The sequence below is a fragment of the Atractosteus spatula genome, chromosome 4 (genome assembly GCF_055471065.1).
Source record: "Atractosteus spatula isolate fAtrSpa1 chromosome 4, fAtrSpa1.hap1, whole genome shotgun sequence".
Lineage (NCBI taxonomy): Eukaryota > Metazoa > Chordata > Actinopteri > Semionotiformes > Lepisosteidae > Atractosteus > Atractosteus spatula.
The window spans coordinates 65576721-65720899 of NC_142709.1; the positions used below are offsets into that span (position 1 = coordinate 65576721).

Below are 144179 nucleotides of genomic sequence, written 5' to 3' on the forward strand. Positions count from 1 at the left end.
AATCCATTAAATACTCACATACTGGAAATTGTTAAAGATCGTGTGATGAAATACCTAGGTAGGTTGTAAACAGAACTAAATCTTTTCCTTGTTGGCATGTGATTATTGTTATACTAATGCAGCAATTATTTTTTATGGCTTAATGAAAGCATGTTGTTACACTAAATGGAAAAGGTATTTCAAGGATGAATTTTTAAAGACGCCTTTTTTCCGAAGAAGAGAAGCTGTTGCTACATGACAGTACTGTATGTTAAAGTCAAAAGAGATTATACCTTCAAGACGATAAGAGCCAAAATCCTGCCCCTGCCCACACATTTTCTTTTAAATAATCAAGATTATTCTAACTTTCAAATCAAAAATCTATCCTAAAAGTAGGCAAACAGCCATGGAGCCAGACAGAATCCAGATTCTGTGCTGAACCCTGTGAATGCCATGAAAGCTGCTCATCACCTGCAGCTACAGGGCCGACAGATCTGTCATGTTTTTCTGGGAGCTGGGAATTAGGTTTTGGCAAGAGAATTTCAGGGAAGGGCACAAATCTGTTGGCCTTTAAGCTCACAGCCTGGAGAAAAGTTAGATGATGTAGCAGCAAATGGTATTCTAGACAGGACTGGCAATCTGTCAGGCCGTCGTGCGAAAGTATTTTGGAAGTCCAGGCACACGTGCATGACTCGCTTCATTATGCTAGGGATGCAGCTGTGATAAAGCACATTTTTTTTCCAAGATAAGCAATATAATGTTATTCATTATAATCAACACAGTTCACATATTTCTGCCTTAAAGAGATATGTAATCACAGCAATCATTCTGACAACAGATCAAACCTACAGTGGTGTGAAAAAGTGTTTGCCCCCTTCCTGATTTCTTATTTTTTTGCATGTTTGTCACACTTAAATGTTTCAGATCATCAAACAAATTGAAATATTAGACAAAGATAACACAAGTAAACACAAAATGCAGTTTTTAAATGAAGGTTTTTATTATTAAGGGAAAAAAAAATCCAAACCTACATGGCCCTGTGTGAAAAAGTGATTGCCCCCTAAACCTAGTAACTGGTTGGGCCACCCTTAGCAGCAACAACTGCAATCAAGCGTTTGTGATAACTGGCAATGAGTCTTTTACAGCGCTGTGGAGGAATTTTGGCCCACTCATCTTTGCAGAATTGTTGTAATTCAGCCACATTGGAGGGTTTTCGAGCCTTAACCGCTTTTTTAAGGTCATGCCACAACATCTCAATCGGATTCAGGTCAGGACTTTGACTAGGCCACTCCAAAGTCTTCATTTTGTTTTTCTTAAGCCATTCAGAGGTGGACTTGCTGGTGTGTTTTGGATCATTGTCCTGCTGCAGAACCCAAGTGCGCTTCAGCTTGAGGTCACGAACAGATGGCCGGACATTCTCCTTCAGGATTTTTTGGTAGACAGCAGAATTCATGGTTCCATTTACCACAGCAAGTCTTCCAGGTCCTGAAGCAGCAAAACAGCCCCAGACCATCACACTACCACCACCATATTTTACTGTTGGTATGATGTTCCTTTTCTGAAATACTGTGTTACTTTTACGCCAGATGTAATGGGACACACACCTTCCAAAAAGTTCAACTTTTGTCTCGTCAGTCCACAGAGTATTTTCCCAAAAGTCTTGGGGATCATCAAGATGTTTTCTGGCAAAACTGAGACGAGCCTTTATGTTCTTTTTGCTCAGCAGTGGTTTTCGTCTTGGAACTCTGCCATGCAGGCCATTTTTGCCCAGTCTCTTTCTTATGGTGGAGTCATGAACACTGACCTTAACTGAGGCAAGTGAAGCCTGCAGTTCTTTGGATGTTGTTGTGGGGTTTTTTGTGACCTCTTGGATGAGTCGTCGCTGCGCTCTTGGGGTAATTTTGGTCGGCCGGTCACTCCTGGGAAGGTTCACCACTGTTCCATGTTTTCGCCATTTGCGGATAATGGCTCTCACTGTGGTTCGCTGGAGTCCCAAAGCTTTAGAAATGGCTTTATAACCTTTTCCAGACTGATAAATCTCAATTACTCTGTTTCTCATTTGTTCCTGAATTTCTTTGGATCGCAGCATGATGTCTAGCTTTTGAGGATCTTTTGGTCTACTTCACTTTGTCAGGCAGGTCCTATTTAAGTGATTTCTTGATTGAGAACAGGTGTGGCAGTAATCAGGCCTGGGTGTGGCTAGAGAAATTGAACTCAGCTTTCCAAAGATGTGATAAACCACAGTTGATTTATGTTTTAACGGGGGGACAATCACTTTTTCACACAGGGCCATGTAGGTTTGGATTTTTTTTTCCCTTAATAATAAAAACCTTCATTTAAAAACTGCATTTTGTGTTTACTTGTGTTACCTTTGTCTAATATTTCAATTTGTTTGATGATCTGAAACATTTCAGTGTGACAAACATGCAAAAAAATAAGAAATCAGGAAGGGGGCAAACACTTTTTCACACCACTGTAAACAGCTGCCAGAACAGTGCTGGCAAATGAATTATAAAAAGTAAAGTGAAAATGAGAAATGAGCCCACAAAAAAAGTGTACATGAATTCCCCTGAAAATGATTTGTTGTATTACAAATTCTTTCAAACATTCGCATTGAAAAGACATAGTCAAACTATGCACTGATATAAAGAAATAAGAGCTACAACATTTCAACATCCAGTATGATTTTTTTTTTTATTGAACTGACATTAACAATAAGTGTAAAACATTCCCTACACAGCTTTCTGTTGAGGCTGGGGAAGGACAGTGTAAAAGAGTCGGCTGGACTGGTGGAGGTGCATGCTTGGAGACTGGAGTCTCCTGTGTTGGTTTCGCAGAAGACAGCTCTGTTTGTGCCCTGTGGAAACAAAAGACCACAGCTTTAAACAGACTGATCACCAGAAGCCTACTGTACCTAAACTTCAATTCAGGAGCGAACTACTTTAATTGCACAGGACTAGGTCAACATAGATGATTCTGGTTGACATATTGAAAAACACAACAAAGCTTAAGAAATCCTAGGCTATAATATCTGGACTATTTATAAATTATTATTTTTATACAATAGATATAGAATTCTTTATTTTTTATAAAATATACTGGCTTAACTAAAAATTACTAAAATAGCTAAGATCCATTACCTTTCAATAACCTAATGTTTGATGCTTCCAGGATATAATACTTTTACTCAGATGTTTGTCCATTATGGAAGATTTCAAATTATTTTAATTTCCCAATTCTACAATTGCAATTATTATTTCTCTATTTTGTTCATGGAGTCTATCTTAACTAAAGTATGATGACCATTTGCATTCTGTGAAGTATTTGGCAAGGACTGCTGAAAAGCTGACAAAATGTTCTCTACTTAGCTGCAACAGCCAAGACTTAAAGATTACAAAAACAACACTGGAGCCTTTGAATGCCAAAAGTTTGACAGATAACCAAAAACCTCTCTTCTTCTGAGCTACACAAATTGACTAATTTAGTAACAGCACTTCTGCACTTGAACCTTTGATGTCCTGGGGAAACTCAGAAGTAAGATCCCAGAAAAAACACTTTAAACAGGCTGATAATTACAAAAAGAGTTTAGAAGGAAGGACCCAATGAATGAACCTGCATTTCAATAATGAATCTTTCAGTTGTTTTTTACTTTAGCAACAAGATCATGAATAGTTTTATCTTATACTGAAGAATGTTTAGAACCAGTAGCATTATTTATATTCCACAGTCATTTATCTGTGGAGCAGAGAGAGCCAAGGGATCATGCATTAAGATCTGTATTCTGAGACCTCCTGCAATACCATCTAGGGACAAAATGAGATAATGGAGACAAAGCAGCCCTTCTCCTGATTGACGTGTTGGCACTTTTTGCCAGAAGAAATAAGAGTAGATCCTACTGACAATCAATTTAAATGCTGTTTTTCAGAAAATGGTTTGAATTATACTGTGTTTCTTGGCAGCCTGATGACTTTTACACGCTCTATCTAACTGTAAAAACAAGTGGTTATCATTAGAGAATCAGGTTCTAAGGGTTTTTAAGCAGGGAAACTGTTGTGGTATAGTACGTGTTTCTCTAAGAGAGTTGAGAAATGAAACTCAAGTGGAGGCTGGAGCTTTTGGACTAGTTACATCACGGACGTAGGTAAAACTTATGCTCCAGGATCTTTTTGCATTAGTAAAATACACTTTAACTATCTTTTTTATCCAAGAAATGAATGCTGACATTCTAAACCTCGGGCAAGACACAACTCAGAATGAGTTAAATGGTAAACAACTGAAAGTAAATCAACCCTTTGAGGTTTTAGTTTTCTCCAACACTTCTACAATAGTAACAGAAGGCAGCTTTTCAGAATGAAGCACCCTGAAGTTGCACCACCTCTCAGCTGTCACTAACACAGTTCAGTGGGCTCGGCAGTCGTTTGGCAGAACAACCTGACTATCATCCTGTGAAAGAGTGTACCTGAGAAGCAGCTGTTATTCATCAATGTACTCAAAGGGCTCTGGAGCCTCCGGTTCCTGCTCTTCCTCCTCAATCTTAGGGCCATGGGCAGCAACTGGCTCCACCAGCTCTTCATCTTCCTCACTGGTGTCCTTCATGATGATGATCCCCCCAGTGTGCAGCTAGTGGGAAACAAGAGATACGCACAGAGTGTTAGGGGCAAATACACAAAACAAAACCCCCAAACACTTGTTGTGCACAGGGTGTATTTTAAGTTAGAATGTCAGTTTCATTGCACACCAAGCCCAATACCCTGTTTAGATGAGGTTCTATCAAATGAGACTTCAGTGCAGTATGCAAGTTTGGGAAAAATGCTGAAGATCAGTTGAATTACCTTTTGTTTCAGCAGTAACCTAATTTGTCTTCAGACAAGAGGCCTCAAGTATGTCCTTACTGCAAACCTCTCAGGCCACATATGGACTGCTATTGTTTAGAATTTACAATGTTTTAACATCTTCAAGGAATTAAAGTGATTACAAATGTTAAAGGTTAAGCTGAACAAGCAGAATGTAGTAAACCCATACTGAAGGACTTAAAAGCGGTCGGAATACACAAAATAAAAAAAGAACAGGAATCATCTCTCCAGGTTCTGCAGGAAAATGAAACTTCTTCTGCTTTCATGATTACAATATAGAATTTGATTCAATAATTAATTCAATGAACATACACTTGAAATGTCTATAATTTCCGAGTCTCCCAAGGAACTGCTTTGTTCCCATTTCAGAAAGCTATTTTAGTTCTTGTATGGTTATTAAGCCTACAAAAACACTTGCCAGTTTAACATAATTAAACTGTCTAACTTTTTACACATTAAAAGGCATTCTTAAAAGACAGCAGAAATAGATTATTCTTTTTCAACTAATTAGTTTCTTTATGTCACTTGCTAAAATTCAAATCAAAACCATTTTTTAAGGGGCCCCTTAGATGCAAATCACTTTTAAAAGGCTAATACCCTGGAACAGAAACCCATAACCCCATTCTCTATCAAAAAAAATCCTCTTAGACATTAGGTTCTAAATTTGGGCATTCACACAGCACCAATTTATGCATAAAAGAAACATTAGCTGAGGGGTCCTGACCCCCATTTCCCTGCCAAGAATAAAGAGTTTAGATCTCATGATAGTAATTAGCATTGCAAGATGCTTTCCTCCCCATCCCTTGCAGCAATTATTTATGTTATCACTTCACATCCCCGTTACACCCAAGTTTATATACAGAACCAGCTATAGCACTTGGCGTTTACCACTAAGCAGATGACTACTTCTGGGTATACACAGTGATAACGGCTGCTTCAGCACTGCTTCATTCTCTGCCTTGTATAACAGGCACACAACTTTGTGGACCACTTTCACACTATCTCTTCTATCTGACCCTAGTCGTCACTGCATAAAACTTTCCTGCACATAGATTGCTGGCAGACCAATCTTGAGAAGCATACAATATCTAAATATATTAAATTGTTCCTACTATGCCTACGTGACCTAGTGCCTGTCTGCACTAACAACTTGTGTTGGGACAGCAGTGCTACTGTACTTTTACACTACTGTGAGTGGGAAAAACCTACAGGCTTGAAGGGCTGGTAGCGGCAGGTCTCAGGCATGGTGAGCACTTTAAGCTGAGCAGGCATGACCCGGGCAGGGTTCTCTAGTAGCTGGAAACTGGGCTCTGGTTCTTTCTTCTTTTCTTTCTCTTTCTCCTCGTCTTTCTTCTCCTTCTCCTTGTCAGCTTCCGTCTCCTGCAATTCCAGAGAACCAGGGCTCATCAGGAAGCATCGGCACTTTTTACTGTTTAAAACGTATTTTACAATTCGGCACAGTAAGACTCTTGACACAAACTGGAATCTAATAAAGCAAGCAAGGAAATAAGAGATGGAAATAATGAGGGGCCCTATTTTCTTTTTCATGTCTGGCTCACATCTCTGAAATAATATATATTTTTTGAAATCTGTTTCAAATTTGAAACACGAAAGCTGCAATTTGAAGGTTATTTATATACCTACATTCTCTGCAAACGTCCATCAGTAATACCGACACCCAAATTACACCACGTTATTCCACGAGACCAGCAGGAACGCAGTTCTGCCTTTCAGTGTTCTTAGCTAATTGGAGGGGGGAATATAATACAATTATAATGTCAACGTCAGATGGCTTAGTGTCAGAGGTCAAAACAACTGTCAACATTTAACCTGGCATTTACATAGATCAGGAAAATATGGCAAAAATACTCTTTTCATGTCAGAGATGTCAAAAATCTGAAGCCAGAAGTAAAAAAAATAAGCTTCATAGCACAAGACTGAAGCTGAGCCTCAGTTTCAGGCTGAGCCACAGGATTAAGGACTAAGTTTTGGGCTATTATGCAAGAATGTACCAACTATACAGGAAATCTTACACTCTGCATTAAGTCTGAAGAGAAGCGGTGTAATAGCTTTAATAAGCTCACAAGCATACAAATCACAGAAAGGGTTTCTAGCATTAACGCGTTTTTCTGCATGGATAAAATTTAGTTCACCATAGAAGGAATCACAACCATGTAAGATCAAAGCAAAATGCGGTAGAGAATGTCTCCTAGCACCTTGTGTTATATAACCCCAAAGATCTCAAGTCTGCAGGCTGCTGTAAAGGATGCTTGACTAGTGCAGCTTCAGTGGATTGTGAGCATCTATAGCGCTGCACTGAGAACAAGCCTAGGCGTTCATTTTTCCCCTTGATCTTCCACAAGAAACAGCCAGATGACACTGGTGTGGAGACGGTGATGTCATTCACTGGGCTGCAGGACTGTGGTGTGGAGAAGCTTGGAGTTTCAATGAGATGTATGAAACAGCGGGTCAGCATTATCACCGTGCCATATCAACCACACAGCACTCTTACAATGCTGTTGTGAGATGGAAGGCATGGTGCTTGTTTCCTAACTTACGTGTAACTTAAATACAACACCAGCCTTCCTGAAAAGAGCCAACTATCCAGGCGTGGAAAAGATCATATCTGATATGAAAGCAATCTGACTACTTCATTTAAAATGCAGACATGACATTATGCAGTAAACTGAAATTAATGTTTGTAACAGGTGTAAGAATAACTTATTTAAACAGTATAATAAAAATAAAATGTCACTGGCCCCTCATATACCAGAGCTTATGCAAGTAATCAAAGTGTGTATTAATTTGATTTTTATATCTCAAAAGAATTCAAGAAGGACTGAATGGCTGAATGCAGCTGACAACTGCTCGCTGAAACCTGATGTGTTTTTCAGTTTAAGGGTTCATTTTCTAAAGTCATGGTTGGATTATTCATATCGGAGGAGGACTTCAAATTGTCTACCAGAAAACAGAACCAACAAGTAACATCCAGATGCCAATCTCAACCTGTACAGACTTGAACTGAGGAAAGATGGATATACACAGAAAAACATGCAAATATTCACATAAAAACACATGCAAGCAATGTTTATATATAACACTTCAATAAAAAGACCTACAGTTTGTTAAATGTGTCATTCACAGATTTTAAAAAAGGGAAAGCTTCCATTAAAACATGTGAAATGAAGCATTACTCCACTATCGACTGCTGGACACCTCAATAGTACATTTCGCACATGCACAACAAATGTAAAAGTCTCCTATACACTGCTTTATAGCTTATATAAAACACTTCTGCTGATCAAGAGGCCTAATAATATATGACTTTTAATTAGAAAATAGATTTTGCAGTTCCATTTTAATGCTCAACTTTTCAAAAAACTCTCCGAGTAAAAATGTTCACTAGCAGCCTACTAACTCCGAAATGCTCCACGTGATCAGAACACATCACTTCCATGGAAGCACAAACCACATTTAAAATGCTCCCCAGGAAAAATAAAGCCGCTTAATAATAATAAATGACACTTCTTACTGATCTGTCATTTTGTGTCAATTTTACTGTAATGACCACAAAGCCTGAAGACCAGATTTTTTTGCAAGTATTTTCCCCATTTCCGCTCCCCTGAGTGCCGTGCTCTGTGTGACTTTGTGGGTGCAGGATGCATGGGCCCTTCTCAGGGCCTTGGGTGGGGCACACAACAGTCAAGCAGCTTCCATGAGGGACATCTGGGAAGAGCCCCTCATGAGGGGATTCAGCTGGGACAAGTGGGGTCTTTTCCCAGTGTAACAGCCCCTAGAAGGCATTCTTCCCACATTCACTGAGTCTGGGTGAATATCAGGGGCAGTGTGCACCAACTGTTCCTTAACATTATTCATCCTCTTCTGCCTGGTGTGTGATTTCTCTAATAAAGCAGCTGAACTGCATCAAAGAAATGTGGTTTTATTAAGTGTAACGTGATATATGTCATCATTATAATTAATTTTTTTACAAAACGAAAACAAAACGTTCCCCAGGAAAAACACGTCCGTTGCATAACATTTGAAATGGGTTTTGTTTGTCACTGGAAGAACAAATTACGTTGGCATTTCTTGAATGTCTTGGCCACATTGCACATTAGAGTGTTGGAAACTTGCCAGAGGACATTTTACATGGCAAGCTCTTCAGAATTATATATCAACTGTCCAATGAACTTCAGAATGCAATCTGGTAATTAAAAAATGGGGCAATTAAAACAAGCAGGTATCCTTATAAACAGACAATTTTATCATAAGCTTGTAAAGTTTATGAGCCTTTTAATCTCAGCTCCTAGAACAAATTAAAAAATGACATGAAGGTGTGTTTATGTGAAGAATATGTTGTCTGTTTGATATAACTCATGCCGAAAACCAGACTATATTATTAATGGGAGGCCAACTACAGCCATTACGCACCACTTCCATCTTCTCCTCCTCCTTCTCTTTCTTCTCCTTCTCCTTTTCCTTCTTCTTGGCTTTGGCTGTGATGGAGAGCACGGCAGTGGAAACCTGAGAGAGATCGACAGAGTCAAACAGCCGGCGGAGGGTTGACCACACTCGGGCCCTGTCCTCGAGGGGTCAAAGATGAGAAACTGGCCAACGCAGCACATTTAAACACTCAGGGACAAACAGGCACAACTGTGAAACAGCCTTGATTTTCTTAAAACTTTTCACACATATTTTGGAGTTCCATGCAGCAAGGAAGCAATCTCAACATCAGCTAACAGAAATAACTTTTTACAGTATACCGGAATATATAATGCATAAAATCGACTTAATTCTGCTTCTGTGCAATGCTACAACGTGTGCATATGAAAATGGTCCAACAACCCTAGGAAGGACGGTCATACTCTCACCTTCTCCTTTTCCTTCTCTTTGGGCACTTCCAGGGCAGGAGGATATGCGAACGTAGATGGTTTACAGTTGGATCTGTACTGTACTTTGGGCATCTGTAAGATTGAGACAACTTATGTGAATCTGTATCATATCCAGCAATGCAACTCATTAGTCACATACACCAAAAGTAACTAAAAAAACAGAGTTCAACTGTCAATATGTTCAGATCTGTAAGTATTTTATTTTAAATTGCAAAATATGTTTTCTTATTTACACTGCAGAACACTGCACAAGAAAACGCCGGATGATGTATACAACAGAATAAATGCAGAATTAAATTGTTAAACCACAAACTTTTTCATTAGCAGTGACAGCAGAGTTTTATTAGCCCTGATTACTCTTCGCCATTTCCAGTACAAAACGATAGAATCGTTTCCTTCCTTTAAATGCCATGTAAGTGGTCTCTGCAGCCGAAAGAAAGAGGATTGTAAATGGTTTCAGTCTACGCCACCAGAGTGACATCAACAACAATAAAACAGACCGGCACACAAAATGGGCTTATTGTTAGCAAGCAATATCTTGCCTCAACAGGCCAGACCACACTACTTCAAAAAACCAGCTGCAGTGGCAGCTGTGAAGATTTTACAGATGGCTTACATAGGTTTACTTTACTATAATCACAGGAATATGAAGACATTTGCAAAAGAACTAGGAAATATACATAGACTGGGTGACAAAAATGGAGTCCAGTAGCATTTCAGCAGTTGCTCGACAACTTTTATCTAAATAATTACTGCATTTGTTGTCCCATTTTTAGGGCAAATGGGTTTCTTGTAATGCCAGCTGAAATCGTAATTTTTAATGTCCACATTGACCTTCCCCTAACACAGGATGGTAATAAATTGCAAAATAACCCTGAAACAGTTTAGAAGGCACCAGACAGGTATTACTGAAAAAAGCAATTGCCTCGCAATGTCACCTTTCAACAGGAGAAAATTTGGCGCTGTTGCTTCAAATATCAAATTGGACAAATTGTATCAAATTTGACACAGCAGGGGAAAAAAGCTAAAAAAAACATTTCAAACGATGAGCTGCCATCAGTTACTGCCAATACAGACAATCTTAAAATGTTTTCAAATCTTTAATTTGTACCAGTTTAACACTCTGTGATTAGACTTTTGATTTTTTAATGGAAGTGTTTCATGGTGAGAATTCCCCATTTGTTTCTTATTCAACAAACTGAAAAAAGGTGGATGTTTCTTCACAGATCCAGGCTGTCAGTGCAACCTCGGCCCTACCTTCAGGTCTTTGTTGAGGCCGATGATGGCAGTCGGAGTGAAGGCCAGGGACAGGAAGTGAGAGAGGGGGAACCAGAACCAGAACTGGGTGAAGACCAGGATGCCCACCACAGAGGGCATGTGAGTGTGTCCCGTGCGAGACTGCAGGGAGATGGTCACGTTGCGCCCGCCTGCAGGGGAACAGACAGCAGACCTGAGGCCTCATGGACGGTAAAGAGAGCAAAGGGCCAAGCCGCCGCACTTTGGCCTTGTCTCACCAGATTACCCAGCGGCGGCCACAAACCATCAAAAAGCTCTGTTCCAGCCATTATTTATCTGTTTCTAGTTAAAAAAAAAACAAAAGGCCAAACTGCAGTTAAAGACATTTTGCAAATTCGTTTTAAGCCCTTTTACTTATCCTGTTCATTTCTGAGACAGCAGAGATAAGTTCTCATTTAAGGATGCATGGATGGGTCAAGAGCGAAGGTTAAAAGGGGAGATAAAAAATAACAGCAGCTCTTCCGTTAGGAAAAGGGAGGAAAAGGGAAAATGGGCTCAACTCTGGGAGGGAAGGGGTGTGCAGGGCGAACATAAAGAAGAGAGACAGGAGCCAGGAAAATAAAACAAGAAATAAGATGGATCAGAAGCCAAAACATTAATTTATCAGCTGTCAGGCTGACAATTCCTATTATTTCTGAATACCTTGAATTGTGAATTTGTCACTAAGCACCAGAAAACAAGGAAGCTGATAATACAACAGGGCTTATCTTTTCTGTCGCGTATTTTGTTAAAAGTTACTTGTCTGAAGATGAGTGGAAATAATTCAAATCTGTCATAGGCAATGCTGAATTTGTGACCCTATTTATAAATTACTTCATATCATTTCCCAGCCTGTAATCCATATTCTTCAGCTCTTGAGCAGACAACCGATTCTTTGTTTTATGCTGCAAAAATATCCGACGTCCTCAACAGCTAAACTAGCAGTCAAATGTGGTTTTCTTCAATATATCTGTGAGCAGGAAATGTCAGGGCAAATATGTTTTGATGTTTACACTTGGTTTCATAGTCACAAATACTTTCAGATTCAAAGTATTTAAAAACAAAAATACCGGATGTACAGCATTTATTATCCTAATTAATGGTATGCTTAATATGCAAGTGCATTTTTTTGGTTTATTTTTGTTCTGAATCATACCATTTGAATCTGTTACATTTTTAAATTTAGACAATATTAAGTTCTCTACAGTCAACCTACTGTTGCTGTAAAATCCAGCACACTAATACATCCCTGGCAGTGCTTTCCACTGGTATGCTTGAGACTTTTGTATCCATATAAAACACAGATAAAATTATAATTAAAGTTTTTTCAATACTGAGAAAAACAGATGGCACTAGTCCAGGAAGTTCTATTTCCTTGTCAGTATACTTCTATAATAATTAACTAAAAAGAAAAAGCATAAAAACATAACAGTCTTTGCATGCATATTTAATGAAAAATAGAAATACAGATTTTGGAACATGATTAAATGTTTGGCATCATTTTGATTATCATATATGACTGTCCTTGATGCATTCATAAGACACAAACCCTAAACCACCTCATTAGTGAGTTGTTAATTGGGCAATTGGGTTAAACAGGTGATTTAACACTTTTATTTTGAAATGGGGAAAATATTTTGAATATTAAGCCTGGAGAAAATCAAGAAATAAAAACAGTGAGGAGCCAATATGCTCCAATTACGAAGACAAAAATGCCTTAGTGCTATTGGTATATTGATGGCTAGACTGATGCAGTACACTTTTGCTCAGCATCAGATCCAGCAAATTCTAACCTGGCAAAACATAAGAGCCAAACAGTCTGTTAATGATAACGATCTGGGAGATCACGACTCATTTGCCAAGATCAATGTGGCAGTGTAAGTTCTAGTCGCTAGAGAACTTAACCTGTAGTGACTGCTGGCAACCTGACTGCACAGTGCTACTTTGATCAGGTCTCACTTTCTGTGACACCAATGGCTAAGAGGCACATACTTTTCAGAGCACCAAAAGACAGGACACAAGAAAAAAAAACATGAAACACCTGGTGTAAGCCATGAACTATAGATACTTTTAAGCTGGAATTTACTTTATGTTTCTTAATGAGAATAAAGTTTCTAATGTGTCCGTGAAATGCTTGCTGTACTCTACTAAGAACTTGCAAGCCATACAAAATGGCTCTCTCTGCAAAATAAATAACCCAATTGAAAGCACAGCCTAGACAGCCAGCCCACTGGCTTTCTGAATGCAACAAAGTCAGCAGACTTTAGCAAAAACAAAACAAAAATGAAGCAAACCACTTAAATGCATTACTTAACTAAAAGCATAAGTGATAGAATTTCTTTCATATGAAATTACATTTTGTGGTGCCAGATATTTCTATTTCTACACTGACAGACAGCAAAGTCTTGCCATTCTGGCATGTTGATAGTAAGTCTACTCGCATAATTTTACAGAATATCTTATGCTTCAGTAAATTAAAGCTTCTGAAATGCCTAACCTGCAGATTACTGAGGCACAGATAAATACACTGCACCATCTTGTCTCTCATGTATGGGTTTGTCATTTAATTGGCTGAAGAAACAGCAAATACAGAACAAAGTATTTTGTTCATAGTGATTGATTTTGAGATTTAAAAGAACAAATAATTTAAAATCTTGTGTGACTTGAACAAGGTGTAAACCAATTAACAGTGCTACAGGATTGTACCTGCCTTTCCCAAAAGCAATATCTACCCAAGGCTCAAAATGAATAAAAAATATGATCTACCTGCTGGTTGCAAATTCTGAATACATCACTGGTTGCTTTCCATTTTTTCATGGATGGTTGCTTTCCATTTAGCAGGCTTGTTATGTCTACCCAATTGAAAGCTGCCATTATGCAGAGAGCATGGAATTAGCTGTCAAAGTTTTCACTTAATCTGGGCCCAATGGTTTCATCTTGTTCGCTATGTCATTTATGTGCCATACTATTTTAGGCTTTAGGATGTAATATATTAAGTAATATGCACAGCTGGACTTTTGTCACACCTGTTCACTGACTGTTTAAGGTCTTGTTCCATGTTCCACGCAACATGTTCTAACTCAAAAAGACAAACTAAAAGCAGCATTCGATCAAATAGAGACTGTTGGCACACTCATCCCTCTGCTACTGGCATCTGCAGACACAAATGTGTCTTTATGTGCTCAAGCCAAAACACTTGTTTAGCTAAGAAAAGAAAAAAAGGCAATCTTATTTTAACATCTTGCCTTACTTCTCAAATGGCACAGTGGTATGTGTAGTTCCATACTGCCACTTATCATTACTTTGATCAGAAAAGAGCAGAAATTTACAAAATACATAGTATTAACGTGGATTATGTTTTAGGATTGAATTTTCCAATGACCAAGTCTTAAGATCATGGAGATACTGATTACCAAAGATATGTGCTTTATTTTTAGATGCATCTTTTTAATCCTTTGATATCCACAGCAATACTGAGTTTTAGTTCAATGCCTTTGGGAAGAAAAAAGCTTCCGGACATATATATACATATGACTGTTTAAATGTGCTTTTTTCTCAAAATTCAGAAAGTCACTGATGGAAAGAGTGATGAAAGACTGCAATACTCCTGTGTTTTCTCAGGATTTCATACAGGTGTACATCCTAACCTTATCGTGCTGGGTGTCACATGCATATTTATATGAAAGAGCGTCTGGAATATGTTTGTGCACATCTGTGCTGGGGCCAGCCTTGTGGTGTGAATGACTGCTGATATGACAGTATAGATTTCTTGAGCCAGGAAGGTTCACAGAGAAATAACACTTTCTGTATGTTACACATCACTAAGGAGATATTCACAAGTAATTGCAAAGCAGTTTTAAGAAAAAAAATGCCACTTCACCAATGTTTCTCAGTTGGTTACTAAAAGCTTAATTGACCCTGTTATCCCATTTGCTTGTTTCTTGGCAAATGGCAAATAAATAAGCTTTAACAATATTACAGGGTAGATCACTCTGTACATTCCCCATGCTTCCAAGGAAGTGCTTTGTATTCTCAGCTCTAAATACACCTCCTCTTCATTTCCGGGGTACATTTACAAAGTAATACAGAATATACAAAATACTATGGATTTGTATTAATAAAATTAAATAAATTAAAAGGATTAAATAGATTTTATTTTCCCCATCGAAAATCTCTGGAAAAACACTTACCAGCATCCAGAATACCCTGTGCCAGGATTGCCCCAAACTTGGCCATGACATCGTCGTGCTTGTCGTTGATGACCTTTGCGTAGAGTTGTCTGAACTGGTTGACCTATGAGGAGATAACAGGATCTTAAGTGAGAGACCGGTAAAGCACAGTAGGACCATAACTGAACAGAGGACAGGCATAAGTCTGGGGTTAAAAATGCAATGCATTTTATTAAAAAAACAAACTACTCTGGCAAATTAAAACAAGCTATGGCTAAAAGAGCATTTATTTTCCTTAATTTGGTTTAGAACAATTCAGGTCAATAGTTTTGCAAAGAATAGAAGAGGGAAAACCTTCCATTTTTTTCTCTTTGGTCTACAGGTTATAAAATATACAGACATACACAGAAAGCATTAACAGGCACGCAGACCAAAATGTTCCCTTTTCCATACCACCAAACCAAACCTAACCTTTGGCACTCCATTTTTAACAATTTGAACTCTGTATGTACAGCATTGCTTCATACAACAAATCTTTACACATTTCTTCAAATAATTATTTCTAAACATCCCTTTGAAGTGCACTTTAACGACTCAGCTACGTTCCTGTGTTACAGGTTCTTTAGCTATTATTCGTCAGTCTTCTTGAATCCATTCTGTCAGCAAATAGTTTTACAGTGATAGTTGCTGTCATGTCCATTAAGTGAATCTGGTTAGCTTCAATGCGTTGGACAAGGCTGAGCTGCCATTCGGTAATTTAACTCACATTCATTGTATTCTTATTTAAAGCCATCTTAGGAAAAGCTTGAAACTTGGAAGGATTCCAGCAAAACCACTCATGCTGATGGCTATCCCAGCTTTTAGTTATTTCAGACTTTTCCTGCATGGTGAGAACTGCTGATAGAGTTACCTACCATTTTAAGGCCAATCAGTGTGTTCTTTTTTTGAAAGGCTCCACAGAACTGAAGCATCAACTGCTTGCAGCACAGCAAGAATGGGTTGTCTAACACTCATGTTTCCTGACACTGACTTCGAGGAGTGCACTGTCAACATTGTGATGAAACATTTAGGGCTGTAAGTGCTTAACTGTATAAATCTCTAGTAGTACGCAAACAGCAGCAAACTGTTTCATAATTTATCTTTGATGTTACTATCATCAAATGCCTGATGTCTGTCTATGTCTACTGTAGTGTCTTGGACGTGTTTTATTGTGTGGTGACAAGAATCCCACTTCAAGGACTACAACTGGACCATCATGTAAACAGCTTGCAGACAAGAGACAGCGGGCAGCTTCACATTCCATACATTGGGTCTAAGCAATCCTGCTCCTAATGCCAAATATTTGTGCCACAGTAAGAAACAAAACCCATCAGGCTGTCACTAACATCCGACACGCATAAATATAATACTTTTAAAGAAAGGCCTGATGAGTACCTTTGCACTGCAAAACAATAGCAGTTTAACGTCTTTAATAACAATATTGAATTTTCATATAAATAAACCACGATAATATGAAAATATTTACTCAAGAAGATTAAAAGCATTTAAGTACGAAATTGAAGTATTTTAAGGAATGAGACTTCAAAAAGACACAAGTTCTTATTTAAAATGGAATCTAGATTTATACAAGAACCCAACTGAAGTCCAAACAAAAAGCAGAAGAATTAAAAAAAAACAGCTTTAGAAAAGCTTCTAAAAGCAGTTTCATAAGCACACAGACCAGGTCCCTGATCCATTTCAATGCACGTCCACTAAGCACCCATATTTTTCATGGTCATTCACATTATGGGTTGTTGAACTGCACAACTGGAAAACACAGCACCCCAAACAACTCCCATCCAGCATAAATATAAGAGTCATTTTAGATAATGGGGACAGATATTTCAAACTTAGATCATAAATCCCAGACACCTACTGTCATCTCAACAGGTCCAATATTTGGTGTTATACTTGTATATATAAAGGAAAACTCTAAAGCAGGTTTTGGTCTGAAACATCTGTTATTTCCTGCTGTGGATTATAAAGATTGATTTTTTAATACACTGAACAAATGTGTGAGGTAGTGAGAGGTGGCTAAAGGGCAAAAATGTGACAACGCCATCCTAGGATCCATGAAAATTGCAGTCCCAGTCAGCACATCACATTCATGTTATGCATTTTAGAGGCCTGTTGTCTTAATAGATCTCTTTTAAACAAAGTCACCTCTCACTACCTCACAAAATGCTACACTATTTTCTTTATCCTGTTTTTTTTTTCTTGGCATCTCCTTGGTATGCAGACTGTTAGTAGAAAAGATCGACCAATCTCTTCTCTTCTGTGAGTGGCAGTCACTTACCTTGGGACATGTGATTTCTGTCTGCTGGATCATGATCAAAGCAGAAGCAATGAGAGCTCCCTGCCTGACGTAGTTGACTGGGTCATTGGTCATGGGCTCCAGGAGGTTAATCGCTTCCTAAAAAGAAAAATTGAGACAAAATAAGATTACTAAACATCACTTCTGTTTCAGCTGTTCTTTGTATTAAAAACCAGAGTACACATTTTCAACATGCCGAAGTACATATAAAGATGCATGTTTTAATTTTGAAAGGCTGCATCACGTTCTGGATCAAGTAAATGCCACAAAGACATTTCCATTTTTAAATGATTCGCCTCACTAAAGGTACTTCTCACCTTGCTATGTGGTATGATCCATACCTTGCAAAAGAATACAGCACTTTTGTAGCCCCTTATTAAGCCCATATTCATTTTCATATATGGGCTTATCATTAAAGAAAATACCATGATATAACCTCATATAATTTTTAATTTTGAATTGCCAATTAATCTTTATGTCTGTACCAAATTTGGAACTGCAAACTTCTTTAAGAAGCAATGCCCCTGTACTGGGTAATATAAATCAGATTTGCTCTTAGAAATTTCTGATTGCCTCTAGGGGTCAAGAAGCAATTTTTTCCCAGGTGATTACTGTCCTTTTGATTCGAGGCAACAGTTTCGAAAGCCAACAGGATATAGTAGGAACATTTTTAATCAAACCATAGCAAGGAAAATGTAACAAATAATGAACGCATGAAAAGGGAGCTGTTGATCAAGTTACAAACCATCCATGAGAATAAAAGAAACTTAATACTGTGTATTGTACAGTTAGATTGGTTTGGGTCATAGGTATGTGGTTTGGGGATAAGGGATGGAATATCTGAAAAGAAAAGAGAGAGGCTAGAAAAATCCATCCCTCGGCAGGGAACATGACTGCTCTCCAGCCTTTTTTGGGAGAACCTGAGCATCGAGAGAAAATTCCTAAACATGGTGAGAATATGCCTGCCTCACACATACACCCCATGGTCAGGAAGAATAGAACCTTACAGAGCAATTTAAAACACAGAACTCACAACCATTACAGAAAAAATGCTGTTAAATATTCATTTATACAATAGCCTTTAAGACGATGAAAAACATTTAGATTCCACATTCCAACATTCATCTTACCCCATTTGAACATAATAGTATTCAAAAACAGTATTTTAGCCTCTGTAAATTACATTGGAAGGCAACCAGAGGGGAAAAAAATGATATGATTGGGCTTTATCTCTAGCAGAAAATAATATTGACATTATTTATTTTCATTTATGTGCAAATTGTGGATGTCTAAATAATATTAACTTAAAACCACAATTTGTCATTATTTAGGACATATATTGGGTTTAATTTAAAAAAGATTATATTATCTCATCATTCCTTTTATATAAATCTATTTTAAATTTTAAAAATACCAGATTAGTTCTAAAACCGTGTCTCTACTGTATATCTTTAAGTCCAAAGTGCAGTTATCCATATACTTGCTTTGGCTCTCATATCTGAAAATGATCACGCCTGTGATCAGACTTGGCAGAATACACTTCCTTTCAGTGTTGGTGAGTGTTTGTTTCATTCACTCTGTGATGTCTTCATGCCACAGGACTAAACTCTCTCAAGCAGCTCTTAACTACTACAATGAGATTCTGATGGAGTGCCGGGTTTAACAAAATCAAACAAACTATGATTGAGGCTCTCTTAGAAGGTAACCGTTCCATGTACACACGGTTAATCCCTAAACCATCAGCTTCTCCAAACATCACAAAGGTCTGCCACAAGGAAAGAGACTGCAGCAATAATATAGAGTCTTCCAAGGATTTCCAGGAACAGTGATATTGCCATTTTTTTAAGAACGTCTGGGTCTTCTTCCTTGTTTTTCAGGGATTTATGGTAAATGGATTTAATGGCCATTTAAAACACCCAAATATAAATAAAAATGGTCTATATCAAGGTCAGTACTACCAAGCAATAATAAGATATGATTGAACTAGGCAGGCGTCTTATAACATAGTGATTGAACCAGGCAGGCGTCTTATAACATAGCATCTCATAGAAATCCCGGACATGGCATTTATTAATCAGTGATGCTGGCTCCTTGAGTGTTCACATCCCCAATTTTACATCCCAAAATACTGCTTATGATGCTGCTAAATTACTACATACACAGTCCCACCTCTCATTAACAGACTGCAGAATTGGACAAAAATGCCAGCACATGTCAAATGAGTTCTCTGCAAGAAGAGGAAGAGGGCTAAAGAGTAGGAGCGACATGAAAGATTTGGCTCAGGTGCACCCATGGCTTATGGCCATGATCCTGCCTGTCATGTCCAAAATGAGAAGATTGACTTGTCATGTCCTCAACAACAGGATTACTCTGTTATGGTGACTTCTTTATGGCTGAGATGAGAAGGGTCAGGCTTCATTATCAGTTTCATCCTGGCAGTTAGCAAGACACAGCTGGCAAATTCTCATTCAAACGTATGAGAGCAGCTGGTGTGGAAAAATGCCTGTGCCAGACCCAGATGTCTGGTGCTTCTTGGAAGGGCAATTGTTTCTTTCCGTAGGGGCTGGGAAAGTGGTGGAGGTCTGAGACCCAGTGGCACGGATCCAGGTAAGTGGACTGGAAGTTTGCAAAATATAATAAATCTCCTCCCCTGAGCTCCCTTGTCTACATATAGCAAGTGAGTTCAAGCATCTAAAGGTTTTTTTCACACCAAAAAGTAGAGATGTGGAAAGAATTGCAGTTTATTGTCTCACTTGCTTCTAAGAACTGATTGTAATTCAGAATAATTTTCTGCTGATTGCAAAAATAAACTCTGCTTATCTCACTAAGAAATTATATCGATTGTGTCTCCAGCAGTAATAAGACTTTGCCACAACTGTGCAGGAGAAAAGGAAAGAATCAGTATCTTCACATTGTTTAGATAATAATTAGAATAATAATTCCTTGCATTTCTGTAGCACTTTCCCTCTCCAAGGATCAGAGTCTTTTACATGTAGGAGGCGACCCACTTCAAACACCAATGAGGTAAAGCCCCCTCCTGGGTTCTACACAGAAGCCATTAGATACGAGCAACTCCGTCACATAGCAGATCAGGTAGAGAAGTAAGATGCTGCTTTAATTGAATTGAAGATAAACTTAAAGGCCAGAATGCATAAAAACAGAATTCAGCAAAGATACTGGGATAATGCTCCCCCTGCTCTTTCCAAAAGTATTAAAGTGATTTTCAATAAACTGTACCTCGGTTTAACTCCTTTTTAATGGGGCACTTGTTTTTGAAATTCTGATCTGGGGGGGAAGAGCGCCACTTACTGCTCCACCAAGACTGTGGCAATAAAGAGAAAGAGAAAGGGTTCACCTTGTTTCCTGTCCCAGCACAGCAGATGCCCAGGGCCATAGCTGCTCCACAGCGCACATGGGGGTTATAGCTCTCTGACAGCAGGGAGACCACGCTGGGACACTGCTCTGGAGTCCTGCAAGAAGAAACAAAACACACCACAAGCATTCACAAGCAAGTCCACTTACACCTCTGCGCAGCTGAAATGCACCAACATTTATGACAGACAGAAACTCCGGTGGGCTCCATCCCTCTTTTCTGTATGCTAATATATATATACAAAAAACTTGCTTTAAATGCAGTTATCCACGGGTACCTTCTTAGGGACTTTAATAATGGTTTGAGTCCATTAGATAATTTCATACGTTCATTCCACATTCACTATTGTAGGTGCAAATTATGATGACAACCTGAAGTTTCCCAAACTGAACAAAAACAGGAGCTTGCACAACATTAAGCAAACCTGTTACAGTTGCTAGAATATTCTTACCTCCACTCAAGGAGTCCATTCCTAAAATGGAAGTTAAAAGCTATTGCTGCTATTTTATCCTTTAGATTGTCCTTACAGAACCAGCCTTTTATAACTGTACACATCTCAAGCAATATGTTAACTTTCCAGGACAGTCTACAGACTATTGCAAATAGAACTAAATACTCACACTAAACTGAATTACAAAGTTTAATTGCACAAAACCCCAAACCCGAACTTCCACATGAATGGAAACATCAATTTCCTATGTTGAAAGAGAATAGCATAGCAATCTCCACGTATCGTCTTTAAAATCCCTCTAAATCTGATATCCTGTATATAGGAAAAGGGCATTTTAGGTGCACTTAAAGTAAAGATGTCTAGGATATGAGATGCCATACGCCCCTGTTCTGTACTCATTTACCACCTCAAAAGCCAACATAAGCACATGCATTTTGAAGGATTCTACACCACACTCCAGATCAAAAGGACAGAAAAGGCACCTGTACACACAAGGAGACTTTCACCCCCATATGAAAAGTGGAAGTTACAGTATCTGCTCAAAGCAGCTCTGTGAGCAGACAGCTGGGTAAGGTGTGGAACAGCGGAAGCATATGGATGTGCCTTCAGCACCGCATGCAGAGCAATTCCATCATGACCTCTAAGGCCTGGCCAACACCACTCCCCTCACCTCATATCGCTACGCATCTGGAATTCATTTCCAGCTGCCAGGAATCCTTCAATACGAGATCTTCCCGGTTTGAATTAAATCAAGACTTAAAAAAAAGTCACATCTTCATTTATGCGCCTCAGTCCAGAAAGCTTACACATTTTCCACATTTTCACAGGTCGAGGCAGAATTGTCAAGATGGTGTATTTATGGTGTACTGTGCTGAATTTATCATGCAACCGCTTTCCAAGTAGCAGGGCTAATGCCATTAGTGCACAAATCTAGCACAGATTTAAATAAGATAAATCTAGCATAAACCTATGCTGGTTTAGCATATTTTATAGAAATGTTTATTAAAAAATATTTAATGACTTAAAACAAAAATGAATTTAGCTAATATTCCATGTGCTCAACAACAATTCATTCAAACAAGCATATTGGAGTGGGGTAAAAAATGAATATGTAAGTTCTTGGGAATTTTACTTATCTTCTATGCGTGCCGGATAATCAGCTATGCCAGGTTTGTTATTGAGAAATACAGCTGGCACTGGGTTTACTTCATGATGACTTGCAATTTAAGAGAGGCACAGTCTAGAGCAAAACCCACAAGTGAATTATCTGAATTCAAAGTGAATTTAATGTGGTTTCTTTGTAAGCTCTGATTTGGAAGTTAGGATTTAGGGAATATGCAGGTCACTGTGGTCTGGTTCCTTTATTCCAGCACATACATTTTGAACAAGAAAGTAACATAGGCCACAGAATGACTGGGGTTATTAATGAGCTGTTGTAAAAGCATAAAAAAACAGAACTAATTACTCTATACTAACAATTATCATGTTGTAAACACAAAATGTAAAATAGCCAAGAAAAAAAGCATGAAAACTGAAATTAAAAAATGCTCTGAACACAAAACTATTGTTACTGGATGTCTGACAGTGCCACTACCTCTTCTCTTTCTGGACAGGGAAAATTAAACAGGGAAACGGAGATGATGTCAATGAAAGTGTTTCTGAGATGCTGCAAACCAGAATAATGGCTTAAACAGCATGCTTGACCTTTTCAATCATACTGTGGGGAAGGGGGGGAAGGGGGGGGATTGAAGAAACTAATATTTAAGAAAATATAAAGAAAATACAGTCCTGCTGTGTAGATAAAACCAAGCTACTTATCTTTACATATTACTTGCATTTTTTCACAGAACAAATTAACAAGGCAGGTTATAGGATAATCTGAATAACTAAAAAACAACTGTGAAACATGAAAGTTGATACCGCAGACAAACATTTCACATGTCTTATCCACAAAACCATTTGCTGTTGCATCAATAGGTCTTGTGAACTCTATACATTTGAACATAAAGGATTATGTCTAAATATGATACCATTGGTTGTCTTTGGACAGAGATGGTATATTTAAGTAGTTATAAGTGAGAAAAGGAAAAAAAGCAGAGAGTATAACTCATAATGTCTGAGTTTAAAAGCATAGAATACATTTACAGAGAACATTCACTTTGATAACATCTAAAGAGGAGAGAGAAGTAAACTCGCCATTAGCACTATGTAAATAGGGAGAAGTAATTGTTTTTCTGTTGCTGCTCCTAAATAAGAGACAAATTCATTAAGAATCACTAAGAGCACGGTAATACTGTTACAAATAAGTGGCAAGCAAAGCAGGGCTTTACAATTTCAGAAGAAAGTAACAGGACAGAGCCATTTAACAATGGATCATTTGGATGACTCCCAGGAGATGGTGATATTCATCTTATATCTTTGATGTCAGATGCTTAGGAATCTATGTAATCTGTGCAATCCCAGGCATTGAGTTATCCTTAAAGAAATGTATTACAGTCATCAAGAACAGCAGGTTAGTTAAATATTAGTCATCTTGCATTTTTTTTTCTGTGTAACTCCAAGCCAAATCCATTCTGTATCTGGATAATCTCATCATTTCTCCATTATGTTATCTTTTTTGTTTACTTTTCTGTACAAAACTTTCACCAACAATAAAAAGGCTAACAATCTCCAGAACCATAACTAAGTGAATGACATACCTATCTCCTAACAAATCTGTCAAACACTATATACATAAAAACAGAAGTTACTGAAGCATATTACGTAATTATGAAAATAATGATGAACATCAATAGCATTAGATAATTCACTATCTCAATTAATCTCTTTAAATGTAGCATACACACATTTAGAAACTACCTTTTAGCCATTAGCGTCTATTTTCAATTACAGGCCAAAACAAGTAGAAGTTACATGCTGATAAAGCATGAAGAGATGAAACCAAAGAAAGACTTCACTGGATTTGTCAAAGATAATGTCTACTGCATTAAGAACTTTACCATTTTTGAGTGCACAGTATTTTCACAACACAGCCTAATGTTTAATTTTGTTGTGTGAAGGTTTTGACTTTACCAATTAGGCAGATTTGATCAGTTTCTGTGTATAGGGGTTTTCTACCCACCATCTAAAAAAACTGTAACACAGTCCACTAGATTTGGAATGTTCTTGTTTTAAAAGAAATAATAGCAAAGGCAGTTCTTAACTATGTTAATTATAAATATATACATTATTATACAAAGAATAACTATGAAGAATAACAGAGAATAATGAATTGAAAAGAAGCACTGGACATAAAAACATTCTTCAAATGTTAACATTATATATTTGAAAATTTCTTTAGAAATGTTGTATCCGAGTCTGACTATAAATTATCTTGTCAGATTTAGATCCATTAGCTTTCCAGGTATCAGAACTCGTTCACCCAGCACTGTCAGGAAGCATTACAAACAAATGACTTAGTATGAAGGAACTGAGCTCATGTACCAAGTACACAGCCCTTGGCTATTTGAGCTAGAAAGCACATGAAAACGTTTTTTCCAGACAAGGTAATTCACCTGAATGTTCACTATCCATTAAGTAAACAAGGAATGACCTAATAACTTCTATAATTACCAGCCAATGCAATGTATCAAATGGCCTTTTTACATCAGTCTTCACTCATTGCCCAATGCTACCTTTTTCTATGAATATTGCTCATTTGTAAGACATTTACAATATATTATAAAAGTTAAAACTGAGATCACAAATAATTTTTCCTTTGCATTTAACTCACATCAGAGAATATAAAAAGTGATACAAAATGAAAGTTTATCATCTCCAGATCTAAAGAATCTTCGAATTCAATAGGAGTCTGTACCTTTGTCAAAATCTAAATTGGGATATTTTATAAGCAAAGTGGGATTGAGACAGAGTTTCAGCGACATCCTCTATTGTCAAACAGAGCACGTGACTCTTACTGTCAAACTTACTAAACTTACTATCTCAGGTCCCCCTAAAAAACTAAAACAATAAGAGAGCAAAGGATTAGCTTGTGAACTTTGGGGTGTGCCAGAATGACAAAACAACAGCAATAAACAAAAACTGACAGTTATGTTGACGATGTACACTGCTGTGGCTCGCAAACCAAGAACACAAAAATGATGGGGTCCAGCCAAAAAACTTGTTCCACTTCATGACATTATCCAATAACCAGGATGTAGGGCCTCTCACCTTTCCATTAATACCTTGCAGGCTGTGTTGTGGCCAGTCACTGCCGAGGTAATCTGTGCCCTCATGCCCCCCTTAACCCCCTTTCCTCCCCAAACCACCACCTCCACCCTCGCTTATCCCAAGAGCGTACGGAGCAGAGAGTGACAAGTATACACAGCAGGTCTGCTGTGCCGAAGGAAATTACCTCCCAGAGCCGCTGGCACGCATCCAGCTAAGAGACACTCATCTGTTTTCTTGCAGCCTGAGTCACAGGCAAGCTAAAGAATGAGAGGGAGGGCAAAGAGAAAGCGCGAGTGAACTGGAGACGGAGAGAGAGAGAGGGCGAGTGAGGGAATGAAGAGGGAGAGAGAGAAAGGACCACAGACAGAACGCCGCAAGTTTTAAACCTGAGCCCGCCATAGGTGATGCAAAGTCAGACCACGATCATTTACCCAAGCAAGGACCGAAAGTAGCCCTTTAAGGATGGAACGTACAGAGAGGAGACCCCGCTTTTAAAAAAAAAATGTGAAGAAAAAAAGCTCTTAGAACTTGGATTCTTTTCATTAAAAAAAGCTTATGGATTCACGGATTTCAAAAACAAAAGGAGTTACCGTCTTGACTGATACAGGGAAGCCAGAGGTAAAGAGGCAATACAAGCAGTGACGAGGGAAACTCTGGAGTGATTAAGTCAAAACAGATTCTCCTGTACAGCACCTCTGAATGAATTTTAAGGAATGGCCATTGACCAATGAGGAATGTATGAAAGGTACTGAAGCAATAAGGTTTTCTGTACGGTAAGGACATTTTTCTGACCAAATAAATACCTTTGCTCAACGAAAATTATAATGCAACTGATTTATTAAACTTTGATGTTTTAAAAAATATTTTTACTGTATTCTAACATCATTTCCTGAAAGGAATTCCAACCTCTACAGTTAAAAAGGTAGATTATATAAAGCAGTAATTATGTGTAATGAGAACCATTGTATTTTTTTTAGAAACAGCAACAAAACAACTGCAAAAATACAGACAGATATCGGAGCCCTTTTTCTATTCTGAATAAATCAATTTGCTTTGCAAATCACTTGCAAAACTGCTCTCTATTGCCAGGTGAAAATGCAATGGAGGTCAATTACGTAATTAACTGGAGAGTGAAATGATTTGTGTTTCTAAAATCTTTTGAGTAACATCCCAAAATAAAGGGGATAAAGTATAATTCTTTATATTGCATTTTCTTAAAACAAAAAAAAGTGAATCAGTAAGAGAAAAAAACAATTCTCAGCAACTACATATAGTACATTATGTTCGACAAGATTTTCTGGTTTGGAAACAAGCACTCTTAAAGACATGACTTATTTCCCCATCAGGGCAAGTAATTTCACATGCAGAAAGCAGGCAACTATAAATACACACAATAAAGTTGATGGAATGGTATATTAGACTGTAAATCACATAAGATTAACTTCTGTTAAGAGAAAATTACTATATTATATTAATTATTATATTAATGGGTCAAGGGCTTAAAGAGGCCAAATTCGTTCTCACCCTGCAGAGATTATTTGAATAACGGGCTATCACTTGGACATTGTCAATATAAAATGAGACAAACTTTCAGAATTCTTCAGTACTGTGTTGAATGAAGCAGCCTCAGTGCAAACAATGTAAAAGAACATAAGATATTTCTTACAATAAATTCTGGATTAGGTGGAAAAAACATTCGTTTTCAGATATCAAACAAAAAGGGAAAATCACTTAAAAAGTAAATCAGCACATACTGTATATTTCAGCACACCTGTTCTTAAAAAAACATTTAGGTTATAAATGAAACTTACATTAAATAACTGAAAATTGTATTCTGATTAAATCAACTATTATAGTAGTTTACTCTGGGGGGTGAAAGTCTAAAAGAATGCCAAAGGATTCTGTGAGTAGGGAAAGAAATTAAGGTAAAAAAATTAAATAACCATGCTGTTAGATGGGCTGATTCTTTTTTTGAAACAATGCTTAAGATAAAATGTATATTTTTTTAATAATGTAAATCTAAAAAGAATGAATCACCAATGTGAAGACTGCAATAAAATGTCTTCTGACATTACACATCATTTAATGGGACAACCAAAACCAAAAGTTTAATTTAAATGAACAAAAAAGGGTGCCTTACTTTCAAGTTAGATATTACTAAAAATGACCTACCACATTTTAAGCACATTCTTTGCGTTCCATGGTTGTGAATTCAATTGTGGAATTGTGAAGGAAACAGCCCACAGCACATTTTGTTCTTTAGCTGTTCTAAAATGTTTTTTTTTGCAGTACTGCTCATTACCAGCACCACCTCAGCTGTTTTTTAAAGTGCTAATTAGCTTGAACACATTGTTCAGATAGAAAAAAATAACACTGAAGGACTTGTAAACTGAATTCAAATGAGGTATCCCAGGTTCATATCACACAAGCAATTTTTTAACAAGTACATGAATATTTTGTTTGCATTTAACATATTTAGCTCTAACAAGAGTGAACGATTTTGTCAAGCTTTAGTACATACTGTAAAGAAATGCTGACGTGGCTACTCAATGTACTAATAATGTCCATTTCTATTTAGGAAAACTGCCTGATCAAGAAACACCTTTCATATACTGTTCATCACTGTACATGAAGGCACCTGGAATAAAAGGAATTTAATCATTTTGTCACAGGCAGTACACAACTTGCCCGTGCCTTATTTTTAAACACTGTCTAAATGAGAAGACGTTTCAGAGCTCTTGCCTGTGGAAGTACAGTACAGCAAAGGATTACTGTTGAGCGCCATTGAGCTACATGTTGAAGAAGAGGGCTACTGATTAAGAAAATAACACGATAACCAGAAGAACACCCTGTTTTCAACATCACCACCCTATTCTATAGTCACATGATAAAAAATCATGGGTTCCTTATTGTTGGAGTTGTAGCAACCCTGTCTCTCCATCTGCCCGTGGGACCCTGTGACCATGCTGGCCAAGCTCCAGGTTACTGTCACACCAGCTAAGACGAGGAAACACACGCGGAACATCGACATGCCTGACCAAGACTGCATTGCTCCTCTACAAAGCACGCATGTGCAGAGTCCCTACCTGTTGGCACTGAACACTTCAGGGCTAGCCAACAGCTCTCTGCCTGACATGGGAGAGGGCTCCAGGCAGTTGCAGTTGCGCTGGCCCTCTTTGCTCATCATCATGCTCATCATCCCCACAATCGGGGGCAACATCCTGGTCATCCTGGCTGTCTCTCTGGAGAGGAAGCTACAGAATGCCACCAACTTCTTCCTGATGTCTCTGGCAGTGGCCGACTTGCTGGTGGGGCTCTTTGTGATGCCCATCGCCCTTGTCACAGTGCTTTTCAGTAAGTAAGCCTCCTTAATATCACCCCCTGTTGGACTGTAACAAACCAAGGCAGGCAGCCTCGATAAGCCTAAAGATCAGTATCAGTAATATTTCCTTCCCCGACACCTCTTGAATTCCCTTTAATCAAGTCAGACCTAGTGGGGATTTTAGATTCCATCTTGGGCAAGGATATATAATAATTAACCCATTGTAATAAAGGACACAGGAAACCACAGGCAAACGCAAACTCTTAAGAACTAAAAAGGAGATCTTCTATATTTGCTGAAGTGATCAAATTTATAGAAAACAAAATTTTCTATAAAAGAAAAACATCACCTTTTAAATGTTAAAAAGCAAGTAGTAAGAACAAAATGAATGACATTTACTCAAGCGGTGAGATCATAAATATTATAAATATTGAAACATAATGTTGAAGGAGATCTGAAATTTAATATGAACACAGACAGAAATAGATTTGAAGATATCTGAGATCAGATAATACAGATTTTTGACACATGGCAAAGGAAAAAAAGACAAAGCATAAAAGTGAAAGAAAATGACATTATGTAAGAGAACCCAAATAAAATATACTGTTTGTAAAAACAAAAGAGATACTGTCTTCACGAACTCCTCGGGCCCCACCCACTACCACTGTAAACAAATAACTTATTTTACATGAAGCAAGGGCTAAACCAACAGACAGTACAGCAGAGAATTCACATCCCTGTTTGACATTTTAATTAAATGTCGAACTTCCTGAGCACTGTATAAAACTAATAACTGAAAATGACATCAACTTTTAATCAATTCACCCACTGAGCACAAACCTATTAAACCATGATTTTCTTACAGTGGCAGCGTATTAAGACTTTTCGGAAGTCTTAGCTTCAATTATAAAAAAGGGCAGATGAATAAAGAAAATGTGTGATTTTCCCTTATTAGCTTAATGTAGGCTGTGCAGAAGCTATAAAGCACAGAGCTAAAGTAATATATACACCCCATCTTCAGTTAACAAAGCTTTAATTACCCAATGCATTAGTCATTATGATTACTATAATTTTGCACTAAAAATTTTAAGCTTAAAAAATACATTTGCACAGTTACAAAACCAGTGCAGTCAGTTTTTTTGTCATTAATCAGTACTTTGAAGAGGTAAAATATTCATTAGGATCAATAAAATAATGTTAGTGGTTATCACTAGGCTGGAGAAACAGACCGAAGACTGAGGAAAGACGACATGGCGAAAACGTTGTACGCTGAAATGGATTTAAGCAGATATATTTTCATACATTAATAATCTCATGTAATGCCAGTCTATCTTTTTGAATAACCTTTCTGCCAACGTATAACTCGCCATCTATATAGTGCCGTCAGTATAACGGACCTACACTGCCCCAGTTTTGGAGAAATACTGAGACAGAAAAGTTGTTTTATTACGTCATATTAATGTACATTTCCTTGTGAATATTTTGAGATATTGTCCACCGTTAAGAAAATCTGCTTAAAAATGTAATTTGGCATGAGGTCTGTCCATTGAACGCACTACATCTAAAATTTTTAATAATGTTACAGGCAAGAGTACATAAACCCTCATCAGAACAAAACTGTCGTACCTACTGAGAAGTATTAAAATGCTATAAGGTCAAACACTCCTTTTTTTTGCATTTTAATGACTCTCAGTACTTGCCATATACATTTTGCAACATATAAAAATGTGATATACTGTATATTTGTAAAGGCACAGCCCATCCCAATGTGCTAACAGTCTCTTAAGAAAACAAATTCTTTCCTGAATGAAACATACTATGGTGGAAAAATAAGCTGAGACTTTAACAATTCTTTTAAGAGAAAAACAAAAGAGCAGCTTCATATACTGACATTTTTTATCAAATTAGGAACAGTGATTATCAGTCATCTAGTGCTGATTAATATTGTAGTTTTTAAACAGACTTGTAAATATAATTTACATTATTTCTGAAATATTTCTGTTCATTAATGGCTCATTACTATTATAGTTACGTATTTCTGGATCAACAACATCACAACAAAACATCCAGAGACAGATCAGTATTTTTTGTCAGTTACAACGGTAATAAAAAGATGTAGATGTAAACATGGTTTTACATTTTATATAATTATAGATAATTAAAAATTATAAATAATTTATGACTAATCTCAATAATTTAAATTGTTCTTGTACACAGTGAAAATCTACGTGGCTTCTTTTGCAATTTACATTTCAGAATTGCCTGTTTTAACTTTTTAGCTTCTACTGAATGTCTTGAATATTTTCCTGGTTTTAGAGTTTTCTTAACATGCATTCTTTTATTAAAACTTTATCATCACGGTTTAAGATGACTTAAGTATGCTGTTTTAAATAAGTGTTGAAAATCCCCATTTCCTGTTTAAAAATACATAAAATATAAATATAAAATATTTCAATGCCAGTGCAATTACGATTTCAAGAGTCAAAAGCAAGCTTTAGCACAAAAAACTTTTCGGCACAGAAACTAGATTCCAAATAGCATCTTTACTCCATTCTTGTGTCTCTGCAAATTAGTTTAGGCGTATATGTTTTTTGGCACAAACATTTGTCTAAAAACCTCTCATAACTTTAAGAAACTGAATTACCTTGAACATCTGCAAGGCACATGGTGATCTGGCTTGCTGGCTAGTTAAAACGTTTTGTCAGCACCTTGAAAAGTACGATGATAGTGAAGACGAATTTGGGGCGCTCCAGGACTGAGAATCGAGCATGCTGCATTTCTGGCTCGGATGGAGCCACCTTAATCAATCTCCCATATCCAAAACCAACAGTGGATTTAGACAATGTCTTTCCAATATTACTACACACAGATGGGTCTTTGGAAATATGTAAATGATAGAACCATTTTCCCCAAATGATCACATGCTACTTTATGCTTATCTGAAGAACACACCCATGAACACTCCATCTAGGTGGCATGGAGGTGCAGTGGTCAGCAGTGCTGCCAAGCAGCGCAGGGGACCCGGGTTAAAATCAGGACGTGGGCTGCTCTCTGCGTGGATTTGTATGTTCTTCACACGTTCCCACTGTACAAAAACATACTGGTGGGTTAATTGACTTCTGGGAAAACAAGCCCTGGTGTGAGTATGCGAGTCTGCCCTGCAATGGTCCAGGCAGTACACTGGCTTGCTTCCTGGGATAGGCTCAGAGGTCAGAAAATGGATGGAGTACTTCTGTCCTTGTGGCAGCAACCTGGCAGTTTTTTTAACCTCCTTGAGAAAAAATTGTAAAACGCTATTGCAAGCAGCCCCTTTAAATGCTCCTGAAACTGCCACTACAGCCACATGCTCCTTAAACAAAAATACTCTCTACCTTCTAATTTAACAAAGTGCACAAAAGAGTGTGTCACAAGTAGATGCAGTAAGAATACACGGAGAAAACACTGCTCCCGTGTGTGGCCGTATTTCCTGATTCAAAGAAATGGCCTCAGGTTTAACATGTGCCTTCTCAGCCAAGATTTGTGATGTGGACTTCAATGTAAACAGGCTGAATCATTAAACAATAAGAACATGCAATAAAGCGTCAACCTGTTCAACAGACCCAATAAAAAAAGCTATTGTTTTCTTAATCTGAAGACGCACACCTCTCTGTAACTTGTCATGTAAATGTCCTGGAGAGCTCTAGTGTAGTGCTTCATTGTCATTTTGATGTACCACAGAAACCTGCTAGAGAGTGAGGTTAAATGACAGTCATCCTGTAACAGTAAAGCAGAGTGCTGGCCACCTGGCTTGCTGCACTGCCACCCCAAGAGAAAGCTGTTCTCTGTATTAACTCTCCCTATTACCATATAAAAATAGAACGGGGATGCCACCAGATTTTTTCCTATTTAAAGAGGTATCAGAAAGAGGAGTCATCTTTTCACAATGAAAATACGATTTCTTTGGTGTTTGCCATGAAAATGTACTTTAGGAAACCCAGATAATAAAGAACTATACCAATAAAGAGCAAAAAAAAAATCAAGATCCAAGCTTTTCAGCCCAATTTTTCAGAAGATATTTATGAACTGAAGGAATTTTTTTAATGCTTTATAAATCTGTCAGCTTCGGAGAAACCCCGAGCACTGACATGGAACCTCACAATATTTTGGCACTCCCTAAAGACTCGTGATAAATAAATCATAGGGCTTACAAATTCATTGTGATTGTCCCTCAGTACATTCTTGAACTTAGTAAAACCAATTTGGTTGTGGGAGCAAAAGGTTACTTGGGAAAACAGAATTTTCCCTGAATTTTTTTAGAAACTAAAATAGATAAAAAAAAGAAGAATCTTTCAAGGATTTTATTTTTTGGCTTCTTCTTAGAGAATGATGTTTCTATTAAAAATAAATGTAAGTTAGTGCATATTTGTGACATTGGATTTGACATGCTGCCTTCACTGAAGGAGCCAGGAGCTGCAGGTTATTTGAACAGATCCTCATTTTATGAAGCTTAGAGCATTTTAGAAGTTTCTATCAATATTTTGTTATATGAGTAACATGGCACTGCATTAAGATTTAATACTGGAAATTTGGAACACGTTTTTCTTCTAGAAATAAGCTGCTAGTATAGAATCTGCTACTTCCTATTAAAACTAAAAAATAATCAGTTCTTATACATTAGGCCATTAGTGCCATTACTATACACACAAGGCTCTGCACATTGTATCTCACAGCGGCTGAAGCTAATGAAAGTGTCCTGTAAAGCCAGATTACTTAAAAAAAATACAATTATTAAACTTCAAAAGATGATAAAACACAGTCCTTGTCTATTTTGCTACATTTACTGTAAAGCAAGAACAGTGCACTCTAGGAAACCAGAGGTTTCCTCTCAAAGGGTACAATTTATACAAAGTTAAAAAAGTAAGAGAGCCAAACACTACTTCTTTGAATTACACGCAGAGGTTGATGTAAATGACTTCAGGTCACACCCTCTATACTGTATTTCTTACAGAATCTGACTGCAGTCTTGTAGCGAGCCGTCTCTCGTGAGATCTTAATTAAGATATTTCATAATCTGGAAACAATCATTCAGAGCTCCCTCGCTTAAAATGTTAATCTTCCCATTTTCTAACTCCACCGCCTCAAAACTGTCACTATGTAACCTGCTACAACTTGCTAATTAGGAGCAGGTTAAAAAACATTACTTCTCAGGTATTAAGCATGGAAGATGCAAGCAGCACAGAATCTGGATAAAAGCAATTATTGGAAGGAAAGGTTGCCAGCTGTACTATCCCCCAGGCTAGGGCTGACCTTAATGTGTTAAAATGAACAGATTATTTCCTAAGGCTTTGTCAGACAATGTCCCCCCCCCCCCCCCCCACACAAAACACCAAAATACATTTAAAATAAAAAAAAACACGCTGAAGTAAAAAAACACTGCTTCTGCAACACTGATGTGCCAGCTCTTGTTCAGTACACACAGATGTCTCTAATTAAGGAGGCTCCACAAAATATATAGGAAAATACAGTACGTTTCAGAGTTTATTTTAAAAATTCCACTGTACACATTATTGTATTGAGGGTGGAAGCCTTGGAGTTCGTAGTTAGATAAGCTTTCTCACCACTGGCTGTTTCTCGCTAGGACGAAGGCTAATCCCAATGTAAAGTTAGACAAGAGATAAATTAAGCTGAATTTGTAAAGCATTTCTATAGACTATTGTTTTCTTCTCTTTACCCTTGAACATTTAATTCATACTAACAAGAATGAGGAAATAAAAAAAAAAACATTAGTACTATTCCAAATGCCTCTTATGTCTTGAAGGAGAGTGTTTCTAACATTTTTGACAAACTTTCTTCATTCATTTGCTCCTATCAATTGGTCCTACCCATTTTACCCACTAATGTTGTTTCTGTGACCCTAAATAAACAATGCTCTCTGAGAACTTTGGTAAGCGACCAATAATCAAGTTTGCCATCTACTGAGCTTTCAGCTCCTTAAAAAGTAATAACAAGTAATAACAGAGGTTGATTTCCAGTAAATTCATTCTTTGAACACACGACTTATAAAATAAACAGTGTATTAACAATACAGCAGTCTTAAGCCTTGGGTATTGAAGTTAATCTATTCACATAGTTGGCATGCAGAAGAAACATTCACAACATGTTCTGCAAAGAGCCTTAAAGACAGTTACACAAAACAAGCAGAACAGTCAGAAGAATTTACCATTCTTTTCCATTTTGGAAAATTCCAAAATAAACCAGCTTATTTTTTTCTGATCTATAGTGATTAAAAAATTCAAGCAAAATCATTAGAAGATATGAAACATTACAATAGTTAAACTCCTACAACAGGGAGACTGACATGGATTTCCATTATACAATTTGAATAAGTTCAAGTCCATTGTCATTATACTCATATACAGGTATATGGTATAACAAAATGCTAATTACCTAGTTGTACAAAAAAACAACAATGCAATTGTATAATAAAAGAAAGACAGAGACAACAGGCAATGTGGAAAACAATATCAGATGTGCAAAAACATGCATCAACAGGATGAAATAAAAGGATAGAAAATGATGGGGAGAGAGCTTTTTGACATGTAAGGTAGAGGTAGATTTCAATGTGTGTTTGAGTTTTTGGTAAGAAAGAAGACACTATGAGGTGCAGATCATAGGTGAGGTAATATGAATGCAAATTTTTTTTAGGAGTGGTAATTATAGTTTCTATGATAAACCCGTCACAAACCCACAGAAACAGGACGCAGTACATGTCCAGACAACAGAAATCGTAACGGCTCCTGCTTTGAGTGTTGTGATCTAAACAGCAATAAAACTGTCAATAATTTAGCAGGGGCAATAAAGCCAAATATAAACTGTTACTACATTTAAATAATGAAGAAGAGGATGGTTCACGATACAATTGTTTTTATACTACCAAAAAAAAAACCCTCAAAAGTCAGTATTTAGGGTGTGAATGTCTATAAGCAGTTTACGGCAATACAAATAAAAAGTGTTTTTTCTCTGTACTGTTAACATCCTGATTGTGGACCCTTTTCATTTCTCCAACCTTAGAATGAACCAAACGTAAACCTGGCTAGGAGTTTACTACTAATTTAGGACTCTGCAACAAAGCAATGCTCTATTTCTCTCTTTCAGACTCCAGCTGGCCCCTACCCAGGTTCCTCTGTCCCATCTGGATATTCCTGGATGTTCTTTTCTCCACAGCCTCCATAATGCACCTCTGTGCCATCTCGTTGGATCGCTACATTGCCATCAAGAAACCCATCCAACACAGCCAATATAAATCCAGAGCAAAAGCTATGGCAAAAATTGCAGCCGTTTGGCTTATATCCATTGGTAAGCAGACCAACAAGGCTGAATGCATTCTTGAGCTCGTGTTAAACCAGACGTAGTTTATCAGTAATGAAAAAGAAAACAAGTTTTTCATCCCTGCTCAGTGAAGTCACACCACTCTTCCCTTTGGCAAATAGAAAACAACATTTTTGTGGAAGACATCAATGACATATCATACTATTCATACTATTCCAAGCTTCCTGCCAGTCATTTCATGACCAATCAATCTAAGCACATGTGCCATTACGAGAAAACATCAGCACAGTTGCCATGGCTGGAGTTGGACTTGGTATGGCAGTAAAATCTTTGCAGCAGCTCTGCATATGGAACTTCTTAGGAAGGAGAGTTGACCTCAAAACACAAAACAATTGAAGTGATTGCTTTTCAAATAAAAAGATTAAAAAGCACCAGAAAACACCAATGAGGATGAGAAGTCACTGAAACACAGAGGCACGTTACCTGTAGAAAGTAATTCCCATTCAGTCTTCTTTCCATCTGAGAAGAACACAAAATTCTGCCAAGAACACAGCTTGGTAGTAGTGCTTTCTCAGAAAAACAAATACAAAGTAATTCTACATTTCAAAATTGGATATTTGGAAAAACAGCTTGTCAGGGCTAGTTTACATACAGAACTCCAATAAAAAGTTATGCTTCCCAACTATAAAGTTTCTGCTCGTAAACCGATTATCAATGTCAAGATGAAGCTCCTGCCTCTGTAGTTTAGAAAAGGTCATTTTACAATCCAGAGAGTTGCATCTAGCATCACCTTCACAGTTCTTACATCAGAATTAAATCTGGTTCTAGCACTAGTCTTACTCAGGCATGCACATAATTTCAACAGCAGTTAAAAGAGTTCAGCTTCCTACAGATTTTAGTGCAGGGGTACACTTAAAATACTGTATAGAAATACTGTTAAGTTACTGTACCTTCATTTTTTATTTGATGAAAAGAATGCACTTGTGCACTCTTATACAGTAGCTCTAGGCATTGGTTGATTGGACCAGATTTTGGGTTCCGATGCATTTCACACACATGGTGGTTCTTTCGTCTGTGCACACAAGTAAATCCCACAGCTTTTCTTTGTGGAACAAAATCAGCATGCCTTTCACTCCCCTAATTGCAGAAGCCTTGCTTTAAAAATGTATTTTGACAGTAACATATGAATTGGCTCAAGCATTTTCTAAGCATTAAACTGGGTTAGGGTTAGGGTTAGTAGGGTTAGGCTACTGGGCTTAGTAATGCGCATTGTAATTTATTTTTTAGCAAAACTGTCTCACCCTCCTGCACTGCAGAATTTCTTACTGCTTAGCATTTTGTGCTTTATTTTGTCTATTTTTCACTGTTTATATTTAATTGCATCTTCTTGTGGTTATTGTTTAAAATTTTATTTTAAAATTTATTCCACGTTCTTTATGTTAAGTTAAAAAATGACAGTAGTGTGTATTGTTAAAAATGTTAAAGAAAAACGTGGTCTCATCTTCCTCTGCTGCAGAATTCTTATTGCTTGGTGATATAAATACTAAGGCATATTATGGGTGATCTATTTTTTCCGTTGTTTAAAATTATCAGAAAAACAAATTCTGCAGAAGTAATACACTCAAGCTAATAATATGACCAATACAGAAAAAAACACCTTCATTCTTGTGAATCGGAACTCTCGATTCCCTCACCCTATTCCTACTGAACCAAAGGTAGACGGCGTGTTTTCCGGGAACACGCGAACAGTATCGCGTTGGACCAGACGTGCCTGTATCTACACAGTGGTGTTTAAGGCGAGGCTACTGAGGGTATGCTCACGCCAAAGAGTAACCTCCACAAAAGACAAGACAGCTTCACTTAATCTCACTATTACAAAGCCATCTTTGTGAAATCACAGGAAGCATTATAGTTTAGAATATTGTGAATACTCAAGATGCACAAAAAATGCATATCTGTAAGGAGTGTTTTTCATTAATAGTATAACAAAGTTAAAAGAAACGAGGAAAAGAAAGCAATACTAAAATCAAAGTACATGTCAGCCTTTCAGGATAAATGCAAGTCTCAAGCAATGCCATGCTTATCGTAAGAACAACCAAATTCCAACACAAACACTACGAAATGTGAGAACTGCATATAAAGATAAGTGGGTAAGACGTATTGCTGAACCAAGCAATCAACAAAAAAAACTTGACATTTTAGTTTGGAAAGTTAGTGGTTAGGTCTCTGCACTAATAACAGGTGGGAGGTTAAAATACCAACACTAGTCACTGCTGTTGTATGACTGAGCCACCCAGATTACTTCAGCTAACCCAGCTAAATATATGGGTACCAAAATGTGTATGGAAAAATATGGACATACAATATGTGACTTCCCACAGTAAAAAAATAAGGCAGACGGTAAATTTGCTTTTCCATGTTAGAGCTGAATTAATACAAGACAGAAATTAAGCTATTATTTCTACAGGTCAAATCTTCCTATTCTCTCCAAGCCACTCACTCTGAATTCAAGAATGACAGCCATCACTCATAAAGAAAATCAAATATTAAGTTAAGCATGCATATAGGCCTGACTCCAAAAGACGTTTTACTATGGTCCCTGGTGATAATTAATACAATTCTATAAGCAAAAAAAGGAACTGGCATTCTTCATTACTCTGCAGCACTGGCTGAGCACTGAGTATTTCTAAACAATTACTTTTAATTTAATTTTTATATATTAGCTTCTACAGCATCAAATAAAACACACTGCACGTTTTATGTGACAATAGCAAGCCAGGCAGCGGTACTGGCAGGGAACTGGAGGAGAACAACGTGAAAACTGTCCTGTGGCTGCAAGATTTCACAGTACTCTGAAAAGCTGTTGTTCGTCTTGGCGTCGGCCACATGTTCTAGAACAATACATTCTAAAAAGCCAAAGGAGTACTGGAACAAATTGTATTTTAATCAATTAAATCTTGTGAACAACATAATTATTGTCCTTTGCCTTTTCACCTTTTTAAACAGTCTTTACCATACTGTCTTTGAGTGACCTTTTGAAATGTTTTTTAACTTTAATTAATGGTAAGAAATTAACGTAATTAATTACGCACTTCTTTCCCCCGATTCAAATAGTGCTGGCATAGGCTGAGTATGATCCCAAATACAAAAAACGATCACTAACAAATTTCTCTTTCATGTTTGATGAAAGCAAAATCTTGGTTAGTAGCCATTATGTTCATATAAACAATTAATTAAAATGCTTTTAGATAGGAAAATAAACTTTCTGTGACAGTTTATGAGCATGTCATAAGTTCTTCGGTTTTTGACTGCACAAAAACCCCACCTACAAGGCAAACTATTTGGAACCAGACACCAGTGCCAGTACACTACTCTACAGTACAAAAAAGGAAGCTACAATGATTTCATATGATAAAAAGTGTAATTTACATAAGGTGCTATTTTAATCCCACATAATTCCATTCAGACATATCTGTCTTGTCCATGGGCTTTAAAGAAATACATGAGAAAACTAAGTTACCGAAAAGGCTCTGCAAAAATCAAAATAAATCTTATTTGCTTTCTCCTAGGTATTGCCTTACCCATTCCAATCAAAGGCCTTAAAAATAATCATAACACCTTCAACAACGACACCTGTCTACTGAAGATTGACTGTTTCAGGGAATTCATCCTCTTTGGCTCTTTGGCAGCCTTCTTTGTTCCCCTGACCATCATGATGATTATTTATCTGCTGACCATTCAGGTGCTGCAGAAGAAAGCCTATCTGCTCAAGTCCAGGGCATCCCAGCGCTTCTCCAAATCAACAGTGTCTACTGTCTTCCAAAGAGAGCTACCAGCAAGCTCATCCCCAGAGAAGGAGAATGTAGCCATGCTTGATGGCTCCAGAAATAATCAGATTCCAACCAACACAAATGCTGTGACGGGGGAGGAAATTCCCATCAGAAGAATGTCTGCAATGGGCAAGAAGTCCATGCAGAATATCAGCAATGAGCAACGGGCATCCAAAGTCTTGGGCATTGTCTTCTTCCTCTTTGTGGTCATGTGGTGCCCATTCTTCATCACCAACGTTACTTCAGTTCTTTGCAACTCATGCACTGCTATTGCTGGCAAGCTGATCGATATCTTTGTATGGGTTGGCTACATCTCCTCTGGTATCAACCCTCTGGTGTACACGCTCTTTAACAAGACATTCCGGAAGGCTTTTAGCCGCTACATTACTTGTAACTATGGTGGGACTAGGCCTCCTAAAGTGCATCGCAGGACACTGGCCCGGATTTCCTTTAGCTCATCTGTGACAGAGAACTCAAAATTTTTCATGAAGCATGGAATGAGAAATGGGATCAGTCCTGTGACATACCAGAGTCCATTACGGCTGCGGTCTGCACCTATGCAGTCTTCTGCGGCCATTCTGTTAGACACACTGCTTCTAACTGAGAATGAAGGTGGCAAACAGGAGCAGGTCAGCTATGTGTAGCTCAAGATGTAGTGTCTTTTAGGCTTAAAAGAAGGAAAGGCTAAAGCCCTTCAGAGTGAACGCATTCTTGTCGGTTTGTGCACTCCATATATCAAAAGAACTGCATGAATACATTATGGATGTCAGTCTCAGTGTTACTTGTCACGACATTCTCAGGACAAGCGGCACTTAAGCTAATGTGATGGAGCTTTAACTTAATGTCACAGGTTTCTGTAGACAAGAAACAGCCAAAACGAAGAGCTCTTTACTATTAAGAAACAAGGTTGCATTTTAGTAGCAATCAAAGCAAGATATTAAAATGAAACTTGGAACTCTACATGGTTCAAAATGCATAATTCCCATAGTATTCAGTATTTACCTGGTTGAGATTTTATATCTGAACAAGACAAAGACTAGGTATTCGCCTAAATTTATCTATCTATACTGTATGCCACAATCTGATAGATCTTTCGATACAAATCCTTTAAACAATCACAGGACACCAACAGGATTATGATTGCAAGGAAGACTCAACCACAAGAATTTGCCTTTCCAGTGCACTCCTCCTGTTGTAATAATCTTTTCAAAAAAGTTTACGTGCCTTTGTGAACATGTTTTCTTAAATGCTGGAAAACATCAACAGTAGTTAGATGACCCCTTCTTATCATTGCTTTTTACTGAGATACTGTTATACAAATATGATCAAAAGCAGATGTTTCCAATTTCCATACAAGGAATAATGCCAACATTTTTTCATATTTAACTAAAAGTCAACTTTAACAGACAGACTTGTCTGAAAATAATGCTTTAGTGACATTATAAATATAAATATTCTGTGTAGAGGAGATATCGATTCAAAATTACACATAAAATGTGGCAATGTTGAAAACCAGATTCTGTGTTTTTTTTTGTCTGTCCCCATTCAATGCCAGAACACTTACATAGGCGATTAGTTTATTGTAGCCAATTTCATTAGGAATGAGGAATTTCAAGATAGCAGAGATGAAGGGCAAAAAGGAAATGTTTCACCCCAAGTCTTGTAGTGTGTGTAATCAACATTCACAGATAATTGATCTGCTCTAAGAGATCATATAGAAGATCTGCTGACATGCAGTTATTGTATGATTATTTACAGTAATTATAGACTTAGATTTGGGACCGTGTTTTAATAGTGCAATCCTGTTGATTGTTAAAGCATACAAAAATAACTAGACACTCTGTAATTACTGTGCCTGGGATTACGTATTTTTGGCTGCTTAAGTAATGCAAGTAATGTTAGTCAAAAATCACTTTTTTGCCAGCTCTTTACACAAACCCTTCACTCTTACCAAATCACCTTACAGCAACAATCTCAGTTCTCCACAACTGGACCCAGGGCCTCCTTATAAACAAGTCCGGGAGAAACACAGCAGAGCTCCACAGAAAATGTGTGTCTGCTGCATGCTTTAGATCACGATTATGAATCAGCACAAATCCAAATAGTACATTTTAATTTGGAACTGCTATACTAAACAGCTGTTCTAAAAAAATGAATGCTACACTTTTTTCATAAACAATGTCATGTGTTAGCTTTCAATATCAATCAGAAAACAGGTCAGGAAACTCACGTAAAATTAGACACTTTCTACATAAGGTCTACAGCCAAGATTGGACAGTTATTAACCCAGTCTTTAACCTTAAGGCCTTTTTTTGCACTAATGAAAATGAGAAATGCTTTAAAAAGTGAGGATGATAACATTACCACACTCACTAACCATTCTTTGAACTTTGATCAAGCCATCTGTGTGAATAATGGAGAGCAAAAGCACGCTAATGGGACCATTTGCAGAGAGATTCCATAAACATAAAAATCCTGCAAACACAAAAAACGTCTTTAAAACAGCATCTGTAATTTTTCAGACTCCAGGCTAAATGGTGAGTAATCCCCAAAACAGGTGAGTATCAGATATTTAAAACAAAAAATGAAAATCAAAATGGGAGCAAAGAGCAAAACTAAAACATTTAAAAGTGATCTTTCAGGCAAAAAAGTATTATAGTATTTATTCAACGAGTATGTTTCAGGATAAGGCAGCAGCTCAATATTAACTATCAAATCTCAGTTAAGGCAAAACTTGCACATGATGAACAAATACTAGCATGTACTATTTGAGAAACTGACAGCTGAAAAGTTATTTCTTTTTATTATAAGTGTTTGACTTTCCGGAAATGGTTCTCACTGCCAAGTGAAACTGGTCCAAAGATGTGTAAAGCAGAAGGTGAGAAGGAAGATCTAGTGCCACCACTAAGGCCAGGAAGCAAAAAAGAGGAGTTACAAAAACAGTCCTCTGACTGACCTCCCCCCTTCTCCCTAAAAAACTATCGCCACCTTGGCAGTCAACATGAAAGGACTCCAGCACCCTGCAGAACTGTAAGGAGCCTGAACCCAGGGGAAGTTCCTCATTCCCGCAGTTCAGGAGGCTCTCTAAACACTGGGATGATTTAGAGCAGGTTTATCTTACAGCCCATTGATCATATGAATATCGCATGCCCTTTTTTGGACTTAAAAAGTCCCCCAGTTCCTCCACTTGGCCCAGTGCATTGTTTAGTATTCCTGTACTGCTGAAGGGGTACATTTACATAGAAAGATGATGAAGGATGGGGTTTTATAAACAGATAAAAAGAGGAACGCGTGACTCAGAGGTTAACCAGAAGCACAATGCATTTCACTGCTTCACTACCTTTCAGCACTCACTTGAAAGCATGATGTGCCAAGCTGAGGAAAATGACATGAAAAGAAATCCGGTCTATTCAATTTTCTCTGAATCAGGGATTACAAGCCTGTTTTTACTTCCATGTGTGGTCTGTTGCTACAAGACTAGACGCCCTATAAAATGCTCTTCATATAGTAAAGTTCAATAATGAATAGCAGCTGTAAGACTCTACTGTTTTAAAATCTAAATGTAACATATTAATTACCTTAATCTTTTAGGTCACTCTCAAGCCATTTATTTAATGCTAGTTATTGGATTATGGTTGAATAACGATACAAGGCATGCTGAGAAAAGCAATTTCCATTATTTCTTTTGCATGTTTTTCACCCCTTAGAAGAACTTGAATGTAAACATTAACAACACAGCAAAGATGAAAATAAGCCACCTATTTAGTCCTTTGGTTCTTCTGAAAGGGTCTTGAACTGTTTTATGAATAATCCTAAATTCTAAGAGTACTGAAAACAAGGCAAATACGGAATAAGAAAAGCATAACAGGGAGTTTAGTGCCTGAAAGATCACTTTTAAATGTTTTAGTTTTGCCTTCCATTGTATGACTGACCCTGTATTTGAATATATAACAAAAAGCAAATTGAGTTTCTTTACCCTTACAGATTCTGGAACAGTCAATATGATCTTTCACAGTATGAAATGTATATATCATTTAATCTTGTATACTGGCATCTCGACAGGCCATTTTTGCCAAACAGAAATAAGAGGCAAGAATGTTTCTTTTCATACGAAAGTGCTCCAGCAGTCAAGATGCTTTTTTCTAATTTCTATGTACAGTAATTGAAAAAGCCATAGTAAAATAGTTTGTAGGTATTGAAGTGATTATGAGGCAAACTTCAAGACACTACATACTGCTGTGGCCATAATGGGAGAGAAATATTGCTCTTGCAAAGAAACAGTATTCTCATGTCAGCTGATGTTGACTTTCTATGGAAGCCTAATCCCACACAAAGAAAACTTCCAAATCTGTGCAAGGTTTTTTTTTCTAGGCAACATTTCAAAGCAGGTGTGGTTTCCACCCCTTTACCACAGTAATCAAAACCACATTTCTAATGTCTCAGTAACAGAGGTAAAGCGCTACAATTTAACTGAGCTTGAAAAACTAAGGTTCACCGTGAGCTCTATTACAGGTTTATCCAATGAAAAATGTACTTGAAAAAACTTCTAAATGTTTCTAAATTCTAAATGTTAAGAAAGAAAACATTAGAAAAGACTTACTTCAAAGAGCCTGAAGTATGTATCTTCAAACATATGATGCAACAAAGTACCGCCATAAAACAGCATAGCTTTGTGGTACCATTTATATAGTATATTGTGGGGGCTAAAATGATCATTTTGTAGGTTTCCTGTACAGGCAAAAGAAAATAATTTTGTACTATACATTGGTAAAAAGACCTACTGCCATATTGATCAAGAGACAAGAAGTATCTCACATTCTAAAAAAATTAACTAAAACACTTACCATAAGATATCAACAGAGATCAATATAAAATGATAAAGGACTGCTGATATACTTTAACTATTTTATAGCTTTTAATTGTAACAGTAGTAACTGATTCATTTAAGCAACAATGAGATGCTTTACATACAAGGAAGCATTGCAAAAGAACAGAGGAACAATGAATGCACTGGATCGGTACAGACATGGAAGTTTTGGTGTTCCAAAGAAAAGACCTGTCTTTTCATGCCTTTATAATCCAAGTCTTTAAACCAATTATTCAAATTATGCAAACCTCCAGTGCTAAATGAATTTAATGAATATTTTTCATTAGTAATATTTTGAACACAAAAACAAAACAGACTACTTTTCATGTCAAGATTGACATGAAAATGACAAAAAAAAGCTAATTGCATTTCACAAAAAATAATATAACAGTGCATGTAAATTTACTATAAGTAATATCGTAGAGATCACATAAACTATTGGAGGATTTTTTAACATAAAAGTATTGTCATTATAGATATGCCTAATTTAGAAACGCCAATGGTTTTTCAAACCCTTTTGAAAAGGAGAATGGGGAAAGGCAATCCTCACAAAACAGAGGCGCAGCACGTGTCACCATGACATCAGTGCAATCCTTTATAAGTCCAGAAAGTCAAAAGAGTCAAGGTTTTTCTGAAAGGACCCTGGCAGACTACCATCAAGCCTATCCTACCACTTGAGGAATCCTGAATGCAACCAGCCAGTGGCATGACGACTTGCGGATACAAGCCACAGGGTTCAAATCTGATCTTGTCAGTTGAGCAAGTCAGTTTCTTTTCTGATTTCACTATACAAGAAGGTCGCAAAAACACAGCATTAACTTCAACTAGGCAACACACCCAAGACAAAGACACAGAGTGGAAATGAGCATAAAAGAAACTGAAGCAACATTTCAATCTTAATCTACCAAACATTTTTTTGTATATAAACCTGTCAAAAGTTTTTACTATCAAAACATATACTGGAGACTTTCCATCAGTAGCTTTTCTAAACTCCCATGCTGTTGTAAGTTAAGACATTTAGTATCCTCAGTTTTGCTAGACTAACGGCATTTTACAATTTTCAGTTTTTGAAAACTGCTGATGTCTACTATTAATGTACTGTGAATAGTGTATACAAATGCAATGAACGTACTGCTCATTCATGTTAAGTACAGCTGTCATAAAGGACATCTGTTTTTGTCCATGAAGAGTTTATTCAATGGGGCTGCTTTTCTCACACATAGGAAGGGACTTAATATTTTAGTAGAAGGAAGTGTAAAAAATGGAAAATTTCAACAATGACTAAAATATTTGTGAGTAAAATGAAGAGAAAGTCATAAACAACAATCAAATTGAAGATGTAAAGACAAAGACCAACATTCATATTCTGCTCATAGGAGCACAACTACTAGGCAGAATGTCAGTCCCTATTTTCACTAGTCCAGGGATTCTCAATCCTGGTGCTGGAGGGCTCGTGTGTCTCCAGGTTTTCCAAGTCTTTTTAAAGCCCCAGAACCCAAAGAGATGGGAAAGCTGTTAAACTGGTCCAATTAAGCTGTTGACAGGTGAAGATGTTAAGAGGCCAGCTGGAATGAAAAGCTGTAAACACACAGGCATCTAGGAACAGCACTGAGAGTCCCTACATTAGCTCATTTTGTAAAACATTTTTAATGTTTCTCAAAAACTACTAACCCAGTCTGGTACCGCACAGAACTGTTTCCATCTGGACCAATACTATAAACTGCAAGGAACATGGCCTGTTTTGGTTAGAAATAAGCACTGCCAATCCAGCTTTTATCAAACACAAACACATGTTAAAGATGCCAATAAAAATTACTGGGCAGCAAAGCCCAATAATTTACTTGTTCAGCTCCCTATGTTAGAACAGATCACCAGAAAGAGTGTCACAAATGAAAATGACAGTTTCAAAAGAAATCACAGAGCGGGCAGAAGGAAAACTGCGTGTTTATGGCAGCCAAAGGTGGGTACAGTACGACTGGCACTCGGCACTGGAAAATCCATATCCATAAATCACTCCCCTGAGAGGAAGTGATCAATTCTGCTGTTTGTTTTGGGTGTTAAAAGAAAGACAAGAATATAAACTGTGGTACAAAACCATGTGAAGAAACACTGTCAAAACGTATTTGGAAAATATTCCAAAACGATGGGAGGAATTTTCCCTTTGTGTATACACAGATGGGCCAATTCATCAAACCTGACACGGTAAGAGTCAGAAAGTTGACTTAGCAGAGACGCTCAGTGGGCACATTGAGAATGACAGCAAAAGGAAAAACAAGACTGTACCTGAACATAATAAAACCAATGGACTCCACTGCCGCCCTTCTGACATCATCGTTCACATCGCTCACCTAACAGAGGCACAAAGGAATAGTTCAAGCCGATACAGGTCGTTTTACAAATTAAAATACAAAGGCAAATAATCACACCTTCACAAATAAAATCTGAGATTTAGTACACATAAGAATCAGGCTCTTCCCTTGATTTGACTTCCAAACACTGCCATCTACAGAGAGAGAAAGAAAGGCATACTCTCTCTGTATACCAAGACTATGTAAAAGCAGAAATTTCACTGACACTAAATAATTAATTACCTATTTGTTATTTTAGAAATAATTTAAAGGCAGAATCACTATACCCCATGTGAGGAAAGCAATGAAACACTCCTAATTCTATAGTGCGGTAATATATTACTTAAAAGAAATTATATAGCTGTGAAAATTCTAAAATGTTCTTTGGTTTCTATTTTCACTAGTAAAGAATCATACACCATATTATACAAATATCTGCAAACAATCGTTAAATATTAGCCCAAGAGAGAAAAATGATTAATTTGAGGACAAATCTCAAATCATAAGAATATACATTCATTGAAAAGAAAAGGTGAATGTGATAAGTTCAAAATCAATATACCGGATATGTGTTCATGATACAACATCGTTCTGTGCTTTACTACATTAGCACTAGCAGCACTAAAACTGGAGCTAATTTTACCTCGAAGGCCTAGAGCTTGTGGAGAGCAGAAAGAACCAAAAGGCTTTTTGTATTTACAGTTAACTGGACTGTCGCTACATTGTTCCATTCTATTACTACAACATGAAACTTCAAACATTTAGAATGAAATTAGTGCTGAGAAAAGGACAGGATATCAGACAGATCTCAACAGAGAAGAATAATCACTGATTAAAAGGCGACAATTAATAGCTGGCATGAAGGAATGGATTTTTTTAATCAACACTGCATCTGCTACTTTGATCAGTGTTTCTGGTATGGCTTTATGCTTTGATCCCCAGTATTATCACAGCCAACACTTGCATTACAAATACGCATATTTGGCCTAAACAATAACTTTGCAGACTCACAGCAACATGAAGCAGACGTCTAATGGCTTTGTTGTTTCCAGAGCCACAGTACGCCATGCCCACTGTGTACATTCCTGAACGTCGAAGGATAGGGTCCTGGAAAAAAAATGGTAACGTTATTGCCTTTTTTTCTAATTATTTTTAATGAAGAAAAACCGTTAAGGTGGTCCATGGAAAACCAATTAAAAAGACCAAAAAGAATATTTAATTTGTTATAGTTGAACTTAACAATGAGGGGAAAAAAAAACTTTGAAAGGCTAAACTCTAAAATTTATATTATAAATATAGATGACATATAACTATAACTTTACATTAGACTGTAACTCAAAAGTATATTGTGTAAGGAATAAGAATAAGTTTCATAGCAGTTTCACTTCATTCTAGATCAGGCAGCAGGATGAACTCTATAGCAACAAGTGCAACTTGAGAGCTCAAAGCCAGACTGCATACTGGAGCTGATCTGGAGGCCAATTTGTCTATATACATGTGTACCTTATCCCTGCACAGGCTCTCGATGAGGGTGTCGGCCTCCTCCATCCTGCCGTACATCACCATCGCAATGCCCACCGCCAGGCCTCGCAGGATCTTCTCGTGCTGCGTCTCCTGGGCGTACCCCACCATGTCCTCGATGGCCTGGGCCGATTTCGAGCCCAGCATCACGAGTCCCAGAGCCAGGCCGGCCGCCTCTCCTACACAGCACACATGCAGTTAAAAAGCAGGATCCACTAAAAATTCCTTAATTAAAGTTCACACTGAGACGCCTGCATATTTTTACTCTTCTGTGGCTCTCTTCTACTTGGTTTTCCTTTGGGTCATAATTCTGCTTTAACTGTACTAAATAATGATACTAACAAGGCCCAATACCTAAATAAAAATACTTACAGAAAAATGTATAAGGGATAATCAAAACTAATCTTTTAAATCTTACAAACGTTTGGCAAATCTAACAGATTTCAGATTATGGTAATATAACTTTTCATTATAAATTAGTATAAAATATGAATCAGGCAGTGCTTCTCAAATTAGAAGTGAACGCAGTGCAGTGGGAGGTTCCACATTAATAGAAAGCAACATCACTTTGACAATATTTACAAAGGCAGAATAGAACTTGTACTTGTTTTATCAAGGGACAGAAAAAAAACCCTATCTGAAGAAAGGTACACTTTTGACCTTTGACACACCTCCGCATTAATGTTTGCTTCCTAGGATGCATCAAGAACTTTCATTTTTTTATGATAAATAATATTTGAAAGGGGAAATCCGATAAAAAATATTAATCAAGGAGTCCACACTGAGGTGTGATTTTGGTGATCAACACTGCGGCATTAATTATATGTATTCTCTGGCTTTTTAAACCTATTTCTAGATAAAAATCACATCCCCGAGTCTCATATAAATATATATTAATATAGAAGCAGAGGATGTGTTTCTCTTTTGAAAGATTCTAAATCAAGTAGCACATGTATTAAGAAATGGTATGATAAAATTATATTAATATTTTCTAATAACCTGCTGTGACTATGTCCAGAAGGGGAATGTATGGACAGATCTATACATTTCTTTTCAGTTTTTTTTAGGCATGTTGTGCCTGTGGACCGACATTTGGCAACTCCACTTGTACCACTTTATACAGTGTGAATGGAGCTCAAATGTGAACATTAAACCTGGGTAAATCTTCTTATTAACTACGGGTATGATCATCTTCATCAACCTTTCTGAGTAAGAACATGGGAAATGCTAAAACCATTTAATGACACAATCAACACATGATCAACACCGTAGCAAAGCTAGTTCTGTCTTCAGTTGTGGCTGGCACTGAATACCTGTAACAGCATCATCTTGGTACAGGTTGGACTTGAGCAGATCATAGACATCCTGGCGGGCAGTGCCAAGAGCTGCCAAGCCCAGTCCCAGGCTGCCCCCATGACGGACAATCTGAGGGGAAAGAGAAAAGGACTGAGAATTAACAGCACGGGGGGACAAACAGGGCAACAAACGTCAAGGCTAAGGCTACGGTGCAGCAGGTTGTTCCTTTCACGTTTTATTCTTGAACAGCACAAAACGCTTCGAAGGAACATATTCTTTGACTCCCCCCCCTGACACTCACATCATTGCTGGCATTCTTCAGCTGGCTGAGCAGGTAGTCGATGATGTCACCCCCGTGATTGGCATGGATTAGCCCCAGTGCATACAGGCCCCCCCCCTCCTGATAGGCTGAACCCGGGGAGGTGTCCTTAGGCAGGTAAGTGGCCATTAACTGCAGCGCCTCCTTTTCATGACCCTGAGTACACAACACACACACCTTTTAAAAATAAGCAACAACGCACTACACAATAATGCTGCAAAAATAGCTATTTGTTTTTAGATTTTTTTAAATAAACCTGACATGATTATTATTGATTACTATTGGTGCTCAATAATAAACAGGGCCACTCCTGAAAGTGCATTAAAAGTGCATAGTAAAAGGCCAGAAAGCCACGAAGATTATTCTGAATTACAAAAAAAGGCAAGAGGCACATGGTTAGTTAAAAACATTTAATCTGAACTTTAGAAGTTTGTGTTTTAGCCGTGAAGTATCAAAAGATGTTAGGAAATTGTCTTTTAAAATAAGCAAAATTTAAAACAAAACTAGTTGTATGCCACATTTACCGATTTGTTTTTTTAATCTGTTAAATTCAACAAATAAATAGTAACTGTGCATTAAAATCTGAAGAAATATGTCAAGTTCAAGTTTGTTCACTGCAGAGGTTGTGTTAACTTCTTTTCACTTAGAAAATCAACAAAACATGTAATCTGGCCAGGGGTGCCCAAATATTTGCATACAACTATACTTCATGAAAGGGCAAAAAAAAGTTAGATGGGTGCACTGAATTGAGATCATTTGTTTCAGGTAAATTGCAGAGTCTTAAAAGGCTTTTGTTTGTGTACCATTTACTTGGCTTGTCTTGATTTTTTAAATGTTGTATCATGATATGAATTACAAATACCACAATGAGAAGAAATATTACCTTAACTACTCCTCCTGAAAGTCCTAATGATCTCTGTCTTCATAAAGTTAAAATAAAATTGTTTCAGTTGTACAAGAGTATGGAGTGTGCAGGAAGTGAATCAGAGTGCTTGAGATTTAAAATGTATCTGCCAGGGAAGATCTTGTAGACTTCTGATGGAAATAGCTTCTCATAAACACATATAAAAAAATTCTCTGAAGACTCATAAATGCTAGAAAAATGTCACTTGCCCTGTGGATGACTCCTAGGCTGGCTGTGGCAGTAAACTTGGCCCAGTTGGTGGCTCTGGCTAACCACTCCAAATTCTCTCTAAATCAACAGAAAAAATAAAATCAGATGATTTAAAGTCAGAAGACCAATGCTTTGCGAATTTACCTAATAAAAAACGATATCATACTAAAAGCTGGATGGTTTCAGTTCTTCCAAGAACCCAAGAAACAGAGCAAACATACTCTTTACAGAAATTAATTTTAAAAAAATGATTCGCTGTCTACATGACTTTCTGAAAATATAACAATCCAGAGTAGGTTTGTACAAAAGACACTGTCAAGAAAGTAAACTGTGGAAAAACCTCAACCTAAAAGCAAAATGTCAGCAAGCTCATGCACCTGAAAATAAGGCATCAAGAGCCTTTGAGTACAGTAGAATTGCAGCCAAGTTTAATGGAGTGGAATTAGCCTGATATGCATCCATAACTGGACTTATCTTTGTAAGATCAACTGATTTTCTTAACTGCAGTATCTTACAAAAAAGGCTGCCATTAAAGACAGATAGTCAAGACAGATAGTCAAATCTGGTTGACTTCCCAGTGAAATGAGGACTTTATATGCTATTGTACACTAAAGGTACTGATACATTAAGCAATGACACATGCTCATACCTGAGGAACTGGTCGCTGGTGGTTCCTGTATGCATGAAGGAGTTGGCTATAACTGTTGCCGTGTGGCACACAGAATTTCGGACCGCATCCTGTAATAGAGACGTTTGAAGATTTTCAGACGTTATACAATCAAGCACACAACACAGGGGAATATCATACTCCCTTCTACAAAATAATATTCTCGAAAAAAGAAGGTAATACTGAAAAGATTAAATGTCTATGGCAACACAGTGTCTATGTTACATGTCTGGGCTTTCTGTTGAAGCTTTCCAACTACATCTAGCTTCTTGAGTACAACAGAGCATCAACCTACAACTCAAAAAGCACAAGAATTTTTAGGATATTATTACAATCCTTACCTTTGTGTTTTTTAGAATCATCAGGTCTGTGTTGTTGTTCCTGATGAGGAACTGAAGGTGCAGTTCAATTGCCATTTCTCCACTGAGTATTTTAATCATTTTTGAGTTCTGGTCTTTTGGTTCTTCCTTCTACAAGAGACAATTCCGTCACCAGCTACACAGCAGAAATTCAGTTTTAATTGTCAATAAAAGTTTACAAATACGTGGGCTTAAATATTATAAAAACCACAGGATTATATACTCAATGCATTACATTAATACTCAAAACCTAACCGTGGTAAAAGTTTACTCACAGATTCTGCCAGCTTTCCAGCAGGAGAACTACCAGCTTTATCATCTGTTTCCATGGCATCGCTGGAAAACAGAAGAGAACAATGCATGGTCTACAGACATCTAGCATGAAATTAAAGGGAAATGTGGTCAGGCAACTCATGGATCTAATGATCTTTGAGAAGGTGTGAAAATTTAATTTATCCACTGAAAACAGATGCTTCTGTATACTAACAATCACAATCATGCTCTGTACATAAAGCATAAATGATTAAACGTAGATAACTTTTCTCTCAGATATAAATACCAAACAGGAGGAAAAAAACACATTTGCAGATGGCTTGAGTACAGATCCACTGCTGTGTAATAGAATACATATCCGAAAAAGATATGGTGGAGTCAATCTCCTGTTAGACCATCTCAGTTACAAGGTCCACTCTCTCACTGCCCTTCCCTCTGCCCACCTGTCCTTTTCAGCAGTGGGCACGGTGCCAGTATTGGTGGATCCAGGGACAGCAGGGATGGGAGTACCCACAGTGCGCAGGTTCTGAATGACGGAGGAGAGGAACTGTTGGCTGGCACTCTCATACAAGTCAAAGCAGATCTGATAGGCCATCAGCAAGTTATCCTCCTTCACCAGCTTCTCCAGGATATCACTCACTGCCTGGGGGTCGTCCAGGAAAATCAGACACTGCAAGGAGATAGAGCAAGTTACTACAGAGGATTACTTCTCTCCCAATCAACTTCAAAAGAAATACAGGCACATTATCTATAAGAAGTAGGTGACATTCCATTTTGAAATGAGAATCTCTTCTCAGAAGGAGTACCTGGCAAACATTGATGAAGTCAGGTTTCTCCAAGTTCATGTAGAGCTTGACTAGCACTCTGAGCACCTCATTGCGAAACTGTTTGTTCTGCATCAGCGACATGCAAACCTTCAGGCTGTAGGCCAGCAAGCCACTGACATCATTCTGAATTGCAGAAAAAGGCAAAAGACACATGGTTAGTTTAGAAAAGGGTTAAATCTGAGCTTCAAGTCTGTGTTGTAGCTGTGAAGTATCAAAAGATGTAAGCAAATTATAACAGTCTTCTAAAATAAACATAATTTAAAACTAACTATATCAAGAAAAGGGCAAACAAAGTTAGATTATGCACTGGACTGAAGTAAATTTATTTCAGGTAAATTGTAGAGCCTTAAAAAGACTTCTGTTTGTGCATCATTTACATGGCTAGTCGTGATTTTGTTAATTTTGCATCATGATATGAACTACCACTACTACCAAGAGGAAAAATAATTTCCTTTACCATACCATGCACATCTTTACTAGAAAATGCTGGAGAAGTGCAGGGAATACACATATCAATACCACTGGAAACGCAACGGTTAACATATTAGAAACCATTAATATAGTTTACCATAGAACTCCAATGCAACAAAACAATAAGAAATTATAGACTGTACTCCATAAATGATCACTAGGAAACAAAGCTGTAATAACGTTATGTGTCCTACGTTAGAGAGACTAAAAAGTGTAGGATGCTACAGTTCAGTCAAGCGCAGTCAATGCTTACAGACTCCAGGATGGTCTTCTCGAAGATGTCCAGCCGACGAGTCTCAAGGGCAATGCCAATTGCCTGTTTGTACTTATGGTCACCCAGGCAGCGCAGAAACATTTTGTTAACAATGCCCTCCAGTCGGGGGTCAATGCTTTTCCTCTCATCATCTGGCAGCTCTGCATTCTCCACACGCTGCTTTGTGTAGTAGTCTATACATTTTGCTGCACGAAAGAAGAAGCAATGGATTGAACTGCCACTTCCCAGCACTTCATCTATGACCGCCAAATGCAGTTAGACACTTGTAATGTATAAGCATTAAGTGGAGGGATTCCTTTGTACAAGTGTTTCTTTTTTGTCTTAATATTTTATCTTGTTTCTGGAAATTGTTATACATTCAAAGTGGCCCACTTTTACATAGCTGTTACAGGGCAGGAAACAATTTAACAATTCAAAACAACTGTCCTGGTGTTACAACTAATTAGAAGTAATTCTGAAATTCCACCACCTTTTCAAAAGAGACAGAGGTAAATCAAATATGCAGAAAGAAAGAGTAATAATAGGACACTTCAACATTTTCTAAACATTTACAGTCTGGTTCATCACACACTTCGATCACTATCATTAACACTTCTGAACTCACCGATGATAGTCTCCACATACTCAGAATCGTCATTGACATTGAACAGGTCTCCAGCTCCCAGAGCGTAATTCAGAGACTCTTCAAACGCACCCAGATGGTAGAACACTTTGGATGCTACCAGTGCTGCAAACTCCCTGCTACGGAATGTCTCATCTTCATAGAGAACCTCACTTAAAGAGGAACATAAAATGATCAGACCAAGAAATGTCTATTTTAATTATTACACTGTAGCTGTAACAAACAACATATCGAGTGATAAGTACCCTAGTTTACACCCAAGGCACAATTAACTAATCAGACCATCAATGGGATAGAAACAGTTATCTCAGAGGAAGGTTTAATTATGTAACAAGGAAACTAGCTCAAAGCTTGTATAATGCAATATTCACAGCAAATAATTTCATATGTATTCTTATATAAAAACTCATGATAATTGGACAGGCTAAGCTTGCAGAATAATTTATGTATTGATCCATTCTCGATATGGCAAGAAAATTACATTTAGAGAAGAGACAAGTTAATCTGTGAATAACAAAGGTAGATGAGACCAAAAAAAAAGATTCTTACATTTTACCAACAGATTCTGAAATCTCAGCCCAGAAATCATTGACAATGGAATTCAGCTTGTGCAGAGCAAACTCCTGTATCAGAAATATTCAGGAAAACAACATAGGATACTTTCATGACATGCACAACACACTGCAGACTTCACAGCAATGCTTTTGGCAGGTTTATTGTCTCACACGATTATTATAGTCAGGAAGAGAACAGGTTAACTGTGCTATACAATATAAATATGAGTCCTGAGGAATTAAATAAAATTCATAGTAAATTAAAAATCACAGTACAATTAAATTAGAAGTTGGCATCATTACAGTTCAATACAGTCCCAGGGCTAATATATGTGATCAATTCCCATAGGTACAAGAATGAAGTTCAGCACTCCTGCTTATACACAACTATTATGCACAAAGTGTAAAGATCAACAAGAACAGTGTGTTTCCGTGATTCTCAGATCAATGGACCTCTGTTTTTTACAGTATATGCACAAGCTTATTTTTGCAAATAAGGTGTACTTAAGGCAAACAGTTCACCTTGAGCTGAGGCTCCTCTTCATCCAAAAGAGAGATTATTCCAGCTAAAAACGGAAAGGAAATGTGTCTGAGTTGACAAATACAGCTACCAAAATGTTTAACACTAAACTGTACAGAAGTGGATCTGAACACATGAAAGACCTTTAATTATACCACGTTAGTAAACAATCAATCGTCTGCTCCAGAAGGTCATCGACAGATTAGTTACCAATGATAGCACTGCAATACTACTGGAAAAGGAGGTCCAGTCTCATTATGTCTAGACGAAAAAATGCAATATTTACAACAAATAAGTGTATTTATAAGAACAAGACAAACGAATGTTTGAAAACAAGTATGTACACAATCTTAAAAATGTTACGCAAGAGACAACTGCTCTATATATTTTCAGCTCCTCTTTCACCGATCGTCTAGAAATGCCATCCTATGATCGTACGAATGAAGTTGGATGGTAGACTACATCTACCACAGTTAGAATATACTTATAGAATATACAAGGTACACAGGAACCGCAGAATCGGCAGGACGCGCTGAAATTCCTGTAAACAAACACAACTACAAGGCTACTAAAATAACTCGGCAGCTGCCATCTAGAAAGTGACCAACAGTGTAATGGGAAACACAGTTATGTGTATTGAAACAGATTTGTTTACAACACGCGCAAATACACAAAGACTAGAAAAAAAAAACATTTTAGTAGTGAACTCGGATGGTCGTATTGGTACTTTTCCGACACACGGCGGACAATCGTGGTACGTTTGTTTTTCTTGTTATTCACTTGCTCCGTGTTATAACGAGACCAGCAACAACTGATTATTTGTAAAATGTCCCATTTAGGGTTAGGGGTCCAATAAAAACATTTTACATTGTTGTACTACGTTTCATAACGAGATACTGTACCACTTAAAAAGCAAAACACACTTATTTGCATCGCTCAGTCTTTTGACTCTGTGACTCAGCTAAATCTACCGGGTCGCAATCAACTGCTTAAGTCACATCTGCATCCTCTCCTTACCCGCTGAAGTTATCATGTTTGCTGAAAATCCCTTATTACTCCTCCGGCCTCGACTCTTCAAACAATAAAATGTCTTCGAAGAAAAAAAGAAACACTTTCAGTCAGCAATTACTCGCCTCCCGCTACCTACTGTGCGACACTTTTCCTGCTAATTTTTGATTCACAAAGAAAGTCCTTTGACAACCGGGGGCCTTCCAATATGTTAAGACTGCCCAAAACTGTGCCTGATTATTATGAAATATACTCAATTTAAAATAATGAGTTTGATACAAAATTAATATATTATTCTAACAATAGTCACATAAAATGCACGAATAAGCATTTTAAGATCACATTTAACACTTTAAGAGATGAAATTTTATATTTTTTTAAACGGGCATATTCTTTTCACTTCTGAATACTGCAGACCAATAGCTTAACGACTTTTTTTTTACTAGCAGTGATGAATTCTTAACATCGCCCCCTACACAAAGGAGGGTATCTGTTCCAAAACTAAGGCATAAAGCTGTTCTTGGTTATTGTTTATCCTGCATGTAAACAAAAAGACATACAGTAGACTACGCTACATACAAAACAGCTCTAGAATTTAACGTTTGACATATTAGTATTAAGTAGTCCGGTGTTTACACGCACTATTTAAAATATTCAGCTCTTAAATTCTCTTTCAATTATGAAATCTTTTCTCAAAGAGAAGCACATTTCACCGGAATTTGACAACCATTCCCAGTTCAATTTGTAGCCAAAAAAAAAACTAATTTAGAATCTCCAATTCCTCCTTTAGAATAAAGTAAATGTTTGGTAAAAATGACACGTATATCTGTTTCACTATACCCGTTGCATATCTTTTTTATATCAGTACTAAATTAGCATTTGTTTGACAATGTACCTTGCAATGCTTCATTGTTTAACACTTTCCCCTTTAGAAAACGGAGATAAAATAGCAGAGTCATACATTAATGACTCATTTTCAACTGCCTGAAAAGTATGACTAGCTTAACATTAACAAACCCTATAAGGCACCTAATTTCTCGCTGTTCAAATGGATTTTATCATCCTTATAAGACATATTTCTGAAGATTAACTAATGGATTCACTTCAAATATTAAAAAATACATTGGGAAATTTCTGTCAGTGAAACATTTTCATTGTAGAAAGTTGAATAAAGCACAAAATGTAGAGGGAGTTCCTAGTACTAATGACATGGAAATGAACTGATACCTTAAAGCTGCTAAGGACTAAATAAAGCCATAGTAATGTCTTAAGCCATTAAACCTGTTGTAAATTGTTATAGGTTGTATGTTTAGAACTCCTAAGCAATGTACTGTACAGTGAAGTGACATGGGTATAGCACCCAGGATAACTGATTTCCAGCATTAAAAGCACAGCAGGAGCAAAGCTGGTGAACTTTTAATTTATCACAAGGTTGGAAAAAGAACAAACAAGACACCTTTAAACTGTGAATTTCATTTAATTGCACCATTAGCAGCATTTTATAAATTATTTAAAACACATTGATCACATATTAAAACAATTTTATTAAAACATTTATCCAACACAAAATAATAAATCTCGAGACTATGCAAGTAAAAATAAAAAACTGCAAAATAGCTATATCATCTTTTATTAGCTGAATCCATTACTTCTATACTTCCCCACATAGATTGACAAAAAGCAAAATTAAAAAAGGAAATGTTCACAATAATTTGGAGCTACTAAAACAGATTATCTGTTTTTATAGCACTGATTATTATTTTAGAACACAATGCTAGCATAAACTTCACTGGTGTTACACATTACTGGGTTAGCATTATATCGTACTGCAAGATTACTAAAGATTAAAAAATACAAATGACAATATACAATGTTCTTCAAGTATAGAAGCATCAGTAATTAAAAACCTAATCAAATATACTGTTACTGTGTTTATATTTTTAAAATAAGATTTAGTTATCTTAAACTTCATCATTTTTTAGTCTATATATTTTTAAAGATACATAAATATTTACAATAGGTAAGAACAAAATAAAGGTTACAAAGGTTCATTAGGTTCAAAGGCCATTAGGTTCCATATATATCAAAATGAAAATGTATCTAAAAAGCCCTGAGTATTATCTAAGAGTAAATAAAATTACTTTAGGTGCTAAATACATTAATCCAAAATGGATTCACGCTCTTGATAAGCCATAACTAAAACTTCATTTAACAAGGAAAAGTGCAGGTCTACCAATATTTCAATATTTAAAAATTAAAATGATAATGTATGAAAGAGAGAACTGAATATGTCATTTCCATAACGCTGCAAAAACAATTACATCCATTTCCTAAATACATGATGTTCAAATTCATTAATGTACTGTAAAAATTGAAAATTTATTTTCAGTATTTTAGTTATCCGACAGCAATTTGCAATTTGCACCAGCGATCATTGTAAACTAACTTTGAGATGAATCAGTCTTTCAGTCAATATCAGAGAAATTAAATTAAACTCAACATCTTTCCTACAGGTATCTCGGTTTCAATTAATTGACCTTAATTGAAATGTGCTAAGAAAGCTGCAGAACAAATCCCTAGAAACTAGTCCTTGACGGTTTCATAGGTTTATCACTTTCCTACTAAGGACTAACATCTTTCTGAATCCAAATCTTCTTTGCATTTTAAGATTTCAATATTTAAGTTGTACAGTATTGTATTTACTGCTTAAAACAACAGTAAGTAAAATACTGTATCGTGTAATATAGACTAAGACAGCAGTGTGGAGCAGTGGTCAGGGTTCTGGAGTAATTGGAAAGTTGTGGCTTCAGATCCCAGGAGAGAGGTACTTCACTTAAACTGCTCCAGTAAAAATACATTTTCAGCTGGGAAAGTTGCTTTGGGTATAAGTGTCACCCAAATAAATTAAAAATACAACATTTTGTAAATATGGACAATGTTGACAGGGACACCGATGAACCACAGAAATGAAAGCTCATTTCTAAAGGGGCTCCTGCCCTTTGTGATTGCCAGAGATTTCCCAATCCTTCATTCATATTTCTACATAACACACTGGCACATGTGATTACTCCAGTAGATGTGGAGAAACTAAACAAGTCTCCTCTTCATGAAGAGGGATGTGATGATTCATTTGTAACAGACCAGGGAGCTGCAGACAATATATCTGCTGAGGAGTCTCCTGCTCTTACACACACTTGAAGGACAGCATTAACCTTCTATTTGTCCTTTTTAGCGTGGAATTAAAATGATAACCCTCCTATCAAAATATCCAGCCTGATTCATTTGAGTTGGTCTTTTTCTTCAACTTCTCCTGATGAGAAGAAATACAAACGATCAACCGCTTACTAAGGTCTTATAAGACTGTCATGCCAAGAAATCAGTTTCCAGTTACACTTTTCTGAGAACTGCAGCTATTTTGTCTGTAAACTGGCACCGAATGCCTTGTAAACGTTAGTATCTTAAGCTGAGGTCAACACTTTTACCCCAAGTCACAAAAGATTGCTCAGTGGTTCAGTTTTCCGATGTCAGTTACACTGTAACTGAGGTTGTTTTCAGGCCTGGCTCTCAAGGCTGTTCACCATGGAATCAATCTGTCGGAGGTCAGAGATGGAGCTTGTCAGTGGGATTCCTTCTTCCGTATTCCTTAGTTTACCTAAAGGAAAATCCAGAAAGACAAATAATTCAGAAATGTCCATTCTTCTCACGCAAACTGCAAATGCCTGGATATGAAAAAAAAAACTAGGAATGATCTAAATCACAGACCTCGACTCTAGCTCGCCTCTGCATTTTAAAAGAAGTACAGTACATTGGCATTGTGAACTTTTCTGTGGCCCTAGAACACTAAAAATGTAGCGTGGTTGGTATACAATTTAGAGAAATATAAAAGAAAAATACAAGCTGCACTCTGCTGTCTATGGCTAGAATTTAAAAGGCACTTGTGAGTAAATGTTGTAAGAGTAGACTAAGGAAGAACACTCCTCTAAGCAAGATAATGCCAAATTCCTTTCATTCTTATTCGATCTTTACACGGTACCCTGTTTTTAAATGTTGTCACATGTATCAACTGAAATATAATGAATATCAAGTACAATTTCCTTCATTTACGTCCCCGACAACGAAAAAAGCTCGTATTGCTTTATTCTTGAAACATTATTAATAATGAATTGTCTTAAATCAAGGTTTTATTCATTTTTTTGGAAGCAATATACAATATTTGTTATATGTGTATTTTGTATGCAGTTAATCACATTTAATACAGTACAAAGCTAGAGTCGAGTACAAATTAAACCTGAGTGGTCAGCGGAGATTTGTATAAAACTTCCACGTTCTCCGGAAGAGTAAACCACATTGGCACAGTTCATGTTCCAAGAAAAAAAAAGATTTTCCCTTTAAGATTTATCCGTTTAGAACAGTAATATCTATTTTTTTATAAAGTAGTTTTCCTTACATCCCTCATACATATTTCATGCATTCTCTGGCACTACATCAGCCGGTACCAATAATAATTGAAGGATATATTATTATCCTCAACATATTATTATACTCATGCTATTTTTAACCCGAATTGAATACTGCACTGTTTGCAATACACCCAAGACAAAAACTAAATACTGTACCTGTGCGAGGAGACGCTTGCAGGGTTTTGCAGACGTTTCTCTTGATCTCCAGCATTCCGTCCCCTTTGTTGGGTATGAAGTGCCCGACCCACACCGAATCGGGGGACTGTTTTCGGAACACCGTCCGCATTGAGCGCTCCAGAACCCGGACCGACTCGCTGGTCTCTGCGGTCTCGCTCCTCGAGTGAATCAAGCCGAGCACAGCTGGCAAGTCGTCCGCTCTCCGGCTACGAGCTTTCACGTCCTTCAGGATCTCCTTCAGGCAAATTCGGTTTGCTTTGCAATACACAAACTCGTGCCTGAAAATAAAGATTATAACAGGCGAGTCTATGGCCCGCTCTTTGGCCTGACAGGCTTTGCCAATTTTCCAGCGTGCCTTTCTGCCCTGCTGAGTCCGGTCGCTATCCACCCCAGGGGTCATGCGATTGAACTCCGATCCTTCCGGCCTCCCAGTAAGAGATGTTTCGTCCTTTTCGGGAACGTGTTTTTGGGACCTAAAACAAGCTGCACGGTCGTTTCTTGTAGCGTTACTAACCGTGCCATTACTGTTATTGTCAGGTATGCTGTCAGCTCCGCATCTACGCATAGGTGGCTTATAAGCAGAAGGAAACATGTCATTTAAAAACTCTTCCAGCACCGAAGACATTCCTTGCTGACAAACATCACTTACCAAGAAAATCCTCTCTCTACCCCCAATTTCGGCCAAAATGTGCTGAAACTCAGTTTCTTCCATCTGCTGTTGTGCATCTTGATTTGCGAAGTCTTTCCGTGCCGACATTCTGAAGTTGATAACCTCGCCACAAGCGGGCAAACAATGATCACTATCCGTTAGCAAGAGCTGTAGTAAAAGATTGGCTCCAAAAAGAGTAAATTCTGGCGGATCTTTAATTTAAAGGACACTTCTCCCATTAGAATGAGCCCGTCCACAAGACAACCTCTTACACCTCATTACCTCGGGGGAAAGGGGTGGGCGGTGGTGCAAGACTTGATACCATTGGCCGTAATAAGAGGAGGCGGATTCGTGGTAAACTGGAAGACTTTTTAGCTACACAACGCGTGACGTTGCCCGTGGCAATAAAAAAAAAATGCAATATGAAATGCGCATCTATATTAAGAGTGGAGTGATAGACCACAAGAGCATGCAATATTTTAAAATAAAAAAGATACGATTATCGAATAGGACCCACTGTGTTTCAAACTGCGTCTACATTTGATTTACATACATACATTGTATCAATTGGCTACTTTATAAAACAGAAGAGTTTGACAAAGAAAAACTATGTTTTTTAAATGAATTACAACTATGTGTGCATCTAGTCCAGGGCGTATTCCTGTCTTGCGCTCTGTGCTTCCAAAAAAAGTGGCGAATGTATGTAAAAATATACAAATAATGGATCTTTGTAAGTCCTTCACATAGAACCATTTTTGTAATATTAGATTTCGCTACAATATAATTTTCGAGCGTAAAGCGATGTTCTTCACGTGCTAATAATATGACACGTTATTTGTCAACAGAATTCGATACGAATAACTGACACTTTTAAATTGTGCTGAATATTTTATTACTTTATTATTTTCGCAGTCGTTTATAAAAATACAGATAGAAATAGGCTGAACTCTGGCGATCTTATGTCTCCTGCCTCCAGCAGCTGACGGTAAAGGTGGAGCGGGTATTTCCGAATAGCCCTTCCAACAAAATGAATTTAAACACATTACAGACTGTTAGATCTTACTTAAAACGGTAATCTTGTTCATATTTAACAAGATCCCTTGCTTTTCTTCTGCCAATAGGTTTATGAATCAATTATAAGAGAGCAAAGAGAGTCTGAAATAGTTCAATGTCAGGGAACATAATTTCTAATCAGGATTTCCTTTCCTGTGTTATATATGCCTATCACACCACGTGATTTTTTATCTACACTAGGCTGACAAATAGAAATACCTCACTGATTGCATTTACTGTTTGTTAAACATACCTGTGTATCTTGTATAAACAACAGGAAACATATTAGCCATAAGAAGGACACGGTTATTGGACTATTTTAGATGCAGTACTACCTTAATCTCCGCAAATGTGTGCTTTTAAAGAGATACATGTAAGCAGTAACGTCATTTTTGTCGTGAAAAAAAACAGGATTAGATATCCCTCATTACAATTACATTGCTTGATGCCCGTTCAATTAGCAATTTAATACATTGCTAAATTGTCTGAAGACACTTTTCTCACAATGTGAAGTGAAACAACGTCACCTAATTTAACAATGGAATTTAATCACCGAATTTGCGTATGTATTTGAACAGCTTTCACCCTGCTTTATGTGATGTAATAATTATAATCATTAATAATTGCTTACACATATATAGTACTTTTCTGGACACTCCACACGAAGCGCTTTACAGGTAATGGGGATTCCCCTCAACCACCACCAGTGTGCAGCCCCACCTGCATGTGTTTAAAGGAGTAGTTAGTAACTGCTACTCTTACCTTGCTGTCCAGATTGTCCTGGGAGGTGAAAAGTAACAAATCAAGCAAAATGATGGCTCAGTCATCATATAAAGTTAAAGCTCAACAGGTGCAAGCCAGGCCAGGATGGGAGACCTCCTGGGAAAGCTAAAGTTGCTACTGGGAGAGGTGTTAGTAGGGGTCACTCACCCTGCGGTCTGTGTGGGTCCTAATGCCCCAGTATATTGATGGGGACGGTGCACTGTAAAAAAGGCACTGTCCTTTGGATGAGACCTAAAACATAGGTCCTGGGTATAGTCATTAAAGATCCGAGGGCATTTCTTTGAAAGAGTAGGTGTGTCCTGGCATCCCTGCCAATCATACCAATCATTCCAATCATGGCCTCCTAGTAATCCCCATCTATGAATTGGCTTGATCACTCTGTTCTCCTCCCCACTGGGAGTTGGTGTGTGGGGAGTGTACTGGCACACTATGGCTGCTGTCGCATCATCCAGGTGGGGCTGCACATTGGTGGAGTGGAGTCCTGATTGCCGAGTGTCCACAAAAGCGCTATATAAGTGTAAGGAATTATTCATTTATTATAGACTAATAAAAGTTAAAGAACAAACTCTTGAGGTGTAAGACAAGAGGAATTGGGGTGGCAGTGTGGAGTTGTGATTAGGACTGCAGGCCCTGGGTCCAACAGAGAACAGCACTGCTGTTGAGCAGGGCCCTTCCCCCACACTGCCCCAGCAAACCCAGCTGTGGAAACGAGTACCACGTTTTGTACAACTTAGAAAATTACTGCCTCTTTAAGTTATATTGGATAAAAACATTTCCCAAATAAATTAAAATTAAAGACAAAGCACAGAATTGATTTTTTCATGTTACTGGAGAGTGCTCATGGGTTTGGTTCAGTTGTCCATACTCCGGCCTCACAGACATCTGGCAGAAGAGGCCTTCCTATTTATTCCAGGACTTGAGAGAGCGCCCAACTTCAAAATGAACAAATCCCAACAAAAAAAAAAACATATAAAATTAAAAAAAATTATGCTGTTACATTCTGCTTCAAATCAACCAAGACAAGGAAAAGAGTAACTGTAAGCCACTGTTAGATCATGTACAAACTTTGTGTCGATTTCAACACTGTATCAACATATTTGTTTCAGTGACTGAAACACCCCTGCTTGATCCTTTGAACTACGTTTGATAAGGTCTTTCTCTTGCTGAATGAAATTATGTTTACTTCAGCATAACCTGATACTTTTGTTTAGCCTTCAGACTCAGTGCCTAAAAAATAAGCACTGGATAAAAAAGGGTTACAGAGTATCACTTATTGTACTCCACTAATTATATCACCCTAATTGAGGTATTCACCAATTATCTGTACATATCTGTTTCCTATCAACCAATTCACAGTCCAAACATATTTTGCAACATGCCTGTAATTTGAAAATTAACCTAGTGTGAAGAATTTTTGTCAAAAGCTTCCCAAAAATCAAAATACACCAATTAGATACTGTGTGTACTGTAAATACATTATTGCTGTTATTTGTTGTGGTGGCAAGCTTTCCTATAAATATAGATAAGGAGCAAAATGTGGAAGCACGCGTAAAATAACTTTTTTCCCTCTTTTATAAAGCTTACTTGTTTTGTTCTTGTCAATTAAGAACCATCAATGATAACAAAACAATATGTATTTCAATATCACCGTTAACTACAGTTTGCAAACCATCTCCTAAGCAATTCTGACGATTTATTTTACTGTAACTATTACTAATAACAAATAATGAAGTGCTCTCAATGCCTTGTGTTATTGAAGCAATTGACGAAATACTATAACGTTTGATATTGATTAAAACAACGTTATCACTTTTCCAAAAGACAAGTTTGTATTCGGCGCCCTCCAGGGACGAGAAACCAGCGTTAACACAACGTGCGGCTGAAGTACTTGCAAGAAAGACGAGGAAGCGAAAACACAAAAGGTCATCATTGTTATACTTTTGCTTTCGGATCAAGGCCAGGAAAGGCATTGTTGTTGGTTTTTTTTTGGAATTACACCAGAAAGGTACATACTCAGGTACGATTTAAACTCCAGAAGTTTGTATTTAAGATCATAATAATGAAACGTTTTAGTTCAGAACAATACTGGCTCTGCTTTTGGATTAGTTTTCATCTGGAAATTGTAGTCTTGTGTACATACCGTAATACGGGATTTAATGAAGGGAATTATTTAAATTCATGATCGTTAGAGTGCGAGATATCGCAGAGTGTTATCTCTGCATTTGTTCATACGTGTACAGCTACTGGTTTTCTGTGTTTGATAGTTTGGTACTTCACCGCTAACGGCCCTTGTCGGAGCTACTTTTTTACTTGTTTGCTTTGCTTACTTGTTTGAGTAGCTCAAAATATTTCGAACATCAATTAAGATCAGTTTTATGTAGTGTCTCACTGCACTGCAATTTTTAAAAGTACATTCACTGACTTGTTAACACTTTGTCAAAATATTTCATATACTTTTCTTCCAGTTAGACAATGAGTGACAGTGATATCAGTCCGTTCACCGTGATCTGTGTGGGATCGAGTTTCGCTTTCTCCGCGCTCTTTTATCACTTATACAAGCAAAAGAGAGAAGAAATTCAAAAGCTTAAGGTAAAATAGCAAAGCGCTTTTAATTTACGATTGTGCCAAAAACCGCGTTGTCTTCATACACAGAACAATATGACATTTAAAAGTAAATTTAACAGTGACTGCAGAAATGGGTGTTTATATTTGTTGCATTAATTTTTCACATAAAATAGATTTAATTTGGAAAATTGTTGTTATGCATATACTCTATCTTACGTAGCCTGAATTTGAAATTGGCGTGGCAGTACTACATAAAAGATATTCATTAATCCATTTCTCTTTCTTTATAAGGCGATACCGAAGTTTCAGCCTAATGAAGAGTTATTAAAGATTGTTAAATCCTCACAGCACAAATATCTCCAGTATGTTGCAATTGAAGGTACATTATTTTATTGCTGAACCATACTAGCTTTAGTCTGTGCCCACATTTCCTTTATTGATTTTTTTTTTTGTCTGTGTCTAACAAGACCAATTCAGTATTTTCATTAATTCCCAAGTATAAGATCTAGACCTAAGACATTGAAACCCTCAATCCCAGTTCTGGCTTCCCTTTTATCTGACTTCAGACTTAATTAACATTGAGTTTTTAATGTCATGGCCTATTTACCTTTGCTCTTGTTGGTACACTTGGAAGATTTGATTTTGGAAACATTGGTATAGTATAACATAATGTAGCACTGTCGGAAGATAAATTTGAAGCTGAAGACACTCATGACTGTACCAAAAAATACATCCAATAATTTTCAATGTGGAATCACAAGGCAAAGGTGGTGACAACACAGCACCCCCGATGGAAGCCGCACAGTATTGTGTAACACTGGCCTTCCTTATCGGCCTAGTGGCAGTAAGGGCTGCTGTTTGTGTTCCAGGACACGTTCAACCAGATGGTGAGCCTCTGGCCAGCCAGTATGTCCCACGATGCTTTGGGGTGATTCAGAGGGTCGCTGTGCAAGAGCACTGGAAAGTGTGGAACTCCGTCATGAAGACATGGTCAGTACACAGGGAACATAATCCACCCGTCAGGCCCTTTCAGTTTCAGCAATGTCCACTACAGCCTCATCTTTCTGTGTGAAAATGGTTCTTCCTCTTCCAGTTCTTTTCATTTTTGCTGTATTGCAAGCTTTATTCCAGTTTTTGCAAGCCAGCTAATTACCAAAAACCAGGTTCGGATGACACAAATTAGTCTTGTTCCTTCACATGCTTTCCATACTTAACATTTAGGACCACTTTCAGGAAAAAGGGGAAAAAATAACTGAAAATTTTAGTGAAAATGTGCCACTTCCCATAAATATTTTTTAAAAACCTGAAGATAAAATGTCTGGTTATCTGAGATTAATTTAAATATTAAATTCTGCAAATAAAAACAAATACGGCAAAAGTTTTATCACTTGTTTGTCCTCTTTTTTTTTAGATTTGTATCCCCAGGAATCAAACATCTAATGTTACTGCAGGTGCAATTTGTGATACTAATAAATAAACAGTTGTAGTTTTCCCAGTGTTAGATTGAAACAGAACCTTGCCTCAGTTTATGGCGTAAAACGATTAGACCATGAATTAAAAGGCTTTGAGAGGTGAATAACACGGCTTTAAAAGTCAGATTGAGAACTGAATTGAAAATATAGCAGATGGAGCCTTGTAAAAAAAAATAGCTTTGTTCTGATGTTTTGGCGCCATGGGTTTACCGCTGCTCCTCCTTTAGGGCTCACACGAGGAAGAACCACAGGGAGTCAACGAACACCGTGCCCTTCAGCCTGGCGTCCTCCAGCAGCGCGGTGTCGGTGAGGGTGACGTCTCCGCTGCAGGCCTCGGGCCTGTACCTGGAGACGGTGCACCAGCGCGTGCGCGAGCCCCAGGAGGGCCTTGTGGACCTCGTGGTGCAGGGGCTGTCCGGGGAGAAGCCCGCCGGGCTGGAGGAGAGCGAGGAGCTGCTGCGCGTCGGTGCCATGGCGACAGGGTTCGGGGAGCTGGTCCTGGAACAGGGCCGAGTGCTGAAGCTTATCCCTCCGCGGGACGGCCGGGAGTACATCCTGGTTGCCATGGACTACAGAGGCTTTTTGCAGAAGCACGAGGGGTCGGCTTCAATGTGGAAAGTGCTGACCGCTGCCTTTGGGATTGCAGGAGCTGTCCTCCTGGCCCTGGCCATTTATAAGGCCTACTGGAAGCAGAAAGACAGGAGGGCTGATTAGTTCTTCCGGGGGGTCTCGTCCTGAGAGGGACACCTGTGAGAGTTGCAGTGATCTCCTAATCTTCTAGGCAAGGGGCAGTTAAAACCCAGACCTTCCAATTTTGCTAATGAAAAAGAGCTTCCAATCAGTATGGTTAATCAAGCCATTACAGAGATTATCAAAACAAACTGCTGTAAATATATGGATTGTAAGGCCCTGTATTTTAAATACCTCTATTCTAGATCTCTTCCTGTCATTACAATACAGTATATAGTCAGGAAAAGCAGCATCAATGCTGGACTAGATCAGGACCCCAAAATAGAAAGCAGTGAAAACTTAAATGCTCATAATCATCATTGTAAAATTAAGGGTTTCAGAGAGGTAGTGATGTACTTGGTGAGCCATTCAACTGAGCCTGTCTGAGCGGATAACACCTGTTAAGACAGAAGAGCTCAAGAATATTGGCGCATTGGGTGTTTCACATGTCTGGAGTCACTTGCAACTCTCTAAGAACTTCCCAGTCATTGCTTATGAGAGAAATCAAAAAAAGAATTATCACTGATTACTCGCTGCTTTTTGAGGGGCTGGATATAATTTTTTTTTTTCTGGTAACTGCCTCATACTGTAACTATCCAAATCCCTCGTTGAAGTTGTGCTGATTGACAAGGCTGCAAATCAAGTTGGATTTTGGTGAAAGGATGGGTGTTCAAAATCAGACATTAAGCTTGAAGACACTTGTGATTCTGAAAAACGGTCACAGCAGAATAGGGGTAACAGATGCAACTCAATCTGAACCCGCACTCGCAAAAACTGTTATGTTTACACTTTTTATACATTTAAGTGATCAAAAAAGATAATGCAAAGTGTTTTTATAAGGAAATGCACAAATAAAAATTCTCAGAAAACTTACAAGTGTTTTTTTCCAATAAAAACATTTATCAGCTATTCTGCTATCTGGTCTTTATTTATCCTTGCCTTACCTAGTTTCCAGACTCCTTCCTTGACCAGCTGTCCGTTGAAGGGCTCAGTGCTTTGCCATCATTGAGTCACAGGGAGTGAAGCCCCAGCAGCTCACCTTTTCCTTTATTTGATAGTTTCTTGGGATCTTATAAGCCCAGTGTATTTCAGCAGCCCCATAAAAGCCAGGATGGGTGATAATTTGGACACACAGGACCTTTTGACTTGAGGAGTACTTAAAAGAGTTTCTTTGTTTATAGTTATTTAACCTTTCAGTGCTCCCATGGGTTCGAGACTTCCAGAGGCAATTTCCACCTGGAATGTCCCCCCTTAAACATTTTGTAATAACTTTGTAGTATAGGCAGTCCCGTTTCAGGATTTAAATTCAAGCTAAAATATAATGAGGCATAGAAAACACACCAAATGCTATTGGCACCGGTATTTATTTGTTGTAGTTTTATAGATTGAGTACTGCCTCTACTGGGCACAGGTAATTGAGAAAAATTGTTGTGAGCTGTTCTAAAAAGGATTCATTATCAGATAGGTTTTTCTCATGCATGTACTGGAGCATGTTAGTACTGTCTTTGTGAAATACTGTATTTTAAACAAATGCTGCCAACACTGAGTCATTTAAATCATTACCTCTGTGCTTAGTCTAAGGATCTGGAAAGTAAACTAATCTTTATGGCTAAGATAGAAAAAATATCTTCTTTGCCATCAAATACTACATTTGCGTGAGCTACAGAGACCATGTGGTGCTAATTGTTCTCCCATCTTATAGAACCCAATTCAAAAACCAAACACGTCAATCAAAAGTTCAAGAGTCTGACCTTTCCTTACATCAGGGTAGCGGTAAAAAAAAGGCTTATTGACTTTATTTCCGCCTACCACAAAATGGATAACAAAGAAATGCATTGTTTTATGTAACTATTTGCATTTTCAATGTATTTTTCCCCCGAGAGTTTTTCTCTTCGTGTCCTGACTGGCAGCTCAGGAAACACTGGAGGGCCCATGAGAAAAAGGAAACAAGGCATAAGTTGGTTTCAACAACGACTACAACAAGGCAGAGGAAAGAGAGAAAACAGGTCAGGCGCACTGTCACTTTGTTCAACAAATCTTAATGTTGGAGGCTTCTGTTGTTAGCAAATCTCTTTCAGAATGGAAAGCAAACCCGATCTTTCTTCTGCACCTAGTTGATATATCAAAAAGAGCGAGCATTGATCAAGACGTTATTAAAATTGTACATTGTGCCACCCTTCTTTTCTTTTGTAGCAGTACAACATATTGGTGCTACAAATCATTTGACAAAACTGGGTCAAAACAGACCACTGTAAACATAGTGAGATATCCCTAACGCATAATTATAATAGATTTAAATTATGTTAAACAGTTGTAGTTTACATTAGAGCTAAATTATTAGCTGTAAATACAAAAATACAAGTAAATATGAGTCTGCTGTAAATTCTGTTCCTTCACTATTCGATTTTGTCATTATTCCCTCTCAGTCCATTTCTATGGAACAAGTCATTATCCATTTGCCCCTTTATTGGTTCACCTACAGTAGTATCACCTATTTACTGGCTCTGCGCAGTATTTTTGATCTCTCATGCATGCAATTCATCAGGAGACATCTTTCAGATCTCCCCACAGCTCAGACAACAGGATCAATGCAGAATAAATGTCTGCATTCAAGGCATGTCCAATCTGTGGTGATAATGAGCATCAAAAAGTAAGTTCTTATTCTACACCAGACCGTTGCACTGAAGAACAAGTCATTTGATGCTGTGTACAACTTGAAAATGACAGACGAGTACTTTGCAAAAGGGTTTTAATAGTGAAGTTTAATATATAGTATTTTTACCACAAAGCAATGGCAAACACAAAATTCAAGTAAGAATGTTTGAAAATAATCTATAAATGCATGGCCCAGTGCCAAAGAATATACTTAGTATGTGGTTTTCAGAATTTTGCCATTTACTCGATACATCCACCCGATTTTGAAATCATCAATTTTGTTTTTCAGGTCTCAGAGAAAAGGAGAAATCAGTAGGGAGACTCTTCTGAGCTGCCCATCTCCGAGCTGTTTGCTTGAAACGCATCGCAGGCAGCATAGCCCCATACCCCCATTCCAGGGGGTCAGAGCTGAACTGTGAAGAAGCTCCTCTCTCACACAGTGCACTGCAAACCTCCCAGGGGGGCCACAGGGGTAGCTGACATTTCGGAGAATCCAGGGCACCCTGGCGACTCCCTACCCTATCCTCAGTACTGCCATAGTGCACCACTGCTTGGGAAATCCCAGTCATTGCTGGCTGGTGACATGACCAGGCTTGAACTAGCGTCGCTGGACCACAGAGCTCAACTTGTGCATGGGAGACCTCCACTTTAATTTGAGTATCTTTAGCATGCATGTGTTTTTATAATGCATTACCTTTGCGGCATAGCTTTTATTTCTTTTACATTCACGGATATGGTCTCATTAGAAAGGAGAAGTTGAAAAATGTCCCTTCATTAAAATTATAATGTACACTTCTCCTGAGAGCAAAGCTGAAACTCTCAATCCACTTTCCTATACAAATGGAGCAGCTTGGAAGAACTGTAATTCATAATAAATAAATTAATTCATGAAGCACTGAGTGAAGAGCTATTTTCATTCAAGACCACAGGCCAAGCATTCCTTTGACTGCTTTCCTCCACTCTGTCACCCGTGACCACGCAGACACAGAGACATTATGCTGGTCCAGACAGGACACAGCTTCTGGCGGTAGGAATGACTTCACTCCCCGTCCTCTTCAGAAGATTCATCCTCTGCTTCTTCCAGCCACTTGATGAACTTCAACAACTGTGATGACAAAGGATCATAAGTGTACCACTTGCTGTACCCACTGAGGCTTTGAGTTTCAGAACAGAACTATATCTTCTAGCGATATTAGGGGATTTTTCTAGAATTACAAAAAGTTAAATATTTTCCCCATAAAAATATATTCTGTTTGCATTTACTAAAATGACTTCCAAGTCACTTCTTCAGCATGATATTTAGAATCACAATTTTTTAAGATTATGTTGATCAGAATTTTTTATTACTGAAAGGGTGCTCTAAGTTAGCACCCAAATACCTATCACTGTTTGTTTCTGTTAAAACATCACTCATTTGCTTCAATGCAAACATGAACTGTTGACTCTCTCATATGCCCTGTTAAATTCTCCAACCCCAGCCCCCCTTGCATTTCAACTGCACATCCCAGATCAGGATGAAGACCTGAAAACTTTGCTCCCGTGGTGGCACAAGACATGCTATTTCCTTTGCCAACTGACTCACCCCCTGGTTCTTGCGCAGCTGCCTGCCCTTTTCTGAACTCACGCCTTTGGAGAACCAGTGCAGTATGGCTTCCTCAGCAAGAATTTCCTGCTGGTAGGCATTCATCAGAACCTGGGAGCAAAAAAAGTGCAAAAGAAAATCACCTAAAGCAAAAAAGCATTACCAATGGACCAACAAAGATAAACAATAAAAATGGAATTGCAACTGCATTGCGACTGAATGTGAATCTAAGTGTTCCAGGAAGCATGCAGTTCAGATAAATCTCCACCTAGTAACATAATGGGCCAGAAATTTTGCTTGATAATTTACAGTCATACAAAATCATCATAACCCCAGTGAATTGTACATGATAATATTTTCTGTCTGAATGTGATATGTACTTGAAATTTTCAAACGTAAATATTGTAATAGTAAGATTTTATGGAAAAAGCCTTTCCTCTTATACCTTATTTTTATAAGGTAGCATGCAGGCATGTTTTACTAGTCAGACAGAGGAAAATATTTGCACAGAGACATACAACCAGTGATAGATTTCACTATGAAATTAATTCTTTTCCAGATTACAGCATACTATATGAATGCAGTAATGCAAAATAGACCCTTTATGGTGTAAAAGAATGACTGAAGAAATACATCTGATGGAATTTCATGATCTTAACAGGAAACTGCAGCAAGTTCAGGGAATTAATACAAAGAAACAATTCCAGCTCAAACTGTATAAAAAAGTATTAATGATAAAAGAAAGCACAAGGGTGTTCTAAAAAAAGAATAATATTAAGAGCAACAGACTCACTTTAAGCATCGCTCCCCAGTGAGTATCATACTCCAGGAAAAATTCCTCAATGGCAGCTAAGCAGTCCAGGTGGTCTTGAGCTCTTTTGACATAGTTTTTAAAGACAAGGGCCCATCTCTTTAAGAGCTGAAAAGATAAAAACAAATCTCAAAGCACAGCTTGCTACAGACTACAATTAAAAGGGGACTGCTTGGATTCCTTTGGGGTTCCTTGCTCAGCTTTTAGGGTCTGAAATCCAGCACCTAGATAAGCATCTTAAAATTGTTGGAGGATGGCTATGGGTAGATTGAATTCTTCACTTACCTGCAAAGCAGTTAATGATTCATGGGGTTATAGGCAACCTGCCACCTTATAGCTCCTGAACCCCAGCATATACTATTTTATAGCACTGTGCACAGTGCTATCAGATCAAATGACTTTAGGGTGTATAAATGTGTACAGTTTTCAACACACATCTGTTTTCAGCTATATATCACACTTAAAGCTTTTAAGTTCTCTTGACACCCTGATACCTCAACCTGACAAATGCTTACAAAATGAAAGCCTGATTCGATCATTCACAACTTCTTGTACAAAGGTTAGGTCCGAAGTCAGGGATGAATTAAATTGTATCCTGACAACAATATTAAAGAGATACACCTGAATGACTTAAGAGGAGGGTTTTTGATGGAACCAAACACTAAAAGTTTAAGAATTAAGAAAATTCTTAAAATTGTAAAAGCCAACTAATTTATTTCATTTTTTACAATTCTCCTTTGCAGCTATACATGTTGCAGACAGGCGTGCCATGATTCAGTTTGGGACATTTGCTGATGTTCAGTGTTGGTCACCTACAGGAATGAGCAGAGAGCCGTACTGAGAGGTGGTTAGCTGCTGCCCTTCCTGCTGGAAGGGAAATTCCAAGACCACTTTAGTGAGGATTTGCATCACCTCCTTCAATGTGATGTTATAGGCGTATCTGTGAAATAAAAAAAAGGTGGTCATTAGTTGTTAAAAAGATAACTCCACTACTTGAGACATGATTTCAGGTAAGCGTGATTTGGTTACATCCTTTAGACTGTATACTATCTAATGCTTTACCATTTTTTAAAAGCTATAACCCAATACTCAATTCTAAACACATAAACAGAAAACTTTACATGACCATGGGCAATGCAGTGTATCTCTAATTTTGACAGCACTGTAAGTGTAAAAAGGATTCTGTTATGTCACAGGAGTTCAATGAAATGTGTATTTCCAAGATTATTAAATATTACCCCCTTTATTTCACAGTTAAGATGAGGAACGTACACTGTTTCATGAATTATCTGGTATAACTGAGATCTGAAAGGGACTGGGGAGGAAGGGAAACTGTCTTACTTTAGAGAGTTGATCTCCAGAACCAGATTGTCACAGCTGATGTTCTCTTCTATTCCTCTCTGAAGAGTTCCCTGTACCTCTGCCTGGAAAACTGCCATCAAAAACCACATGACCACATTTTCTCAATGCTGCTGTTTGAGTAGACCAGCTAACATAATCAGAACCATTTTCAATCACCTGCTAACATCACTGAATTTCAGACCTCCAGTATATCATCATTTTAAAATGAAAATGAAACACATAAAACATATCACAATGACTTAACAAATTAAAACTGGACCTTGGCAACTTTCAAAACTTGAATGACACAGGGAACAGAGCTACCATTGTTCCCAGAATTACTTTGCAAATGGTATTAAATAACCTTATCCAGTGATAATCCTACATAAGATGTACATGGAAATATAGTTCATTATCTGATGGATGAGAAGATGATAAATTGTTGAAAGAGAAAGTTTTTTTTACATCATTATAAAGTTTCAACAGAAGGTGAGATCTCATTTTTTTTTAAATAAAGTTTTAGTTTCACAATATTATAGAATAGGCTGAATAAAACTTTCAAATATATACAGTACCTATTAATCTGAATTTGTTGACTTTAGAGATGTTCAAAGATTATACAGTTATATTTTTTTTTTTTACTGGAGCAATTTAGGCGATTAAACTTAAGAAATTATTCAAGGGGAAACGTAATAAAATCAAACACATCTTCCGAGATGTAAAACAAATCCAAAATCACTAAGCTGCCCACTGTGAACTATGACCTTTCTGTGGCCTCTCACCTTTGACATCATCCAGCTCAGGAGATGCACCCCGGCTGTCCAGGTCATGAGAGCCCTCACTGACCTCACTGTCACTCTCACTCTCCGGGTCGGGGTTCAGCACCATACCTGCCAAGACACTCCTGATGAAGCACAGCTCCAAAACACTCAGTGGTTAATGTAATGATTAACGCCTGAAGGTTTCTTTTTTAACAAGCAGCACACCGTACATTTAAGCTGAAAATACTGCTTTTCACAGATTCTGAAAAGTATTGAGGCTGGCATATGCAACAACACATATTTACTTTTTAGTGATTAAGTTATTTGGTAATGGGATTATTCTGCATGTTCAAGTATTCACTGTAGATAAAGTCATGGAACACTGAGTCACTGATTGCTCAATAGTTTACTGTTTTTATGTGAAATATGAATTCCTACCCCACAAAGACTGGGACAACTCATCTTCTTCTGCTTCTGTCAGGTTGCTTGATCTCCAAATGTAACCTTTGCCTTCTGACCCAACCTCAGCAGCACTGAAAGCTTAATGTAAATTATGTTTAACGCTAGTAGGTTTTCTTTTTGAAGAAATAACAATCATACATATCAGAAAGACATTAATTCTCAAAGTGCCTAAAAGTTCAATTCCCCAGTAGGTTTTGTAAATTCGTATTTTGGAATTATTTACTTTTCAAAAGCAATATGCACCCATACCTCTTTTTATGAATGTAATTCGTTCCCAGAAACCCTATTGTACAGCACAAATCTGTACAAAGAAAAACCTTTTTCCATTATTTGCAATTATTTATCATTTCCAAATATTATGGAACCCAAAATGTCACCCTTACTCTTACTTTCTTCACCAAAAAAATGACAAAAGAAACAATAACAACTACCATTCATATTTGTTTTGTGTTTTTTGTATTAAAAAAACACTGCTTACCAAGTTAGACATCATTAATCATACCGAGGTACAGAACTGTTCAGTAACCACTTTGTTTGCTTTTGTATTATTACGCACACTCACAATTTTCTTAACACCTTTAGGGTCTATGATAAAGTCTAAATCACAAAGTTTCTTACACAAAAAGCAAGAGCTCACACAATAATGAACAATGCATGAAGCAAGAAGCTGTGAACTGTATCAAACATGTCTCTCATGCCACTCTGTGCCATTTCTCACCGATACTAGTCAGTCCAATGTGATCCGAACACTCAATACGAAATGAGTCTATATGATGCCTTCCTCGTCACTCTCAACATTTGGTGGAGGTTTTGAAATTTTTCTTCGTAATGCTTCTTTGTAGTTTCGAAATTGACTTTTGTTATTCGAAATGCAGGTGAAAATTCATATAATTCGTAGTATCGCATTTTCATAAAAAGAACATTCGTAAAAACAGGTACGGGTGTATACAGGTTAGGTAGTGCATTACCATGCTAGCTAAAACAACAATAGCTATGGAGTTGCAGTGCTGAATCTTTCAGTGTTAACTTAGGCTTTACAAGCACAGAGTGTAACGATGTGTAAGGGGTATTACAAAAGTAAAATCACACTTTCCTAGCCAGCCTTTATCTCCTGCTGCAAACAGGACAAACTTAAAAACCAAGCTAGCCCACAATACACAATAGCCCTACTGCCCTGTCTCTCTCACACCTGAAGAAGGCTCCACGGCCAAAACGTTGTGTTCTCTTTCTTCTTTTTTTCAGCATGGAATAAACCTATTACTTGTTCCTTTGTAGCCCACAATACAGCCCATCTATTTAACCAAGACTTTATGTACAAATCTTTCTGACAACTTCTAAGTCATGGGATTTCTGAAGATACACTCTAGGGAATAAATAAGCACACCTATTTTGTGTCTCTCTTAATTTTCTACACAATTGAAGAGCCCAAGGTTTTGCATACATACTGTACATATGCATTTTTAAATGAAAAAAACCTTTAACCAAGATCACCAAAGGAAAAAGATTACCTTTTAACTTTGCTTTGGCTTGGCTGCTGCTGACCTCTGCTTCATCGCTCAGGAACTCGTCTTCATCCTCCTCATCCTCCTCATCAGGATGGTGCATTGACACAACTGTGCCTTCTGGGAGTGTCACACTGGGCCCAATGACCACCTACCACAATGAAAAATCAGAACCCAAAAGGCTCGCAAATAAGAATTAGAGCTTCCCAGCATATTATAATCCACTATGTTACTTCCATCGAAAAGAATAAGTAAAAAACTGGCATTTTCTTAAAGCCACATTTTCACATACTCTATCATGACAATCAAGATTAAGAATATCAAGCGAAAGTGAAATAGCGCCTCTCCCTGAATCAAGAAGAACTGCAATTGAAAGATCTTTCAATATTTTGTCAGATCTAGGCATTCAGTATCTTAAAGACGTACGGACACAGTAACTACTGGCAACTACTCAACTAAGATGCAGGTGTAGACTCACATTAAAAGCAAGGACACACTGGCGATTCAAAATGACATTTTCCTTCACTTCCACATTATCGCAAAGAACCGACTGCTTGATTTCTGAGTTGCTGGCGATGCAGACGTTATTCCAGATGTAGGCCCTGTCCAATACCACGTTGTTCCCTACAAAAGGGCAAGATATGGATTAGACTGTAAGTGGGTGTTCTTACAAATGCTTGGATCACAGAGCATTTACTGATTGAGTCGCCCATATTAAAAACTTGAAACTATCCTTGAAGATTTTGAGACCAAACCCAATCTATTCTCGCATCACATTTACGTGGGGGTACTTCAGGCGGACATAGTGCTAAATTTAAAATAATTAAAGGGGAACTGCAATGCCAGTGTAATATTTCGGGGTTAGAAAGAATCAGCATTGATGAGTACATTTCAAATGGAAATAAAAGTAAAATGTAGTGAGCAGGAAGGGCAGCTTCACATCACAATTCATGGGAACTCGAATGCGAGTTTGCGACAACAAGGCGACTTACAGTACCTTCACAAAGTTCACAATTTTGTGCATAATTCATTTTTTTCTCATTTTGTTTTCTATAATGGCAATGAATTTATTTTGTGACCAAGATTTAAAAACCGGTCTGAGAAACTGGGACCGAAGGTCGCCTTTGAAATATAGGTCCAATAATGGCAGCTTCCTTCACTGACAGCCACGTTGTTTAAAATTTCTCTGGGTGCCGGAATATATCTAACTTTGATCGGTTCAAGCCAGCACCCGTCAACGTCTCTGGTAGCAGCCCGGCCCGGGGGCGGGGGCGGTCGGCGCCGTACCGATGGTGCAGCCGTTCCCGATGACGCTGTTGGAGATGTGGCAGTTGGCGCCGATGCCCGTGCCCTGGCCGATCAGCACGTTCTCTTCCATCTGGCTGCCGTGGCCCAGGCTGACCCCGGCGCCGCGGTACACGTTGTGCCGGGAGTGAGTGCAGGCCTGCCCCTCCTGGTCGGTGAAGTTCACCTCGGGGGTGAGCGGGAAAACCCAGCGCCGCACGATGTCCGAGGAGACGGCGTCGTACATCAGCAGGTTGGACACTCGGGCTCCGTACTCGTCCCCGGTCACGTGCATGTGGATCTGGTTTCCCAAAATCTGGAATGCCAGAGAGGCACAGACTGGAACAAGGCCATCACTCGGCAAATTTGCGTATCAAGGGATTTACAGTGGTGTGAAAGCGGCAGCTCATCTGTCTCACATGCAGTGTCATGAGTCTGCTTCTGGGATAAAATGATTCTGAATTAAAAAAACTGAAACATAAACTGTGGTACAAACTGATGTGAGAGCGATAATTTTACCAATGCTCCTGTCCCTTCTGGTCAATAACTGGATATCAAAAATGAAACATGTTTGGTTTCCAAATTAATTTCAACTTGATAAAAAAAAATGGTTTTCTTAAATTTAGAAGCACCAAGCATTTTGTTAATCTAGTTATAGAACAGTCAACTGTGTGTTTGCGTGTCAGAGCAGGACTAGGAACCTTGCAACTTCAGGTGCAGGCAAGGTGTGCCCCGAGCTCTTTTACATATGGACTCAAAACCTTCTTCTTCAGAAAGGCTTTTATTTAACTGATGTCTGTGTCTAACCTTTTGCATCTTCTGCTGAACTCCAAAGCCTCCTGTTCCTCCTATCTTCATTACAGTTTTTGTTGTTTTAATTGTTTCTTTTCTGTAAAGCACTTTAAGAATAGGCTTTAAAGGTGCTAATTAAAAAAGTTATTATTATTAAAATGTTACCTGATGGAGGCTACATAAAAATCAACTCATTAGTATTTTATAGGAAACTTTTGCACAATGTCATCAATTAAAAAAATAAAAAATGTTTTTACTTCCAACCTGGCACCTGTTATACTTTTCCCTGGCTAACACTTGTCGATCACTAGTCTTTAAATCATACCTCTTCGTTGACCAGGATTCCACGGACAAAGTCGTTTCTTGTCTGGTAGTCAAAATTGTCAGTGAACAGCTCTGCAACCTGGAAATGAATGCTGATTTGGAGCAAATCAAACAAATTTGACTTTTGCGAGTGATGTCACCTGCATGGAACATGTCTCTAGTTCTCTGTCTTTTCTAGAAATGTACAAACCTGTGGGGAGCAGATACTAATGTGGCAGTCGAGCAGATCATGACGAATTTCAATCTCATCACTTCCACCGTGGAACAGATTCTTGGAAAAAAAATACAGGGTGGATGAAACACTCTGACTTCTGCACTGTAACATTTTATGTATAAGTAATCAATTAAAACAACATACTGTTAACTATCATTTTGTTTAAAAATATATTTTCAATATCCTGCAATTTATATATTATAGGATACAGTTTTAAAATTTTACTTTTAGCAGACTGGAAGAGAAGCTTCAGACTCTTCTTCTACATCACCTTATTAGCACTGCTAACAACTGCTTACCATTGGGAAACGGAGTTTCTTTAGCCCATGAGTCTTCTGGTAGTGAAGAACCCGCTTGCTCTTGCTGTCCACAGCTACAATAACATCGTCTTCCTCGCAGCGTGACTTGTGACCGGGCGACGACTCCTTGAAAATCATGGTCATCACAGACACATTCTTTTCTGCCTTGCGACGATTCCTACGCAGAAGAATGATTGTGGTTCATTTGTGACTTGTGATCCACAAAATACAACGGAAGAAAACAGATCATAACTAATGCAGTTCTGGAACGCAAGAACCGTGCATCCCTCTTGAGTGAGGAAAAGCGGAACGAAACTCACTTTTTTATGCAACGGCCAACTTGCTATGAACCTACAAGAATCCTGCTCCTGGAAGGCTAACATGTCAGCAGCTTTTTATTCCAGCTCAACTAGCAAATGCCTCAAGCAGCTCATTATTGGCCAATTTAAGAACTTCTCGCAGTGCTTCAGGTGACGCTACTGTACGCAGAGAAAACCAGTACAGACACTTGCCCTCCCGGACCAGACAAGGAGAGCCCTGGCCTACAATCCATCCATACAGCAGCTCTACATGAAGCTACATACACCCTCAGGAGTTCAGGGGCTCTACCTGTGTTCCTGCAGGGCTTGGGTGACATCGATGTTGGACACCACGTCCCCGTAAACAAGAAGGAAGTCGCCACGGACGAGAGACTTGGCATCGACGTCCCTCAGCACATCCCCCAGGGAACGGTACAGGTCTGACGTGATGACGTGTACTGTGTTTGGGGAGGTCGGGCGGCACCATTTTGACTTCCTAAGGAATAAAGATGGAAATAAACACAACAGATACCAGACAGCTTTTTGCAGAGTGACAAATGTAAACGGGAACTGCAGTCCCCATTCCTCAGGACTGGTAATTGAACCTCAGTAACAAAATAAATTGACTGTGTTGCAAAATTTGACCAGTTCTGAAACAAGCACAAAATTGTGAACTTTACGAAAGTGCTGGATAGTTGCCATGGTTTGGCAACCCCCCAGTATCTCCAGGGGGAGAGAGCAAGAGTTCCCACAAATTGCCATGTGATGCGGCCCTTCCTGCTCACTAGTCTCCACAATGAATATTGCAATGGGATGTATGAATGTATAAATACAGGTTGTACAGCAGACATTTCATTGCAGAAATGCTCCAAAGTGATCTGCATGCAGAGTTAACAGGTAAGTAGTATTTGTAGTAATATCTTGAAGTGGATAACAATATTTCTGTTGGATTCAAATAGATGTGCTCACAAGTCCGCATGATCACAACATCATAGAGCTGCTTCATCTCATCGGACATTTTGTTGCCTTGTTCTGAATTGCAGAATATGGCACTGCGCACACCTGGAAATTTTATCTATGTTGTGATGTTAATTGGAGCTTTAACACGTTACTGTGTATATTCTACTTTCATTGTATCTTGAAATGCACTCATCAATGCTAATTCCTTCTAACCCCAAACTATAAAAATAGCCTTACAGTTCCCCTTTAAGGTTGAATTTAAACACAATATGTAGTTCCTGTGAAAAAAAAGCCATAAAACCTCACTGCAGATGAGTACAAATCAGTTTGGGATGTTGTGAAAACAAATCTCTTTTTACAAAGAAGGGAAGTTACTCACAATAAGTGCTCTTTGATTTTATTCGACATCCAGCAACAAAAGACAAACGTTTCCTGGACACCAGTGGCGGTGAGGCATTCCAGTGTATAGTCAATCATGGCCACATTGGCCAGTGGGAACAAAGCCTGAACGACAGAAAAGCAAATGTCAAACAACCACTTCACATAAAGCATAAAGTTAAATATTCAATATTAAATATTCAGTAGACAGTAGGATGTTTAATACAATTCAGAAACCAAGCATAGCTGTAGCACTGATATATACGAATGTCAGTCAATGCTTCAAATATATTTGTTTTTTTCCCCCCCAAAATCAACATTATACCATTTTACAATCTTAATACTATAATTTAACATACTTCTGGGAAAATGAACATTTGCTATACTATCATACCACTATTATGAATTCATGTGAATTCGTGTGAATGTAATCACTGGTTAAGGATCCAGTTGCCGTTTCCTGAGTAAGAGATAAACAATACCCATACAGGGAGATAAAGTGAAAACCCAACATAGTAATTTAGTAAAATACTACTGGCATGAAAAACGTACGTAAGATTAATGTTATGAGCATTTTAAACATAATTCTAAACCTAGAGTTAGTTTAGACCCAACGGGGTTTGAAAAAAGAAGATTATATTTTGGACTAGAGCAAAAAAAAACAAACATTATATGCTGCCCCGTAAAGCTTCAGTCACAATAATTACTTAAAATAAGTTACAATGAAGCAACATAGAACTTGTACGCAAAATGTTAACGGGATACAGTTTTACATTTCTACTTTTAGAAGACTTGTCTGTTGTTAGTTATATATTTGTGTTGCACCTGTCCCTATACATAACACGAATAAATAAATTAGAAGGTATGGGAAGGAGTAATTAGGATATACAGAAATAAGAGAAAACAAAGCACTTGCTAAAGTACTGTAAGTCAGTGCGATGAATACTAGGCGATGAAAACCTGATGTCAACAGTAATATTTTTATTTAAAAATCAAGAAGCGTGCAGTCAAAATGTAAAACACAAAATGAACGTTGCTGAGAAACCAGCTTTGCATTTCATTTCACACACAGCCATGTGCACACGCCACACTGACCCTGGGCTGATCTTTAGAAATGGGGAAAAATCTCCGGGTGAAGCTGTCGGCTATCAGAACAGCCTGAAGCGGCTGCTCCTCCTCTTCTTGCCCGGCAGGACCCTTTCTGTTCCCACTGCCAGTCGCAGAGTTGGCACGGCTCTGTTTCCCAACTCTACCTGCCATGTTTCCTTGCTCGTCTCCTCTCCTGTCGATCGCCAAACTACGGCAAGCGCGATGGGACAAACGTTGCCTTTGTACAGTATACGTGAAAGGGGAAGTGCGCATACCAGAAAACTCATTTGAGTTTTTTTTTAACCTTGGGTTAAAATAAGTCACTTATTTGTCAGACCAAATGCTAAACATTTAACATGATAACTATAAGATTGGCTAAAAGATATTGGGAAATATGTACAATGCAAACAACATACTTTCTTTTTTACTTGTATAGGCTTTGAGGATTATAAGATACTAAATGAACTACAACTAAAAAAGCTAAAATAACTACAATATCAGCGTAATAATTTGAAAAAATGTGCGGGTTCATATATTGATAAGATCATAATTTAATTTTAAATATTCTGTGCCACACAGGAATATACAGGGCAGCATGGTGCTTACATTTATTTACTTATAATTGCTTACACTTACATAGCGCTTTTCTGGACACTCCACACAAAGCCCTTTCAGGTAACGGGGACTCCCCTCCACCACCACCAATGTGCAGCATCCACCTGGATAATGATAGTGCTGACAGTGCACTTCACCACACACCAGCTTTCAGTGGGAAGGAGAACAGAGTGATGCAGCCACTACATAGATGGGGATTATTAGGTAGCCATTATTAATAAAGGCTAATGGGAAATTTGTCCAGGATGCCAGGGTGATGCCTCTACTTATTTCAAGAAACACCCTGGGATTTTTAATGACATCTCATCCAAAGGACGGCACCTGTTTACAGTAAAGTGTCCCCATCACTATACTGGAGCATTCAGACCCACACAGACCGCAAGGTAAGCACCCCCCCCTGGCCCCACTAACACCTCTTCCAGCTGCAATCTCAGTTTTTCTCAGGTCTCCCATCCAGGGACTGACCAGGCTCACACCTGCTGAGCTTCAGTGGGTTACCAGCTGTGAGCTGCAGGGTGATACAGCTGCTGTATGCATGTTCCCCCTCTGTCTGTGTGGTTTTTCACCTTCTACTCCAGTGTCCTCTAACCTAACCAAGACATGCAGGACAGGTTTGATTGGGTGTCATAAAAAACAATATTTGTTTTATTTATCCCCAGGGAGGGTTTTCAAGGAGCTTCATACTTTTTGTGTTTATTCCCAGTACGGTACTACAGAGAAATTTTTTAATTATAAGATTAATTCCAATAATATGAAATCCAATACACTTTCATTAGTTTTCTTAGTTTAATTAAGTAGAAAGTGAGTATTAAGCTGTAAAGTAAACCATGTAGGTCCTTTCCATGCTGAAAGGTAAAAAAGAGATACAATGTTTTGGCTGTGGGAGAGAGGAGGAGAAGGTAGCAGAAAATAAGGCAGGAAATAAGGAGGAAAAAAGAAAGAGTAGTTAAGACGGAGCGGTGATCAAGGAGGAATAGGGCATGTTGCAAGTGAGAATGAGTATCCAAACTCAGGATGAACAGATGGAGAGGTGTGAAAAGCCAAAATCTGCAAAAGAATAGAGGGGATTTAGAAGGAGATGAGTCTGTCGTTTTGAGAAGGGGGCAGGTGTGATCCTAATTTCACGATTATTTTGGTTTCGGATGTCTTTCTGCAACAGGAGTTGGACCCTCACCCCTCTGTAAGGACCCAGACAGAGAGATCAGTGTGATTGTAGCGGAGCTAGTTGGGATACAGTGACGTAATTGCCCTCACTGCGCGTAGCAGGGACCTCAGCTGCCTGGGCTGAGGGAGGTCTCCTTTAGCTCATGCGGCTGGTTCCCTGTGGCGTTACGCTGGAGACCCAGGTTCGCGCCCCAAGTGGTGTGGCACGAAACGGGGTGGCGGAGGGCACAAACCCGTGTGGAACTGCGACGGTCACATGATCATGGCAGTAGGAGGTGAAATGGGGAACTACGAGTTTGGAGAGATCTTTAATCCTCACGGCCCTGACATGTTCCCTGAAACGGTCTCCTAGTCTCCTTCCTGCCTCTTCAGTGTAAGTGAATCGACATTTTCTGCATTAATGAGGTTGCTGGAAATACATGATGTCATCTGAGTGACACGGAACTGTCCAAAGGGGCCTTGATTGTGCATAGTATTGGATATGTATTTGCAGGAGATGCAGCCGGTTCTGTTGCAGGGGAAAGAGTCTGGTGTGAATGGTTGCTGTGGGAGGTTAAGGGAGCTGTGAAGAAGAAGATTGCGCAGATGAGGTGGTCAGTGATGGGGAGGTCAGGAAAGAGGGTAACAGCAGAGGGGTCATCCTGTAAGATGGGTAAGTTGTTATTAATGGTCCTGGGGATAGAAAGGGTGTTGGGGTGGTAGGGCATCACCACTGAAATGCAGATGTTCGGTACTTCCTATATGGGTTGATGATCTGAAGACCATTTTTGGCTCGAGTGAGAGTCCTGTCAATAACATGCATAGGGTATCCTCTGTTAATGAAAAAGAGTGCATTCTGAGGGCTTGGTTATGGAAGTCCATGTTGTCTCTGCCTGAGGAGCCTGAGGAACTGTGAAAAGGCGAGAGAGTTTTTAGTATGTGTGGACTGAAAGGAGCTGTACAAGAGATAACTATGTGAGCCAGTGGGTTTGTAATCGACAGAAGTAATTGGTAAGGGAATGGAATTGGTCAGATAAAACATGTTTCAATAAAGCACAACAGAATGCAATATAGACAAAGAAAAGTTAGGGAACTAAATTAAAGCCTTAAGATGAGATCTTAATAAAGGTTTAAATTACATTCAATTATGCGCTTGCTGTAGACAATAGTAAGTCAGGGTAGTAGTCCGTATCCTTGTAAAATTTAGTATCTCTTGCTCAGAGTTCTAGGTTTATATGAGACTTACGATCTGAGTTCTGCCCCTGCCCCCACAGAACGAATATAGTTCAGTCCAAGATAATGCTGCTGATCAGAAGAAACCCTTGTCATAGTACAGTATAAGATCAATGGACATTCAACCACTCACTCTTTTGCCAACCGCTTCATTCGATTCAGTAAGCTCGCTTGACAGACACACACACTCACAACCAGGGTGTACAAAACAGGGGGAGAACATACAAACTCCACACATATAACATCCCAGGTCTGGAACTGAACTCAGGGACCCCAACCACTGTGCCACAGTGCTAGCCTTATTTCTAATATTTATTCAAATGTAATGTAGTTAATTGACGTAGCTACATTGTGCCTGTTTATGACAAAGTACAGTATATGCAAAGGATGGATGGAATTAATTGAAGACTTCTTTGTATTTGCTGGAACAAATACTTATGTATATGTACTTATTTCATACAACCACTGAAATACACTGGATCAACCTGAACTGAATTTAATTTCATCCAGACCTCCTGAACAAAAATCTTCTGAGGAGGTCATTAAGACAGGGAAAGCTTCCTTCTAATTCCTTTCAAAGACAGTGAAACGTTGTTTTGCAGGTGGTCTCCAATGATGCTCTTAATCTGAAAGAAATTAGACCTTGTTATTTTCTTTTTTTAAAACTTTTTATAATCAATCTGGGATTGGAAATTATTTCCTTATGTCTCCTTTACAATGTCTGTCCAGAGGGAATGAACATGGGGCAGACAAGCTCCTCTGACCTCCATGATCTGACTGCATGGCTGCAGACAACCGGCCAGTCACAGGAGCTGCTGTTCCACTGGGAGCTGAGCGAGTGCTGGGTGGCTAATCACAATGATTCCTGAGATGACTTTCTGCCAATTGTGCGCTGTCACTTGGGGAATCTGAGTCACAGTGAGCTAGTGATGAGATCCAGGCTCAGGTGTGTTACTTGTGGGTCATACAGCTCAATGTGAGCATCATTATTGGTTGAACCAATCAGAATACTGAAGTCTCAATGTTCTGAGGGCATAAGAATTAATACGATTTTAATGAATAAAGTCAGATTCATAATTCAGTAAAATCATTCAAATATAAACCAAATCAACAAACTTTTCAATAAATAATTGTAAAATCTCAGTACTGGAGCAGATGGCAATTCTGTAAGAACCCCTACTCTCTTATTTATACATTGATAGCTGTGTCCTTTAAGTTAGTTCTATCCCTTTACATTTAGTCTAATTTAAAAGTATGATGTTATCATATTTTAATTCTATTAAATTTTAGGCAATAATTTCTTGAACTTCCAATTACTACATTAATGCTCTTTCTTGTTTAAAATGCTGTTGTCGAGGTGTTAAAACAGCAGCTTCTAATTAAACTCATTGTGTTAGCAAAGATTGTTAACCTTCATGGACCTATGTTTGGAAACTTAAAATGTAAAGCTTCCAGAACAAGTCCATGAAGAGCAGCTTTGCCAGCCACCTCAACCTCTACAGACTGCTGTACTTACCCCATTTAAAATAAGCCTTTCTGCTTCTGCATCAATGTTTGAAAAAGCAAGAAGAGTCAACTCCATCCTTACAGAGGCAGGCGTTACCACTGTTATCACAGGAGAAACAAACAAGTATGCCAATATCATGAAAAACTGTAGAACAAAAATAAAGGAACTAAAATTTTTCAGATTTATGTTCAAAGCTTTTGTTACACTACTCCATTTATGAAACTGTAATCAAAAGCAAACATTAAAATGGTAAGAATGGAAAAGATTATAAAACAGATTTATATCTAGCAGCCTAAAACATACATTTATTATCAAACCAATATGATTTAATGCTCAGGTTCTACTACTAAAAATAATAAAAGGTGTTACCTGGAATAGCAACTGTGGTTGCTTTCTGTGCTGTTGTTAGAGGGAATGTTGTGGCTGCAGTTGAAAACGTTAAAGCTGGAGATGGTGTTGTAGTCATTGTTATAGTTGTAGTTGGAACTGTTGTTGTTATTGGACCTATTGTAGTTGTAGTAATGGTTGTTGTAGGTAGAACTGTTGTTGTCATTGGAGTTGGAGGTATTTCTGTAGTTTTTGTGATGATTGTAGCTGGGACTGTAGTTGAAAACATTGTAGTTATAGCTGTGGCGGTTCTACTTGGAGCTGTTGTTATAGTTGGAGCCACTGTAGTTGTAGCTGTGGAGGTTGTAGGTGGAACTGTAGTTGTAGCTGTGGTGGTTGTAGGAGGAGCTGTTGTTGTAGTAGGAGTCACTGTTATTGTTGTGGAGTTTGTAGGGAGAACTGTTGTTGTAGTTGGAACCGTTGTAGTTGTAGCTGTGGAGGTTGTATTTGGAGCTGTTGTTGTAGTTGGAGCCTCTGTAGTTGTAGCTGTGGAGGTTGTAGGTGGAACAGTTGTTGTCATTGGAACCATTGTCGTTGTAGCTGTGGAGGTTGTAGGTGGAACTGTAGTTGTAGCTGTGGTGGTTGTAGGAGGAGCTGTTGTTGTAGTATGAGCCACTGCAATTGTTGTGGAGTTTGTAGGGAGGACTGTTGTTGTAGCTGTGATGGTTGTATTTGGAACTGTTGTTGTAGTTGGAGCCACTGTAGTTGTAGCTGTGGAGGTTGTAGGTGGAACTGTAGTTGTAGCTGTGGTGGTTGTAGGAGGAGCTGTTGTTGTAGTAGGAGTCACTGTTATTGTTGTGGAGTTTGTAGTGAGAACTGTTGTTGTAGCTGTGATGGTTGTATTTGGAGCTGTTGTTGTAGTTGGAGCCACTGTAGTTGGAGCTGTGGAGGTTGTAGGTGGAACAGTTGTTGTAGTTGGAGCCGTTGTAGTTGTAGCTGTGGAGGTTGTAGGTGGAACAGTTGTTGTAGTTGGAGCCGTTGTAGTTGTAGCTGTGGAGGTTGTAGGTGGAACTGTAGTTGTAGCTGTGATGGTTGTATTTGGAGCTGTTGTTGTAGTTGGAGCCACTGTAGTCGTAGCTGTGGAGGTTGTAGGTGGAACTGTAGTTGAAGCTGTGATGGTTGTAGTTGGAACTGTTGTTGTAGCTGTGATGGTTGTATTGGGAGCTGTTGTTATAGTTGGAGCCACTGTAGTTGGAGCTGTTGGAGCTGTGGTGCTTGTTGGTGGAACTGTAGTTGAAGCTGTGATGGTTGTAGTTGGAACTGTTGTTGTAGTTGGAGCCACTGTTGTTGTAGCTGTGGTGGTTGTAGGTGGAACTGTTGTAGTTGGAGCCATTGTAGTTGTAGCTGTGGAGGTTGTAGGGAGAACTGTTGTTGTAGCTGTGATGGTTGTATTTGGAGCTGGGGAGGTTGTAGTTGGAGCAACTGTAGTTGTAGCTGTGGTGGTTGTAGGTGGAACTGTAGTTGTAACTGTGGTGGTTGTAGGTGGAACAATTGTTGTAGTTGGAGCCACTGTAGTTGTAGCTGTGGAGGTTGTAGGGAGATCTGTTGTTGTAGCTGTGATGGTTGTAGGGAGATCTGTTGTTGTAGCTGTGATGGTTGTATTTGGAGCTGTTGTTGTAGTTGGAGCCATTGTAGTTGTAGCTGTGGAGGTTGTAGGTGGAACTGTAGTTGTAGCTGTGGTGGTTGTAGAAGGAGCTGTTGTTGTAGTAGGAGTCACTGTTATTGTTGTGGAGTTTGTAGGGAGAACTGTTGTTGTAGCTGTGATGGTTGTTTTTGGAGCTGTTGTTGTAGTTGGAGCCACTGTAGTTGGAGCTGTGGAGGTTGTAGGTGGAAAAGTTGTTGTAGTTGGAGCCGTTGTAGTTGTAGCTGTGGAGGTTGTAGGTGGAACTGTAGTTGTAGCTGTGGTGGTTGTAGGAGGAGCTGTTATTGTAGTAGGAGTCACTGTTATTGTTGTGGAGTTTGTAGGGAGAACTGTTGTTGTAGCTGTGATGGTTGTATTTGGAGCTGTTGTTGTTGTTGGAGCCACTGTAGTTGGAGCTGTGGAGGTTGTAGGTGGAACAGTTGTTGTAGTTGGAGCCGTTGTAGTTGTAGCTGTGGAGGTTGTAGGTGGAACTGTAGTTGTAGCTGTGATGGTTGTATTTGGAGCTGTTGTTGTAGTTGGAGCCACTGTAGTCGTAGCTGTGGAGGTTGTAGGTGGAACTGTAGTTGAAGCTGTGATGGTTGTAGTTGGAACTGTTGTTGTAGTTGGAGCCACTGTTGTTGTAGCTGTGGTGGTTGTAGGTGGAACTGTTGTAGTTGGAGCCATTGTAGTTGTAGCTGTGGAGGTTGTGGGGAGAACTGTTGTTGTAGCTGTGATGGTTGTATTTGGAGCTGAGGAGGTTGTAGTTGGAGCAACTGTAGTTGTAGCTGTGGTGGTTGTAGGTGGAACTGTAGTTGTAACTGTGGTGGTTGTAGGTGGAACAGTTGTTGTAGTTGGAGCCACTGTAGTTGTAGCTGTGGAGGTTGTAGGGAGATCTGTTGTTGTAGCTGTGATGGTTGTAGGGAGATCTGTTGTTGTAGCTGTGATGGTTGTATTTGGAGCTGTTGTTGTAGTTGGAGCAACTGTAGATGTAGCTGTGGTGGTTGGAGGTGGAACTGTAGTTGTAGCCGTGGTGGTTGTAGTTGGAACTGTTGTTGTGTAGGAGCCACTTGTTATGTTCACTACAAACACACATATGTCATTCATGTGAAGTATAATGAAAGAAAATTGAAATATCAGAAAGAACAGGAAATACAAGACAAGATATTACAGAATGAAAATGACCACACCCTGATTATTATCATTTCTACAAATTTTAATAGCTAAAAACAAGTAATTCTTGTATAACGTAATTCTCAATAAAGTAAAACAGGGGGATATTCCTGAAACAAATAAGATGGTTTAGGATTTCTAATCAAAACAAGTTACAGTCACACAGTACTGCTTAAAGTAAGCAGTGGAAATACAAATTAAGATATAAGAAAATGTATTAACCATTACAACAGAAATTTCTCAAGTCTAAGTTTTAGAAGTATTTTTCTGCCAACTATCCTTAAAAAATTCACACTCTGTTGTTTGAAATCATACCTGCAAGCACTACAGGTATTCTGCAACACACCTCAAGATGTCAATGGGGATAACATCAAGGCACACAAGATTCCCTGTTCCAATTTCAAAACTTGTTATTTCTAATATATATAAGTAATTCTGGTTTTCATATGTGTTTAGACTTCAGTTCTCCCACAGATGGTATTCCTACATGTATTACATAATGGTTTAACCAAAATGATATAATTGAAGTTGTCAAATATTTTCACATTAAAACAAAACAGATTTTGATTATTATTAAAAAGTATGGATTGCCTCAATTCATTATAAAAAATTGCACATATATGAAATGTCGGAGAATTATTACAAGAGCATATTCTACAATTATAGAAAATGGGTGTACAAAGCTTTTATGTGGAAGATTGTTGTTGGAACTACTACTGTACTTTGCACATACAACCCTCCCTGTTATAACTTACTCATGTGAGCAAACTAAAGCAGATCCGGATAGCTGCTCAAATGCACTTTTTCTAGAAAACACATGCACATGCATATATGTGCAACTAAATCTACTGTATAGCTGCAAACAAACTACTATTCAATGTGTTATTCAATGTTATACCTTATGCTACAGTATGTTTACATGGAATGGAAAAAAAATTGTTGTATATGGTATTGTAGTTGTGTAACTTAAAAGAAGAAGAATGTTCTAAATAAATCCAATTAAAACTTGTTCTGATATGCTTATTTACTTATCTCCAGAATAACCAGACTTTGAGATACATTTACTACACTAACATTTCTCAACTTTAAGGTTGTTTTAAGGTTGAAAACAACCTTAAAAAATAATATCTAAAAAACATTACCTGAATGTGTTATATATTATTAATATGAAATGTTTTCAACATAATACAGAAATACAAAATGAGTACTTTATATTTTTGTATATATCTCAACTTTATTTTATTCCCCGGCACTGGGATAATTCATTTGAGCTGAGAATGAACAGGCAAAAATCAGTAAGAATAAGATCTCATCTCCACGGTTGTTTCTGACAGTTTCACATATATTTACATTAAATATCCATCCTGTCATAATAATATGCATTTTATGCATAATTATCCTGCTAAACAGGTGTCATCCCGGTAGAATTGTAAACCTGATTCAGTTATAAAAATCTTATAATAACACCTTACCTGAATTTTGTCCAGAAACCAAACAAAGCTCAAAAACAAATACAATTAGATAAAAAAATGTAACAGAATCCCTTCTGGAAGACATCATCAGCTTGGAAAGCCTGGTCTAAGAATGGATCTGAACTGGCTGAGGGGTGTGTGTTTCACTGACACCACCGGGTTAGTGTTGGTTACAAGAAGTGGGTGTTACCAGCTTGCCTGCCATGCCAGTAATGGGCTTTTGTTTTTCAATGACTGTTTCGAACATGAGGTCAATTGCAAACATGTTTAGACAGACCTAGGAAGCAATATTTGCTAAACACGCATTTCAGGAACTGGGGTTTTCTTCTAACATTCTGAGGTGATGATGTTTTATGCCAAATGAAATGCGTGTGAAATCAACACTTTGCCTCTATAGATCAATTTGCTACTAACGCACTTAATATGTAGTTAAAAATGAATAAATTCATAAAATTAAAAATAAGGATAATATGCTTTAGGAACAGTCTGCTTCTCAAGACAAAAGAATGATCCCAGATCAAGAGATATATAATGTGTCAACTATTCTTTCCCAAGGAATTTGAAAAAATAATTAATAATTTGCATTGAACATGTGATAATCATTCATATTTGCCTACTTTGTATATCAAGCAGCACTGATATGTTAAAAATGCATGCACAAAAAATCCCATTTATACAGTTCATGAATTTTTTTAGCTATCTATTGATCTCTGAGCTTGTTGGTCTAGGACAACTTGAGTCAGTTTTGTATTTCACTGTTTACATTTATACTTTTTTTTCTCAGTTTTTCAATTCTCAGTTTTCAAATACAGAGCGTGGCATTAGATGCATTGCAAAAACATGTGTAGTGATGTGAGGGTTTTAATTTACTGTAGCAATCAGAAGTTGTAACAGCAAATTGCAGGAGTACTTGAAGACTTTTAGGAATCAAACACAATAATTTACAGTCTCACAAACAGATTTTAAATATAAAAAAACAATTTATTGCTTTAAACCAGATACATGCATAAGAACAGCTAACGTAATATAATACATCTGTGAAACAACCTGCTGTGATACAGCCGTCTGATTGTTCACCCACAGATTACAAAGAGTTAATAACTTCAGAGTTAAAACACATCGACTATAACATATGATATGGCCTACCTTCCAGGTTTTATCAGTCTCATATAATGAGAAATAATAGTCTGTACACAGCAGCCTTCTTGGGTCCAGTTGCAAGGTAGCCCATCTGCCCTATATATCATTAGATGGTTCAGATTGGATACAGCTTTATGATGCTTCTTATCTGAGGATCTTATTACCACATTCCTCTGCACTTCAAGAGAGGCATCTAGCTGCTTAGTAAAGGCAACACAAAGATGATTAGAAATTAACTATTAATTTTAAGAGATATAATATGCCCTGATGTTACATGTCTTACCTACAGGCAAATTTCCTGGTGTGGTCATAGATGACAAATCAAGGAAAAATCTAACTTACATACATATCTAAACCTAACATAAATTACAATCCATGCAGTTAAAGCCTAAGTGCATAAATCTGTTTTTAAAATTTAAAAAAACTTTAAGATATTTACATTTTATGAGGATTTCACAACTTTAACATATATTTATATTAGAATAAAATAAGTTATCTGTGATGTTCAAGCATGTTTTGCAAGCTGGTCGGACTAATCTGTGTTTGAGAAGCAGGACAGAAAAAGAAAAGCAGAATTACAAGTTGGTTTGGAGAAGAATGACTGTGACAATGAGAACAAACAATACTTATGTAGGAATCCAACTTGACAGTTACCTCCTACTGTCTTTGAATAGCAGGTTTCATCTGGAATGTTTTATTAGAAAAATGCGAGGGTGACTTTTGAACAAACACAATGTATGATGTATACTGTATAGGTCAGGTGTCTATTATCAATAGTTTATGGTGTCAAGGGTTTCTGCAGGAACATGAAATAATACACTCATGCCAGATTATATTGAACTATACCAATTTGTCCATTTAGGGATGGCATTTTAAAAATAAAAATATTCATTATTCTGTCCACTAGTAGCAAAGCAAAAATTCTGAAACCAGAATGTTTTAAGAGATAAATATTGTATGCTTTAGCTTACACTATTACGTTATGTACATTATAATTGGCTGAAATACCTTGCAGTTCCTCCATTAGAATATTTTAAGTTGTGATCTTAATTCGTCTTTCTTCTTATTCCTTTGACAGCTAGATTAAACTTCATGGCCTCAATGTAGTTCTGAATCGTTGCATTAAGCTGCAAAAGATTTAAATCACATATATTAGTGGATTTTCATGAAGCTGTTTTAACTGAAATCATTGTATTCAACTTAAAGGTGTGCTTATTGGAAATGGAAATATTCTGTTTTCATGTGGAAACAAAGTTGCTTGTTGAGTGACATAACATTGTCATTTTTATATAACATTCCATATTCACATAACATTTTTAGGACATAAAATGTGACTGACATAGCTTTTTACTTTTTTGTGAATAGATAAATAAAAATAAACAAGTCACAATGACGTTAAAAACTAGAAATGCCTGTAAAAACATTTTGAAATGAAGCAATAAGAGAAGCTAGTTCAGGACAATTCCGACCTTAACAGCTGCTTATAAAGTGGTGCATGCCTTCATCACTTGTAGATTATTTTAATGCACTGGTCTCTACTGCTTGAAATAATATTACCAGCAGCATACAGTTCAGTGCTGTCTGTGTTTTAACAAGTACTGAATCTCAATCAGCTTTTTACCTCACATTTGCCAACACATTTTTAGAACACATATTTAAACCATTGTTTAACAACAACAACAACAACAACAATAATAATTAAATTCATAAAGCGCCTTTCCAAACCAAACGGTCCTGTACTTAGGGATAAAGAAAAAAAACTTCAATAAAAGTTTAAAAAAATAGCATTAAGGTTTATACAGATATGTTTAGGGCAATCAGACATAGGCCCTGGTATGAAGGTAACTTTTGAGCCTGAAATTGAAGAGAGTCTTATATTGAATATGTGAGATGTAGAGTTAAGTGTAGGAGTGATATGCTGCCAAGGTCTAGTGTCAGTTAGTAGTCTAGCTGCAGAGTTCAGGACAATTTGTTGAGAAGAGTGTTAGGGAACCCACAGAGTAAAGAGTTGCAGAAATCAAGCCTTAATGTTATAAATGCATGAAACAGGCACTCTGCATCAGACATTGATACAAACTGCCAAACTGCAATATTTCTAAAGTGAAAAAAAAGATGTCTTAATCAGATTTTACACATTAGGTCTCAAGAGACAGGAGAGGATCAAGTTTGACTCCCGGATTCCTGACTATAGGTGAAGCGTGAATGGAGAAATCATCAACCATTACTGTGAAGCTCTCGAGCTTTTCCAACTGACATGAGCTGCCCACCAATAAAATTCTGCTTGGGAACTTATACCCATTCATCTAACAGAAAATGGCTGGATGAAATCAAGCATCTACTAGAAACAAAATGATCCAGAGGTGCTGAATGTGCTCTTTTTGGTTGTAACCTTCTTTATGTTCTTAAGCAGCACTGTGCAACAACACAGTGAGAAAAAAAAGAGGAAATCTGAACCTACCTGCTGTAAGAAGGCTTCTTGTACACTATCAGTAATTTCGATAGAACTTTGGACTAACAGCTGAAGTCTTGCTGTCACTGGAAATCCTGTAAACATGAAAAAAAATCAGGGGTAAAACAAATTGAAAGGTTTAATAATCCAAACGGTTTTTAAGATGTGAATAAAAATAAAATACAATAGCATACTGTATGTGTGTGAAGACAAACCGCTCTGAGGTTTACTTAGAGCATCATTAATCCTCACTCTCATGAACCCTTGTCTAACTAGACCTCTTTTGCTAGTTATAATCTTAGCATACTGTGAAGATAAATTGCCACTGCCTTCGCCCCAGTTGGTAGATGTTAGGAGAACAAATAGGCTTTAAATACTACTTAGTCACATTCATTTGTTGAGACTGGTTGGCTAGTGTATAAAGTGTGTCTAGAAGGGAGGCTTGTTTAATTAGCCTCCTTTCTTGCATTCTTTTACTTAATCTACCACGATTGCGTGATTTTATTGTTTATTGTATTATTCTGTACTTCAAAATCAAGTAACGATAGTTCACATGCAAGCTAATATTAACCCACACAGGAGCAGAAAATGTGTTTTTGTATTTTTAACTCATTATTTAGAAATCATTCTAAGTTGATCAGAATACAACCACATCCGGTTTGTAATAATATGCACTTTTGAAATTATATGGAACTATAAGACTGTCATACTTGAGTTTTTTATACCTGGTGGTGCTGTTGTTCCTTCAGTAATTGCTGTGGTTGTACTTGGAGATGTTGTTGTGGAGGTTATAGTAATTTAGACTAGAAACACCTGCCTCTGTGAGGTTCCTTGGTCAGGCAGTGGATTTCAAGTTAAGACTCAACCATGAAAGGAGCTTTCTGACTCACAGATACAGTCATTGACAAGCATGGAGGAGGGCAATGGTAGAAAGAATATAAAAGTCTATGAATATGAGCAGTCTGTCTAACCATCAAGAAATGGAAGTTGCAGCTTTCCAGCGGTTACTGCCTAGATGTCCCTCCAGACTGAGCACCTGGGCAATGAGGAAACTGCTAAGAGATGCCACTAGGAGGCCAACAACAATTTTGAAACAGCTACAGAGTTCCTTTGAAGGGAATGCTTCTTCTCAGGAGGGAGTGAAAAGCTTTCCAATAGTGGTGTAAAGATAGATGGAGCCTAGTTCTAGCAAAAACCTACAGGAAACCCTATTTCAGACCTAAAACTGGGACGAAACTTAATCCATTTGGATATTAATCCAAACTACAGGATAGGAGTTACTGTAAGTGTAGCATAAGAATAAGTGAGAGTATTAGAGTGACCCAGTCACTGACTTTAATCTTAGAATCCGTGGAAAGACTTAAAAACTGTTGTTTCACAATTGCTCAAGCAACAAGACAAAGCATGATCTAAAGAATGGGCAAAAACTGCACCATGATAGTATGCAAAGTCAATACAGATTTACCAAGAACAAGTTGCGTCTGTAATTGCTGCCAAAGGGCTTTTAACAAATATTGAGTTCATGGGTCTGAATATTTAAGCAATCAAAGCTTAATTATTTTTCCTTTCCTTTTATCCATCCATTTTCTAACTGCTTCATCCAATTCGGGGTCATGGGGGGAGACGGAGCCTATCCCGACAAGCAACTTGTGCAAGGCAGGATACACCCTGGACAGGATGCCAGTGCATCACAGGGCACACAAACACATTCACACCTAGGACTAAAATTTCAGAGAAGCCAATTAAACTTCTAGCATATACTGGACTGTGAGAGGAAACTGGAGCACCCAGAAAAAAACCCATGTGAACATCAAACTCTGCTAAGACAGTACACCAGGTCCAGAATGTATCTCAGGGCACCAGCACTGCAAGGCAACAATGCTAACCACTGCACCACGGTGTCGTCCTTTTCTTTCTTTCAAAATAATGTATTATAAGCCCCAGAAAAACTTTCGGAACTTTGAGGAACACATTGATGTAAAACAAATGTGTTATAAACACTGCTTGATGTGACTTACTTGTTGATACTGAAATTGAAAATACAGTAGCATTAAATTAAGTCAGTGATTTGGTTGATTGAGAAAATATCATTGAGCTTTGGACCTAATAAATTCTTAATTTCAGAGATACTGCACTCACCTGTAAATGTTGTGAAGGACACTGGAGACCCAACAGTAACATTGTCTGCAGCTACAGCAACAACTTGCAGGGAGTAATTGCTTCCAGGGCTCAGCCCAGAGATCTCAACTGATGAAGTGCTCACTGTCAGAGACTGAGCAGTCGGTCCACTGACTTCAATTCTGTAGCTCCCTACATTTCCAGATGGAGCTGTCCAGCTCAGAAGCAGGGAACTTGTGGTGATGTTACTTGCAGTTAAATTGATGACAGGACCAGGCACTGAATGAGAGAAGAAAGACATATTGGAGGATGAGAATTCTTGAATTTTTTGACATTACAGAAGATATCTAGATAAATTGATCATGTTGTTCCGTTGTATAAACTGCCAGGTGAATTGTAAGACATTTTCTAAGAAAAAAAAAAGCCGACATATTTAAGTACTCTTGATCATCACTTTATTTAATATAATGGAAGATAGAAGGGTGAAGTTAGATTTAAAATGATATGTCCTTCTTTATGTGCTTGTTTGTGCATTTCTTTTTCATCTATTTTATGATTAAATCTCAGAATTACAAAACTGATATTATTGAAAGTGAATAATGACTGAGCTTTGGACATAAATTTAACATTTTTCACTTTGAACTTATTGCTCTCACCTGTAAATGTTGTGATGGACGCTGGAGACCCAACAGTAACATTGTCTGCAGCTACGGCAACAACTTGCAGGGAGTAATTGCTTCCAGGGCTCAGCCCAGTGATCTGAACTGATGCAGTGCTCACTGTCAGAGACTGAGCAGTCGGTCCACTGACTTCAACTCTGTAGCTCCCTACATTTCCAGATGGAGCTGTCCAGCTCAGAAGCAGGGAACTTGTGGTGATGTTACTTGCAGTCAAATTGGTGATGGAACCAGGCACTGAATGAGATAAGGAAGATAATGTTTCATGTCATTGACTTTTCAGAAACTACAGTATATTTCAAAATGAATCTCCTGTACATGAGTGAAATTGTGGTGATGTTAGTTTCGAAAAAAGTTAAATTTGTTTTGGTTGTAGTTGGCACTAATTAGGAGTTTGGAATAGAAGAAAAGTACATCATTATATCTATGAATATTATATCCTTTCATACATTATTAGGTAACACTCTGATAAACCTCAAGTGATTTACAACCTAAACAAGCTATACACCCAACATTCCCAAATTCACATGAGTACAGATATACTGTATTTGAATTTTTACAAAGAATAAAATATCTATAATAAAGTAACATGATTTAAGATATTTCAAACATATTGAAGTGTTATGGATAATTTGTCATACAAATACCCACTTTATTGATGGCAGCTACAGAAACCTAGTGTATACTATAGTTTTTTGCTACACACTCAGCATTAATTTAGTCAATTCAGAATTATTTCTAAGAGCTATTTCTAACTTTTATTGTCCTGTCATATTGTTACAAACTATAGAGAGTGGTTAAGTAAGATTAAGTAGTTAATTACTTAAGTTAAAGTAAAATGATCCAAGTGTTGGGTATAATTGGAGGCGTGTGAGAAAAGCCACGTGAGTACTATATGTACTCTATTGTGACACATAACATTGAACAAAAACAGATACAAATCAATGTGTTTCAGAGGCCACATCCTACAGACCTCGAAACCCTGGGTTCTACCCATGTCAACTGAAACTGCTATGCACAACCTTAACAGACCAGAAAGGTAACTATCCTGTCTCCAAATAAATGACTACAGCCCAGAATGCAATTTCCCTTCCAACATAGATTCCCAAAGGGGAAAGGGAATCAATAGTCCTATTCTAAAAGTGCTTCACCAGCAGATTTAGGCTTTCTGAGTAAGGCCTGAAGTAATGGAATGAAGATGTGAACTGCAAACTACACTCCCCCTGGCTCATGTCCTCACCCATTTACCTTTCACTAGGGTTGATGTCAGGTGAGTCCAGTATTTCAATCTCAAGCTGTGTTCTTTATTTTAATGAGAGTGACTCAGACTGACAATTACTGTACTGTATTATGTGCAGAAAAAATAACTCCTCAGTCAGGCATGACCTTCCTTGTAGTATTGCACAAGATTGAAAAAGGGACTGCACCTGCTTTTTAAAAAATGTCTACAAATATTCAAGGATTTGCATGTGCATGTTTCTGTATGTTACACATGACTAATACTGTGTTGCAGATATTTTTTTAGATTTTTGAATGCACGTTTGGTGTACATGGGTATTTCTCATAATAGTAATACTTTTGATGTGCCAGTTTTAAATGTAGATATATTAAATGGAAATTGAGGCAGAAAATGTGCAATGCCAAAATTGTTCATCGGAAGAAAGATGGAAGAAGAGACTATCTTATATTAAATAATTTCAGTCCCAAGTAAAAATTTGGAGTTGTTACCGATTACCATCTAATCAGATTGTTTTCCAAGGTCAAAAGGACTGTCTGTACTATTCAGGTGCCATTACTATATTCAAATAAGTCTTTCTGAATTTGTGGTAAATGTTTTTAAACTGAAACTGGAACATATCTGTTCAAATCTGTTCTTAGTTTTGTGACTTATATTTTTATTTTCCAGAATTCATTGTGCTGCACTTGTCTTTTTTAAGAAAAACAAAACATTTTTACCATCTGTAGTGTTCTACAGCAGGTACTACAGTATAACATATAGTTGCTGAAATTACATACAATTACATTTTAATTAACAATTACCAGAGGTAACTGTGATATCTGCTCACAGCACATGGACAAACTGCCTGAATTTTGCCAATAACTTGAAACAAATACATACTGCACATACATCAATGCATACACTGTATAACTAAAAACTTATTTTTTTAATGTTCTAAATATAGTTTAAATCAACTTAAAAATAATTTGTTGCAGGACATTTCATAAATAATTTATATTATTTTACTAACACTTAAATAAGACTAAAATAAAGTGTGATTAAATAATTTAGTCAGCCTTCTTAGAGGAGCATTAGGGAAGACAACATACAGTAAAAGTCAACACAGAAATAAGATCTGAGAGAGCCAGGAGAAGCATTAGTACAGTGAGTGACTCCTTTACCGACCAGACAAATAGACCATGTGTACGTAGATGTTTTGAGCACTGAAAGTGACAGACATTTTATGCAAGGGACTGTTGCTTTTTAATTTTGGAAATAGTTATTTCATATTTGTGGTATCTACCTGGCAAAATTAAATCTCTCACTAGATTAGTGATGTATATTTTGAAATATTGGGAAATATTCAGAAGTGTTTTGTCAAGGACAAATGTCATTTGGTTCTGAATAGGACCATTTTATTTCATAAAGTTACCTCCTTTCCTGTATGGTTTTGTGCCTCAGTTACAGGATAAATTCTACCGGATAAATAAATACTACCTCACTGTGCCGGAGGGGAAAAACATATTCCTATATGTATTACCACTCAGTTTACCCTTACATATGGTGTGTTTATTTTTTTGGATGAATTTCTTGGAAAGCAAGTTGTTGTTAGGATCTCATTTCATTCCTCCCTTTATTCAATTATTCCTAATTGTAACAATATACCTATGTATACATAACTAAAATAAGTTTTTTTTAAGCTGTACACAATGTTTAGGTGATTAATGATTAATGCTTCAAAAATATTTAAAGGAATCTTGATCTTCAAAAACAGCACTGCATTTGGATTGCCCCATTTTTCAGGACTGCTGAATATTGAGTTTTAATTTCTAAAATATATTTTTAAATTAAAAAAAATAAAAAGATAATATCTGGCTATTATAAATATTTTAAATGGAGTTCAATAATAAGCAATAATTGTTCTATCACGGTTTCTACTTGGCACTGAGATGTGTAACCACACATACAAAGCATTTGTCAACTAAATGTTTTTCTCCATAATAAACCATACTCGTCTTTGTTGAATTGTGAATCAAATCAATTATAAAAATGTCAGGATTGTACTCCACCTGCTGTGGTTTGTTCAAAAAACAAATGTAGATTATGTATAAAAACAGTGCTTCAGATTTGCAAGGCACTGTCACTTCAGAAAGACCATTGTAACAATGATTATCTTTCACGGATGAGTCTGAAGAGGCTGGAGTTTCCAGGTTGACATTTCCTAAAATTGATTTTCTTTACAAAATGCATGTCAAAGATTGCCTCACAATTTTCAAATATGGTTCTTGCACTGTTATTAAAAACGGTGAGAGTTCACGTGAAATCCTGAAAACGTCACTGAAGGTAAGTGTTACAGTTCCGCCATCCGGCCACCAGAGGGCACCCCAATGCCTGCTCCGACTGCGCAGCCAAGGCGCAGACGTCTGTGGCCAATCGTTACTCGCCTAGTGTCCCTAGCTCACCGTGCTCCCCCCTCTTCCAGCCTACTTAAACCCTGCTCATGGTTCAAACAGTGTTCAGTATTGTTGCATTGTTGTCACTTCTCTGAGTGCTAGTTTGAGACTTTGGTATATTCTTCCCTGGTCCCTGTTTTTGTCTCCTACTCCTGTTTACCTCCCTGTTTATTGTTCACCTTTCCTTTGCTCCTGGGTTGGTTTTCTTCAGTTTGGTGTTTTCAGCCTTTGATCTTTTGTTTTCCTCCTGGACTGCTGACCTGGGTTTTGGATTTTGACCTGCCCCTTGGCTCTGACTTTTTGGATAGTGTTCCTTGACCTGGATTCTTGATTTCTCCTTTTGGCTCTGGACTCCCTGCTTGCCTTTTGACCCTGGCCTTGGATTACCCTCATTCACTGTTTTGGTTCTTTGTGACCTTGGAACCTGCATAGGGTCCATTCCTGTGGACCAGCCTAACAATAAGCAGCATCAAAGGCAGAGCCAGACCAGTTTTGCTTCACTAATATCTGTATTATTAGCTATTATTAGATATAAGATAACTGTATCTGGAGTCCCGTGTCATTAATATTAGTATTTCATTAACAATGTAATTGGAGGGATTACAAATGAGTGGCAAAAAATAAAGGATGTACAGATTCTCCAGAGAGAATAATAATCTACATGACTATAAACAAATGTTTGCAGGGCTGTGAAAAAATAAAAGCACTTTCATTCTGAAGTTATGGGAAATACTGTGGCATGTGCACCTGTTGAATGTACAGGGACACATAACTTCTAATCAGCAGACAAGGGCTCTGGGTTCATTTGAAACCATGAGTAATTGATATTGTGACACTGCTAGCACAAGCCACTTGTCATCTCACCTCTTGTAATTCACACTAGCTGAGTCACGTTATTTTTTTTGTGTTGTAAGTAGTCTGTCTTATCTCATCATCCAGGGAAGACTGAGTGTATGGCTTGTTTCTGGTGGCCTTCCCTGGTCTGTTCTTACCACATCAGCAACTTAGAGATGACACAACACACTCTTACGTAGACACTAATTTACCAAAGCACCTTTTTCCCTTCCAGTGGTCTTTTCCGGTCTGTTCTCACAACACCAAAAATTCTAATAATCACAACTCATTACACTCTTATCTACACTAATTAACCAGTGCACAAAGTATTGACTTCATCTTTCTCTTTGTTTCACTAAACACTCAACAATGGAGTACCCGAATTGGTGGAGAATTTACTCTGATGCACTTCTTCTCTCTTCACACACGCTTCTTCTTGCTGATCCTGTTTGGCCAGGAATGCTTCTTCATAACCATCCCTGACATCACTGACAACAGTAGCTGGGTTTGTTGTTGTCTTGGCTTATTCAAAGATGGCATGTCTGTCTACAGCTCTTATGACACAGGTAGATGTTATAACTCATTCCCTGTGCTATCTACTCTCACTTCCTTTCAAGACAACTAAAATTAAGTCAAGAATGTGTAGCAGCAAGACATATTAATACACTAACGTGGAATTACCTGGTTTACATGTAGGAACATAGTCCTGGCAGCAGTCTGAAAAATGAATGCATGCTTCATCGCAATAGCAGCGTTTTGCCGGACAGCACTTGGACTGTACACATGAATTGTTCTGGCCAGGACAACACTTATAGCCATCACAGTGACCTGAAAAAACAATCTTTTGTAATTATATGAATAATGTCTGAAGCAGAAGAAACATACCAGAACACAGATCTAGTTACTAACATTAGTATGAGCATATGATCATCTTCTGAAACAAGGGTGTTAACTAATTTACTACATATAAAAATATTGTGAAATAATTCAACTTGGCAGAGGGTTATTGTGGAATTCTGAGGAATGAACAACTCTAAAGATGTTTCCACTGACTATATCTGCATCTCAAATTAGTGAAACCATTTTTCCAAACAGTGTTCAATTTCAAGATCTTATATTCAAGAGAGAAAAATATATTTTGAGGTGTTGCACTATATAAATCATTTTATACTTGTACCTCTTGCAGATGCTGTTGTTTCATTGTTGTTCACAGTTGTTGAGGTTGTAGATAGAAATAAAGAGGTTGTGAGGGAAGCTATAGCTGTGGATGGAGGGATAGTTGCAGTTGTGGGGGCTGATAAGGTTGTGGTTCTTGAGGGAGACGAGGCTGTGATGGAACATGTAGTTGTGGAAGGAGGTGTAGTTGTGGTTGTGGGGGAAGATGAGGTTGTGGAAAGAGATGAGATTGTGGGGGAAAATAAGGTTGTGAGGGGAGGTGTAATTGTAGTTGTAGGGGGAATTGAGGTTGTAAGAGGCGATATAATTGTGGTGGTTGAGGGAAATGAGGTTATGGAGGGAGGTGTAGTTGTGGTTGTGGAAGAAGATGAGGTTGTTGGTGGAGTTGAGGTTGTGGGGGGTGATGGAGTTGTGGGAGAAGATGAGGTTGTAAGAGGAGGTGTAGCTGTGGTTGTGGGGTTCATTGTAGTTGTGAGGGGAGACGTGGTTATAGGAAGAGATGTAGTTGATGTTGTGAGGGGTGATGAGGTTGTGGAGAGAGGTGTAGTTGTGGTTGTGGGGTTCATTGTAGTTGTGAGAGGAGATGTGGTTGTAGGAGGAGATGAGGTTGTGGAGAAGGGTGTAGTTGTAGTTGTGGGGGAAGATGAGGTTGTGGAGGGAGGTGTAGTTGTGGTTGTGGGGTTCGCTGTAGTTGTGAGGGGAGATGTGGTTGTAGAAGGAGGTGTAGCTGTGGTTGTGAGGGGTGATAAGGTTGTGGAGGGAGGTGTAGTTGTGCTTGTGGGGTTAGTTGTAGTTGTGAGGGGAGATGTGGTTGTGGGGGGAGATGAGGTTGTGGAGGGAGGAGTAGTTGTGGTTGTGGGGTTAGTTGACGTTGTAAGGGGAGATGTGGTTGTGGGGGAAGATGAGGTTGTAGGAGGAGGTGTAGTTGTATTTGTGAGGGGTGATGTGGTTGTAGGGGGAGATGAGGTTGTGGTGGGAGGTGTAGTTGTGGTTGTGGGGTTAGTTGTAGTTGTGAGGGGAGATGTGGTTGTAGGGGGAGATGAGGTTGTGGTGGGAGGTATAGTTGTGGTTGTGGGGTTAGTTGTAGTTGTGAGGGGAGACGTGGTTATAGGAAGAGATGTAGTTGTGGTTGTGAGGGGTGAAGAGGTTGTGGAGAGAGGTGTAGTTGTGGTTGTGGGGTTCATTGTAGTTGTGAGAGGAGATGTGGTTGTAGGAGGAGATGAGGTTGTGGAGAAGGGCGTAGTTGTAGTTGTGGGGGAAGATGAGGTTGTGGAGGGAGGTGTAGTTGTGCTTGTGGGGTTAGTTGTAGTTGTGAGGGGAGATGTGGTTGTGGGGGGAGATGAGGTTGTGGAGGGAGGAGTAGTTGTGGTTGTGGGGTTAGTTGTAGTTGTGAGGGGAGATGTGGTTGTGGGGGAAGATGAGGTTGTAGGAGGAGGTGTAGTTGTAGTTGTGAGGGGTGATGTGGTTGTAGGGGGAGATGAGGTTGTGGTGGGAGGTGTAGTTGTGGTTGTGGGGTTCATTGTAGTTGTGAGAGGAGATGTGGTTGTAGGAGGAGATGAGGTTGTGGAGAAGGGTGTAGTTGTAGTTGTGAGGGGAGATGTGGTTGTGGGGGGAGATGAGGTTGTGGAGGGAGGAGTAGTTGTGGTTGTGGGGTTAGTTGTAGTTGTGAGGGGAGATGTGGTTGTGGGGGAAGATGAGGTTGTAGGAGGAGGTGTAGTTGTAGTTGTGAGGGGTGATGTGGTTGTAGGGGGAGATGAGGTTGTGGTGGGAGGTGTAGTTGTGGTTGTGGGGTTCGCTGTAGTTGTGAGGGGAGATGTGGTTGTAGGAGGAGGTGTAGCTGTGGTTGTGAGGGGTGATGAGGTTGTGGAGGGAGGTGTAGTTGTGGTTGTGGGGTTAGTTGTAGTTGTGAGAGGAGACGTGGTTGTGGGGGGAGATGAGGTTATAGGAGGAGGTGTAGTTGTAGTTGTGAGGGGTGATGTGGTTGTGGGGGAAGATGAGGTTGTAGGAGGAGGTGTAGTTGTAGTTGTGAGGGGTGATGTGGTTGTAAGAGGAGGTGTAGCTGTGGTTGTGAGGGGTGATGAGGTTGTGGAGGGAGGTGTAGTTGTGCTTGTGGGGTTAGATGTAGTTGTGAGGGGAGATGTGGGTGTAAGAGGAGGTGTAGTTGTGGTTGTGAGGGGTGATGAGGTTGTGGAGGGAGGTGTAGTTGTGCTTGTGGGGTTAGATGTAGTTGTGAGGGGAGATGTGGTTGTAAGAGGAGGTGTAGTTGTGGTTGTAAGGGGTGATGAGGTTGTGGAGAGAGGTGCAGTTGTGCTTGTGGGGTTAGCTGTAGTTGTGAGAGGAGACATGGTTGTGGGGGAAGATGAGGTTGTAGGAGGAGGTGTTGTTGTAGTTGTGAGGGGAGATGTGGTTGTAGGAGGAGGTGTAGCTGTGGTTGTGAGGAGTGATGAGGTTGTGGAGAGAGTAGTAGTTGTGGTTGTGGGGTTAGTTGTAGTTGTGAGGGGAGATGTGGTTGTAGGGGGAGAAGAGGTTGTGGAGGGAGGAGTAGTTGTTGTTGTGGGGTAAGTTGTAGTTGTGAGGAGAGATGTGGTTGTAGGGGGAGAAGAGGTTGTGGAGGGAGGAGTAGTTGTTGTTGTGGGGTAAGTTGTAGTTGTGAGAGGAGACATGGTTGTGGGGGAAGATGAGGTTGTAGGAGGAGGTGTTGTTGTAGTTGTGAGGGGAGATGTGGTTGTAGGAGGAGGTGTAGCTGTGGTTGTGAGGAGTGATGAGGTTGTGGAGAGAGTAGTAGTTGTGGTTGTGGGGTTAGTTGTAGTTGTGAGGGGAGATGTGGTTGTAGGGGGAGAAGAGGTTGTGGAGGGAGGAGTAGTTGTTGTTGTGGGGTAAGTTGTAGTTGTGAGGGGAGATGTGGTTGTAGGGGGAGAAGAGGTTGTGGAGGGAGGAGTAGTTGTTGTTGTGGGGTAAGTTGTAGTTGTGAGAGGAGACATGGTTGTGGGGGAAGATGAGGTTGTAGGAGGAGGTGTTGTTGTAGTTGTGAGGGGAGATGTGGTTGTAGGAGGAGGTGTAGCTGTGGTTGTGAGGAGTGATGAGGTTGTGGAGAGAGTAGTAGTTGTGGTTGTGGGGTTAGTTGTAGTTGTGAGGGGAGACGTGGTTGTGGGGGACGATGAGGTTGTAGGAGGAGGTGTTGTTGTAGTTGTGAGGGGAGACGTGGTTGTGGGGGAAGATGAGGTTGTGGTGGGAGGTGTAGTTGTGGTTGTGAGAGGTGATGTGGTTGTAGGGGGAGATGAGGTTGTGGTGGGAGGTGTAGCTGTGGTTGTGAGGGTTGATGAGGTGGTAGATAGGGGTGTAGTTGTGGTTGTGGGGTTAGTTGTAGTTGTCAGGGGAGACGTGGTTGTAGGGGGAGAAGAGGTTGTGGAGGGAGGAGTAGTTGTGGTTGTGGGGTTAGTTGTAGTTGTGAGGGGAGATGTAGTTGTAGGAGAAGGTGTAGTTGTGGTTGTGAGGGGTGATGAGGTTGTGGAGAGAAGTGCAGTTGTGGTTGTGGGGTTAGTTGTAGTCGTGAGGGGAGACGTGGTTGTGGGGGACGATGAGGTTGTAGGAGGAGGTGTAGTTGTAGTTGTGAGGGGAGACGTGGATGTGGGGGAAGATGAGGTTGTGGTGGGAGGTGTAGCTGTGGTTGTGAGGGGTGATGAGGTGGTGGATAGAGGTGTAGTTGTGGTTGTGGGGTTAGTTGTAGTTGTCAGGGGAGACGTGGTTGTACGGGGAGATGAAGTTGTGGAGGGAGGAGTAGTTGTGCTTGTGGGGTTAGTTGTAGTTGTGAGAGGAGACGTGGTTGTGGGGAAAGATGAGGTTGTGGAGGAAGGAGTAGTTGTGCTTGTAGGGTTAGTTGTAGTTGTGAGGGGAGATGTAGTTGTAGGAGGAGGTGTAGTTGTGGTTGTGAGGGGTGATGAGGTTGAGGAGGGAGGAGTAGTTGTGGTTGTGGGGTTAGTTGTAGTTGTGAGGGGAGATGTGGTTGTAAGAGGAGGTGTAGCTGTGGTTGTGAGGGGTGATGAGGTTGTGGAGGGAGGTGTAGTTGTGCTTGTGGGGTTAGATGTAGTTGTGAGGGGAGATGTGGGTGTAAGAGGAGGTGTAGTTGTGGTTGTGAGGGGTGATGAGGTTGTGGAGGGAGGTGTAGTTGTGCTTGTGGGGTTAGATGTAGTTGTGAGGGGAGATGTGGTTGTAAGAGGAGGTGTAGTTGTGGTTGTAAGGGGTGATGAGGTTGTGGAGAGAGGTGCAGTTGTGCTTGTGGGGTTAGCTGTAGTTGTGAGAGGAGACATGGTTGTGGGGGAAGATGAGGTTGTAGGAGGAGGTGTTGTTGTAGTTGTGAGGGGAGATGTGGTTGTAGGAGGAGGTGTAGCTGTGGTTGTGAGGAGTGATGAGGTTGTGGAGAGAGTAGTAGTTGTGGTTGTGGGGTTAGTTGTAGTTGTGAGGGGAGATGTGGTTGTAGGGGGAGAAGAGGTTGTGGAGGGAGGAGTAGTTGTTGTTGTGGGGTAAGTTGTAGTTGTGAGGAGAGATGTGGTTGTAGGGGGAGAAGAGGTTGTGGAGGGAGGAGTAGTTGTTGTTGTGGGGTAAGTTGTAGTTGTGAGAGGAGACATGGTTGTGGGGGAAGATGAGGTTGTAGGAGGAGGTGTTGTTGTAGTTGTGAGGGGAGATGTGGTTGTAGGAGGAGGTGTAGCTGTGGTTGTGAGGAGTGATGAGGTTGTGGAGAGAGTAGTAGTTGTGGTTGTGGGGTTAGTTGTAGTTGTGAGGGGAGATGTGGTTGTAGGGGGAGAAGAGGTTGTGGAGGGAGGAGTAGTTGTTGTTGTGGGGTAAGTTGTAGTTGTGAGGGGAGATGTGGTTGTAGGGGGAGAAGAGGTTGTGGAGGGAGGAGTAGTTGTTGTTGTGGGGTAAGTTGTAGTTGTGAGAGGAGACATGGTTGTGGGGGAAGATGAGGTTGTAGGAGGAGGTGTTGTTGTAGTTGTGAGGGGAGATGTGGTTGTAGGAGGAGGTGTAGCTGTGGTTGTGAGGAGTGATGAGGTTGTGGAGAGAGTAGTAGTTGTGGTTGTGGGGTTAGTTGTAGTTGTGAGGGGAGACGTGGTTGTGGGGGACGATGAGGTTGTAGGAGGAGGTGTTGTTGTAGTTGTGAGGGGAGACGTGGTTGTGGGGGAAGATGAGGTTGTGGTGGGAGGTGTAGTTGTGGTTGTGAGAGGTGATGTGGTTGTAGGGGGAGATGAGGTTGTGGTGGGAGGTGTAGCTGTGGTTGTGAGGGTTGATGAGGTGGTAGATAGGGGTGTAGTTGTGGTTGTGGGGTTAGTTGTAGTTGTCAGGGGAGACGTGGTTGTAGGGGGAGAAGAGGTTGTGGAGGGAGGAGTAGTTGTGGTTGTGGGGTTAGTTGTAGTTGTGAGGGGAGATGTAGTTGTAGGAGAAGGTGTAGTTGTGGTTGTGAGGGGTGATGAGGTTGTGGAGAGAAGTGCAGTTGTGGTTGTGGGGTTAGTTGTAGTCGTGAGGGGAGACGTGGTTGTGGGGGACGATGAGGTTGTAGGAGGAGGTGTAGTTGTAGTTGTGAGGGGAGACGTGGATGTGGGGGAAGATGAGGTTGTGGTGGGAGGTGTAGCTGTGGTTGTGAGGGGTGATGAGGTGGTGGATAGAGGTGTAGTTGTGGTTGTGGGGTTAGTTGTAGTTGTCAGGGGAGACGTGGTTGTACGGGGAGATGAAGTTGTGGAGGGAGGAGTAGTTGTGCTTGTGGGGTTAGTTGTAGTTGTGAGAGGAGACGTGGTTGTGGGGAAAGATGAGGTTGTGGAGGAAGGAGTAGTTGTGCTTGTAGGGTTAGTTGTAGTTGTGAGGGGAGATGTAGTTGTAGGAGGAGGTGTAGTTGTGGTTGTGAGGGGTGATGAGGTTGAGGAGGGAGGAGTAGTTGTGGTTGTGGGGTTAGTTGTAGTTGTGAGGGGAGATGTGGTTGTAGGAGGAGGTGTAGCTGTGGTTGTGAGGGGTGATAAGGTGGTGGATAGAGGTGTAGTTGTGGTTGTGGGGTTAGTTGTAGTTGTCAGGGGAGACGTGGTTGTACGGGGAGATGAAGTTGTGGAGGGAGGAGTAGTTGTGCTTGTGGGGTTAGTTGTAGTTGTGAGAGGAGACGTGGTTGTGGGGAAAGATGAGGTTGTGGAGGAAGGAGTAGTTGTGCTTGTAGGGTTAGTTGTAGTTGTGAGGGGAGATGTAGTTGTAGGAGGAGGTGTAGTTGTGGTTGTGAGGGGTGATGAGGTTGAGGAGGGAGGAGTAGTTGTGGTTGTGGGGTTAGTTGTAGTTGTGAGGGGAGATGTGGTTGTAGGAGGAGGTGTAGCTGTGGTTGTGAGGGGTGATGAGGTTGAGGAGGGAGGAGTAGTTGTGGTTGTGGGGTTAGTTGTAGTTGTGAGGGGAGATGTGGTTGTAGGAGGTGTAGCTGTGGTTGTGAGGAGTGATGAGGTTGTGGAGAGAGGAGTGGTTGTGGTTGTGGGGTTAGTTGTAGTCATGAGGGGAGACGTGGTTGTGGGGGACGATGAGGTTGTAGGAGGAGGTGTAGTTGTAGTTGTGAGGGGAGACGTGGATGTGGGGGAAGATGAGTTTGTGGTGGGAGGTGTAGCTGTGGTTGTGAGGGGTGATAAGGTGGTGGATAGAGGTGTAGTTGTGGTTGTGGGGTTAGTTGTAGTTGTCAGGGGAGACGTGGTTGTAGGGGGAGATGAGGTTGTGGAGGGAGGAGTAGTTGTGCTTGTGAGGTTAGTTGTAGTTGTGAGGGGAGATGTGGTTGTAGGAGGAGGTGTAGTTGTGGTTGTGAGGGGTGATGAGGTTGAGGAGAGAGGAGTGGTTGTGGTTGTTGGGTTAGTTTTAGTCGTGAGGGGAGACGTGGTTGTGGGGGACGATGAGGTTGTAGGAGGAGGTGTAGTTGTAGTTGTGAGGGGAGACGTGGTTGTGGGGGAAGATGAGTTTGTGGTGGGAGGTGTAGCTGTGGTTGTGAGGGGTGATGAGGTTGTGGAGAGAGGTGTAGTTGTGGTTGTGGGGTTAGTTGTAGTTGTCAGGGGAGACGTGGTTGTAGGGGGAGATGAGGTTGTGGAGGGAGGAGTAGTTGTGGTTGTGGGGTTAGTTGTAGTCATGAGGGGAGATGTGGTTGTAGGAGGAGGTGTAGCTGTGGTTGTGAGGGGTGATGAGGTTGTGGGGAGAGGTGTAGTTGTGGTTGTGGGGTTAGTTGTAGTTGTAGAGGGAGATAAGGTTGTAGAAGGAGGCATAGTTGTGGTGTTGGGAGGAGATGAGGTTGAGGAGGGAGATTTAGTTGTGGTTGTGGGGGAAGATGAGGTTGTGGAGGGAGGTATAGTTGTGTTTGAAGAGGGAGGTGTAGTAATGGAGGGAGGTGTAGCTTTTGTTGTAGGAGGAGATGTAGTTGTTGTGGTTGTAGGAAAAGATGGAGTTGTTGTTCTACATTCTGGTATTGTTGTAGTTGAAGGGGGTGATGTTTGTGTTGTGGTTGTAGAAATTATAGTAGTTTGGGTTCTGGGAAGAGAAGTACTTGATCCTTCTGTCGTAGTTGAGGTTGCTATGAGAAAAAGATATGCTTATTTGGAAACGTGATTATATATATTTTCAAACAGCAAGTTTACAGAAAAACAATTGCCATACAATCAGATTCTTTAGGAATGCATAGCATAATTTCACATATGTACTGTTGAGGTGATAGTTTTGGTTATTAATTGATTTTAAATAATCAATGATTAATCAATGAAAAAAAAAATTAATTTAAATGGCAAAATTAAATTAATGAGTCACACAATTAGTTGAGTTTCCTCTGTGTGCAATAATAGTGGTAAATATGATATTAGAATAATGTAATAATAATGAAGTTACCTTGTTCGCATACAGCAAAATAATCATCACAACAGTCTAAAGGTATAGTGCATGCTTGGTCACAGTAGCAGTCTTCAACATAGCATGAAACGTTCCTGCCTGGACAACAGAAATGCCCAGCACAACGCCCTAAAAAACATGGGTTTGTAACAATTACATGAGTAACTTGTAAAGCAGATGAGACATTCTAGAACAAAAGATGTAGATGCAAACAGTACAGGAGTCATCTGAATTAATTACAAGTAATAAACATTGCATAATGTAATAACAGAATTCAGAAAAAGGGATTGATAAAATGTCCTTGTATTTAATAGAATTTACTCTTGAAAAATACTTCATTTTACTTTTTGAAAAGTAATATTTTGTGTTACACTGGCACTGATACAGTGATGTTGAAGTTCTTGTTGTAAACTGTATATGATTGCATTTATTTTCCATTTTCACCAACTTATTCTAAATCACTGAGTTCACAGTTTCTTAATGCATGATTGGTGGGATAGCAATGAGTTTGCTAGACAGAAATTTTGAAAAAAAAAACCCTTTGGCTTCTCAATGTTTGGTATGTGGGGAATGAGGAAACACAGGAACAAGGAAGGAAATAAAAATTATGCAAAGCAGCAAAGTCAGGTGACATTTACAAACTATTATATGATTTCAGCAGAAAACAACTGGACCAGTTGAATCAGGGTCTGCACTAATGTGGTCCTTCACACTATTTGAGCAACACTTCAATAGCAACATTAACATTTCAGTTACATAACCACATCATGACAAATAACCTTTTTGAACCCCTCCAATCTGGCTTCCAGATTCTATCTAATTGCATCTCTTACATAAAAACTTGGATGATTCAAAATTTCCTTCTTCCTAACTGTGACAAGACTGAAGTCATGCTTATTGGCACCCCCCATAAACTTCGTAAAGCCAATCCTGTAACCCTATCTGTGGATGGTTCTGTACTTGAGCTTCAATCTAAATTGAAAAACCTTGGAGTGATATTCGATTCTGGATTAACATTCTACCCACATGTGCAGCATAATGTCAAAACATATTTTTTTCACCTCAGAAATATCGCTCGACTATGCCCTATGCTATAACTAACTGGCTGAAAAGCTGATCAACACATTTGTGTTCTCTGGAATTGACTACTGTAATACTCTACTCGCTGGGGTATCTAAATCTACTTTGAACAAACTGCAGTATGTCCAAAATTTAGCAGCCAGAATCCTAACCAGGTCTAGTGCAAGTGATCACATTACTCCTATCCTGGAGTCCTTGCACTGGCTTCCTGTCAAATTCCATGTGGGCTTTAAAATCCTCATGCTCACCTATAAGGCTCTGCATGGCTTGGTACCTCTATACCTGTCTGAACTATTATCGCCCTACTCCCCACCTTGCAACCTTCGCTCTTCAAATTCTGGTCTCTTTACTGTCCCCCAAGCCCGTCTACATTCTATGGGTGACAGAGCCTTCTCCTGTTATGCCCCCAAGCTCTGGAACTCTCTGCCCAAGGATATCAGAGAATCACCTTCTCTAAACTCATTAAAATCCAGACTCAAAACTTTCTTCTTTAGAAAAGCCTTTACTTAACTGGTTCCGTTCTTTACCCCTCTGCTTTTCTTAGTACCACCATCCCCAGTCTCCTCTGTATATTGTAATTGTTTTATCTTATGTATCTTTTTATTTATTGTTGTTGACATTCTGTAAAGCACTTTGAGAAGCCACCTTTAAAGGTGCTATATAAAATAAAGTTTATTATTATTATTATTATTATTATTATTATTATTATAACACTCTGCCTTTTGCACTGTTGTATGTGCTCCTAAGGAAACTGAACCAGGTCTTTGAACTGTCTTGAATACATTGGTAACATTCACTAACTGTAATCATTCCAAATCAACAATCTCCAGAGGTTTTGTCACAGTCTGGGAGTAGTGGACAAAGAGCTTGATTCCCAAATCATGGTTACAGTGTGAGATGATTATTCCAAGGCTTTCCCATGTTCAAAACCTTTCCATAGATCTCATGCCAAGGAAGATGGAAGAAATTGCTTTGCTTACTAACAAAAAATCTTGTTTGGCTGCCAAACATCTTGACCTTTTAGACATATCCAGTGAAATGAATAAGCTGGTAAGACTGTGCAAGGGGGGAGCACTAGTTTTATTCCAAAGGAAGAGGTAAAGGTTTATTCCATGCTGAAAGGAAAATAATAAACTACAAGAATAAACGATAAGAAACAATAAGAATAAAACTAAGAATAAACTACAAGCAATGCTTGTGCCTAATTATATTAATGAGGCAGAAGCTCGAACAATGTGGGAGTATTGTACCACACAAATGAACAATTATTAATTAAAAAAACATATCACCATGCAGAAAATAATAAATGTCTGTGTTACGACCCCAAGTGTCTAGGGGTAAAAGGGTGTAACATTTAGGACGGTTTTGGATGCAGGTGGGTTTCTGGTGAGGGATTTAGGAAGCGGGACAACAAGTTTGGTGCAAAAGGGATTTATTTTAATGGGAATAAGTGTGTCAAATACAGGACACAATAACACACAAGGAAAAGGGAACTAGAGTCTCAGTTCCTAGGACTGGGACTGGGACGTGGGACGTAACAGTCTGGAAAGTATTAGCAATGGATGAATGGAATTATATGAAGGCTTCCTTTTGTTTGCTGGAACAAATACTGTACTGTATTTATTTCACACAACAAATGAAATACACTGGTTCAACCTGAATTGAATTTAATTTCATCGGGACCTCCTGAAAAAAAACCTTTTGAGGAAGCCATTAAGACAGGCAAAGCTTTCTTCTAGTTCCTTTTCAAGACAGTGAAATGTTGTTTTGCAGGTGCGCTCCACTGATACTCTTAATCTGAATGAAATTTTTAATTTTTGTTTTATGGTTTACTTTTTATAATCAATCTGGGATTGGAAATTATTTCTTCATGTGTCCTTTACAACATCTGTCCAGAGGGAATGAACATAGGACAAACAAGCCACCCATCAGAGACAACTGGCAGATCAGTGCAATGATCTGACTGCATGGCTGCAGGCAACCAGCCAGTCACAGGAGCTGCTGTTCCATTGAGAGCTGAGCGAGTGCTGGGTGGCTAATCGCAATGATTCCTGAGATGACTTTCTGCCAATTGTGAGCTGTCACTTGGGGTATCCGAGTCACAGTGAGCTAGTGATAAGATCCAGGCTCAGGTGTGTTACTTGTGGGTCATAGAGCTCAATGTGAGCATCATTATTGGTTGAACCCATCAGCAAGTCTCATGTTTCAATATTCAATATATAGGAGACGTGACTTATTGAGGCCTCGATTACTCTAGGACAGAGGGAAAGTGAAGGGGAACTGGAAACGGAAAAGTGAGAATACAAAACTTGATTACTGGCCGGCGGGGCTTAATCAGCTCATCCCAGACAGTAATGGAACAGAAAATGGAAAAAAGTAAAACAGAACTCGCCCGCGGAGCAAGGGAGGCTCCAGCTCGACAGCAAGAAAAGAAACCAAGTGAAGCTCAACGGTCTTTGAGATGCCAGCTCTCTGCAGCACAGAGAGAGGCTGGCATGGCAAAGTGCCAGCCCCAAGTTAGACTGCTCATCCCAGCCTGCCAACTTGAATCTGGGACCCCTGGCAATGGGACAGAACCAGCCACTGAGCTCCTAGAACGAAAGAGGGCCACACAGATCTGGAAGCCCTCCAAGTAGCCAGGGGTGCAGGCCAGTAAGCTCACTGGCTGATACACTGGTCAGGAAAAGGACAAAGCAGTCCCCTCAGAGCACAGCTGTGCCATGCCCCGGATGCTTAACACCAAAGTCAATGAGGCTGGCAACCCCCACACAGTGGTCCAGCCAGAGTGCCCAGGAACTGGTGATTCAAGGTGCATGCCCTTATGGGCTGTCAGCTTGGTCTCCCAGGTTCCACTCTCTGACAGGCACCAGGGTTCAAACAGAATCGGATATCCAGGCATCCTCTGGACCAAGTGGGGGAGACATCTGCGGTGGATAGCAGGCAAAGCATGTGTCCTAAATTCCCTTGCAGCTCTCAGAGGCCTGGGTCAGCACAGCTGCAAGGTGCAGTCCCAGTCGGAATCCTCCAGACCAGGCTAACAGAGAAAGGCTCTCCATACAGAGCACACAGAAGGCTCCTTGAGAGGCAGGAAGGAGACTGAAAAAAGAAAGAAAAGTTACCCAGAAAGCCCAGGAGAAAAGAGTGAGGAAGATAAGAGCTCTGTTCAAGAAGAGAAAGCCGCCCCAAAGGGAAGCTGGAAGGGCAGTAGGTAAGAGGACAGAAAAGAAAAACTAAAGTGCAAGGGCAGAATACTATGGGACAAAAACAGGATGGGGCTGCATGGGGGGAATCCTGGGGTCCTGAATATACCAAACTGTCTAGTTGTTAGCATTTTCATCAAATGTCTCAGCAGGTTTCTCAAATCCTCAAACCCCTTTCTCGTTCTGTAACTGACATTCATTCCCGTCTGCTTAAGCTTGAAAGCTCCTTCCATTAAACTTCCTCTCCTGCTTCAGTCTCCAGTCTCCCTCTATCAGCCCCTGTGTCAGATTTCACCTTCAGCACAGCTACTGTACTGCCTCATGCTCTCAGGCTTCAGCTACAAGTCATCGTCATACTCTCGCTCCTCATTTGGACCACCAGAATCTCAAAGGTAAAGACGTCAATTTAATTGGCTTTCTCTATTTTCAGAGATATCATCTGTCCTGTCTATCCTCTCAGGCACCAGGAATTGGACTATTACATGCATATTGCTGATCTTTCCGTTCATTAAAGTGACCTCTTCAAGTTCCAGAGTTCCACAATCTTTTGTTCGTCTAGAATCAACTCTCTCCTCCCAGCTTTAATGAGCTTGTTACTACATGTCTGCAGCTTTATCTCCATCTACCCATGCAACCTACTCTTCTGCCCGGACAGCATACACCACCTACTGTGCATTCTACCGTCTGCCTTCAACTCTGTTCGAACGAACTTTTCTTGTTGCCTTTTTCTTTCATATGTGTTCAGACTTCAATTCCCCCACAGATGGTACTCCTGCGTGTATTATAAAATGTTGAAACCAAAATAATATGATTGAACTGATACACGATTGAAACTCTGGACTATAAGAGGGATCACTACCATACAATATGTACCATAATGAAACAGAAACACCTGAAAAACTTTGAAGATTTATCACAACAATATAACATGGAAAAAAAGACTTCTACAGATACCTCCAAATTAGGCACTATGTACTGTAAATAGCTGGGTAAAACAACCAAATACAGAGGAAGGTAATAAATTGCCTGACAATTGTATAGCTTTATACCAGCAAAGCAACCAGAAGAAAATAATATCAAAACTGAATAATAACATTGAAGATGAAAAGAGATTCAACAGAATATCTAAAAATAAATATGGAAAAACAAAACAATAAAACAATTTCTGCAGAACACTGGAACAACATATGCAGATTTCAAGAAAGCTCCACCAGTTCACAAGTTTGGAGACATTTCTGTTAGAATAATTTGACTTGTTTTTTTATCAGTCCTAAAATTCAAGTAAAACAAAAAGGAATTAGTTCACAATGCTGGAGGTTCTGTGGAGAACAATAGCAGCTCATTCGCACATATTCTGGTCAATATAAAAATATTGGAAATTCATACCTTTTGTGCTAAGTAATGTAGCAAACCTAGAAATAGTATTTGAACTCTCTGTTATGTATTTGGGTACATTTACTTTTGACTACATGAAACTAAAGGATAGATATATACTAGTAATTCTTTTAGCTGCTAGTAAGAAAAGGAGAAAATGGTTTACTGAAAAACCTCAACAGCAGAGCAGTGGATCAATGTTGTGAAGGCGATTTATATAATGGAAAAGATCACCTTTTCTCTTAGGTTACAAGTGAAACGGTTTAGCAAATACTGGCCTTGGTTTGTGGCACTGAGACTTGATTTTGTCTGTGAAAGAGGATGAAGCAGTGTTTTGTCTAGATTGTTGGTTATTTGTTGTTTTTTTGCTGATCATATTTTTAAATGTACAGTAACCTCCCATTCATGCTGGCATAATGTATGTAGTTAATTATATTTAAACATAATAGAACTGAAAAATCAAAGATGGAAGCAGTAAATTATTTTACTTTGTATATGTTGTATGTGTAAATCCCTTCATCGTTAAATAAAAAAGTTTAAAAAAGATACATTTACTAAACTACCATTTTTCAACTTAAATATTTTAAAACAGCTTTAAAAAAGAATTTCTACAAATCATTACCTGAATGTGTTATATATTGTTATTATCAAATGTCTTCAACATAATACAGAACACAAAATTAGGACTTGATACAGTATATATTGTATATATTTCAATCTTATTTTATTCCTCAGCATTTGGATAATTCATTTGAGCTGAGAATGAACAGGCAAAAATCAGTAATAATGAGCAGTTGTTTCTGACAGTTTCACACATATCCAACCTGTCATAACAATATGCATTTTATGCGTCATTATCTGTACTAACAGGTGTCATCCCTTTCAGTTATAAAAATCTTACTATCACACCTTACCTATTTTTTGTCCAGAAAACAAACCAAGCTCAAAAACAAATAAAATGAAATAAAAAAATGTAACAGCATCCCTTCTGGAAGACATCATCACCTTGGAAACCTTGGTCTAAGAATGTATCTGAACTGGCTGAAGGGTGTGTGTTTCACTGACACCTCCAGGTTAGTGGGTGTAACCAGAATGGGGAGTTACCAGCCTCGCCTGATGAAGTGGTACATGTAAATATTGCATATACCCAGCATTGCAGTATTTCTACTTAACCACATTGTGGAAGATATTGCTGGGATCTGTTCATTTAGCCTTCACCCAAAGTTATACTAAGATAAAACAAAGCTGACTTGCTATACTGTAGCACCTCCAGCAAATTACAATACATAACAACAAACAGGACCAGCACCCACAAACATACCATAAACAGGATATAGCAGATCAATGTCTGATGCATATCAAAGGACAGGACTTTGAACAGGACAAAGCAGATCAACGCATGCTGCTGCCCATATCAAAGGACAGGACAAATAGCCATGACAAACCATAAAACTGTGAAACAAAACCTAATAATAAGAAATACTGGAAACCCTTTCAGGCTGTCTGTTCTGAGAGGCAGACCCAGCATGTATTGCTGTCCTTATTGAGCTAAATAAAACTGAATTGGCACAAGACTGTGTCCTCCTCCTCTAATGAAGAATTTCCCACAACACTGCTATGTCAGTGATGGTCTTTTGTTTTTCAATAACCGTTATATTTCAATCGTGATTTCAATTGCAAGACGTTTATACAGACCTAGAGAACAATATTTTTTAAACTTGCATTTCAGGAACTGAGGATTTCTTTTAACATTCTGGGGAGATGAGATCATATGCCAATTTAAATGTATGTGAAATCAGCACTTTGCCTCTACAGATGATTGTGCTATTATTAACATGCTTAAATTCTTTCTAACATGTAGTTAGAAATAAATACATTTATTAATAACAATAATACACTTTAGGAACAGTCTTCATCTCTGGACATAGACAAGATGAAAGAATGATCCAAGATTAAGAGATATATGATGAGTCAACTATTTTGTCCCAAAGAATTTGAAATGAATAATTTGCATTGAACATGTGATAATCATTCATATTTGCCTACTTTGTATATTAGGCAGTACTGATATGTAGCTATCTGCTGTATATTGAAATCTGATGGCACCAGCTGGGTGATTCCACATGTACAGAGAGCTACAGCTCCATAATAAACACCTTTTTGGTCTAAGATAACCTTTTGTCAGTTTTGTATTTCACTGCATACATTTATACTTTTTAAAAATTTATATTTTTAAATTGGTAACCAGTTTACTGTACAGTATGTCAAACATAATTTCATACATGTTTATACAGACCTACTGGGCAGTATTTGTTCAAACATGCCTTTCTGGAAGTGAGCGTTTATTTATATTCTGGGTCCTATTCACACAATACTTGCATTCCATCATCGGGTTACTTATGCCACTCTATAACTTAAAGAGAGAATCTGCAGCAAAAAAACCCCAAAATGTCATACCTGCAGTCAAGAATGGATTCGGTCATTGTACAGTATATGTATGCTTCAAAACAATTCTGAAATGTCACACTCAATCTCAGAAAAAGTAAAAAAGGTGTAGCTTTCTGATCCATGTAAACATATATACTTGCCAGCACTGATGTCAGTGATGCATATTATTCCCAGGGATGCAGCAAGAATTCTGTGTTGATGCACCAGCAGGGCTGTCTCTAATCCGTCACTAGGTGGCAATATTCTGCACTGAGATTGGCTGTGTGGAATTACGGAGATATGGAGATTATGGAGTTTTGTGGGCATGAAATGGATAATACTGTACAATAAACTAAAATGTTCCAAGGTTTAAATTAGGTAAAGTTTATGTTTGAATATCTCCCCTTTAAATTTCTCTATTTTTGAAGACTTGCAATCTGGTCCTTTATACCAGAGATGTCTGTAACTGATTCGTCTTTTGTTGGTCAAGAGCTCTGTAGAAATAGAAACCAAATGTTGTTCTTCAATACTATGAGTAATTAACAGTAGCTTGGGGATTCAGCATGTGGATAATGACACATTTTCTAAAATACTACTTTAATGGTGGAATAAAGGTATTTAATTTGTGTTCTTCCTTGTTCAGTAGAGTTTGAATATTTATATCACACATCTGAAGAAAAGAGGCTATGACAGGCAGGGAAAGCAGATTTAGACCAAGGACAATACAGAATGTTATTTGTTGCGTTGGTTTATTTATTAGTTTGGACAGGTCTGACATTGATATAGTACAAATACAGAGCGTGGCATTAGATGCATTGCAAAAACGTGTATTAATGTGAGGGTTTTAATTTACTGTAGCAATCAGAAGTTGTAACAGCAAATTGCAGGAGTACTTGAAGACTTTTAGGAATCAAACACAATAATTTACAGTCTCACAAACAGATTTTAAATATAAAAAAAACAATTTATTGCTTTAAACCAGATACATGCATAAGAACAGCTAACGTAATATAATACATCTGTGACACAACCTGCTGTGATACAGCCGTCTGATTGTTCACCCACAGATTACAAAGAGTTAATAACTTCAGAGTTAAAACACATCAACTATAACATATGATATGGCCAACCTGCCAGGTTTTATCAGTCTCATATAATGAGAAATAATAGTCTGTACACAGCAGCCTTCTTGGGTCTAGCTGCAAGGTAGACAGGTTTTGAGGAACTGAGAACTCAGTGCGTCCCTGCTATTGATTGGTGCTGAATATGCTCGGACATTCAGGATGTTGACATAAAAGAGTTCAAATGTCTTATTTCTTTGATCAGGAGAAAATAACAGTGGGTTCACAGACACAAGATTTCTTCTGTTTCAGGAAGAATATTTGGGGCAGAATTCTGTACTTTACTCATTGTCTTGCCAGTTTAGTTGGAGAGAGATGAGGAGCCAGTGAGTTAAGCAACGTAGAATGAATTGGGTGCCAGTTTTTAAGGTGTGATATCACAGTTGGTAAGTTGTTGAGATGCTATCGAGTATAGTCCTGGCACCTACTCTGCAGATCCCCCAGTATTGGATCTTCCATTGGGTGATGAACAGTGACCTTGGACCCATGGTCTTGGCAGGAAACTACAGACTCAATGGAGCCCATCTGTCTTATACTGTATATCATTAGACGGTTCAGATTGGAAACAGCTTCATAGTGTCTCTTATCAGAGAAGCCTAATACCACATTCCTCTGCAATTCAACAGAGGCATCTAGCTGCTTGGTAAAGGGAACAAAAAGATTATTGGAAATTAAGAATTAACTCTAAGTGAAATAATATGCCGTGATCCTAAACATATCTTATCTAAAGGCTAATTTACATCACTAGTGTGGGAATAGATGACAAATCAAGGAAAAATACAACCTAAATACATACCTAAACCTAACAATCCATGCAGTTAAAACATAAATGCATAAATCCATTTTAAAATAGATATTTAACCTTTATTTACATGTTATGAGGATTTCACAACTAAAACAAATATTCACATTAGAAAAAATAAGTTGGCTGTGATGTTCAAGCACACTTTGCAAGCTGTTCTGAACAATCTGTGTTTCAGAAACAGGACAGAAAAAAAGCAGAATTATAGGTTGTGTGGAGAAGAATGACTGTGACAATGAGAACAAACAATACTTATGCAGAAAGCCAACTTGACAGGTACCTCCTCCTATCTTTGAATAGCTGTTTTCATCTAGAATTATAATGTTGAATTAGAAAAATGCAAGAGTGACATTGTTTCGAACAAACACAATATGTGACATACAGTATACTGTATGGGCCAGGTGTGCATTATCAATAATGATAAGGGTTTGTGCAGGAACATGAAATACTACACCAGAAAATCAAAACCAGACAGACAGACTATATTGAACTATACTAAGTTGTCCATTATGCATGAAAATTTTAAATAAAAATATTTAATTATTCCGTCCATCAGCAGCAACATAAAAATTCTGAAACCAGATTTTTAAGAGATAAGAGATAAAGAGATAAATATTATATGCTTTAGCTTACCATATTACTTTATGCACATTATAATTGGCTGAAATACCTTGCATTTCCTCCTTTAGAATGTTTTACGTTGTGATCTTAATTATTCTTTCTTCTTATTCCTTTGACAGTTATGCTAAACTTCATACCCTCCACGTATTTCTGAATGATCGTGTTAAACTGCAAAAAATTTAAATGACATATGTTAGTGGATTTTCATGAAGTTGTTTTAATTTAAATCAATGTATTCAACTTAAAAGGTGTGCTTATTGGAAATGGAAATATTCTGTTTTTATGTGGAAACAATTGTTTGTTTTGTGACATAACTGTCATTTTTATATAACATTCTATTCATTCTATTCATTATTAACATAACATTTTTATAATATAAAATGTGAATAACCTAGCTATTACCTTTTTTTGTTAAAAGCTAAATAAAAATAATCCAGTCCAGGCAATGACATTAAAAGCTAGAAATGTGTGAAAGAAGCATTTTAAAATGAAGTAATAATAGAAGCTAGTTCAGGATAATTATGACCTTAAAAGTTGCTTTTAATTCATAAAGCACCTTTCTAAACCCAAGGAAGCTGTAAATAGTGATAAAGAAAAAAAGTACAATAAAAAGTAAAAGAAAAAATTAACAGGAGAACACAGGTTTATACATGGAGTTGGGGCAATCAGACACAGGGCCTGGTATAAAGTTAACTTAAGAGTTTGAAATTGAAAAGAGTCAAATCATTTGAATTAAAAGAATCTGAGTCATTCCATAACACTGAAGCATTGACAGAGAAGGCACTGTCGCCAAACGTCTGTGATTTAGTCCTGGTAAAGTGAGCAAAGGACCAGCCTCAACTGAACGAAGACTATGGGAGGGAGTATAAATATGGTGGAGTTCAGGGATTTATGATAGAGCAAAATTATTTAGAGCCTTGAAAGTCAGTAACAAGATCTTAAATTGAATATGTGAGTTTACTGGCAACCAATGTAGAGTTACGTTTAGGAGTGATATACTGCCAAGGTCTAGTCTAGCTGCTGAGTTCTGGACATACTGCAATCTCTTGAGAAAAGTGTTAGGGAACCCATTCTTTGAGACAAATAGGGACAAGATGTTTTGATGTTGTTTCACATTTGACACTAAAAGGATTTTAGGAAAAGAAGTAGAATTTTTCATATTTGTAGGCAATTTTAAATTCCCATATGTAGTAAGTATATAAAGATTTGATTGATCTTTTTATCTCTGGACCTTCTATTTGACGTTTTTTGTGTATTTTGAGGTATTGTAAATTTTATCATTACTTCTCTTTTTAAAGTACTGCCTAATCTTTCTCATCCACCATATTTCTCACAGAAAAGACACATGACTCCACTCAATATTCCTATCCTATTTTGCGGGCAAATTTATTACCTAGCTTTAATTTGCTTATGCTCTGCTTGTGACAGATCTGACAACATGATCAAAATAATGGTAAACAAACCTAATGCTTTTTTGTAGAAGTATTAAAATGGTCAGAATAAGAATGCAGATTTGGAAACTACAAAAAAGTGTTTAAAAATAGGGCACCTCTTTTCACAAAGGGTTGTGGGAGTGTGGATGATAAACTGCCCAGCCTTTCTGTTGGAACACGTCTTTCAGAAAATTGCTCGAGAAGATCATGAGATCAATCGTCTCTTAAAAACAAAATGATCCAGATGTGCTGAATGTGCTCTTTTTGTTTGTAAGCTTCCTTATGTTCTTCTTAAGCAGGACTGTACAACAACAAAGTGAGAAACAAAGAGGACATCTGAATACTGTGAACCTACCTCCTGTAGGAAGACTTCTTGTACGCTATCAGTAATTTTGATAGAACTCTGGACTAACAGCTGAAGTCTTGCTGTCACTGGAAATCCTGTAAACATGAAAAAAATCAGGGGTAAAACAAATTGAAAGGTTTAATAATCCAAACGGTTTTTAAGATGTGAATAAAAATAAAATACAATAGCATACTGTATGTGTGTGAAGACAAACCGCTCTGAGGTTTGCTTAGAGCATCATTAATCCTCACTGTCATGAACCCTTGTCTAACTAGACCTCTTTTGCCAATTATAATCTTAGCATACTGTGAAGATAAATTGCCACTGCCTTTGCCCCAGTTGGTAGATGTTAGGAGAACAAAAAGGCTTTAAATACTACTTAGTCACATTCATTTGTTGAGATTGGTTGGCTAGTGTATAAAGTGTGTCTAGAAGGGAGGCTTGTTTAATTAGCCTCCTTTCTTGCATTCTTTTACTTAATCTACCACAATTGCGTCGTTGCCACGATTTTATTGTTTATTGTATTATTCTGTACTTCAAAATCAAGTAACGATGGTTCACATGCAAACTAATATTAACCCACACAGGAGCAGAACTTCAAGTTAAGACTCAACCATGAAAGGAGCTTTCTGACTCACAGATACAGTCATTGACAAGCATGGAGGAGGAGAATGGTAGAAAGAATATAAAAGTCTATGAATATGAGCAGTCTGTCTAACCATCAAGAAATGGAAGTTGCAGCTTTTCAGCTCCAAACTGAGCACCTGGGCAATGAGGAAACTGGTAAGAGATGCCACTAGGAGGCCAACAACAATTTTGAAACAGCTACAGAGTTCATTTGAAGGGAATGCTTCTTCTCAGGAGGGAGTGAAAAGCTTTCCAATAGTGGTGTAAAGATAGATGAAGCCTAGTTCTAGCAAAAACCTACAGGAAACCCTATTTCAGACCTAAAACTGGGACAAAACTTAATCCATTTGGATATTAATCCAAACTACAGGACAGGAATTACTGTAAGTGTAGCATAAGAATAAGTGAGAGTATTAGAGTGACCCAGTCACTGACTTTAATCTTAGAATCTGTGGAAAGACTTAAAAACTGTTGTTTCACAATTGCTCAAGCAACAAGACAAAGCATGATCAAAAGAATGGGCAAAAACTGCACCACAATAGTATGCAAAGTCAATACAGATTTACCAAGAACAAGTTGCGTCTGTAATTGCTGCCAAAGGGCTTTTAACAGATATTGAGTTCATGGGTCTGAATATTTAAGCAATCAAGAATTTTAAATTTTTGAGATCGGGCACAGCATTAGACGATTTCAGTTTCAATATTTATGTTATGAACACAATATTAAAATATAAAAATATGTATGCATCATCTTGAAATTTCACAAAACACCACAGGAAGAATCTAAATAATTTTGCAAGGCACTCTATGTTCAAATAGTTTTATTAACACAACATTAAAAACAAGAAGGTTGATTATGATAAATAACGTGTTATATTTATTAATTAAGTAACATAATTTGAAAAGTCTAAATAGAAGATGAGACTATTTGGATCCATTTGTGATGGTAACAATATCATATACAGTATATAAATATATATACCATAATTAAATCTGAGAAAAAATGGGAAATATAAAATTAAAAAAATAAGTTCAAGCCAGAGTATTATCTCCTTCCCATTTATCCATCCTTTACTTACAAATCGGGGTCATGGGGGACACAGAGAAAAACTTCGTGGGAACACTTTGATATAAACAAATGTGTTATAAGCACTGCATAATGTGACTTAATTGTTTGATTGAAAAAATATCATTGAGCTTTGGACCTGAATTACTGTAAACTTAGTAATTTCAGAGATACTGCACTCACCTGTAAATGTTGTGATGGACACTGGAGCCCCAACATGAACATTGTCTGCAGCTACGGCAACAACTTGCAGGGAGTAATTGCTTCCAGGGCTCAGCCCAGTGATCTGAACAGGTGATGTGCTCACTGTCAGAGACTGAGCAGTCGGTCCACTGACTTCAACTCTGTAGCTCCCTACATTTCCAGATGGTGCTGTCCAGCTCAGAAGCAGGGAACTTGAGGTGATGTTACTTGTAGTTAAATTGGTGACAGAACCTGGCACTGAAAAAGAGAAATGGGGAAATAATTAAGGTGGTTCCTTCTTCATTTTGTTGACATTTCATAAGATATCTTTTTTAAAAATTCATAAAGTTCTTTGACTTGGAGACTACATTGATAAATGCAAGACAGTGCTCTCAGACAATGTGTGATCTAAGTAAAATCTCAAAATGTTTCCAAAGCTAATATAGGTTAATGATTAATTAAAAATACACAACACTGTAATGAGAAAATGAGTTTAAAAATAATATGTGATTTACTTAAAAGCGTCTCTTAGCCATTTCCATTAAAGTTTAACAACAGTAAAATAGCTGAAATGGAGCCATTGGACTTATTTGAATGTTTAAGACATGATTCAGCACTGCATGTGTATTACCATTTTTGACTTCAAAGATGTTACCCTCACCTGTAAATGTTGTGATGGACGCTGGAGACCCAACAGTAACATTGTCTGCAGGTACGGCAACAACTTGCAGGGAGTAATTGCTTCCAGGGCTCAGCCCAGTGATCTCAACTGATGACGTGCTCACTGTCAGAGACTGAGCAGTCGGTCCACTGACTTCAACTCTGTAGCTCCCTACATTTCCAGATGGTGCTGTCCAGCTCAGAAGCAGGGAACTTGTGGTGATGTTACTTGCAGTCAAATTGGTGATGGAACCAGGCACTGAATGAGAGAAAGAAAGATGCATTGAAAAAGAGAGGATTAGAGACGTTTTTCACACTACACAAGATATCTAGATAAAAACTGATAACATTTTATGTTGGAAAAAATGCAACATGAATTATAAGGCATTTTCTAGAAAAAGGCAGATTTCACAAAAGTTGGCATATTTAATGAAAGCGTTATTCAACGTGAATTTATTTTATATAATGAAACATAAATGACAAGAGTGAAGATCGATATAACATAATATGTCCTTTCATCAAATCATTTTCTTATGCATCTCTATCAATGAAAATATGACCATTCAATTTCTAAAATCCAGAAACTGATATTCTTGAAAGTGAGCTAAGGACTAAGATTTGGATGTGAATTTTAAATTCCTCGTGTTGAACTTCCAGCACTCACCTGTAAATGTTGTGATGGAGACTGGAGACCCAACAGTCACATTGTCTGCAGCTACGGCAACAACTTGCAGGGAGTAATTGCTTCCAGGGCTCAGCCCAGTGATCTCAACTGATGAAGTGCTCACTGTCAGAGACTGAGCAGTCGGTCCACTGACTTCAACTCTGTAGCTCCCTACATTTCCAGATGGTGCTGTCCAGCTCAGAAGCAGGGAACTTGTGGTGATGCTTCTTGTAGTTAAATTGGTGACAGAACTTGGCACTGAAAAAGAGAAATGGGGACATAATTAAGGTGGTTCCTTCTTCATTTTGTTTACATTTCATAAGATACCTTTTAAAAAAATCATAAAGTTGTTTGACTTATACACTACATGATAAATGCAAGGCAGTGCTCTCAGACAATGTGTGATCTAAGTAAAATCTCAAAATGTTTCCAAAACTATTATGGGTTAATGATGAATTAAATATACACAAAACTGTAATGAGAAAATGAGTTTAAAAATAATATGTGATTTACTTAAAAGCATCGCTTAGGCCTTTCCATTAAAGTTTAACAACAGTAAAATAACTTAAATGGAGCCATTGGACTTATTTGGATGTTTCAGACATGACCGAGCGTTGCATATGTATTACCATTTTTGACTTCAAAGATGTTACCCTCACCTGTAAATGTTGTGACGGACGCTGGAGACCCAACATGAACATTGTCTGCAGCTACAGCAACAACTTGCAGGGAGTAATTGCTTCCAGGGCTCAGCCCAGTGATCTGAACTGATGATGTGCTCACTGTCAGAGACTGAGCAGTCGGTCCACTAACTTCAACTCTGTAGCTCCCTACATTTCCAGATGGTGCTGTCCAGCTCAGAAGCAGGGAAATTGTGGTGATGTTACTTGCAGTCAAATTGGTGATGGAACCAGGCACTGAATGAGAGAAAGAAAGATATATTGAAAAAGAGAGGATTTGAGAAGTTTTTCACACTACACAAGATATCTAGATAAAAATTGATAAAATTTTATGTTGGAAAAAATGCAACATGAATTATAAGGCATTTTCTAGAAAAAGGCAGATTTCACAAAAGTTGGCATATTTAATGAAAGCGTTATTCAACGTGAATTTATTTTATATAATGAAACATAAATGATAAGAGTGAAGATCGATATAACATAATATGTCCTTTCATCAAATCATTTTCTTATGCATCTCTATCAATGAAAATATGACCATTCAATTTCTGAAATCCTGAAACTGATATTCTTGAAAGTGAACTAAGGACTAAGATTTGGATGTGAATTTTAAATTCCTCGTGTTGAACTTCCAGCACTCACCTGTAAATGTTGTGATGGAGACTGGAGACCCAACAGTCACATTGTCTGCAGCTACGGCAACAACTTGCAGGGAGTAACTGCTTCCAGGGCTCAGCCCAGTGATCTCAACTGATGAACTGCTCACTGTCAGAGACTGAGCAGTCGGTCCACTAACTTCAACTCTGTAGCTCCCTACATTTCCAGATGGTGCTGTCCAGCTCAGAACCAGTGAACTTGCGGTGATGCTTCTTGTAGTTAAACTGGTGACATGACCTGGCACTGAAAAAGAGAAATGGGGAAATAATTAAGGTGGTTCCTTTTTCATTTTGTTGACATTTCATAAGATACCTTTTAAAAGAATCATAAAGTTGTTTGACTTGTAGACTACATTGATAAATGCAAGGCAGTACTCTCAGACAATGTGTGATCTAAGTAAAATCTCAAAATATTTCCAAAACTATTATAGGTTAATGATTAATAAAAAATGCACAAAACTGTAATGAGAAAATGAGTTTAAAAATAATATGTGATTTACTTAAAAGCTTCTCTTAGACTTTTCCATTACAGTTTAACAACAGAAAAATAGCTTAAATGGAGCCTTGGACTTATTTGAATGTTTCAGACATGATTGAGCTTTGCATATGTATTACGATTTTTGACTTCAAAGATGTTACCCTCACCTGTAAATGTTGTGATGGATGCTAGAGCCCCAACATTAACATTGTCTGCAGCTACGGCAACAACTTGCAGGGAGTAATTGCTTCCAGGGCTCAGCCCAGTGATCTCAACTGATGACGTGCTCACTGTCAGAGACTGAGCAGTCGGTCCACTGACTTCAACTCTGTAGCTCCCTACATTTCCAGATGGTGCTGTCCAGCTCAGAAGCAGGGAACTTGAGGTGATGTTACTTGTAGTTAAATTGGTGACAGAACCTGGCACTGAAAAAGAGAAATGGGGAAATAATTAAGGTGGTTCCTTCTTCATTTTGTTCACATTTCATAAGATATCTTTTTTAAAAATTCATAAAGTTGTTTGACTTGGAGACTACATTGATAAATGCAAGACAGTGCTCTCAGACAATGTGTGATCTAAGTAAAATCTCAAAATGTTTCCAAAGCTATTATAGGTTAATGATTAATTAAAAACACACAACACTGTAATGAGAAAATGAGTTTAAAAATAATATGTGATTTACTTAAAAGCTTCTCTTAGCCATTTCCATTAAAGTTTAACAACAGTAAAATAGCTGAAATGGAGCCATTGGACTTATTTGAATGTTTAAGACATGATTCAGCACTGCATGTGTATTACCATTTTTGACTTCAAAGATGTTACCCTCACCTGTAAATGTTGTGATGGACGCTGGAGACCCAACAGTAACATTGTCTGCAGCTACGGCAACAACTTGCAGGGAGTAATTGCTTCCAGGGCTCAGCCCAGTGATCTCAACTGATGAAGTGCTCACTGTCAGAGACTGAGCAGTCGGTCCACTGACTTCAACTCTGTAGCTCCCTACATTTCCAGATGGAGCTGTCCAGCTCAGAACCAGTGAATTTGTGGTGATGTTACTTGCAGTCAAATTGGTGATGGAACCAGGCACTGAATGAGAGAAAGAAAGATGCATTGAAAAAGAGAGGATTAGAGACGTTTTTCACACTACACAAGATATCTAGATAAAAACTGATAACATTTTATGTTGGAAAAAAAGCAATATGAACCATAAGACATTTTCTAGAAAAGTCCGATTTCACAAAAGTTGGCATATTTAATGAAAGCATTATTCAATGTGAATTTATTTTACATGATGAAAGATAAATGATAAGAGTGAAGATCGATATAAAATAATATGTCCTTTCCTCAAATCATATTCTTATGCATCTCTATCAATGAAAATATGACCATTCAAGTTCTGAAATCCAGAAACTGATATTCTTGAAAGTGAGCTAAGGACCAAGATTTGGATGTGAATTTAAAATTCCTCGTGTTGAACTTCCTGCTCTCACCTGTAAATGTTGTGATGGAGACTGGAGACCCAACAGTAACATTGTCTGCAGCTACGGCAACAACTTGCAGGGAGTAATTGCTTCCAGGGCTCAGCCCAGTGATCTCAACTGATGAAGTGCTCACTGTCAGAGACTGAGCAGTCGGTCCACTGACTTCAACTCTGTAGCTCCCTACATTTCCAGATGGTGCTGTCCAGCTCAGAAGCAGGGAACTTGAGGTGATGTTACTTGTAGTTAAATTGGTGACAGAACCTGGCACTGAAAAAGAGAAATGGGGAAATAATTAAGGTGGTTCCTTCTTTGTTTTGTTGACATTTCATAAGATACCTTTTAAAAGAATCATAAAGTTGTTTGACTTGTAGACTACATTGATAAATGCAAGGCAGTACTCTCAGACAATGTGTGATCTAAGTAAAATCTCAAAATATTTCCAAAACTATTATAGGTTAATGATTAATAAAAAATGCACAAAACTGTAATGAGAAAATGAGTTTAAAAATAATATGTGATTTACTTAAAAGCTTCTCTTAGACTTTTCCATTACAGTTTAACAACAGAAAAATAGCTTTTATGGAGCCATTGGACTTATTTGAATGTTTCAGACATGATTGAGCTTTGCATATGTATTACGATTTTTGACTTCAAAGATGTTACCCTCACCTGTAAATGTTGTGATGGACGCTGGAGCCCCAACATTAACATTGTCTGCAGCTACGGCAACAACTTGCAGTGAGTAATTGCTTCCAGGGCTCAGCCCAGTGATCTCAACTGATGAAGTGCTCACTGTTAGAGACTGAGCAGTCGGTCCACTGACTTCAACTCTGTAGCTCCCTACATTTCCAGATGGTGCCATCCAGCTCAGAACCAGTGAATTTGTGGTGATGTTACTTGCAGTCAAATTGGTGATGGAACCAGGCACTGAATGAGAGAAAGAAAGATGCATTGAAAAAGAGAGGATTAGAGACGTTTTTCACACTACACAAGATAAATAGATAAAAACTGATAACATTTTATGTTGGAAAAAAAGCAACATGAACCATAAGGCATTTTCTAGAAAAGTCCGATTGCACAAAAGTTGGGATATTTAATGAAAGCATTATTCAACGTGAATTTATTTTATATGATGAAAGATAAATGACAAGAGTGAAGATCGATATAAAATAATATGTCCTTTCCTCAAATCATTTTCTTATGCATCTCTATCAATGAAAATATGACCATTCAATTTCTGAAATCCAGAAACTGATATTCTTGAAAGTGAGCTAAGGACCAAGATTTGGATGTGAATTTAAAATTCCTCGTGTTGAACTTCCTGCTCTCACCTGTAAATGTTGTGATGGAGACTGGAGACCCAACAGTAACATTGTCTGCAGCTACGGCAACAACTTGCAGGGAGTAATTGCTTCCAGGGCTCAGCCCAGTGATCTCAACTGATGAAGTGCTCACTGTCAGAGACTGAGCAGTCGTTCCACTGACTTCAACTCTGTAGCTCCCTACATTTCCAGATGGTGCTGTCCAGCTCAGAAGCAGGGAACTTGAGGTGATGTTACTTTTAGTTAAATTGGTGACAGAACCTGGCACTGAAAAAGAGAAATGGGGAAATAATTAAGGTGGTTCCTTCTTCATTTTGTTGACATTTCATAAGATATCTTTTTTAAAAATTCATAAAGTTGTTTGACTTGGAGACTACATTGATAAATGCAAGACAGTGCTCTCAGACAATGTGTGATCTAAGTAAAATCTCAAAATGTTTCCAAAGCTAATATAGGTTAATGATTAATTAAAAATACACAACACTGTAATGAGAAAATGAGTTTAAAAATAATATGTGATTTACTTAAAAGCTTCTCATAGCCATTTCCATTAAAGTTTTACAACAGTAAAATAGCTGAAATGGAGCCATTGGACTTATTTGAATGTTTAAGACATGATTCAGCACTGCATGTGTATTACCATTTTTGACTTCAAAGATGTTACCCTCACCTGTAAATGTTGTGATGGACGCTGGAGACCCAACAGTAACATTGTCTGCAGCTACGGAAACAACTTGCAGGGAGTAATTGCTTCCAGGACTCAGCCCAGTGATCTCAACTGATGAAGTGCTCACTGTCAGAGACTGAGCAGTCGGTCCACTGACTTCAACTCTGTAGCTCCCTACATTTCCAGATGGAGCTGTCCAGCTCAGAAACAGCGAACTTGTGGTGATGTTAGTTGCAGTCAAATTGCTGATGGAACCAGGCACTGAATGAGACAAAGAAAGATATATTGAAAAACAGAGGATTAGAGAAGTTTTTCACACTACACAAGATATCTAGATAAAAACTGATAACATTTTATGTAGGAAAAAATGCAACATGAATCATAAGGCATTTTCTAGAAAATTCCGATTTCACAAAAGTTGGCATATTTAATGAAAGCATTATTCAATGTGAATTTATTTTATATGATGAAAGATAAATGACAAGAGTGAAGATCGATATAAAATAAGATGTCCTTTCCTCAAATCATTTTCTTATGCATCTCTATCAATGAAAATATGACCATTCAATTTCTGAAATCCAGAAACTGATATTTTTGAAAGTGAGCTAAGGACTAAGATTTGGATGTGAATTTAAAATTCCTCGTGTTGAACTTCCTGCTCTCACCTGTAAATGTTGTGATGGAGACTGGAGACCCAACAGTAACATTGTCTGCAGCTACGGCAACAACTTGCAGGGAGTAATTGCTTCCAGGGCTCAGCCCAGTGATCTCAACTGATGACGTGCTCACTGTCAGAGACTGAGCAGTCGGTCCACTGACTTCAACTCTGTAGCTCCCTACATTTCCAGATGGTGCTGTCCAGCTCAGAAGCAGGGAACTTGAGGTGATGTTACTTGTAGTTAAATTGGTGACAGAACCTGGCACTGAAAAAGAGAAATGGGGAAATAATTAAGGTGGTTCCTTCTTCATTTTGTTGACATTTCATAAGATATCTTTTTTAAAAATTCATAAAGTTGTTTGACTTGGAGACTACATTGATAAATGCAAGACAGTGCTCTCAGACAATGTGTGATCTAAGTAAAATCTCAAAATGTTTCCAAAGCTATTATAGGTTAATGATTAATTAAAAACACACAACATTGTAATGAGAAAATGAGTTTAAAAATAATATGTGATTTACTTAAAAGCTTCTCTTAGCCATTTCCATTAAAGTTTAACAACAGTAAAATAGCTGAAATGGAGCCATTGGACTTATTTGAATGTTTAAGACATGATTCAGCACTGCATGTGTATTACCATTTTTGACTTCAAAGATGTTACCCTCACCTGTAAATGTTGTGATGGACGCTGGAGACCCAACAGTAACATTGTCTGCAGCTACGGCAACAACTTGCAGGGAGTAATTGCTTCCAGGGCTCAGCCCAGTGATCTCAACTGATGAAGTGCTCACTGTCAGAGACTGAGCAGTCGGTCCACTGACTTCAACTCTGTAGCTCCCTACATTTCCAGATGGAGCTGTCCAGCTCAGAACCAGTGAATTTGTGGTGATGTTACTTGCAGTCAAATTGGTGATGGAACCAGGCACTGAATGAGAGAAAGAAAGATGCATTGAAAAAGAGAGGATTAGAGACGTTTTTCACACTACACAAGATATCTAGATAAAAACTGATAACATTTTATGTTGGAAAAAAAGCAATATGAACCATAAGACATTTTCTAGAAAAGTCCGATTTCACAAAAGTTGGCATATTTAATGAAAGCATTATTCAATGTGAATTTATTTTACATGATGAAAGATAAATGATAAGAGTGAAGATCGATATAAAATAATATGTCCTTTCCTCAAATCATATTCTTATGCATCTCTATCAATGAAAATATGACCATTCAAGTTCTGAAATCCAGAAACTGATATTCTTGAAAGTGAGCTAAGGACCAAGATTTGGATGTGAATTTAAAATTCCTCGTGTTGAACTTCCTGCTCTCACCTGTAAATGTTGTGATGGAGACTGGAGACCCAACAGTAACATTGTCTGCAGCTACGGCAACAACTTGCAGGGAGTAATTGCTTCCAGGGCTCAGCCCAGTGATCTCAACTGATGAAGTGCTCACTGTCAGAGACTGAGCAGTCGGTCCACTGACTTCAACTCTGTAGCTCCCTACATTTCCAGATGGTGCTGTCCAGCTCAGAAGCAGGGAACTTGAGGTGATGTTACTTGTAGTTAAATTGGTGACAGAACCTGGCACTGAAAAAGAGAAATGGGGAAATAATTAAGGTGGTTCCTTCTTCGTTTTGTTGACATTTCATAAGATACCTTTTAAAAGAATCATAAAGTTGTTTGACTTGTAGACTACATTGATAAATGCAAGGCAGTACTCTCAGACAATGTGTGATCTAAGTAAAATCTCAAAATATTTCCAAAACTATTATAGGTTAATGATTAATAAAAAATGCACAAAACTGTAATGAGAAAATGAGTTTAAAAATAATATGTGATTTACTTAAAAGCTTCTCTTAGACTTTTCCATTACAGTTTAACAACAGAAAAATAGCTTAAATGGAGCCATTGGACTTATTTGAATGTTTCAGACATGATTGAGCTTTGCATATGTATTACGATTTTTGACTTCAAAGATGTTACCCTCACCTGTAAATGTTGTGATGGACGCTGGAGACCCAACATTAACATTGTCTGCAGCTACGGCAACAACTTGCAGGGAGTAATTGCTTCCAGGGCTCAGCCCAGTGATCTCAACTGATGAAGTGCTCACTGTTAGAGACTGAGCAGTCGGTCCACTGACTTCAACTCTGTAGCTCCCTACATTTCCAGATGGTGCCATCCAGCTCAGAACCAGTGAATTTGTGGTGATGTTACTTGCAGTCAAATTGGTGATGGAACCAGGCACTGAATGAGAGAAAGAAAGATGCATTGAAAAAGAGAGGATTAGAGACGTTTTTCACACTATACAAGATAAATAGATAAAAACTGATAACATTTTATGTTGGAAAAAAAGCAACATGAACCATAAGACATTTTCTAGAAAAGTCAGATTTCACAAAAGTTGGCATATTTAATGAAAGCATTATTCAATGTGAATTTATTTTACATGATGAAAGATAAATGATAAGAGTGAAGATCGATATAAAATAATATGTCCTTTCCTCAAATCATTTTCTTATGCATCTCTATCAATGAAAATATGACCATTCAATTTCTGAAATCCAGCAACTGATATTCTTGAAAGTGAGCTAAGGACTAAGATTTGGATGTGAATTTAAAATTCCTCGTGTTGAACTTCCTGCACTCACCTGTAAATCTTGTGATGGAGACTGGAGCCCCAATAGTAACATTGTCTGCAGCTACGGCAACAACTTGCAGGGAGTAATTGCTTCCAGGGCTCAGCGCAGTGATCTCAACTGATGAAGTGCTCACTGTCAGAGACTGAGCAGTCGGTCCACTGACTTCAACTCTGTAGCTCCCTACATTTCCAGATGGAGCTGTCCAGCTCAAAAGCAGGGAGCTTGTGGTGATGTTACTTGCAGTCAAATTGCTGATGGAACTAGGCACTGAATGAGACAAAGAAAGATATATTGAAAAAGAGAGGATTAGAGACGTTTTTCACACTACACAAGATATCTAGATAAAAACTGATAATATTTGATGTTGGAAAAAATGCAACATGAATCATAAGGCATTTTCTAGAAAAGTCCGATTGCACAAAAGTTGGGATATTTAATGAAAGCATTATTCAACGTGAATTTATTTTATATGATGAAAGATAAATGACAAGAGTGAAGATCGATATAAAATAATATGTCCTTTCCTCAAATCATTTTCTTATGCATCTCTATCAATGAAAATATGACCATTCAATTTCTGAAATCCAGAAACTGATATTCTTGAAAGTAAGCTAAGGACCAAGATTTGGATGTGAATTTAAAATTCCTCGTGTTGAACTTCCTGCTCTCACCTGTAAATGTTGTGATGGACACTGGAGACCCAACAGTAACATTGTCTGCAGCTACGGCAACAACTTGCAGGGAGTAATTGCTTCCAGGGCTCAGCCCAGTGATCTCAACTGATGACGTGCTCACTGTCAGAGACTGAGCAGTCGGTCCACTGACTTCAACTCTGTAGCTCCCTACATTTCCAGATGGTGCTGTCCAGCTCAGAAGCAGGGAACTTGAGGTGATGTTACTTTTAGTTAAATTGGTGACAGAACCTGGCACTGAAAAAGAGAAATGGGGAAATAATTAAGGTGGTTCCTTCTTCATTTTGTTGACATTTCATAAGATATCTTTTTTAAAAATTCATAAAGTTCTTTGACTTGGAGACTACATTGATAAATGCAAGACAGTGCTCTCAGACAATGTGTGATCTAAGTAAAATCTCAAAATGTTTCCAAAGCTAATATAGGTTAATGATTAATTAAAAATACACAACACTGTAATGAGAAAATGAGTTTAAAAATAATATGTGAGTTACTTAAAAGCTTCTCATAGCCATTTCCATTAAAGTTTTACAACAGTAAAATAGCTGAAATGGAGCCATTGGACTTATTTGAATGTTTAAGACATGATTCAGCACTGCATGTGTATTACCATTTTTGACTTCAAAGATGTTACCCTCACCTGTAAATGTTGTGATGGACGCTGGAGACCCAACAGTAACATTGTCTGCAGCTACGGCAACAACTTGCAGGGAGTAATTGCTTCCAGGACTCAGCCCAGTGATCTCAACTGATGAAGTGCTCACTGTCAGAGACTGAGCAGTCGGTCCACTGACTTCAACTCTGTAGCTCCCTACATTTCCAGATGGAGCTGTCCAGCTCAGAAACAGCGAACTTGTGGTGATGTTAGTTGCAGTCAAATTGGTGATGGAACCAGGCACTGAATGAGACAAAGAAAGATATATTGAAAAACAGAGGATTAGAGAAGTTTTTCACACTACACAAGATATCTAGATAAAAACTGATAACATTTTATGTAGGAAAAAATACAACATGAATCATAAGGCATTTTCTAGAAAATTCCGATTTCACAAAAGTTGGCATATTTAATGAAAGCATTATTCAATGTGAATTTATTTTATATGATGAAAGATAAATGACAAGAGTGAAGATCGATATAAAATAAGATGTCCTTTCCTCAAATCATTTTCTTATGCATCTCTATCAATGAAAATATGACCATTCAATTTCTGAAATCCAGAAACTGATATTTTTGAAAGTGAGCTAAGGACTAAGATTTGGATGTGAATTTAAAATTCCTCGTGTTGAACTTCCTGCTCTCACCTGTAAATGTTGTGATGGAGACTGGAGACCCAACAGTAACATTGTCTGCAGCTACGGCAACAACTTGCAGGGAGTAATTGCTTCCAGGGCTCAGCCCAGTGATCTCAACTGATGACGTGCTCACTGTCAGAGACTGAGCAGTCGGTCCACTGACTTCAACTCTGTAGCTCCCTACATTTCCAGATGGTGCTGTCCAGCTCAGAAGCAGGGAACTTGAGGTGATGTTACTTGTAGTTAAATTGGTGACAGAACCTGGCACTGAAAAAGAGAAATGGGGAAATAATTAAGGTGGTTCCTTCTTCATTTTGTTGACATTTCATAAAATATCTTTTTTAAAAATTCATAAAGTTCTTTGACTTGGAGACTACATTGATAAATGCAAGACAGTGCTCTCAGACAATGTGTGATCTAAGTAAAATCTCAAAATGTTTCCAAAGCTATTATAGGTTAATGATTAATTGAAAACACACAACACTTTAATGAGAAAATGAGTTTAAAAATAATATGTGATTTACTTAAAAGCTTCTCTTAGCCATTTCCATTAAAGTTTAACAACAGTAAAATAGCTGAAATGGAGCCATTGGACTTATTTGAATGTTTAAGACATGATTCAGCACTGCATGTGTATTACCATTTTTGACTTCAAAGATTTTACCCTCACCTGTAAATGTTGTGATGGACGCTGGAGACCCAACAGTAACATTGTCTGCAGGTACGGCAACAACTTGCAGGGAGTAATTGCTTCCAGGGCTCAGCCCAGTGATCTCAACTGATGAAGTGCTCACTGTCAGAGACTGAGCAGTCGGTCCACTGACTTCAACTCTGTAGCTCCCTACATTTCCAGATGGAGCTGTCCAGCTCAGAAACAGCGAACTTGTGGTGATGTTACTTGCAGTCAAATTGCTGATGGAACCAGGCACTGAATGAGACAAAGAAAGATATATTGAAAAACAGAGGATTAGAGAAGTTTTTCACACTACACAAGATATCTAGATAAAAACTGATAACATTTTATGTATGAAAAAATGCAACATGAATCATAAGGCATTTTCTAGAAAATTCCGATTTCGCAAAAGTTGGCATATTCAATGAAAGCATTATTCAACGTGAATTTATTTTATATGATGAAAGATAAATGACAAGAGTGAAGATCGATATAAAATAAGATGTCCTTTCCTCAAATCATTTTCTTATGCATCTCTATCAATGAAAATATGACCATTCAATTTCTGAAATCCAGAAACTGATATTCTTGAAAGTGAGCTAAGGACTAAGATTTGGATGTAAATTTAAAATTCCTCGTGTTGAACTTCCTGCTCTCACCTGTAAATGTTGTGATGGACACTGGAGACCCAACAGTAACATTGTCTGCAGCTACGGCAACAACTTGCAGGGAGTAATTGCTTCCAGGACTCAGCCCAGTGATCTCAACTGATGAAGTGCTCACTGTCAGAGACTGAGCAGTCGGTCCACTGACTTCAACTCTGTAGCTCCCTACATTTCCAGATGGAGCTGTCCAGCTCAGAAACAGCGAACTTGTGGTGATGTTACTTGCAGTCAAATTGCTGATGGAACCAGGCACTGAATGAGAGAAAGAAAGATATATTGAGAAACAGAGGATTAGAGAAGTTCTTCACACTACACAAGATATCTAGATAAAAACTGATAACATTTGATGTTGGAAAAAATGCAACATGAATCATAAGGCATTTTCTAGAAAAGTCCGATTGCACAAAAGTTGGCATATTTAATGAAAGCATTATTCAACGTGAATTTATTTTATATGATGAAAGATAAATGACAAGAGTGAAGATCGATATAAAATAAGATGTCCTTTCCTCAAATCATTTTCTTATGCATCTCTATCAAAGAAAATATGACCATTCAATTTCTGAAATCCAGAAACTGATATTCTTGAAAGTGAGCTAAGGACTAAGATTTGGATGTAAATTTAAAATTCCTCGTGTTGAACTTCCTGCTCTCACCTGTAAATGTTGTGATGGACACTGGAGACCCAACAGTAACATTGTCTGCAGCTACGGCAACAACTTGCAGGGAGTAATTGCTTCCAGGACTCAGCCCAGTGATCTCAACTGATGAAGTGCTCACTGTCAGAGACTGAGCAGTCGGTCCACTGACTTCAACTCTGTAGCTCCCTACATTTCCAGATGGAGCTGTCCAGCTCAGAAACAGCGAACTTGTGGTGATGTTAGTTGCAGTCAAATTGCTGATGGAACCAGGCACTGAATGAGACAAAGAAAGATATATTGAAAAACAGAGGATTAGAGAAGTTTTTCACACTACACAAGATATCTAGATAAAAATTGATAACATTTTATGTAGGAAAAAATGCAACATGAATCATAAGGCATTTTCTAGAAAATTCCGATTTCACAAAAGTTGGCATATTCAATGAAAGCATTATTCAATGTGAATTTATTTTATATGATGAAAGATAAATGACAAGAGTGAAGATCGATATAAAATAAGATGTCCTTTCCTCAAATCATTTTCTTATGCATCTCTATCAATGAAAATATGACCATTCAATTTCTGAAATCCAGAAACTGATATTCTTGAAAGTGAGCTAAGGACTAAGATTTGGATGTAAATTTAAAATTCCTCGTGTTGAACTTCCTGCTCTCACCTGTAAATGTTGTGATGGAGACTGGAGACCCAACAGTAACATTGTCTGCAGCTACGGCAACAACTTGCAGGGAGTAATTGCTTCCAGGACTCAGCCCAGTGATCTCAACTGATGAAGTGCTCACTGTCAGAGACTGAGCAGTCGGTCCACTGACTTCAACTCTGTAGCTCCCTACATTTCCAGATGGTGCTGTCCAGCTCAGAAGCAGGGAACTTGAGGTGATGTTACTTGTAGTTAAATTGGTGACAGAACCTGGCACTGAAAAAGAGAAATGGGGAAATAATTAAGGTGGTTCCTTCTTCATTTTGTTGACATTTCATAAGATATCTTTTTTAAAAATTCATAAAGTTCTTTGACTTGGAGACTACATTGATAAATGCAAGACAGTGCTCTCAGACAATGTGTGATCTAAGTAAAATCTCAAAATGTTTCCAAAGCTAATATAGGTTAATGATTAATTAAAAATACACAACACTGTAATGAGAAAATGAGTTTAAAAATAATATGTGATTTACTTAAAAGCGTCTCTTAGCCATTTCCATTAAAGTTTAACAACAGTAAAATAGCTGAAATGGAGCCATTGGACTTATTTGAATGTTTAAGACATGATTCAGCACTGCATGTGTATTACCATTTTTGACTTCAAAGATGTTACCCTCACCTGTAAATGTTGTAATGGACGCTGGAGACCCAACAGTAACATTGTCTGCAGGTACGGCAACAACTTGCAGGGAGTAATTGCTTCCAGGGCTCAGCCCAGTGATCTCAACTGATGAAGTGCTCACTGTCAGAGACTGAGCAGTCGGTCCACTGACTTCAACTCTGTAGCTCCCCACATTTCCAGATGGAGATGTCCAGCTCAGAAACAGCGAACTTGTGGTGATGTTACTTGCAGTCAAATTGCTGATGGAACCAGGCACTGAATGAGACAAAGAAAGATATATTGAAAAACAGAGGATTAGAGAAGTTTTTCACACTACACATGATATCTAGATAAAAACTGATAACATTTTATGTATGAAAAAATGCAACATGAATCATAAGGCATTTTCTAGAAAATTCCGATTTCGCAAAAGTTGGCATATTTAATGAAAGCATTATTCAACGTGAATTTATTTTATATGATGAAAGATAAATGACAAGAGTGAAGATCGATATAAAATAAGATGTCCTTTCCTCAAATCATTTTCTTATGCATCTCTATCAATGAAAATATGACCATTCAATTTCTGAAATCCAGAAACTGATATTCTTGAAAGTGAGCTAAGGACTAAGATTTGGATGTAAATTTAAAATTCCTCGTGTTGAACTTCCTGCTCTCACCTGTAAATGTTGTGATGGACACTGGAGACCCAACAGTAACATTGTCTGCAGCTACGGCAACAACTTGCAGGGAGTAATTGCTTCCAGGACTCAGCCCAGTGATCTCAACTGATGAAGTGCTCACTGTCAGAGACTGAGCAGTCGGTCCACTGACTTCAACTCTGTAGCTCCCTACATTTCCAGATGGAGCTGTCCAGCTCAGAAACAGCGAACTTGTGGTGATGTTACTTGCAGTCAAATTGCTGATGGAACCAGGCACTGAATGAGAGAAAGAAAGATATATTGAGAAACAGAGGATTAGAGAAGTTCTTCACACTACACAAGATATCTAGATAAAAACTGATAACATTTGATGTTGGAAAAAATGCAACATGAATCATAAGGCATTTTCTAGAAAAGTCCGATTGCACAAAAGTTGGCATATTTAATGAAAGCATTATTCAACGTGAATTTATTTTATATGATGAAAGATAAATGACAAGAGTGAAGATCGATATAAAATAAGATGTCCTTTCCTCAAATCATTTTCTTATGCATCTCTATCAAAGAAAATATGACCATTCAATTTCTGAAATCCAGAAACTGATATTCTTGAAAGTGAGCTAAGGACTAAGATTTGGATGTAAATTTAAAATTCCTCGTGTTGAACTTCCTGCTCTCACCTGTAAATGTTGTGATGGACACTGGAGACCCAACAGTAACATTGTCTGCAGCTACGGCAACAACTTGCAGGGAGTAATTGCTTCCAGGACTCAGCCCAGTGATCTCAACTGATGAAGTGCTCACTGTCAGAGACTGAGCAGTCGGTCCACTGACTTCAACTCTGTAGCTCCCTACATTTCCAGATGGAGCTGTCCAGCTCAGAAACAGCGAACTTGTGGTGATGTTAGTTGCAGTCAAATTGCTGATGGAACCAGGCACTGAATGAGACAAAGAAAGATATATTGAAAAACAGAGGATTAGAGAAGTTTTTCACACTACACAAGATATCTAGATAAAAATTGATAACATTTTATGTAGGAAAAAATGCAACATGAATCATAAGGCATTTTCTAGAAAATTCCGATTTCACAAAAGTTGGCATATTCAATGAAAGCATTATTCAATGTGAATTTATTTTATATGATGAAAGATAAATGACAAGAGTGAAGATCGATATAAAATAAGATGTCCTTTCCTCAAATCATTTTCTTATGCATCTCTATCAATGAAAATATGACCATTCAATTTCTGAAATCCAGAA

At 38.3% G+C, this 144179-nt stretch overlaps 7 protein-coding genes and 2 long non-coding RNA genes across 9 annotated transcripts; 2 read left to right on the forward strand and 7 right to left on the reverse strand.

Moving 5' to 3' along the window:
- Positions 1 to 2646: 2646 nt before the first annotated feature.
- On the reverse strand, positions 2647 to 57231 carry psmd1 (proteasome 26S subunit, non-ATPase 1). Its single transcript, XM_088913187.1, has 25 exons — positions 57064 to 57231; positions 56049 to 56092; positions 55522 to 55595; positions 54955 to 55124; positions 54330 to 54535; positions 53585 to 53728; positions 53222 to 53448; positions 52781 to 52841; positions 52488 to 52616; positions 52129 to 52217; positions 51479 to 51557; positions 50348 to 50521; positions 50064 to 50175; positions 48733 to 48929; positions 48241 to 48336; positions 47165 to 47229; positions 20877 to 20991; positions 17504 to 17620; positions 15190 to 15292; positions 10982 to 11151; positions 9704 to 9796; positions 9264 to 9356; positions 6042 to 6212; positions 4439 to 4599; positions 2647 to 2836 (listed from the first exon to the last, which is right to left on the reverse strand). Exons 1-24 carry the CDS (start codon positions 57077 to 57079, stop codon positions 4453 to 4455), a joined length of 2892 nt encoding a protein of 963 aa, XP_088769313.1. The 5' UTR covers positions 57080 to 57231; the 3' UTR covers positions 2647 to 2836; positions 4439 to 4452.
- Positions 25670 to 41526, forward strand: htr2b (5-hydroxytryptamine (serotonin) receptor 2B, G protein-coupled). Its single transcript, XM_088913597.1, has 4 exons — positions 25670 to 26327; positions 28133 to 28908; positions 36011 to 36211; positions 39754 to 41526. The coding sequence occupies exons 2-4, from the start codon at positions 28518 to 28520 to the stop codon at positions 40656 to 40658; spliced, it is 1497 nt and encodes a 498-aa protein (XP_088769723.1). The 5' UTR covers positions 25670 to 26327; positions 28133 to 28517; the 3' UTR covers positions 40659 to 41526.
- Positions 57232 to 58516: 1285 nt separating the features above from the next.
- On the reverse strand, positions 58517 to 62670 carry LOC148836885 (uncharacterized). The gene is made up of 2 exons (XM_088914797.1): positions 61671 to 62670; positions 58517 to 60706 (listed from the first exon to the last, which is right to left on the reverse strand). Exons 1-2 carry the CDS (start codon positions 62446 to 62448, stop codon positions 60606 to 60608), a joined length of 879 nt encoding a protein of 292 aa, XP_088770923.1. The 5' UTR covers positions 62449 to 62670; the 3' UTR covers positions 58517 to 60605.
- A 3420-nt stretch (positions 62671 to 66090) lies between these two features.
- mul3 (mitochondrial E3 ubiquitin protein ligase 3) lies at positions 66091 to 69849 on the forward strand. The gene is made up of 5 exons (XM_088913672.1): positions 66091 to 66193; positions 66642 to 66765; positions 67033 to 67120; positions 67611 to 67731; positions 68441 to 69849. The coding sequence occupies exons 2-5, from the start codon at positions 66649 to 66651 to the stop codon at positions 68925 to 68927; spliced, it is 813 nt and encodes a 270-aa protein (XP_088769798.1). The 5' UTR covers positions 66091 to 66193; positions 66642 to 66648; the 3' UTR covers positions 68928 to 69849.
- Positions 69850 to 71685: 1836 nt separating this feature from the next.
- Positions 71686 to 83903, reverse strand: eif2b5 (eukaryotic translation initiation factor 2B, subunit 5 epsilon). Its single transcript, XM_088915017.1, has 16 exons — positions 83702 to 83903; positions 82608 to 82732; positions 81579 to 81764; positions 80970 to 81147; positions 80647 to 80727; positions 80458 to 80535; positions 79344 to 79656; positions 78535 to 78680; positions 78063 to 78207; positions 76531 to 76632; positions 76114 to 76221; positions 75332 to 75422; positions 74807 to 74930; positions 73973 to 74098; positions 73180 to 73290; positions 71686 to 72702 (listed from the first exon to the last, which is right to left on the reverse strand). Exons 1-16 carry the CDS (start codon positions 83864 to 83866, stop codon positions 72637 to 72639), a joined length of 2145 nt encoding a protein of 714 aa, XP_088771143.1. The 5' UTR covers positions 83867 to 83903; the 3' UTR covers positions 71686 to 72636.
- A 1177-nt stretch (positions 83904 to 85080) lies between these two features.
- Positions 85081 to 91294, reverse strand: LOC148836888 (uncharacterized). Its single transcript, XM_088914207.1, has 3 exons — positions 88563 to 91294; positions 88203 to 88291; positions 85081 to 87312 (listed from the first exon to the last, which is right to left on the reverse strand). The coding sequence occupies exon 1, from the start codon at positions 91292 to 91294 to the stop codon at positions 88832 to 88834; it is 2463 nt and encodes an 820-aa protein (XP_088770333.1). The 3' UTR covers positions 85081 to 87312; positions 88203 to 88291; positions 88563 to 88831.
- A 2582-nt stretch (positions 91295 to 93876) lies between these two features.
- Positions 93877 to 98829, reverse strand: LOC148836889 (uncharacterized). Its single transcript, XR_016091019.1, has 3 exons — positions 98572 to 98829; positions 96442 to 96527; positions 93877 to 95110 (listed from the first exon to the last, which is right to left on the reverse strand). It is a non-coding gene; the product is annotated as an uncharacterized LOC148836889 (long non-coding RNA).
- A 55-nt stretch (positions 98830 to 98884) lies between these two features.
- Positions 98885 to 112227, reverse strand: LOC148836890 (uncharacterized). The gene is made up of 4 exons (XM_088914208.1): positions 104911 to 112227; positions 104415 to 104561; positions 99207 to 99464; positions 98885 to 98958 (listed from the first exon to the last, which is right to left on the reverse strand). Exons 1-4 carry the CDS (start codon positions 112169 to 112171, stop codon positions 98885 to 98887), a joined length of 7740 nt encoding a protein of 2579 aa, XP_088770334.1. The 5' UTR covers positions 112172 to 112227.
- A 9373-nt stretch (positions 112228 to 121600) lies between these two features.
- LOC148836891 (uncharacterized) lies at positions 121601 to 127321 on the reverse strand. The gene is made up of 3 exons (XR_016091018.1): positions 127064 to 127321; positions 125198 to 125283; positions 121601 to 123577 (listed from the first exon to the last, which is right to left on the reverse strand). It is a non-coding gene; the product is annotated as an uncharacterized LOC148836891 (long non-coding RNA).
- Positions 127322 to 144179: the final 16858 nt, after the last annotated feature.

Bases quoted from the DNA above. Each gene is read 5' to 3' on its own strand.
- htr2b (XM_088913597.1), top strand. From the start codon at position 28,518: ATGCTGGCCAAGCTCCAGGTTACTGTCACACCAGCTAAGACGAGGAAA. The intron at 28,909-36,010 runs GTAAGTAAGCCT...TCTCTCTTTCAG, and splicing joins CCTTGTCACAGTGCTTTTCA to ACTCCAGCTGGCCCCTACCC. The intron at 36,212-39,753 runs GTAAGCAGACCA...GCTTTCTCCTAG, and splicing joins CGTTTGGCTTATATCCATTG to GTATTGCCTTACCCATTCCA.
- psmd1 (XM_088913187.1), bottom strand. The intron at 52,218-52,487 runs GTAAGGATTGTA...TCTCTATTACAG, and splicing joins TGATTCTAAAAAACACAAAG to GATGCGGTCCGAAATTCTGT. The intron at 9,357-9,703 runs GTGAGAGTATGA...GATCTCTCTCAG, and splicing joins AAGAGAAGGAAAAGGAGAAG to GTTTCCACTGCCGTGCTCTC.
- LOC148836885 (XM_088914797.1), bottom strand. From the start codon at position 62,448: ATGTCGGCACGGAAAGACTTCGCAAATCAAGATGCACAACAGCAGATG. The intron at 60,707-61,670 runs GTACAGTATTTA...ATTTTCCTTTAG, and splicing joins GCAAGCGTCTCCTCGCACAG to GTAAACTAAGGAATACGGAA.
- mul3 (XM_088913672.1), top strand. From the start codon at position 66,649: ATGAGTGACAGTGATATCAGTCCGTTCACCGTGATCTGTGTGGGATCG. The intron at 66,766-67,032 runs GTAAAATAGCAA...TTTCTTTATAAG, and splicing joins AAGAAATTCAAAAGCTTAAG to GCGATACCGAAGTTTCAGCC. The intron at 67,121-67,610 runs GTACATTATTTT...TTTGTGTTCCAG, and splicing joins CCAGTATGTTGCAATTGAAG to GACACGTTCAACCAGATGGT.
- eif2b5 (XM_088915017.1), bottom strand. From the start codon at position 83,866: ATGGCAGGTAGAGTTGGGAAACAGAGCCGTGCCAACTCTGCGACTGGC. The intron at 79,657-80,457 runs GTATGATTTAAA...CTGGCATTCCAG, and splicing joins GAATCCTGGTCAACGAAGAG to ATTTTGGGAAACCAGATCCA. The intron at 74,099-74,806 runs GTAGGTGACCAA...TTATCTTTTCAG, and splicing joins ACGGCTCTCTGCTCATTCCT to CTCTTAAAGAGATGGGCCCT.
- LOC148836888 (XM_088914207.1), bottom strand. From the start codon at position 91,294: ATGTGTGTTTGTAGTGAACATAACAAGTGGCTCCTACACAACAACAGT.
- LOC148836890 (XM_088914208.1), bottom strand. From the start codon at position 112,171: ATGCCTCCTTCTACAACCTTATCTCCCTCTACAACTACAACTAACCCC. The intron at 104,562-104,910 runs GTACAAGTATAA...TTGTTTTTTCAG, and splicing joins AACAACAGCATCTGCAAGAG to GTCACTGTGATGGCTATAAG. The intron at 98,959-99,206 runs GTGAGAGCAATA...TTTTTTTCTTAG, and splicing joins GTCCATCACAACATTTACAG to AAAATGTCTTACAATTCACC.